The following is a 144,179-nucleotide window of genomic DNA, read 5'->3' on the forward strand; positions in this document are numbered from 1 at the left end:
GAGCTGATTGTGTTTCCTTTGTAGCAGACGAAAATTGAATCCGTCAGAACGTTTTTATTTAGTGTTGATTGACCAGCAAAACAGAATTCAGTTCACAAAATGTACTTCATTCGCTTTCAGTATATGTAAGTATTCCAACATTTACTGTGGCGTTGGCACAACCAGGTGAATCTTTGGGTCCCGAAACGTACCCGAATTATTAGTAGAACTACGATACAGTACTTTATGATTTATTGATAAAAAATGGCACTCGTTACACTCACATAGCCTAAGTACATTTTGATAACGATACATTTGCTGTTTTAAACAAAAATTTATAAGAAAAATACAACATCATTAATAATCGACTCGGATTATTTCCTGTTTTTTAAATGGTTGTCGTTCCCTGCGTACGTTCCGCCTTTCCTTAAACCCCTTTCTCCTGATAGAAAAGAAAAATGTGTTTCACATAGCTTTTCGATAATAACTGTTGATCTGACCGTGAAAACGTCAGCGGGAGTGGTGAAACGAGAGGCGAAATTACCCCTGTATCCACACGAAACCGTTCAATTCAGAGTCAAAGTGACTAACGGCGATGACGATCAATTCAACGTCCAGCCTGCGAGTGGCCCTCACTTGTAGTTGCGGCCAAAAAGGTATCATGGTAGGACAATTTAATATGGAGCAGAATTTGTCATCAATTGAAAGGGCTAGGTCAGGCCGATAATTCTTAAACTATTTATAGAGTATTTTTTTTTTTACTTATTGATGATGCGACGATGTTCTAAAGCGGGCATGTATTCTAGAATCCTACGTGAGTCAGCGAAAACTCAAATCATGTGCTTATGTTGTCATTCAATTTTTTTTGTTTGTTATTAAATTTAGCTGTTCAGTGTAATGCGTTTAACAGTTATCCTAAATCCCTCAGTTTGCGTTATCCATGAAACGTAGGTCCTAAAAAAGTCTTCCTTATTTTTATCGTCGAAATATCACCATATGCGCTCCTTGTATCCAAGCTAATGAAAAAATCTGTTAAACTATAACAAACTTAAGGACGGTTTCTTAATGTTTGCCCTTTCGTTAATCTTTCTGCTTCTTGTTTGCTTCTCAGTACACCTCGAGAGTGGTCTTTTTTCCTCCCATAGAGATCCGATGTAATTTCGTTGCGCAGCGAACTTAGTTTCACACTGAGTTCAGGCTCAAAAAATAGAGATTCCAAGTAAAAAAAAAATGAGCACTTTCGACATTTGCTCTGTTCCGCCTTTTTCCTAAGTGATAACAAGTAGAAACAGCCCGAAGTATGTGTACTGTGTACAGTAAAAAATAGACAACTGATCGAACTATTTGAAGGGAGTTGCTAAGGGAATGTGAAACTTAATAGATTTACTCTAGCCCGATCGGTCATCCGAAATCGGTGATGACTTTGAAAACGAGGAATCCGGTCATCTGTCGAAAATACAAGATGCAACCACCAGTTTATTATCAGGCATCTTAAAACTATGGAATTTTATTAGAAATTTGAAGCCTGGTGCATCACGACTTGCCTGACGTAGGCCAAGACGCAACAACGGTGATAGTTTCTATAGAGAATTTTATTCAATGACAAAAAGCGGCATCTCTACATTGATATGCAACCGAGAGAGAAGTAATTCCGAGAGATTCTTATGCAAAAAGTAGTACGATTTCCGCTGGGCAGGACTTAAGGATGTTATGCATCTTGAAATGCTTGAGAAGAAGAATTAGTCAACAAGGGTCTATATATGGTTTACTTGCATTGATTGAAACAGGCCCAATAGATGAGACAAAATTGACCTATTCTACGACTGCACGTGGAAAATTATCTCTGCAATAACTCAGCTGGAAGCACCCGCCATATTCTCTACATTTTGCGTCCACGAATCGTCATTTCTTCCGATCACTGGCAAATAAAACGAGTAACCGTATATTTGACGGCAAAAAGGCTCTTGAAATTTAACTGGACAAGTCCTAAGCAAAACTAAAACGTAATGAAAAAAAATATATATGTTTTGAGAGAAATGGGTAGAGATATAGATAGTACATTATTTGTTGTGTTACTTCTACAGATGCAGCAAATGAACCTTCTTCAATTTAGCTAGTTTTCCTTAAGCCGAAAATGTATATTTTTGTAATGAATGTAGGGCGAGGAGTTCTGTTTCAAGCTTTATTCCTGTCAAATTACCCACGCATATAAACATAGGTAGAAAAAAGAGTGAACTTCAGGTGACGCAACTCCCCCTGTACATGAAAGACCGTTAAAAGCATAAACTGTCTATTCACTATCGGCAGCGGTAGGACGAGCGAAGCTCAAGAAAAACCCAGAACGGCCTTGGCCACCTTTGTTAAGCCGTAGCTTCGGTTTATTTCTGTGTCTGTGTGTGTACTTTTTGTACGTTACCCGCTATATTTTGCTGTTGCTGTTTCTGCCCTTCTGTGTTTGCGCTTTCATGCGTTGACGCGGGAGACCAACGTTTCTCAATGGGAGTGCATTTTCATAAAGGCAGACCGCCCCAAGCGATCTGCCTATCCAGACAACGAGATAGTCCTGCGTATATTTACAGCAACAGGCGCATGGGTCAACTTTAAAAATAACTGAGTCAACCATTTACAACTAAAATTATATAACGTCTGCTCAAAAATGACAAACTGAAGCCACTGGAAGTAAACTGATGTTTATCACGTTCTATTTAACTGTGCTCTTACGTGCTTAATTATATAATACAAAACAGTAACTATCGCTGTAGGCATAGCGAAATGGCAACATGCTGAGTATAATAATTAGTGCAATTTATTTACGATAACACTAGATAGCTAGTCTTACTTAATTTCGTTTCGGCAATGACATCCATTTAGAAACAACATATCTATGTAGAGTATACTTATATAGTAGATATTTAGTAGGCAATACGTACGCGATTTACCTGAAATAAGGTCTGTCATGTATGCTTTTTTTTGTATTTGTAGATTTTTTATTTAGAATTTGTAGATATAGTATTTAGGAAAGCTAAGAATAAGATGCTGTTTAATGAAAGTAATAATCTTATGTTTAATTTAGGATCTAGCATAAGGTATGTTTGCTTGTAGGGAATAGTCATCTAAAAGTGCTGCTTAAAGATACATAACAAAACCAAAATAGAACAAGATCAATGCCAAGACTCGTTTAAGCAAAACTTCATTTTCTTTTTTCATAGTTCATAGATTACAGGCAGCAATATTTTAAAGTGTAAAACACTGAAATAGTTTGTGGCATTATCATCTGTAATATGCCCCATATGTAACATCTGTTATGCAGGTGGCCACCTGCGCTGGCCACTTCCCGACATAGTCACGCGTTGCAGCGGACATCTGATGGATGATTCTGAGCAAACACATTCACAAGAAAGAGGAAAAATATATCCTATATCGGCCAACGTATGGCACATTCGTTCGTTATTTTTAGGTTGTTTTGAAGGCCTACTTGAGTTCTCTATCTACTACAGAAGGTAAGGATACATTATATACCAAAGTTACAAAGCGTTAGAGAGATTTAAGCGCAAAAAGGAGAACGACCTTATATTTATAAGCCAAGTAAACAAACGACAAGCCTGATAAGTATGATTTTAAAAATAAGGGTGAATATTTCCTGACTGCTGTTTAATAACCGGCGTGTTTTCGAAACTTACAAAAAGGTAAGACGAATTTTCGCGGGCGCACAATACATGTCCAAGAAATAACTGAACTTACTTAGAAGATTCTTGTCCTGGAATCAATTTTCGAAACGCTCCGTATTGCTTGGTCGTATTCCATTTCACTCAATTTTACACAGAATAGTGTAGATGCCTTAAGAGCAAGGGTTTTTTTAAATATCATTATCGCTATAATTGGTGCTCTTAAAAAATCTCATCGTTATACAGGGCTGTGGATACTCTGGTAGGCACTGCCCGCCTAGCTATCCTAATATAAGCTAAAAACTGAGTGTTTTGTGTTAAAAAAGTAATAAAGAAGAAACATTTATTCTAACATAGTACGCGGGGGGGAATCATAATTGTACCCATTGTATCATGTTCGAATTTAGCTCGGCGGCTTTCGAGCAGTTCTCTTTCATTGAAAAACATCGCTCAAATCATATATACATGCCTTAATTCACATTTCTATCTTTCCTTTTTTTATTATAAGTTCAATTATGGAAAACTATTATTACAGGAAATTGAAAGCTGCCGACAAAAAAATGTTTCAGATAGCTGTCTCAATACGAAGAAGTTCTATCGCATTTTTAAAGAGCGCTTATGCTTGAAAAAACTGAGGAATACTAATCAAACTCATCTTAAAAAAAACTTATCATCATCCTCGTCGTCGTCACCGAGAACAGCTGCCGCTCCGCTATGCTAAACTGGATGTTCCTTATTTTTTCATTTTTATTTGAGCCTCCTCTTATTTGAGGTCAAAAGTACGAAAATATAGCGGTATTATACAACGTTTTTTTGTTTTACCCACGACTTCGCTGTACATTGCTCTGGTATTTACTTACTAGAGCCCCATGCTGTGTTAATGGCTAAAGGATGCACAAATTATGGTTATGCATCACTACAAGTCTGATAATCAAAACTCTCGCCACCCATACATAGAAGATTTTCCACAGACATATCAGTCAAACCTTATCATTCGGTTAATTTCACGAAGAGATCGACTACACTGCTGAAGATAATATGTCTTTGCATTGAACACTAGTGGAATTGAGCAGACAAAAACGTAATTTTAACAGACTGAGCAGCGCCTGAAGAGTAATCATTAATAATTTATAGTAGTTTTTAAAACAAAAAAAAAAAAACAAAAATGGTCGAAAAGTCATTATAGGATGACAAATTTTACGAAGGGCCCTCCCGGATATTCAGTATTTCACCAGTATTTTAAAGTACTCTATGGCTGTCTGCTTTTTTACAATTTATTGTTAAATGTCTTTTGTAAGAAAAATTGATCGAAGATTGTCTACGAAGGTGTCAAAGTTTTTTGTTATGTTTTGAATTGAATTGAACTGAAATTATAGAACCCGGTAAATTTTGAAAATATTTTATGCTTAATATATATTTTCATGCCGACATCGGCCTTGCCTTGTTTAACCAAAGAACCATCGAGCTCCCGCCTTCCAGTGATGCCCTTTTCCGAAACACTTACAGCAGCAATAGCTGCTATAAACATGGCAATCCCTTCACAAGCTACACGTTTACCAATTTCAGGAAAACAAATATGCCTATTACACAATAGACAAGACCGTAGCAATACCATCCACTGTTTTCCGAATCAGCCTATTGTGAAGAAGTGAATTATCCTTTAAGAGCAGTTAGCGTGTTAATACTAAACATATAAAAGAAAATTGACGACAGGGATGTCAATGGATAGCTTTCCCTTAACAAAAAAGGGGCTCGTAAGTTCTCCATTCAGGCTACGCAGGAAAGGTGTTCCTTTCATTAGAAGTTAAGTTTTAAGTAATATCCTGCTATGAGCAACAAACCTCCAAATATGTTTTTCATTTCTGTGATTTAGATAATTCCATTGTTATATATCAAATGTATTAAAGTATTATATTAGATCTCGGAATCTTTCGCCTGCTGAATTCTAAGTATATGAAACTTAAATGCCCTTGTAAATCTTCAAGGGTTTAGCTTCTTTCTGCCGATGGAGTCAACCTTCATCAAGGTACAACGGGCGCATACTCAGGTCGAAATATTCGTCGATACGTGCTGTACATATGAACTTTTGCTCGTAAATTTTAATGTTTCAAAAGCATTTTTCTTACAATTGCGTAAACCAAGCATCGCGTTCCGACCGCTTAACCGTTATCTGATAGCGAATTCAAGTAAAAACTATGTTTTTTTTGAAACATATATGTTCATAATTATGACAAATCGTCGCCAAAGATATTAATTTCAATTTAATTTAAAAGTTAGCAATCAATCTAGATTCTGTTGGTGTTCTTTACTTTAAATTCAAGGTTGCTCCATAAAAGATCCAATGTTCCATTGTTTCTAATAATCCTATTAATAATGATGTAGCTTAAATTACGGCTAATGTCTGCAGTTTGAAATGAAAGGATGACGACTACGGGAACCGTTTAGCTGGCCTTGTTTAGTTCCTAGGCACTGAAACGGCTAAGCTGTACGGGTGGTCATCAGTTATCGAAAAGTTTGCAGACCCTTTTACAATTATATTATTATAAATTTTTAATGATTCCTCTGAAGTAGTAACAAGCCACATAGAACTTTATTAAATACTATTTTCTTCAAATAGAAATAATTGACTCCAGCGTCAGTTGATGACAGATCCTGCCTGCCTCAGGCCATTTATGTACAACGAACGCAGGTCTTGATCCCACACTCATACTAACGTTTCGTGAGAGAGGGAAAGACAAATATCAAAGAGACTCGCCCGCATAGCCTAATGTTCTTCAACATGGCGTATCGAAAAAATATTTCGTCTCATTTTCACATCAATAAATGTTAGAATCATCATGATTAGTAAAATATCTAGAATTGCATTGTCCAAACAAAAACTATTGTATAACAATGAATACAGTTTACATTAAAGAAAATAGATTAGGAGACAACCATGTTTTTTATATGCTTTAACTATATGAAACCCATTCATATTTAGAGTGGCGGGAATATTTCTAAGGTTGGAAAAATGGAGAAATGTTAAAAGAAATTCATCTTGAAATCGCATATTCGATATATTTTTTCAAATCAAATTACAGTCGAATTAGATCTAAATGTTTCATTTTCGTGCAATTGGATATTGCAAGTTTGGTCTTAGTTCCCCGACCGTTAATGAACGTCTCCTTAGATACCACACATATTTACAAGATCTATAAAACCTATCATAAGCGCCGATCCCAACTATTGTAATATATATTGAGTACTTTATGGAATTTATTAGGCAAAATACCCGATATCGTTTATAATAAACACCTCTTTTAACTGGTGTCAGATTTATAATGAAGTCCTAAATAATAATTTTGAAAACATTTCGAAAAAAAGAGTGCTGAAAATTTCGAGCGAGTGATTGTAGGTGAAGATCAGGACGCCCTGTACGAAGTACCTACCTGTTGGCAAGTTTTCGCAGCTGCTGGAGAAACAACTAAGCTTATGCCGTTACCTAAAATCGAGCGGAAAAAAAATATTTCGTTAATACGTAATTATTTGCATTTCGAATATTCTTTAAATCTCAAAGGGCAGTATCGAGTATATGACACTTAGAGAACTACCGTAATAGCGACTTTAATGAAATCTTTGACAGACTTCTTGAAAGAAATCTTGTTAGGTTGGTAGTCCTGATGCATGTAATACCTGAACAGTTATGTTTATCAAGACCGACGCTATAGTTGTTAAATGGCTTTCAATTGCGATAAAAATGCCTGAATTTATTCTAGAAATTTTAGAAAAACCAAAAAATATGGGCGAGACACGCGATACGCAAAAAGTACCAATAATAAGTCAGTTTGCCTTCTATTTTTACAGAGAATCTGACTAAAAAATCCACGATTTTTTTCATCTTTCAATACACCATCTACTTTAAAAAATCCAATGTTAAAAAAATTGAGAATTTCCGGAAATGTTTCAACTAAGCCAAAACAAAGTACATGGGTGAAATAGTGTACGATACTGAACGCTTTGTGAGCATAAAGACTTTCGTATCACATATGAATGTTTGGTATTTAGATGGTTACCTATACTTCAAGAATACCTTTTTTATTCTAGAAACGTGCATGCCTGAAATATATATCTATTTTCTAATATGGTTGGTATTAAAACTATTAAGGTCATTATCACGAACACCACACGCGGCCTAATCGTTATATCGTTTATCGAGAAAGAGATTGTCCTTTTGCCTCAGCGAATCCTTCTTAAATGTTCAATTGCCTTGGGTCGCAATATAAACGACCGTTCACTTGGACAGCACCCACAGGAGGTTACCGATGTTTGGAATCAACTCTCGTGCGGAATACGATCATATAATTGCATTGAATAAAATTCAATCGCATAGGTCTCGTACAACGGGTCAGAACGAAAATTTCCGTTTGGAGCACCTTATCAAGCACATAGAAGACCACGATAAATGCAGTTAGCGTGTACATTTATATTAGTTTTAAGCATCTTAATTAAACTGAGTAACAATTTTTGAAGGTAATCCATAAAACGCCTTCTTTTTTTTTAACAGGACAGTCTGAGAGGGGGTCAGTTACGGAACATTCGCTGAATTTCCAATAGTTTTTTTTTGTTTCCTTTTTCTAGTCTATGGTGTGTTCATTGCAATTAGCAGAGCGTCGTCTTTTTTTTTTCTTCAGCTACGGCATACTACTTGCGGCGTATTATACCTTTTTGGAAAAAATCTGAGCTTAGGATATTGTCATTATATGACATTGAATGGGTTCAAATCATATTTCTAATTCTTGATAGATAATCTTCATGCTACTGACCTTGCGTGAAAGGTCCATTACATTAGGAAGCGTACAACCAATAGCGGTTTAACAATAGTAATTAGCTCTGATGATTTTGAACGACAATGCCACTGTGGAATAGTATGCGTCTCTCTCTTGCTAAAATGAATTACGATTAACTTGATTTCGCCTTTTTCTTCAAAACTGATTGTATTGAAGTCTCAAATTTTTTTTTCGTTCTTTACAGTCCTTTGAACAGCTTTTCTGTTTTCTACCATATCCGTCTGAGCAGATCCTCAGCTATTCTTCTCTTCAGCTAGTTCCCAAAATTTCCTTTCTTACGTGATTTGAAAACATTTACTATTACGCTTGGCGTCTGCTACAGCTGGTAAATGAGTGATGTATTACAATGTTTGGCTCGATCCAGCGACGATGTGTAGCGCCAAATTTTCAAACGCGAAAAGCGCCCTATAAAACAAGAAGCGTACTTTTAGCCAATAGCCTTACGCATTTTTGACTCAGATTGAAAGGAAATGATGATGGATATGCTTTGCGGTCGTAGCTTCTCCTGATGCTGACGGTACACCGCTACTGCAACATAAAGTTTAGCCACGGTTTTGGAAAAGCTGGAAAATTGTGTTTTCATTAGCACCCTGCATATAGCTGGCCACGTTTCGTTTTCTTCGTAGTTAGTTTGGCACAAGCGTAATTGGTTTTGTATGTTGTAATTACACGCTTTTTTATGCTACAGATTTTTTTGATGTTGCCTTATAGTCACTGGGTGACTTTGTAAATACACTATGACAAAAAACAGTATTTGATACGGCGCCCGGCACCTCGTATAGGATCCTTGCATTGCGTGAGGGCACAGAGAACATTCGATTTAGTGACCTTTCGAATTATGCCTCTGCGTTAATCTGTAGTATGTGAGATCACAGTGAAGTTGACAGAACTGTTATTTTCGCTTGTTAATTGTTTAGAAGCACTTGGTTACAGATTTTTCAACATAGTTTTATGTTATAGCTTGGAACTGGTAACGTTGCAAGCATCTTCTAGCAGCCCCCTTATGCCGAGAGCTTAAAACAAAGCAAATGCTATTGTGTCAATAGCATGCGATCACTTATATGAAAACGCTGCAAATTTCTGCACACAAAAACATATCATTACCTTTCAGGTTTGCTTATTGTCAGCTCGAAAGTAGCACAAACACGCCCAGATATGCTGTTTCTAGCAAGCATACTCAAGATGCATATATAACAATACATGAAGTTCTTATATAAGTGATGTCAAAAAAACTAGATACAATGATTTAAAAGTATTTGTTTATGCTACAACCACTCTGTTTGTATCGCCTAAATATTAAATTGCTTTAAGATTAAACTTTTTTTTAAATTCAGAGGTTAAATTGTTACATATAAATTTGATCTAGCTGAAAAATCAGGTCTCCTTATTCTTCAGCCATTATTTATCATTCAGACGAATTAAATTACTACCGGGTGTACAAGTAGTTAGAAGTAGGTACTCTCAAAGGAAACTTACGAGTAAAAAAAAAAGGTCAAAAGTTTGGATGAAGACTCTGTGGGGTCTTCTGGAATTCCTAGGTTAAGACGCTGACTCCGGGTTTTTGTTTATATCTTACAATTGTCTTTCATGGGACATGAAATAAAAAGGTTTAATATTTCGTTAGATTATTCTACAGTGCAAATTTATTGGTTCTTCGCTGCTACCGAAATATATTATACAAAACCACTGAAAGATACACGCAACGGCCATTCAGTAAAAGTATTAAAATCGTCACACTGAAAGCATACATTATATTACCTTTTCATATTCTATATAGCGTAGTTCTTGAAATAGCATTTCTTTTGTGATATAACCTTGACCAGATCTCGGGGAACCCAGCGATGCATTGAGATATTTTTTGAAAGTTGTTTTTACATAATTTTAAACGTCTCTATCGTATAGGATTATTTCGACCTAAAACGCGCGTATTGAATTGTATACATACTCTGCACCCCATACTACGGCCAAAGAGTTTTTTTTATTTTGTTTACCCCCCAGGGGAATAATTCGATTACAAGTTGATTGTTGTAGTACAAATGTAGTACCCAGGTGCATGTTCATGTTCAAGGCTAAGTCATATCGTTGGTGTAAGTCCATCTTCTGGTTGTTCTTCACTGGCTGATTCCCCCAGTGGCAAGAATGAACGAAACCTAAGACCTCATCGACATGGTTTATTTTCATGTTTGGCTTTATTGTGCATACCTATAATGAGGAACAGGTATCGCGGCTCTATTAGGATTCTAGAAAAATTGCGATGACAAAATAACTAGCAGCATAAAGTCTTTTCGTTTAGCAGACTTTTCAGAAATGATCAGAGTCATTGCAATACTTTTTAGGCTATTCCAATAGCATTTTAGTCAGACGTACCTTACAAGTCTAAGAAAATTGATACTGCAAATAGTATTTCCTAAGGAAAAAACTAGGTGCAGTTAGCACCGACATATAAACCGTGTTGGAGTTTGTCAATGGAGAATATTTGGTTTTAATGAAATAACATTTACAGACCATAGTTGTACAATGGCCAGTTGAACGTCCATCTTATTTTTTGACAAAATGCTCTCTCGCCACGACAAAGATGGATATTTGTAGACGTTGCCCCAGCTTCATTTCTTAATATTTCTTGAACAATAGTAATAGACTGCGATTGTTGACTTTTGTTTGTGGCAGACTTCTGATGCCAGCATAATATCTGACGCAAAGTTTATGTTTGATCCCTGTGGCTAGCAGATCTGTTGCTAATATAAATTAGCAGTGAGCGCGAGATTTCCATTTGGGATACGTAAGGCTGCTTATATATCACTAATGGCATACCTATATATATATATATATATACATATATATGTATATATATATATATATATATATAACGCTATCAACTAACATCAGGTATATATTCGAATACCACTTTTTTCAGCTATACTGCTTAGCTGCTCTGTATGACTAGTCCGTAAAACTTTAGCTGGAATTACGTTTCGACACGACTTCCGTTCAAATAAGTCATCGGTTTTATTTATGATGATTGAATAAAATGATTGCCTATAATGAAATAATATTGCACTGTATTCTACAACGGTCTAGTCGTCTGTCAATTCTTTTTGGATTGCCAGGCGTGCACTTCCAGCTTATATTCTGTAAATGAGACACATACATATAAAGAGAGAGTGGAAGGGAGGGAGGGAGATAGAGAGAGGGGCTATAACCATCATTCTATCATAATTAGGCTACTGTTGCTACAACCTATTTCGGTTTCTTACGCATAAGATTCGAGCCATAAGAAGAAAGCTCATTTGGTGTGCAACGTAGTTTGCTTTGAATTTGTCTCCTATTTTCTCTCAGCAATACTTAGGGGAATTGTTTTTACTAAAACTTAAAGTGAAATATATCCACTTTAAAATAAATCTGTTTCTTCGTATTGCGCATACTGTATAGCGTTTATGTCAAAGTCTTGATCAGCCCAGCGAAAACCTGCATGTACTTAAATGCATGTTGGTCCTTTGATTCTTCCAGCTCGGAGACGATAACAGCTAGGTAGAAAGAACTTTTGACCTCGAATTGAATAGCACTGGCCTGCGTTACGTCGCGTCGGGGTCTACTGTTGGCAGTTATTCCGCTCGTGCCCAAATCCGACACGCTCAACTATAGATAGTAAAGAAGTGTCAAGTTAAGAGATTGTTGAATTCTCTGTACGATAACAAAGCAGATTTATTGCAGAAAATTATTTGCCAGTAAATAAAGAACTAATCAGCTCCATAAGATCTATTTTTTTTACATAGGTTATTGTTAGTTAATTTCCTGCATTTGGCCTTAACAGTCATTAGAAGCAATATTTTTCTGATTCTAAGTAGCTCGAAAGTAAACTAGAACACCTATATACATTTCGTGCATGTGATATCTCTCTTTACTTTGTGATTGAGATGAAACCCGTGAACGCGATACGACATTAAATGTTCGCGAACTTCGATAGTGTCATCTTGTGTTACCGAAAGATCCGAAGGTGGCAGAAAATTAGCGCGGACGGTTCGTGTACTAGATTAAAAGACATTTAGACAAGATTAAAAGATAATTTTCAGCATCTCATAAACTCACCGAAGTTCGATGGAAGATTCTATTGAGATATGTTAGTGGTGTTGTTGTTACGTTCGATGCTGGTTGGACCATCTTACTGAAGTTTGCTTGTGTCTTTTCGAACGCTACGAGGATTCCAAGCTTCTTGATTGAATCTCGAAGGTCACCAACCCACTCTACGTTAATTTTTGGCATCAGAAGCTCTACACTAGTCACTTTAGGATAGAAAAAAAAAAAGCCATAATAAGCATGTAGAGGCGCAATACAATTTATCTACATATTAATTCCTTAGCTTGCTGATCAAGCGGCCCTCGGCACCGGCTAAGGGCACGCACACCTTAGCCGGGCTACTCTGGGCTAGAAACGAGGTGCGAGTTACCAATAATTCGCGAATCTAAGCACTTACTTTCTGTCTGGTGAAATGCTCGCATAACATCAATCCACCGTCGTTTTTCCAACCATCTATCAATGTTGCAGGAGCTGCAGCGACGAATGAGGCATAAACAAGTCGGAATGAGTGCCACGCTTAACTACGCAAGATGTAGTGAATTTCAACTTTACCAAAAAATGTGTCAAGGGAAAAAACTATCCACTAAGATAGAGCGCTAAGGCATTCCTTACGTACTACGATAAAGAGTAGCTAAGCTACTAGATAGGACTAACGCTGAAGTGTGGCCAAACAAATGTCAGTAAACAACATTAGGGTAAATGTGTGGAACGTACTCTGATTTTGGAAGAGCTATCAACAACTCAGCTTTGGTAACTGACTTTATGCCAGTATTGTATGGTACTCTTAACAAATACGCGTCAGCAGCCGAAGAGTTTCCATAGGCCATCCTGTCGGAAATACAGAAAAGGCTCTGCGATCAGCGTATAATACGGCAGTAATAGAAAATACTATAAGGGTTCCATTCAAACAGGTTAGATTTGCTATACATCTATGTATGAAAGTACGAAGTTTCATAAAAACTTACCGACCACTGATTTTAAACCAGTTGGCATGATTTTTCGGCGACTCACAATGAGCGTTAAATCTGATTTGCTCGTTAAATTTCATTACGGGAAACCGCCAAGCACCTTCGAAGAACACAGCACTGACTATAGCTATCGTCGTATCCTTGGTGAAGTGTCCATCGACAATCTTCTTAATCTTTCCTCGTGTTGCTAAATTTACAAAATGGTTCATCTCGGCCACCACTGATCGAATAATAGAGGCGTTGCAACAGCAAGAAATAGTAAACCATCATGTAATAACCAAAGTAAATCAAATCATCAAAAATATATGATACCTATATTAAGCCTTTGTTTCGTCTGACGACGGTACTGGACAAACAATCAGGGACACTTAGTTTTAGCTATGATAGATCCGGATCACGTTGAGACTATAGGATACCAGAGCCACTGTAGTTCAAATGTGCACTTTTAGAAATCATATGAGCGTGCGTAGAACACGGAAATATCTGGTCGAAGTACATTGAATAGCACTTTGAAATAGGAAATCTCCTTAAATGTTTCGAAACTAGACCAATTTCAGTTAAGTTCTATTAAAATTATTGGTGCATCTTGAAACATGACTTACAGCGAAAATTAATGGTACTAACTTTACAAATATTTGAAAGGCAAATCGCAGTTAAGAAACTGGCAGGCAGAGGAAGGAGGTTCATGTGGGGTGCGCGAAAAATGGGCCGCTGGTATTTTTCTAACAGGTCCGTATGTATCCATCAGCCATAGTCAGATTGTACGTAATTATAAACAATGAAAATAAACGTATGCATAAAAGATGTTAAGACTACATAAAAGTAGTTTACGTCGCTTGGTTATCGTGAGCTTTATCTATATAATAACATATATTCGAGTATCATGTTTTGCATGCGTCAAGAGGGGCATTCCTCACTAACGTCGTCATGATATTTAATGTAATTGTTATACGCTTGAAGATTTGCTTAAATTTAGCATCTAAGCGCTTATAAAAAATTTCTGGAAGTTTGTTTTTTGAATTTGCGAATAAGTTTTTATAGCAATTGTGGATGACGCAATATTGTTACGTATAAACATGTTATAGTTCCGTTCGCACGCGGTACACAAAATAGAGTTTTGATTAAAAGGCAGTCTAAATATACTATTTTCTGTAATGGGTCAAATAACCAAAAACCCAGCTTTGGACTTCGGAATCTTTTTGTGTTGTTTTTTTCTTCAGGAAATAACAGACGATGTTTTATTTCAGCACAGTTGCTTCGGCCCCGGTGTATATCGTACGTATCTTTTTGGACAGATTTGCCCTTGCAGAAAAGGTGCAGCAGAATGAAGCCATACCTCACTAGTTTATCTTTCACAGAAGATAGTCCTACTGAAATTTGGCTTTAGTTAGAATGGAAAAATTGATAGGGTAGTGAACGTTACATTACTTCACCGCTTTGTATCGGCATTGAACCGTCGGAGAAAAATTGGTGGTGTGTGCCTAAATTTGCAAAGTATCGTAGTCAGAAGGTTACTTAGCTATTGTGTCGGCAAAAGTTTGCGTTTAACTTATCGAACTTCATTCATCCACTTTTGGTAATAGTTTTCAAACATATGTGTACGAATCAACAATTCTGTATGACGAGATCAAAATAAATACTGAAACAACAGACCGCTTCGCCCTATATATACTTCGCCATTTTTCAGACATCCTAAAAATGCTACCAGAAAGCCGCAAGCGGCATTGCACTTGTCACAATTTTACTCACGTCTGGAGCTGTTACGTCTCTTATTAGGTCCATGAAAACCCTGTTACCTGCAACGCCTATCCTGGAATCTATATACAGGCAATCTAGGTCATGACGTGTCAGTTCAACCGGTTCTTTTTCCTTTGTTAATCATCCTCCATCGCATTCCGATCAAAGAGGTCCCCATCAATCTGTACAAATTCTTACTTCTAGTTGTTGAGCTTGTTCTTAAAAGTCTATGCCAGAGGAAATTCGAACAGACTCCCTGTCAAAAATGGTAAGTTGGTCGAGAAACACGCGAGGCGATTGTAAATCGTGGTGTCTTATCCCAGTGGTCTCTTCAGAAAGGAGCTTTGATACGTTTTAGTTGTTCAAAATTCTCCGTTCTGAGATCTTCTTAACTAACGCGTATTCGATATGTTGCGATCTGCACTTTGCCATAGTGAGTTCGCCATCTGTAAGATTGCGTTAATGACCAGACGGATACGTTTTCCGTAGGCCTTCTTGAAACTAAAGGGTGAAGTACGGACTGTATTTCACCTAGCAGCCTAAAACGTGTATGGGCCGAAACGACAAATATGGTCGAATCACCCCATGCCTCCTGGGAAGACGAGAGGACTGCACGGCAGACTGCAGAATATCAACTGGATGCCGCCCATAGGCTTCAGCGTTCATGACGTTAGATATTTGAAGAGATCCGTGGCTGCGTCTGAGGTGCTTGTTCGAATTTACACGTCGCGACAGAGCTACACGTTTCATAGGGATGGTTAGGTCTTACTGTTGTGCGTATGTGAGCTGAAATGCTCGTATATTCTAAGAATAAGCAATTTTCATTTTGAAATCTTATTCAATCCGTCGCAAATATATCAATGACCGAACTTCCGCCATATCTCGATAATGTCGTTATATGGCTAGAATCGATTAGCCACGGTGGTACGCGAGTGCTACTGGAAGGGCCATACTGTGGCTCCAGTCAGACCGGTCGAAGCCCAAATAAGACTATGTCCCCATCAAAATGTAGTGGTTAACGTACCTGCTGTTGATCTTAGGGACACGTTGTGGTCTAGCTTCGAACTTGGGATAGAGATGCTTCTTTTCGTGCTGGAAGCTAGCCCTGGGACTGCCCTACGGCGTTGCCGGACGTAAAACTCAAAGCACAGAGACTATGCGCCCTTCGTATTGAAGCTAATAGAGTCGAGCATCGTCGTCGGCAGGTACAGCGCTTATAGAGATACTGAGGAGCATTTATTCTCATGACAATCATTAATTCTATTTATAACGCTCTTTTTATTAAACCATCGATTTTCCCCTGGGGTTGCATAGCTTTTTCAATATACATAAGTACATACGACGCGTTCAAAGAGTTGTGTAATATTATAGAAAACGCTTGGCGCAAAGCTTGACGTTTCACAAAGATAACCTTAGTGATTTTGTTTGTTTTTTTTTGTTTCATACATACACATATTTAGATAGTAAAACTTATTCTAAAGGAACAAGAGAAAAAAAAAAACCGATAAAGAGAAAATTTGTAAATGAACGTCTTACTCTGATGAATGTCTTAACTAAGCACTTCGATTTTAGCCTGGTGTATATTCTTTATGAATTTCACGCGTTCATACACGCATAGTACACACAACAAGAGATAAAAATAAACTGAACAGAAGTTTGCTTTTGAAAGGATCTAGATTTTAACCAAAAACCATAGGGTTATATTAGGGCCCACGCTGGGCTATAGAAAGTTAGCCTGGGCGAGTATCTATGGGGTACTCGTTTCTACAACAATGCCTGGATCTGTCAGCCCGATGTATGAGACGCTGCGACTAAATTCGAATCAATTGTCCCAGCATGGGTCTATCTGCTCCCTCTAACGTGAGAAAAGATTTTGTTCGAACAAAATTGCATGACATATAGAAAGAAATATACAAATATGTATGGTATTTGCCACCCAAATGTACTTACCGTTGTCAGACTTCTTGAAGTCCATAAAAACTACCTTACTACCGAAACCGAATGTTGTAGAATCCAAAAAGAGTTGTGGGACAATCAAATCCTCAGTGACATACACGCGATTGGCAAGGTTCAGTCGAAAATCTGTCAAGTTATTAAACCAAACCAGGCTAGATAATTCCGCTGTTAAGGTAATATCCCGGCGAGGTTCACCCTACTTTTATTGCGTGGTGTGCATGCCTTTTCATCATATCGAATCAATATAATGCTCCCCTAGTAATCGCTAGGCATACAATCGACTCTACGTATCTGACCAGCGCTTATGCCACCTAATTTACCCATATACTGCTCATGTCCATTATCCAGAACACTAGTTCGATCACCGAGTCGTCACATACCCGATTGGTAATTATCCAGAATATTGACCAAGTAGTCCCCTGCCGCCACGATCGTCGTCCAGTTCAGTCTATGAAGACGCGTAATCTTCTCAAGCTGATATCTAGTGCTGCCTTGTGATCCTATCGTAAGCATTGCCATTATTGAGTACACCGAAAGAGGGGATATGACAATGTTATTCTGAAAGTGATACGAGACAACGATGATGCAGTAATAGAGTATATGTTAATGTAATTTTTGTGTAAGGGACGATATAAAAAAAAAAAATAGCTGTGCAGTTAATCGATAATGTTAGGTTGACTTTTAAATGTTCGACGCGGGGACATGATTGAACGATTTTAGTACATATGGTCCAATAAACATGGCCAAAGATAATATCACTTGCTAATATTAACAGCAAAAGTGCCACTGAAATAGCAATGGTCGCTAAAAAGTGTGTTCATTTGCCTCTTTTTCATACTCTGAGGTGTGTTATCATTGCGAAAAGTCGAAAGATAAAAGGACAAAAAAAGATGTGAAGTATGTTAGCAACTGAATTTTAAAGAATCAACATAATATGGCCATTGTGACAATACCAGTCAACAATTACCGATTCGAATGTAAACAAAGCCTATGTAATAATCATTCATTATAACTCTTTGCTTACATACATTGTGAGTTTAGGAAAGAATCGGTCCCTTTTTCAACCAGAGACTCAATACTAGTCTAGCATAGTTTCATTACCAATATAGAATGCAATATTGTGTCATTAAGAGTAGTTGATACTTGCCGTATCGTTGTTTAACTTTTGAAGGAGGGAATGGCCGAAGTTACCAATAGCTTCTATGAGAGCGCCTTGGATTGTGTGGCTAAAGTTGAGAACATTGTCCTTAAACATTAGGCAAAAGTAAAGAAGATTAGTGATACGTACTTAAAAAACTGGCCGACAAAAAATCGAGCATAGATAAAGGCGGGCTTTACCGCAAAACAGAATGCAGGTACTCCATTTATTGCTCAAGAAGACAAAAACCGTATGTTACCATGGCTTTCCTTAAGAAAAGCGGAAAGGTCATCTTTGTACCTGCTGCTCCTGTAGAAACTACAAAGGCAAGATCTTCTAAACGGCTAAAAAAATATAACTCAGGTATTCTCATAATTCTATCACAAGAAAAGGTGTGCAACGCCAGACCAATACAAGCAATGTAAAAACTCCGTTTGTAATGTAAAAAAAGAGGCATTCACATACGAAGCCGAAAAAAAAATGCCCCAGTGTGCTATAGTACAGTAAATTTCACTGGTCCCGAATGTTGACATGCTCCAGCAGGCTATAGCAGAACTATAGCGGATACGTGACACATCTGTCACCAAAATGATATTTCTGATGTTTATCCGTTGTTTACTTCGGCACTTTCGTAAACAATCCTCGGCAACTTACCAGTATATCCAAACTAAGCTTCTTTTTTTTTTACATACTTGTTGCATTCATCTCTTAAATAACAAAATATAATTTTTGTAAATGTAATAATAAAAGCATCAATAAATATAGAATATGGGAGTGTAAAATAAGGCAAATGAAGCTATTCATCACTTGCTTGAAAAATCAGAAATAGTCTGTGTCAGCTGGTACAGTATATTTCTACCGTACTAACGAAGGGTAAACGGTTATGGTCTATAAGCAAAATAACTCTGTCTCTGTTACAACCTAAAGAGCTGGCTCGTTCCTAAGATAATAGCGATAAATTCTAATATACGCAGATAAGGCTATTAGATTCGTTAGCAATAAATCATGGAAAAAAAAGTTGTTCTGAAGTTGGCCAGATGACGCAAAAATTAATAGGAAAATATGCAACTTTGCCGCCCCAAACGCCCCCCAAATAATCCAATAGAAAAAACACTGTATAAATAAAACGAAGTCAGTCACTAAAATCAACTTTTATAAATATTTTATTCATATTTAAATATTATTTCGTTCAGTATAAAATGTAACATAATAAATTCGAGCTCTTTGAAGTTTTTCGAGGCGTGCTCCTTATTTCAATTAAAGTGTTAGTAAATTATTGTTGGGATGATAATTTATTTATATGGTCGTTGTCGCAATCTAGGATACGAGACCATTTTAACATTTGAGTATTTTTTCTTGTTTAATTAGAAAATTGTCGAGACTTCGAAAAATATGGTTGCTTAAATATGTGCTTGTATGGATAGTATCAATGCTAGACAAGGAATTCTTGGCCGTGGCTACTCTATTGTGGCATGGTATAAAATAGCGATGCTTAGCTTTTTAGAGCGAATTTTTTTTAGCATATCTTGTAATTATTAACAGTACAACCATGAATCTCTAGTAGATAAGTTCTGCATTAGACCACCAGACAAACGCTACCATACGTTCTTGCAGCTGTACGTTGTTAGGCTGACGCTCTGCCACGTTTCTTTTTTTGGAACCATTTAGTCATAGGACCTTTTGCGGTTATCATAGAAACCCCCCTTTTTTTTTTTATTACAAGTCACAATTCGATGTAAAAATGACTCATTGTTATAACAAAAAAGCCGGGAGGAGCAAACGTAGTTCCGTGTCTATTTCTAACCCTCGCTCAGATCATGCAGTGTCTATTTGCTGGTTTCTTTCCTTCACTTATTTAATCGCGATCAACAAGTACGATACGTTCACATACATGAAACTCGAATGCTGACCGTCCTGCTTTCCACCGCAGCTCTCAACTTTATTCATTCAATTGAATCGACGCTGATGATCTTTCATGGGAATCATTTTTAAATTTAGAATTTCCTTTGCAGAATTTTTTGAACCAGTAGAAGCTTAATTAAATACGGGAGCCCTAAATAACTCGATACTTGCAACGCACTCGAACCTTATGGATCTTCATGGCTGGTTACGGCTGGCCTGCTAAAAGCCCAATCCAACTGTCTCAGATCCTCAAGTGTTTGAGTCTATTTCGAGCGCAAAAAGACGTGCCGTCGAATGTCACACCATTATTAAATAGCTTCATCTTGGAGTATGGTATCAGTGTTTGTCACATTTCATTCTGAAGCCCTCGATAGTGGCAATCTCAAAAACATATAAAACAACTGTGTTACATGGAAGGGGCACACATGGGATTTTTAGGAGCTTCAAATATAGAAGAACCTTACGAAGCTTTTGGAATAGCCAAGCGGCATTATGTAATGCCTTTTAAGCCATAATACCCCAGTTGCTTCGATACAAAAAGCTTTACTGAGTAACACTGTTTTCATGCTGGGATTAGACTATAACACCTGATAGAATATAGAAATCCGAAACAGTCCTAATAAAATCAAACTCGATTGTCCTAAATGCGACGTTTTGTTATTGAAATACTTGCTGAAATAATAAGCATTTTTGATCAATCAACTTAAATTTGAAATAACTTATAGTATCTGATACAGATTTGTAATAAAACAATATACGTCATACTTGCAACCGGCACTCGTTTCGAAAAATAGGTTGACAGCTATTGAATTGCTGCGACTTGACAGTGATCGACTGTTTTATGTCGTCTTCATATAAAATCACGTACTGTTCCGTTTTGTCTTCACAGTGTGGTCGGTGATGCGCTTACCAAGTCATCCAGTTGACATCCAGCACTTACCCCACATAGCACGAAGCTACTTTGGTTGGTAAAATCAGTTGGCGCACATAAGTTCAGTGGCATGAAATGGACAACCACTACGGAGAGTACAGCTCGGAAGAGCATTATTCCTTTATAGGACTTGTGAGAAAAAGCCATCTATAGAAACATGAAGCTGAAGAATGCCTTCAAGTGGTACTCGATAGGCAGAAGCTGAAATATTAGGTATGCAGCTCAAATTAGCCAACAACGAAATTAACAGTGTTTCTAATTCAAAGATCGCTATTCGATAGACGATCGATGGTATTGGTTCTGAGAGCGATTTTAATGACAGTCGTGCTCGTTTACGTGCTGCATGTCAATGCGACGTCTGCTAGTAAAAACTGCATATAGTACGTGGAATTACCAGCTTGTGAATAAGTGTACTCTATTTGGTGTCCCTTTTAGCTTGCGCATGAGTCAAGCATTTAAAGTATGTTTTTCTGCAAACTAGTACATTTCACGTAATTATTAAAAAAAAAAAAGCCAAGTTATACCTAGCACGGTTCCTTTGCAGCCTCGTGTTTCAGAAGGTCACTATGAGCCTGGATACGTATAACTATGTTGTCATATATACGAAGCTTTGGCTTAATAATTAGCACCTCGGCAATGCTATCTGAGTAACTGCGTCTACGTGGAAGACAAAACGAGGAATATCCTAACATCGAGATACTTCTTCTACGTCGTTAATGGAAGCATTTTAGATGTAAAATTTTTGAAGGTTCACGTAGACGAAGATCATTCAAAGGCAAACCAACGAGACCGGAAGTTTTTATATAAAGAGAAAGGAATTTATTTATTTAAAACACAAATATTAGTTCAGGCGGTTATTTGCATATGTACAAAAGCAAACGTAATCTTCTGCGGACGCGGTCCGCATTCAGTGCGCTGTCATAAGTCTTACCGAATCTGAACAGTAAGTAAAATAGTTAACTTCAAGTTAAGTTCAATAGTTAAGTTCAATTACATCTTATCATTGTCATGATAACTGGAAGGAACGGTAATTTAAAGCTTATTTTTACATATTAACTTTGGCCGAACTCTACACTTCATAGATAACTTTGGGCTAACGTCATTGGAAGCAAAAGCCTAGGACAAAGCTAAAGCTCTACCGTAGACAACATAGCCCGAGTATCCTCGTTTTGAAAAATATTGCTTTATACGTAAATGTTGTTTATAAATACACGTATCGTTTTCTAGTAAAGTAAAAATCATAAAAAGATCTACAACAATTTAAAGGAAAATATTTCAGTAGTACAATTGAACTTGGTTAACGCTTCTCATACGTTTGGTGTCGACTTCTAAAGTCCCTACCTAGTTATTAATCACTTCGTACAGCTACAGGTGTGAAATTTTGACCGGCATTTTTTGTACAGGTGTACAGCTCAGAAGCTGATCAGCATACGTTAACATTATGGCATTAATATGGTAAACATCTATTACCCTGCACATAGGACTTACGAGAATGTTTACTTTGTCTGCAGTTGGGAAGTAGCGTTGAAACACGGCCCAGACAATTTCATATAGGCTAGTTGTAACAAATAAAAGGTGAATGTTTTTACGTGTTCTACGTCAAGCATTACTTGAGACGGCTGGCTCTGAGTGCGAAACGAAATATGGCTGCGCCCGGATTCGAACCTAGACCACCATAAGTTTAATGAATAGGAAGCACCGTACAATTGTTGTCTCCGACACTACCTTTAACGTAGCTTTAGCCTGCCTATAATAATATAGAGTGACTTTTTGCCCTAATCAGGTAAATGGCACTTAGAAAATAAATCAGATGATCAGTTGATGAATACATACGCGCTTACAGCTACACAGGGTTCGTAAAAGTAGGTGCTCTAGCTAACCAACGACAAAGCTAAGCCAGGCCGAAGACCCTGTCTCCTGCTCAAAGCTACTACCACCAATAATTTGAGAAGGTGAAAGGTGATTGGTTTGGGATCTTAGTGTCAAATCATCCCGCTTATTGAAATATATGCGAAAGAGCTATGGACTGAAATTTATTGTCAATGTTTGAATTTAATTCCGACGCGTTTTTATTCAAAAGTAAAACGTGTTATTTCGACGTCCCAATAATACCATATCTCTTTCTTGCTTTCATAAATGAGCCTAGGATTTTTGTTTTCAAGGAGTTTCGTTGTCAACTTAACGATCGAAGACTCGTGTTTGTCCCAAAGGCAAAGCGGTTTACGGTTGCGGTACGAATTACGTTCGCAGAGATATGTTAGAATGGCCCAGCGACCGTTACCAGTCTATGCTGGAGGCACTTCCGTTTACAGCATTGGATGGTTTAAATATCGGTTAACGTTGTGCGATTCCAGCAGAAGAAAATTTTGAACCATATGAATCGCGACAGCGTCACGCGGCTGCGATATCGCGCGTCCGCCAATCGAAGACTTTTCAATGAAAAACGGCCACTGAACTGGAGTTACCTGAAACATAAGGTTCACGGAAACAAACCTGCAGCTGCCCAAAGAGTGGAGGCCAATCAGGCCGAGTCGTAATGGTGCAGAGATAACGTTGTCAAGCCTATGGACAGACGCGACAAGCCAGCCCAGTCTAAAGTAATACCTAATGGCAGTGTTTGACGTAAAACTTGGAGCATTTGTCCTGTCTTGATGAAGCTTAAGAGCTCACTTAGTCGTTGAAAGTTTTACCCACAAACGGGCAGGACTCGACATAAACATAAAATCAGGTCCAGTTCAATTCACTCACTTAATCAAGTGCAAATAAATTCGCTGACAATACTAAAATGCTCTAAATAAATAAGTGATACATGGACCCCATAACAAACTCGTCGTGCTAAGGCAATTCAATTTAAGGTGTTAAGGTGTAAGTATGTTTGAAAAGCTATTGTCTAGAAAAGTAACACGGCTCTTAAGTCAAATCTTTTGAAAACAAATGGTGTACATTTCCTCGCCAATGCGTCTCATCGCCATAAAATAAGCTGGATATTTCCTTTAATTGATATAAACTTCAACGTTAAATGGCAATGACACCGCTAAAAACTAAGATGCACCAGGTACTTTTGATGACCTCTTAGATATAACAGATCTAAAAAGATCCCAGTATAATGCGAATGTCTGGTTCGGAAGCACGAATTTCTAAATAGCGACTACGTTTCTTGAAGGTGCTATCAAGTAATCCCAGTAATCTCAGTAATCCAAGTAAGATTAACCCAACTGCTGGGTTTCGTACGCCATTGTACTATGATTTAATGTGCAGGTAAAGTTTACCACGAAGGTACAAATCCTGCCTGTCTATCTAAACTATTGCTATCCTTGACCAAAACAATTTCGCACAACAAGGCAATAATACATCAATGGATACTCAATGAGAGAAAAGAGCCGTAGCGGGAGCACAGTTAGCTTGGGGGATGAAGCTGGGGCCTGGTGCAAACAATAGGAAGAATAATTCACTCATTTTCCACTTCGTTTTTCCATGATCTTTTCCTGCTAATCTTAACCTCACAGAGGTAAAGGCTTTCATGTTCGTGTCTCGTGTAATTAACATTAACAAATCGAACTGTGAGTAGGCGAAACAAAAAAACACAGGAATATTTTTTACTGTATGCTTTGTTTTGTAGTAGGTTCGGAAATGATTAAGGAACCTGCATCGCATCAGTCTGGATGTATATTTTTAACTTGTAATATAATAGTTCTACTTTAAAACTAAGGGAGGTAATCGTAATAAAATCGTTCTCGTCAAAATATTCACACCTCTAGGATGTGCTCTTTCAATATAGGTGAACTGCTTATAACTGCTGAAAGCTTACGGATCGCCTCAGCCTGTGGTACCAAGATAACCAGTTAAGGAAAATGTTAGAATAGTCTTTTTCAAAGCGTTTTCCTTATTTATCCCTCAGCTATTTGTTCGATTTTATATGGCTGAAATTTAAGCCTAAAGGTTCCTGGTTTCCGACATTTGTTTTCCGCCGAGCTCAAACACTGCCGGAACATTTGTGCCATGTAGATCTTATGTCTCGAACGATTGCTGAAAGCCAGCTGACGAAATTCGGTAATAGCTTGCTAGAATTGGAGGGGGCAGCGCGTCTTGGTCATCCACTCGCTGGCGATGAGCGACAACAGTGTCAGATCACGCATGGCAAAGGTCATTGAGGCCGCTCGAAGAGGGACTAAGTAAAAGTTGCACTATTTCTTTCGAAACAGTATTCATCTGGATTTGAAAACAATATGGATGAATGCGACTTCGCGAACTGATGGAATGAGGCGTCGGAAAAAAACGCAGGGTTTAATGTATTTTTCCAGCAATACATAGCTGATACATATGGAAAATCCAATGAAATGTTTTATAGTCGACAAGTGGCAAACAGAACTACAAATGCTTGAATATGCGATGACATTTAAGCCACCTGTCAACAGTCAAGGTGATAGGCTAGACGGCCTGTACACTTTTTCGAATTTATCTCGCGAGTAAGCCTCCCAAAGCTTTCAATACTAGTACTTACTCGTACTAATATTATAGTGTATGGGTTTATCAAGCAAATTGATTTCGACAACAGAAGCATCTACATATATCAGCTAGTCAATATTTACCTCTTACTCAGCAGATAAGCTGCTGCGAGACCCTGTGTTTGAGAGTTTGGAACCATAGAGAAACGCTCTACAAAGCGGATAGAAAATACCAAGGTTTACCTGATCCTAGCTCACGAGATAATAATAAAGGTAACAAGAAGAGCAACTAATATTATGCTGTATTTGAGCTTACTATATTGGTGGGCAAATTGGTTTTTAACATTTTTTTCTCTTAAAATTAGTATGATTGCCATGGGTATGAACAAGAAGTATCACGGTGAAACCACTCATTCAAAACAAAGTCAGGCGTGTTACGTAAACGAAATACTATAACTATAATAAGCGGGTCCAGCTTTAGACGAAAGATTTAGACTTCACGTGATCATAGGTAAACCTCTATAAATATAGACATTGTCTCTACTTCTTAGTCTTGATTCGAATCTAAATGTAGACTTCGTTCTGTGCTGACGGACTGCCCAACGGCGGTAACGGGCAGAAAACTACCAATATTATGTATTGATAATTATAAATTATCAACACAAAATGTTACGCACGATTGTCCCTTAACATAGCATTAGAACATCGTACCGAAATCAAAATATTTTCCCACCATAATTAGCACCGATGTACGTACAAGTAGCTTACGCTTGGGCTTGCTGGAGTCTAGGAAACGTTACCTGGGCTTTGTTCAAATAAAAAAATTTCGCTTATCTTTAATTACATCTAATAGGATTCCGTTTGTTTATGCATCATTTAGAACTTTAGACTTCACCTGAATAAGGAAAAGCTTCTTCAAATCTAAATTAATTTGCTTGCGTTTTTAACGCGCAATTACAAATGCGGCTTCTGGAAACGAAAACTGTTGTTAGAAATGACAATGGAGGGGTCAAATAGTTAATTTCTAATCAAACGCCTTCAGACGCTGCATTGTATGCCGCCCTATGCTACGTAAGAGCTTTCCTGTGAAGTCCGAAAGCATTTGTGAGTTGAATCAGTGTTCTATAGTATTGAATTTTTGAATAGATTCGGTAGTTTCTAGTAAGGATATAGTAAGAGGCTGTTCAGCTACTATTTCCCGACTGTGTTCCTGTCTCTACTAACATTTCCACCAGCCTGTCATCCTTACCCTGTATTCCCCTTTTTGATAGCCATTTAGTAGCGATCGACTGGCTACAAATGGGCGCCAATTTTCATTGTAAGTTAGCTGAGATCTTCAGACAGTGTTTGCTATTCGAATTTTCGTCCCGTTCAACAGTTCAAATACGGTAACTTGATTAGTGTGTAGGCTTAAATGTATGGCCGGAATATTGGAATAGTTATTATAAATAAATCGCTAACAATTTTAGCATTAGAGATTTACACTGTTGGGTTGAACGGAGAATAAAACACATTGAGCTTTTCAATTTAATGAAAAAAATAATAAATGTAGAACAACATTATTTCTAAAGTGAAGCTTTTGAACGTATTTATTCCGCTAAGAGCCTGTGCTTATAATTTCAGAAGTTGCCGTAACTAAACTTGTGAGTGGAGTTCATGGGCTAGATCATTATTAATCATCGTTCGGCCATTACTAAAAGTGAGCCATCTCATGGATTTTTCGAGATAGCAGACCTAATCGCATTCGTACTTAAACGAGTAGAGACAATTTGGCTAATCGATGCTCCAAGAACATTCAGTGACGTTGTTGGTCACTATCTGCATTTGTTCTTCACACTGGCAGATAATTCCATTATTATATCGTTTTATTTACCCCACGCTCCGATTTTGGTCTTGCCCATACGATCTCCTAACAGGCCACACAGGCTCACGCACCATCGTTACAGGTGAGCAAAATGCACTGATTCGCAACGTGTTAATCTGTCGATATCAACATACCGATGACATAAGACCTTTTTCATAGAACGTAGTCCGATGGCCTTTAGTCTTAAATAGTTTTGATTATATGCATGCCTAAGCGTCGTTGCTAATTGTCCTACTGTCGACCTCAACCATCCCAAGGAAAAGAACTTGAGTCAAAAATCGATATCTATATCACTTCTGAAGTGAAAATTTCGACCGTGCATAAAATCATGTTCATGTATAAAGTTTAAAAAAAAAAAAAGTTAAAAGCCCGACCAGAAATGTTTAGAACGTTTGTAATATTATATAATATAAGAATCAAGTAAGTGCGCATAGCCTTACTGTTTTATTAATAGATTAAAATAGATCTATAAAAACGCAAAAGTATTTTCGTGTTTTAAAAGGAGGCGCCGACATCACTGACACAGTCGTTTCGACGCAGGGTATGCAAATACTGTATCACCTTTAAACATCATCTTATTTTCTATGACTCTGTGAAATAAACGAGCTTTGTTGAAGGAGGTTCTAACAAAAAAAAAAAAAAGCGACTAAGCTTCGTGTTAGATAGGCACGCGTATGTTCAGCGTAGCTTCATCTAGAAGGAAACAATATGAATAGCTCTAGCCTGTACACGTTTTGCTGAATTCAATAGCGAACAGGGTAAGATTCAAGGCCGTCCATAGATCCAAGAACGGCTCCAAGAAAAGGTATGTATTTTTATACAGATTTGAATTTCCATAGGTATTCACATGAAACTGGATGTTCAATTAAGCTCGGATCTCATTGCCAGCAACATTTGCTTCAAGCTTGTATATACTACCACAAAAAACATTTGTCGTTTTGTGCGCATTCATAACATATTCGATACTTATTATATAGTTTTCTCATTCATTGTCCGAAGAGGTCAGTCTCGAACTTTTTAATTTATATGATACTGTCCAGTCTATATAATACATTCCTCGTTCAAACGTTTATTGATATCTCTATTTTGAACTACGGACAACCTAAGCGTACATTAGTAAATCTATATTGAATGCCAGAATTATCTAGAAGGATTATACACGAACTTCTAGAGATAATATAAAAATACGTTAGAAGGAACGGCGTTACAATCTCGAGCAATCTGATGGCTCATTATCGTTGATTTTGTACCGTATCGTAACCATTTATAGTTATTGTCCGATGCAAATTTATCTGAGATTTTCATCAAGGAACTTTTTACCGCTGACAGCTATACTAAAAACCGGTTGCTTTAATTTCAAGGGATAGAGACCGAATTTTCCAAAAAAATGTTTGTTTCTGAATAATTAGAGTGTTACTAGCCATTGTTCATTTTTAGTCTGTTGTCACAGAAGGCCAATAAAATAGTTCGTCTCCTAGACTGATTCCATCTCCTCTGTGTACGTTTTCGATTATTGCCGTTTATTTTTATTACCTCTGGATGTCTTTCCTTTCTTTCTATCTCTGGTCCTTGATGCGCGCGTGACGGATCAATGCGCAGATAGGTATGAGTATGTTCGATTTCAGCTGGAATGGCCGTGTCAGGAAAAAGTAAGGCCAAAAAAAAGGCGCAATGGAAATAACAGAAGTTTCACTGCATGAATAAAATAATAATGTTTATCGACTGACAGGAGTTGTGGTGGTGACACTGGCTTCTGCGCAGGGTTTAATGGGGCGACGCTCGACCGTACCCGAGTCGGAATTATCCGCATAGTAAAATAGTTGTTAGTACTGCCAACATCGAGACTCCTCGAGAGTTCCGATAGGACAGCTAGAACAACTGACCTGCCGGTTGCGCCGTCCTGGTTTAGAGCCGACATGCGGAAGTACTCAATGAGGCGTAGCAAGGCTACCGTTGTGCAAATGACACGAAAGCGAGAAACTTATTTCACGCACAGTCGAGCAATTGTTTATACGAACCCCGATCTTTAAGCCGAGTCGCAAAAAAAAAGATGTTATAAAAGATAAAACGAACAAGTCACTGCGCAGGCCCCCCCGGCTGTAAATATAATGCCTGAGTGGGCTTAAGCGTGTTTAGGACATTATCAGTGAATCGATAAGATTGATATCGTAAGTTGAAATATGGCGCTAAATTCAGTTTCAGCGAGCGGGAAGAAGATCTCCGTACGGTGTTTGTATAGCCAGAGTTCAAAGTAGCGAAATTAATTTGATGATTACTTTACAAACAGCTGAAATTATACCTTATAGTAAATAACTAAATCCTATAAATGATATTATGGCCGTTGATTTACGATTAAAATGTAGAGTTATTCTATATGGTACTTTAACGATTATTCGTAATCTGTTGCCTAACGATGTGATTGAGACAAAACTATCGGTGGAAATGGCCGCGTCTAAAATTCGCATTTTTTCTATCGTGGATTTTTCATTAAGTTATGCTGGAACCTGCTTCCGCTTGTTCTGCGGCTGTGGACGCATTTTCAATTTTGCAGACTGACGATTGGGCATAATAGAAAATCTCCGTCTTCCGTCCAGCACGGAAGCTTTACCTGTTGCTTGTAACGATCCTCACGCTCCGTATACAGTTCCGTATAAGCTTATTTATTGAAGTCCCTTCAATTTGAATATACCGTAAGGTAGCTGCCTTACCTTTTTTTGTGTGTTTTTTTTTTTTAAAAGCTAATGAACAAACCATTCCAAAAAGCATCAACTATAAGTTATAAAGCCTATGATTTCAATATTTAAGGAAACACTTACCCCTAAAGGTAGCCCACAGAGGTTACAAGAGTCCATGGGTAATGTCATTTGATTCTTTCCCCAACAAAAGAGTTCTAGAAAAAAAAGCTTAGAAACGATGCTTGTCACAAAGCTACTGCTGACTGAATTACTTCCCTGTTTTTGAAAATCCTCACATAAAAGATATTCTGAGAAACGTGAAAAGTATGAATAGTATGGACGAAACCACCGATCTGTTCAATGTACTTGCAAATGGCTCACGTAGAGAAGACGATAACTTTGGTTTGCAGATCATCACGCTCTGGTGAAGATCAGCCCGTCTAGTACGAGTATACTAGCATACGTAATAATGCAATAGTTTAATAGATCTCGTTTTTAGTTTGGTTTATAGATAACTGTGTTTTGTGATCTATGAGCATGCCTTAGTTTCTATCAAACTGACTATCAATCATGCAATAGCAGTATGAATATATATATGTATATACACTTCTTTTCGGTTGAATAACTTCATGGAAAAAAAATGTCAGTAGGATAATATTCAGCACCCTGTATATTTCTGCAATACTGCTAAACTAGTTAATATCACTGATAACTGTTACCATCGTCAGCTGTAATGCACTCTATGTACTATATTTATGGATATCAGCTCACGCCTTAGAGTTTGTCAAAGACCAACCCGTCAATATCCCGAGGCAGATTACGGATTACTAGTCTAATGCTAAAACGGTTTCTATAATAGCTATATTCAATGATATATTAGCTCATCAAACCAAGTTTATGAAAACACTAAACAAATTAGAAGGCTGAATGTCTATTTTAGCGTAGGTCAAACTGCAAACAGAATATTCATTATTAAAGCACTGACAAAAAGCAACGAAGCGCAGGAAACTGCCAAAAACTCTACTTCGAACACTTACTTCTGAATTGCGCGAGTGCCGCGTCTGCCGACAGCAAATTGTAGACTGAACGTTCAAAAGCATTTTTCCATTGACGATGCCTTGATAGTGGGAGGTGGATCTTCCAAGATGTAATAGAGCTAATATTCCAACTTGGGTTTCAATACGTAGTTTCTTAGACAATATAGGACAAAGACCATTTCCGGCGTCCTCAGGGTAATCTTGACCGCACTGTACTGTTTGTCACGCATTAAAACACGTTAAATTGTACAGTTGTGTTAGACGTCTTCACTGCCAATCAGGCAGAGATCATGATAGCACATTGACTGTTAAGATGCATGGAAAAAACTTCCCAACTTAAAGTTACATTACAAAGACTCACATGATTTTGATAGTCGATATAAAAAAGATTATTTTCACATCTGTTAATATATGTTACTCTAATCAATTGCCAACTATGATCTACTTTGTCTTGTTTATCCTCTCTGTAATGGCTGCGCTTAACTGCTGTAATCTAGGTTTCAAAAATCTTTCTAAGTACAAACCCCCTTGTCCAGTTTATCTAGGCTCTCAGCTAATCAGGTCACTTTTTGGGTGCTGCCGTTCGTACGAGCAAAGGACGCAGAAAAAGCAAATCCGAGGATAGATAAGAAAATTAAATTTTCCTTGTTTCATTTTCATAACAAGAAGAAAAATAACCAGAAGGCTTATTCCTAGAAATTGATGTGCAGCGCATGCTTAGCGAAGTGTTGAATACTTCAGCCTGACCTACGAATAACGACGAAACCTTCACTCAAGCCTAATTAGTGGTTAAAGTGACAAAAAGTCGAGCATTCAGGAATGAATTAGCTGCATCAATCATAACTCTGCTCATATGGTTCATACCTCCCAATGTTACCCGGCTTTAAAACATTTCACTAAGGAAAACGAAGTGAATGGGTTATTTGGTGTCGGGCTGCTTCATGCTAGCCCCACTGGAATCAAGTATTTGGTCTCAGAAGTTGTCACGATCCCTTTGATTGGCTACTACGACACGTACGAGACGTCGCTCAATGCGCAGTCCGTTGGCACACTGTGGATACGTTTGTTCGTCTCTGCGTTAATCGTACCGTTCTCTACATTCGCAGTTGTAGGGACCACTGATAAGCTGAACACGATTTTGCATTGAAGAGCTAAACGATTCCCGTTATGGAACGGAGAACTTTAATTGACGCCCTCAAATAGAGCAACATTTTTTTTTTTTTTGCACTTGTCGAACTTCCTTTTTTAAACTTGGTCTTGGAATTCGAGCTTAGTCTTCCTCTGATTTTTCTCTAGTAAATCAAACTTTCCTTTAAAAAAAAACTTCTTTAAACCTTTTTGTTTTACATTTGATTTAGTGGGCTATTATATTAAAACAAAAGTGTATGTTAAAGAGCATGAAATCAAAACTTGATATTCCGCCTATTATGGAAAATTAATAAGCGCGACTAGCGTTTAGGGAAACGTGCACAAGGCGTTATGAGACATACAAAACGAGGAGCGGACTATTATTATAGTATTGTATATTTACATAGATGTATATATATATAAGGTTAGTAAAAACTTAAGAACCCGTTTTTCTGAACTCGCCTTTCTCGGAGTAAACTCGACCGAGTTTCACCCAGAAGTTTCTAAATTAGATTTTATTAAGTATTTATTTAATTTCGGCGTTTATTTTATCCGCTTACAACAGCCTACTAGCATACTAGGCACTTTAGCATAAGGTGTGAACTTGATGAACTATAAATAAATGCAATACGCGCAAAAAGTTCATTGGATATTGATTTGCGGGACTGATAATCATTTTTGCGATTTCTATAGATTTGACAATATATCGATCCGTATAACATTGGCTCTTTGAACTGAAGTTGACCAAGGCGGACAGACATTAAGACCGTAGCTCTCATTCCGATAAATGCCGCGAAAATTCAAATGCCTGGTAAAATACTTTGGCAATTACGGTAGAGATTAAATGTGATTATAGAAGTAAAACAGATGCATTCAGATACGCCCAACAAAAAGGGTCAGATAAAATGTGAAGGGCATATGCTCTTTAAATCAGTACCGTGACTTTCATGCGTACATTAATTAGCCATATCGTCTAACAATTTTAGTCATAGATTAGATAAAGTAATATGTCAAACTAAAAAAGACAAGATGCACATATATGTATATTTGGTGTAAAAACATTTGTATGTTTCGCTCAAACAGATAACACGTAGATCTTACGGAGGATGGCTGGGAGAAACTGGGATAAAAATGTTATCGTAATTCGGAGCTATCTAGCCTAAGAGGGTGAAAAATAATCTCCGAAATAGAAGCGTGTCAGACGTTTGCTACTGATGTGCTTAATTACGAATCAGATGTTGACACAAGTAAGTTCAGCAAAAAATATTGTTGCCAACAAAAAATGGAAAAAACTTATGTGTGGTTCAACAAGATGACAATTTCCTGCCATGTGAGTTGCCAACCAATATTTACAGCTCAGAGAAACAGGCTTGCGTACGGACTATAGTGCCTTGTATTGCGCTCTTGTCCTGTAAGTAGTAATAAGCTTTAGGTTACGCAGATCGATAAACCGGCTTGAAGGCGCTCGATTTCAGCATACGTTTTAAAGCCCCTTACGAGTTTCGATTTTGCTTGACACCCTGTTTTGTCTTTGCTGACGCTGTACTGAAATTGAAAAATCTCACGTCTGTCTATCAGCTACGTCGAACGTCTCTATCTATAAGAATATTACTGGCTAGATGTGATTTGTACCGGGCAACCGTTGCTTGTGCCTTTTTATTTAGCTTTAAGCTTTGTGACTTAAACTTGGCCCTGACATCAAAAAATTAGACGTATTTGGTGCTCCTAATTGTTGTTCCTTTATGTCCTGTTGTGTCACACTGAACTCAGCTATTTCTACGTTTTTTACTAATTTCATTTGTTTCATTTTGTAACAGTACCCTTTTTGAGTAGTATCGGGCTCGATTTGTTTTCGTAATCTTTCGATCCTGTTGACATTGATTTTGTAATATTAGTATTTGTATTGATTTCGATTCTGCGATCTCGTACCCATATAACTAAGGGGAAAAATAAAAACAAACATTGAAAAAATTAAAACAAGATCAATGTTGGCATGTTCTCTTGCTTCTATTAATCTGCAAACCGTTTCATAGGTACATAATTAAAAAAAGACATTTTTATTTAAGTTATCAGATTTCTCGATATATAATTCCAACTTGAAAAACGCATTCAACAGCTGCCAGTGCCGTAAGTAACACGGGATCAAAATCTATGACCACAGCGGCAGTTACCCCTTGCTGGCTCTATTTCGATAGTTTGCGATTGTTATTTTTAAAATGTACACTCCATATGGCCTTATCAGTTATAGATCCACTTTTTTTTAGGTGTTACTAGAGTGGCTGGCAAGCACAACTTTCTTTTCCTATGGGCAACTTAAATGTGCTTTTGAATATAAAGCATATTGTGAAGCCGAAATCTGTACATGCTCACTATCCTATCGTATCTTATTTGTTCAGACTTGTTATGGCTGTTTTTCAATGTGGTGCTAGAAAAATGCCATAAAAAGCTGTCTTCGAAAGCAGCTAGAAACCTGCTTCGTATCTCGATCTATCATATTCAGTTCCAATTAGTCACACGGACATTGAGAGAATCTGGTAACGTTTTTCCTTGAACTTGACGAGAACGGGCAACAAAAAACAACCCATTAGACAGAAATGCCAGTGGTGAAAACCGCAACTTGCTATTATAACGTTTAATAACGTCGAGTGCCCCCGAGGGTAGCGCCGTTACCCTGCTAGGGTCCTGGCAAAGGAATCTGCTCACTAGATAGAACGCATATAAATCAAAGACAAAATCTAGCAAAATTAGAAGACACAATGTGCCAACAAGCAACGGCGAAAGGGGCATAGAAGAAAAATTGAAGTGACGCTTCGCATCGTTCAAAGTGCCCTCCTTCGTTAAGAACTAAGTTAGGGACACGTCGTACGAGCACCGTTTATGGCCAGCGCAGTGATTCGTTAAACAACAAGTCGACACGTATGACTTCACATTTGCCCTGTCTCATCGGGCAGGTTAGGCGATAACAATCAACGACGACCGCTGCTACAACAGCTAACTGCTCTCAAATACGCACGAATACAGATTTAACTAAAGCTAGCTTGCCTTTAGACCCTAGATGCGCTCACTGAGATTTTAAGCCCTAAGACATAGAATTCATTTTTGTAGCAATCGACACGTAGGAACAGGAAACTATACGCGCATGGGGTTTTGCCTCGCAGCGACAAAGGACAGGTTACAGAAATGTGCCCCAGTCGAGACAGCGAATGTCGCGTATTTTCTCATTCCTGGCAGCTATAATTTGGAAAATACGATCTGCCATTCAGTATTCCTACAAGGTTGTCATGAGCATTGGAGGACCTACTAATTAGTCACTGCCTGGAAGCTTCAAATGGCTGCGCCAACGCTATGTTTTTATTGTAGTTTAAATTAGGAAGACCATAAAAGGTGTTCGTTACACGCCAGCAGTGATTAATAAAGGCGGTACGGGTCTAACGGAGTTCCGTCATTAGCGTGACGTATTTTTTTAATTATAGGGCCACATGAGGATTGTAAAACTGATTGTTCTTCAGAAGCAGGTACTATTATTGTACAACGACGGCTACTGGCTGATTAGTAAACGAGTATCTGAAAACCCAATCGGAGAGCGAATTAGAAATTCGACTTCACAGAAGCCACGAGCTAAAGTCTTAACAATAAGGCGCGTTACCCGTCGAGAAGATCCTAATAATATAACTACACATGCGTTGAAAAATACTTGTGAAAGCTTTGCCATATTGGGCGCTGGGTCGTTGTTTGACACTCGTTTGTGTCTATGGATGTTAGTGTTTCTGTAAAGAATGGAAAACATTGACCATTGAACTGCCATTAAATGTTTCGCATTTGAGAAAGAACACAGCTACTTACATACAGAATGTATTAGATCCGAGATAGGCGCTGTTTACGGGGACACTCCGCCGTCATGGGCCACAATGAACTTCCGATAATAAATTTAAAGGTAATCGCATTAGCTTGGTTGGCGATGATCGTGTGCAATTACTACCGATCACACAGAACAAGTTTACTTGATAGTGCTGGACGACTCTCAAGCTAGGCTTAGAGAAACAGTAGAAACTGTGGGCATCATGTCTTCATATAATGATTAAAAGGTTAGACATAAAAAAATTAACTGCGCGTTGGATGCTGCTTCTGCGCACAAACTGGCTCGTGGGTTGACCCTCTATCCGCCTGAATGACCAGATCTGGTGTCCAACGACATTTCCTGCATGTTAAGCTCGAAGTTTTGTTTGGAGGACAAAGATTTGTTATCAATGCGTATTTTGCAAACCAAGATGCCTGCCACTGTTTGGGCGAATTAACAGAATGAGAGCCTTTCTTGACAACGCGTATTGACTTACGTGGAGGAAATTAAGACACGATATGACAACGATAACTTATTTCGGTGTTGGGCCGACAGCCTTTTGGAACCGCCTATGTGATTTAACCTAAGATTCCTTGCAAGACATTTTGGGAAGGCTGGAAAGACGTATTTGTAAAGCCTGCTTTATTTTCTCAGTTTCTTTGCTGTATATTCCCTAGTCCCTAGCACTTATTCCCTAGTCGGAAGATTGCGGTGCCGGTTGTTAACATAATGCGAAATAAGTAGGAAAATGTGGTTTTTCTTTAGAAGGGGAAATATCTGTTTGACACATTTGAAATATCGAAACGAAAATACCAGTATTAATCACAGTCTGAATGCCACTATCGGGGCAAATTGGCCCCGTATTGTCAGTTAAATACGGAGTTGAGGGTCGGTACTTAGAGAGTTATTTTACTCCAGTCGATGCGTTGTTACGAACCTCTACTCGATTAACACGAAAACACTAGGGCCGATCGTTTGTTGATATTTGCAGTTGTTCCTTGTGATACTGTTTCAACCACTCAGTATTTAAAGAGTTTCGTCCTCTTATTTAGCACATAGTAACGGTTATACTTTAATGGATGACAAGCAATGTATAGTAAAATAAGGTTTGAATTTTTAGATATAAAAATACGAGCGCTTTTTAAGCTATGTTTCAATAAAGCGTTGTACATTTGATTTATGAACTCGGAAATTCTAGAGCCAAACTAGTGAGTACAGAATAGGGCAAAACACTATGCCTTTATTTGTCTCCTTAGAGTTTACTTCAGAAAACGAGTGCTCTTGTCCTGCGAAGTCCACCCTCAAAAAGTATAAACATTATGGGAGCTGCGTTTAAAGTAGCTGACAAAAACGATCTATATATAGATATATATAGGATTTTGCGTACCTCTAGTTAGTTACCTGTGTTCGGGATACCTGACACTAAACACCATATTGCTTATCAACCTCTAACTGCTATAGATATGTCAAACTTGAGTCTGATTAGAGTAATCGGAAATCCTGACTTAGAATTAATCATGACATTAGCAGATCGTTCGCTGACTCGCCATATGTTTTTTTAGGCCGCTCGAGCATTTTCGTTACTGGATGCCGTATTTATATCGGATAAATACGCGGATTCCGAAGGAAGTCAAAGAACCCCAGGTTATGACGTTCTACATTATGAAAAAACGGAGGACCATATATAAGCAAACAATTTTAACCTCTTTCCCATACGAAACACGGACTACTATGCAAAGAACTACTTTCAACCCTGAAAAGTTTATATGAGCCCTATTCGCTTTAAAATATACATTTTGTATATACTAAATAAACACTGTACACAGCACAGACTACATCTCAATTACTACATTATAAACAATTGTTATTAGGGTACTCCATTGAGATTAACTGCGTTCCCATAAGTATCACTAGATCTTTAGAAGTACATTGTAATTGTACGTAACATTACCAATGATAAAACTACAAACCCACAATTTGTGTTCAACAAATTCTTGACGGGTAGAAGCCTAGGGCCACTGTTTGATTTTCCAGGCCTAAGACCATATTAATACTAATAAATATTTAAAAAGAGAAACCTAATTAAATGGCCAAGCGGCCATATACCCTATGCAGTTTCCTGCGGCTTTTGGCATGTAAGCCTTCTGTCAGGTGACCACAATATTGTACTGAAAACGATCGATTTTATCGCTAAATACGCCCAACGTTCGCTGACTAATGGTAGGGCGAGAAGACAACAGTTCATTGTAATATGTGGGCTAATAATTTTATCCTCAGACAATGCGTTTAAACGCCTTGAGCTATCAGTGACCTTAGCTCTTTCGACCAGATCTCCGCTACCGCATAGACCAGTTAAGATACAGTTGCCTGGCCAGCTTTTGACTGTTTTAGCCGCTTCTAGAAGATCTATCAAAATCACTGTCGAAAGACATACTTGATACACATTCGTTAATTTGGGACTGTTTTAGTAACGTGTTTATTCACTTCAAATTTTTTAAACATTTAAGTAACGTCGCGAACTCGTCACAGCGGACCTTTTGACCCTGCCCATTAACAAAATCAGTCGCCTTAATGTAAGGAACAGGTGCGCGCCTGAAGCGTCCGAAGCCAGCCAAACTGTCCCTAATATGTGTAAATATTGAGCTGTTTTATACAAGTGATCTTATTTTGTAGCCATAAATGGACCTTCTTGTGAAGTTGGCATTACGTTAAACTATATGGCAATAAAATTGACTGAGTACCACTGCCGTACCCTTTACGTATGACATCACTTTTTCACTGTTCAACCCCATATGTCCTTGATTATATAAGGCAAACGTCTTATTGTCGTGCCGTAAATAAATCGTCTGAGGCAATACCTTACGGTAACTATAACGCTGTAAAAATATGTGCAGCACTCTGTAGAAATAACATATTTCGATTCCTACAATTACATATCAGTAAGATAAATGCACTTATAATAGTAGACTTAGAGTATCGAAATAAGAAAAAGCGGTGTGTAGTCTGTAGTCGATGAGCTTGTCCCGGCAGTACTTCGATTTAAGCATGAATAACATTATTTTGTTTACAAATATGTAAACATTTAAGCAGGGAGAAGAAGCGGGAAATTCATTTATAATTTTAATACACATTGTAAGACAGTATTATTCTTGCTTCAAGGTGACACATACTTACCAAAGGGTGAACCTACAAAGTGCTCAATTATCTGACATCAAATCTATGGAAATCAACTAATACTTTATTTAACATTTTCAAAATATTCAATTTATTCTAACCTTAACATTCCCTAAGCGTACGAGATTTAACCTCGTCAATATCCTAAACTAGTTAGTATTTGCTTAGCGCGGATTTATATGAATAGATAGAAGGATTTTTCAGACAGATCGAAATATTTTCCCCAGTCACGAAAAGGCCACAGCTGTGTGTATATTGAGTTTGTAGGGACTAAGGACCAATACAACGGATGAAAACATGCATAGCTAAATCACATACAAACATATGTACTCGGAAAGGCATAAACCTTCTTCAAAATTAGTCGAACCGACGTGCAAAACAACCATTCAGCATTACCATACTTCTAAATGTAGGACTGAACAGCACGGTTCGAACTCCGGTTCCGATTCTTTGTCGAGTAATTTTTTCATCCTGGAAAATTGTCCTGGTCCCAAATGCAACTTAGTTACACCGCGATTTCCGAACGTTCTTTAAATAATTGTTTTATTATATGATAATTTTAGTGACTTCACCTACGCTGGAAGCCGCTTAAGGCATTACCTTCTTAAGGCAAAATTCTGTCGACGGGTGCGGGCCATAGCATATACATAGAAGGTTCTTAATAGCAAAAATTGGTGACGCATTCATTTCGGAGTGGGGAGTGCTACTAAGTGCGTCCTATACTAACCGAAACATACAGTACGAGTTATACACGTGGACGGTTCTCGGATTCGTGTAATTACAATATCTCTAACCATATAACGCAACGTAATAAAGTTATCCAAGTTAGACTTTTCGTATTATTTGTCTAAATCTTCGCTTAATATGGATTAAGCTAAAATAAAGACCACAATATTTAACTTTTATGTGACATTAATATACCAAATTTCACAGGAGCACATACTTTCAACTAAGATAATGTGACCGAGTGTGCCTAAATGTCAATTCTAACCTAGTCCTGAATAGATCGCTCATTTGCGGCAGTGGTTACAATCCATCCTGTGCTGGTCGAGAGCCATACTTTGCTGTTTTTTGTCTAACTATCGAGTAATAAATAAAATAAAAAGAGCGAGCAAATAAACTTGTCAGATCTTGTTTGTCTTCGTAAAGGTTATTCCAATAGAAGTGAGAAGCACTTGTGCCACAGTTCGTGAAACGTGTTTATAGAATTTTAACACAAATAGAAGGCCGTAGATCAGGAATTGGACTTTTAGTTTCACCTTCTGTATTGCTGTTTTTACTGGTTTGATTCGATATTCCAAAAATAACTCCATGTTGCGTCAGATAATTACGGACAACTTCACAAGTTCACAGGATGTAACGTTGCAAAAGCTTTTTAATGTTGTGTCTGTGTGAAGCTCTAGAATCCGAGCTCTCGTAAGGTTCAACCATGTTCGTAACGAGAGAAACTAACTACGGCAGAACACGAACTAGCCAAGGCTGAAGACCGTCCGCAGCACGCGTTTCACTTTCCGCTGGCTTTTGTACACACACAGATGATTAAACGGGACAAAGGTTCAACAGTAAGCATCAGACTGTCTCTTCAAGTGGAAGACAACGCTTGGCATATTTTCTAAGCCCAATTTAAGTAAATACATTCGATGGCCAACAAGGTATCATCCTAACCGCAGTTCTTCTTTGCCTCGCGTTTCACACTAGATACGTTGCACGTATTAGCATATGCTAGATACGCTCATACGCGCAGAGACCTCTACAGAACTTTCGCCAGTCTTCTAAATTTTCTAGTAGCCCATTTTGCGGGGTACGAACCCTATAGGGTTGAAGAAAGAAGACGACTCGATCAGATCAATAGGAAAGCGTTAGTGAGATGCAAGCCCGCACCTCATTTATTAGCTACGGTTGAAAAAAAAAGCGTGCTAAAATACCTGAGGCCCTCGATTTGTAATTTGTCGCTTGCGTCATGTCGCTAGCATGGCAAGGATGCAGTGAATCTATATACGATGATCTGTCTTCCTCTTCTGCATTTTCATTTAGTTTCTTATTAAGCTTCCGTTATGCCTCATTTGATTAAACGTAACTTATCCAGATGCAAAGTAATCTAAGGTCAACAAATAACCGGATACCCGTAATAGCATTGCACTGTAGTGTACGTTTTTTTCTAATTACTGTTACCGCTATTCCGCATTTCAGAAGAGAGAGGGTTGTTCCTGATTAGACTGAAAGTTTATTGAACAGGTATAATCTCGTAGGAAATTTCAAATCGACAGACGTTATAGCACCGCGCCCCGTATCTCAGTATTCTTTTTCATTGCATTACGGATTAGCTGAGCTTTACTTGCTTGTTTGCCAGCGTGTCTAGATCGAGCTTTGCCACATCTATCTCTGAATATAGTAGTGACGGCGCTCTTTCTCGAGGATTTACGACTAACATTCGACTCAGTAGAGGTGCGTCTCTGTTGCAAGTATTCATCCGAAAGCCATCACCGCATTTGAATGGCGAGGAGCATTTCGCTTATGGGTCGTCGGATGAGGTCTTTCCAACGATTAGTTAGGTTTTTATGCGCATTCGTGTTGATCTCCGATGAATACCTAATGAATCGGCCAATTTCAGGACCAGTGAATTAGGCCTTTGTGGTTTTGTCATACCAGAGCTCCGATTTTAAATAGCTAGTTATGCATTTAAGTTGGACAGTGTGAAGTTAATCATTCCTAAAATTCAGTTTAATATTGACTCTCCGAGTTCGATTAAAATGACATGTGTGCATGATCTCGCCAGTGTGAAGTAAGACACTTCATGGCTTTAGAATTTTTTGCACGGTCCGTTGAAAATTCGGTAAAGTCCTAATGCCGCTTTTTCGTAGGTTGAACTTTTTTGATCTTGGCTCACTTATAGCTACAGTCTTTACTTCATATGTAATTTGTAGTTTTTTCTCTGATCGGGTTCCAGAAAAGGGCTCACATAGGTCTGAAAAATTTTGCGGTCAAATTGCATTACTTGAGATGGCGTCGGAACTTTCTACACTTGAATTTTACATTACCTCCCTCACATGTTCTTCATGAATAGGAAGAGCTCTTGCTGTAGTATTACTTTGTTACCTTTTTTAGCCACGAGCTTATATGTCCATTTAGCACATAACGTTAAGGGCGAGCATGCTATCGCTGCGTCATTGCGACGAATGTTCGTATTTGGGGGCTAGTTGTCTCGAACAATGCCTGACGGCAAACTGCGATGTAAAATTTGAAACTTTTCATGAAACGTTTTATAGAACTTAATGTATCGATTGCTAACTATTACAAATCAATGAAATAAACACACAGTAGTAACAAGCTATCAAAATGCATCAAAATATCGGAATAAGCAGAAACAGTCCCTAATCGTCACTCTGAAACTCCCAATACCTAGTCATTAAAGCCGCTTGGTCCAAACATGATAATAATATTTGTGAAAAGTTGGCGAAACAGCCCTATATTTTTCCTGTCGCTCCAAAGCTATAGTAATGCATTATAATAGAATGGATGAAGTTCCTTTCCGCATAATTACTATCTATGAATAATCGGTGTACCATTTTTAGTCCATTAGTTTCAGTCTGTACAACCCAGAAATTCTATTTTGGACATATAACATTGTTGCTGTGCAGGTGTACACATGTGGAACTATACAGCCAGAATATCACCAAGACCATACAGCACAATGTTACACAGTGAAAAAACTAGCAAAGGTACCACATGACTCTCTAGCAGAAACGAAATTACTCGAAGATCTTTCAGGAATTAACTAAGAATTTATTTCAGATGATTTAAATTTAAAATTTTCAACATTTTAAGAAAAAAACCTGATCCGGATACATCGTATCGATATGTTCATGTGTAAATGTAATTCAACTTTCTATGACGGCTTTACTATTATTGTTGTTTTTTTTTTCCTAGAGAATAATGCATTCGACTAACGCTACATTGAGCAATACCCAGTAATATCCGATAAACGTAGTCGATTCATCCCCCACAAGACCAAGTGGCCATTGTTGCACAGTAAAAAATAGCTAAGTACTTTCCTCATCCTTGTAAACGATATGCATGTATCTATCATACAACGAATGCATTGTACCCTACGCATAGGGTCACTGTTATATGATGTGACCTATCATTACGCGCAACGTTATCTGAAAGAATAGAAAACCCTTGTTTAGCCTTGATTCAGTTTGTGAACGAACCGCTCAACCAAGACACGCTCCTAACTATTCTGTTTCATCGGTAGCAGAAAGCTGAACGGCTTCTATCAGTTGGAGCCAACAGTGGGATCTATAATGATCTGACGCGTCTCAGGATTGAAATGAGGTTGTGACGCCCAACTCAGCACATCGGCGTACATGTCCAAACGTTGAGTCATCTGTAATAAGAGAATATAATTCATTCATTCAATGGTAAATTTTATTTTCGGAAGATCAATCTTCGAATGACAATAGGACCAACGGTTTATCAGTGATAACACTGGTTTGTCCAGAAGCTGATTATGTACAAATGGAAAATTTTAGCAACTCTGCCACAGTGGCTATGCTTTATTTCTTGGACTATTGAAAACTTCCTGTACGACATACAAATTAACGCGGGCTACAAATGTTCGCCAAATGCATATGCTCACCAGTGAAGGAAAATATATTAGGCCAAATGAGTTAAACACTTGCTTACCCGAAATCCCCAGAGATCGCGTATTTGCCGATTGAGGTTCAGGTCAACTTCGGTAACGAGCACGCCTTCACGAGTACGGCTCAGGCCCTATTACGACCACAGTATGATAAAAAAAGAGTCAATACTAATCGTTGTTTACTAATGCTAATTTAACTGAGGCATAAATGCCTGCGTTAGAGAAATTCTATCACCATACTCATGTAGCTAGGGTCTTAGCTAGATGTTTGTTAATTATAATAAAAGGGCAGACTTGAATTTGTTTTTTTTTTTTGTTTAAACATACCGGAGTGCGCGATCCGTCTGGCCCGGCGACGTAGCTTGATCCGTAGAAATAACCAAACGCTTTGTGGGCTGGCTTACCGTCACCCGAGGTAAATTCAGTTGGAAAAATCTCCTAAAATCATGAGCAAATAACATATGTATCTATGGTGGCTCTGGGTTTTTTTGAGTCCCGCCAAAGGGTCGTACTACACAAGCTGTCTGCACAAGGTACGTTATTTGATGTATAATTGCAAGTTATGATTATGCTAATCCAAAGCAGAGCTGTTCGTTCTAGCAAAATCGGAGCAAGGTTGAATAAGGTGTAGAATGAAGCGTGCAAGCAAAAGTTGTTCCAGTTATAGGAATCTGGAATGATGATAATTGTTTTTGCAGTTTACCGTTCCAACACGGTTAATAGCGGCGGTGAAGTAAGAATTAGCCACGGCAGCACAGCGGGCTTCAATTGGCCAGATAGCTTCGCTGAGGCCGTCGACGGTCGCGGAGGGGTTGAACACAATGTCTGCGCCGTGAAGAGCAAAAGCCAACCAGTTAAGAGGATGATGTCGGCCATAGCAGATGTTGATGGCAATTCTGCCAAACGCTGTCTGGAATACTGGGTGTCCAAGGCGGGATTCCATGTAATACGTGGACTGAAAAACAATGGAGTCTGTCAGAAGCAAATCAGCTCTCCAGTAGACGTTCTTCATGCTGGGCAGTACTTCGGGACGCACTATCTTATATATATATATATATATATGTATATAATATATATATATATATATATATATATATATATATATATACGCAATTCTGAACGCGATTAGACCTCGAGACCTTCAGCAGAGGAAGTCACGGCAATCATAGACCCTTCTGCTCTTTGGCGACGGTCTGCGGTGCCATTGATGCAGTACGGTGTAGCTAATATGATATAGGTGGTAATAGTTGTGCAAATTATGTTCCAAATAGACGACACGTGCTTCTATTTTCGCTGGAGTCTGATTTTCTTTGTATCGTATAAATTGTATTCTTGTATCTAAATTCTCTATTTCCTAATGGGACTTAATCGGCCTATAGTCGTAGATAACAAAAGATGTAAACAATTATTTAACTTTCATTTGCTAATGTATCATAGTCATTTAGCTTGCTAAATAACACCAGGTCAATATAATAATGTGACTTTGTTTAAAGTCCAGCTAGCCGAGCAATAGTTGCGCCTTCGTGTTACCATATCATATAGTCTCTTATTGCTACTCTCATCTTGTGACCATTATCTGGCCATTGTCTGGGCTTATTATATTATATCAGTGGAACGCTCGACATGGATGGGTCCAAAAAGTCAAACGATACTACTAGCTACTGCGTACCTCGTTGAAATCCCCAATCCGAGGAATATGGTTCTTACGCGACTTCCCGAGTACCGCGCCCGAATTCGATATGACCACCGCAGTATTCCAGATCACATCTTGTTCGTCGCGTTCAAGAATCGGCGCAATGACAACCATGTTATGTCTGAAGCGATCACCATCGTTCAATACTTTGTTAGTCTAATAACGAACGAGTAGGGCCGTTCAAATAGCGACCACCACCAACTGGATCTCGTGTTCTACTATACTATCATTTTCTGTGCTATAACAGAGCCTGCGACGCAACATAATAATAAAGCTCAGTAACAATACGGCATTTCACGTACATCGAAGGTTTCAAGACGCTGTGCTGATAATATTTACTGAATCATTTAGGGGGTGATCATCTTCGGGGTTAAATAAATCGTCCTTACGTCAGATATAGTCTCGTTTTTTTTTCTTTACTACTCAACAATAGTCTATTTTTGAGCCTACGTTAACTTTGTGTAAGGTGGTCACATAGATCGATTCTTCTGAATCGTATTTCCACATAGAGCAGTGCGACATATACCTTTGTGCTAGGGTCTGGCATCGCTTGACGGTAGGGCCATCTTCAGCACTTTCAGCAAATTCACACCATGGTAATTTTTCACGAGTACAAAATGCAAATGGCATCGCTGAAATGACAATTAGGTCTTATTATTTAGTAAGTTTTTTTTGGAAGTGTTGTTAATTATTTAGATTGACATTTCGGGGTCCTTTGGATTCGGGTCGAAGCTTGAGTATCCTATTATATATCTATATATAATACACTGTACTGTACACACGACAGAACAAAAGAAGGAGAATAAGAATGATATTGTAACTAACTATTTAAATAGACGAAGAAACATTTGCAACTTGAAGTCCCTTTGTGCTTACAAAGTCACTGACACATATGCATTTGCCTCTTCCCTTATTTCTACTGTTAACGTGAGCGCTCTATACATTGGCGTTTCTGTGAAGCCTAAGCTCTCGCGATGGATACAGAAATCAGGCAAATATATCTCGCGTCTATAATTCGAGCGCTCTTAGGCTAAGGCAGTGCAACGTTGGCTCAGGTCGTTATACATAGGCATTTCTTCAGTGATGGTATTTTAGTTCTTACAGCAGGCTGGTCTCTTCTGAAGGTTTATTAGATTTATAAAGCTCACATTCTAGAGGTTCATATACAGAGAATGAATGCTGGAACAGAGGGACCAATATGCGCCTTCACTTTACAGTTTAGCGTCGTTTCCTAATAGCTCTCAAAGGCTATGCGTTGTACTTTTGCGGATCTCTGTACTGACGGTACGTTCAATGATCTTCACTAGATACTGAGAACTGCGTAAATAGGTATGTTCCGCAATTCTTAAAAAGGTCGTCGTCTCACGACAAAGTTTGCTGTCGACGTATCTATCAATCTTTAAGTTAATGAACCTCAAAAAAACACATTTTTGGCGAAAATATAGCAAACAATTAGCTTTATCGGCTTTCCGGTATCTTTGTTAGCAAATCAATCATGTATAGCCCGACTCGACATTATAATGAGGTCGCGTTGGTACCATGAATGAAATACGTACGGAATGCCTCCTGATAGCAGATAACATTGGTTCCGCAAAGCGCGGCAGCAGCCGTGAAAATCTCGATACGATCCAAAATTGCGTTCCGCTGCGCAGACAATGGCTGGTCCGTCGGCACCTGAATTTTGTTTTGTATGACAGCTATACGTACGCGACGAGGTGCGCGACTAAAAACATAAAAATATTTATGTTTAATGAAATGTTTACGATAGTGAAATTTCGTTATCAATAAATCTGATATGCTAAATACGAATAGAAACATCTGCTGTTTGTCGCTTATATACTTCTCTAAACGCTCTAGAGAGGGCGCCACCTTTACTCTGCTACAGGGGAGGATAGGGATGGGACGGTCAGAAGTCAGAGTAAAGACGCAGTTGATCATTTAGGGTCTATCTACATAGCTATTTTATATTTATTATTATTTAACCATTTATCCTTACAGAAGGAACGTTCAATTTTTCTTTGTAAAACAATACAGCGTACTCCAATTGTATCCTGTACTAGTGGATGCAGTAAAAAGCGACACGCTTTATGTAGTAGTGATAAAGTTGTTCGCCTAGTCCCACTAGGTGTTATCAATATTTACCAATACTCGTATATAAGTCCCGACGAGCCAATACGTTGAGGACTATTAGTTGAATATCGTAAGCTGTTAGTATCAACAAAAATATTCTTGAGATTTAACGGAGTATAGCATAGGAATACAGTGGGTATTTTCTTAAACGATGACCATTAAATCAATCCGTCCCTACGTTCTGTTAACCATAGCAGTAACATAAACGATGAACATTTCAATAATACTGTAACTATGACGGTAAAAACTTCGCACCTATCCTCATTGGCGGCGTGCATGGAATAAGCAGCGATCTCGAAATCATTTTGTTCTGCCAGACTCTTTGCAGACTCTGGAATGGTCAGTTCTCTAAAAACCAGATTGACTAGTTATTACAATGAAACGCTACGTAGAAGTTACGCCACGCGGCGGGTTTAAGGTTCTATAGTTGTTTATACAAAAATCTGCTTATCACCTTCAATATGACTAAAATATGTGAAATACAACCGGCTACGATTAGTAGCGCATTAACAAGCCAATTGAAAAAATAGCTAGATCCAACTAGCCAGATTTAAATTTAATTGACTAATCAATGTAATTCAATCGGCAAATAGGTTAAAACAAACGAATAAAATCTTACCCAGGTTTTTTTCCATAAAGAATCCTTTCGACTTCGTGAAGCTTATCTTCGGGTAGGTGATCACGAAGGATCGATTCCAAGCTCATCATTTGGGGACGTTCCGACATCGCCTTTAATTGGGGACAGGACAGCGTAAAATGTTGACAGGATAACCAACCCAATGGGTGCTAATACCCTGTAAATTATGGGGCCAAAATCTGTGATATCGTGTTAGGGCTTTGAGTGACCAGTACGCTTGTGAATACACTCTAACAACGAAATCAAGAACAAATCTAGAAAACGAAAATCGTAATTACCTTCGTTGTTACTGTAACTAAACTATGAACAAGGTACTGTATTCTCTAAAGATTAGCAGGCACTCAGACAACTGCTTAGAACTGCTGCTGCGTAGAAGTCCTGCAGGCAGGACTCCTCAAAAGCCTACAGAACAACATGGTTCTTCTTTCAGTTTGGCGCTGTAAGTAATATTTTTCCAATCTGAGTTCAGGCATTTCTGTTTCGTATTTGTTACTTGTATGACTACACCCAGTGTCCGAGGAGCTTGAACGCGGCTCCACGTCGCCTTCGAACGAAAGAACACTAATGTCGACGGGCTCATTGTAAATCCGAGTGTTTAGCGCAACTAAATTATTAAAACGAATCCGTCATATAATGATATCATATAATAAGCATGTTCCTAGCTATCGATATGGGCATGGAGGCTCGTAAGCGCGTAGAAATAGTTTGTTCCAGAAGGATTTTCAGTGTAACAAATTTGGGCCATTATGCAAAAGATCTGCGGTGCAAATTGTTCGAGTATAGTTCTCATTGAGTTAAGGGAACGACAACTATACGTAATCTCGTTATTAGTTAGACAAAGTAAACACCGTGTATGTTTAAACCGGTTAAAAAATTAATATGACGCTGCAATGATATTGTCAGTAGCTTCGGTATCGAGGATAAAATGTCGGTCGGCATACCAAAAGTATGAACTGCGCGACCTTATCTTCAATATTGGTATGACGCGAAACCCTCAATAGATAAAAGAACGAGTTTTTTTGTTCTTACAACAAATATCATGTTTCTGTCCGGGCGTGTACCTAAACATGCGCCTGCCCTTGGCCCAGTGTACTGGAGCATGCGCGGATCAGTATGAAGCTGGGGGCTCGCGATCTGTCGGGTACAAGTTAAGCCCTCCTGCCCTTAGGCAACTTCCCTCGGTAATAAGCTTGCTTCTTTAATACTTCAGTGAACGCTCAATTTCCTGCTGAAGTATGGCGCCTGTGACTCTTAGCGCATTCTGGAATTTCTACACAATTTTCTAATAAAAATATTTTGCTGTTACGTAATAGAGACGTACCTAGTTAACTGCATCGTTATACGTTTTTGACTTAGGACAGGTCTGGTAATTCGTATGTTAAGATCTTTTTTAAGTACGCTCATGAAATTGTCATCACGAGCATGTTTTACTCATAGTGGGAGTATTTTGGACAATGGCTTGCTATATGCTTCGTTCAGTTCTACATGGACTACCCCAGCTGAATGAAGTTGCACTGTTTGCAAGCTTCTGTACGGAGCTCTGTCAATTAGAAACAGATAAACGTTCGTCAATACGAATTTTTCTGGAGTTTTTTTTTTTTTGATTTCATGTAGACGAGTACAAATGGTATAACAATGGGCCAGAAATATACCGTAGAACGCGCTGATGAATGCTGCAGTATTGAAGTCTACATCGTGAAACCGATGAACCGTCCCGTCTTTTGCAAATTTTGACAATTTTCGATCATTGTTTCATGCTCTTAATACTGACATTTGTTTTAGCACGATAGCTCGTTGTTTGTTTACGGTCGCGCGTATTTAGTTGTGCATTGAAGTGCATGTTTATTCTAGGTTACCTATAGCGGAGTGAATAGAACGCTTTACTGACCCGGTGACTACAGGCGTAAAGGAATCGACTCTTTTTTTAATTAAATGATATCAGTATTTTAAAAGTGCCATATACAGCCGTTAAGGTAGCCTATTCAACTATATGATAAGTTGGTCTGCTAAGATCAGAAGCAGTTGTCTTTGATATATTCACTAGTTGGCCATGCCGTCCAATCACTCACGAGTTTAGAAATCTATTAGAATAGCAGTCGAATAGGTTGCAGGGTAACGAAACCACTTTGAACTCAGTTAGAATAGATGTTTCGACTCCTACGTCTGCTACGACCATTAAGCATAGCTTCTGACGGCCGGTTCCTAGCAGGGAACGAATTGTGTCGGTGCCACTCTAGATCACTTCACATGTGCCGAAGCGTGACATCGCGTCATAGAAAAGCGTCACCATTGTCTCATAAAAACAGCATAATTAATTCCATACTTTTATTTACTTGTCGTTCTATATCAGGTTTCGCCAACCTTTTCAACTCGATCGGCAAAGCTCTCGATTGAACTCGAGAAGTGGTAGTAATTCTAATAAATGAAAATCTGTAGCATCAATTTGTGGGTTGTACAAGCGACACCGCAGTGTTTCCTAGAATCTATAACCGTGAGCTATGGATGATGGTAAAAACTGCCGCGGACCTTAGCGCTTACCACACTAGGCTAATTGAAAATTACTAAACAAAGGAAAGAGAGGCAGCAAGCTTACAACAAAATTACGACGAAGACAACTAAACTCTATGTGATGCTGGCGATGCTTTTCTCGCGTTAGGTTCTTTAGTCGACAGGAAATTGGTATTCCTTCTCCGTTGATGACCACATTTGTTATTCCAGCATCGCTAGACCCCAAACGCCCCGCAAGAATTTAGCGGCTCCATTCCCGTCGCACATTGCAGGTGTTGACCGTGACAACGTTGGGTTTGTTGGTGTCATGATAGCTCGATACAGACGCCAACATTAGCGATCACTCTCTATTTTGTAACACCGTTCATTGAACCTTAGCGTTTCCAACCTTCTTCCAAGTGCTAACTGAAATTGCTTACTTTAGCACCTTCACTTCCCAGGAATATACAATCTCATATACGAAGAACCACCGGTTAACATTGTCATAATATATAATGATCGCATTAGGATTGACTCGTTACATATAACAGTACCCGTATCCCTTAACTTGTTTACACTTTAGTCATATTGAGATGTCAAATCATCGTGGTCGTCAAGATCCGATAGGACGTTACATGTAAAAGAAACCGACAGCGCTCGCGTCCTTCGCCAGTTAAACAGCCCGATAAAAATGTATTCGACCATTTTTACCCTGACTTGAAGCACCTACGTTCTACAATTGAAATACAGACTTTTGTAGCGTACCGAGGTAACCCGCTGCGGATCAAAGTGCGTGGTAAGGCTGCATGGTACAAACAGTGGATGTTGCAAGCCGATGATTTCTCGCTCTGTTACACTTGGCCACATGGTCGGTCACCCAACATATCGGCAAGCAATTGCATAACTATGCAGCTATAACCGGACGATTCAAGAGCTATCTTGTAGACCGAACTTATCATAACTTCATGAGGGTTTTGTATAAAAAAATAAGGATCATTTAGCACATCGCCATGTTAATAAAAGACAATATGCTACCTTCTATCACTCACATCCAGTTGACCAACTAATTCGTGTTAACTTATTAAATAATATCACAGTTGTATTCATGATAACAGTAAAAAAAATTGAGAATTACGTTATTGGCAAGAAAGACGCAAGCATTTTTAACTGCTGCTGATGCTGTCCTTCCAGACCAAAGTCCTCCGAAACAATATCATATCCCATGCAGCTATATAGGATATTACTATCGAATCTAGTCAGACAATATTTACTTAGGTTTTTTTTTCAGACTCTAACATACATTCCGAAATGCACTTGATACAAAGCAGGATCTTATACTCAGAGACATCCTCCGACAACCGAAAAAAGCTTTCCAGAACGTGCTATCACAGTATTCGAAGGATAACTTTATGCCTCATGTACATTCAATGGAATAGGTGAAGTAAAATGAAAGCTTTGACGGATTCCAGTTACTTAATGTAAATTTTTATGTTATTAAAGAAACTGTCTATGCAAACGTCCGTAAAGGAGCATTAATTCTAAGCACTGCAGTCATCACGATACATTGTTTCGGCATTCAAGAGGTTATAACTACGATTCACCAGCTAATTAACTGATGTTGCTAACCTGCTTCGTACTGTGTCGGGTGGACGTAACGCTGCACTGAAACACACGTTACACGAGAGACGCACCGGCGTCGAATGATGCCTTTTCCAGAAATCTGCAAAGTGGCACGTTCTTTGACTGGTGTGGGGCTGTTTAATCTATCGTTTTACTGTCGACTTGCCCGCTTTATCTCTCCTCCGTGTGCGTATGCTTTGATGTGGATGTGTGACCGCTACGACTCTCCCATTGTCGAACAGACGGGATGGCGCTACGCGGAGCGTCCGTATTACCGTCGGCCAAAAGCACGCAAGTGCCAGAGCTACGACGACGCTCCACCGAGCGACATTCAGTACTGCTCCTGACAATAGATGCTTGACAGGCATAGGTTTCACAAGTTTCAGAAGTCAAAGAAAATTAAAACATGCGAAGGTAGATCTTTCACTAGAAGTGTCCATGACTGACGATAAACAAAACATATTCTATTGTTTTTGCCACTGCTCAATGTTTAATGATGCTGTTGACTAATGTTGCAGAGATTTTCAATTTCAAGACAAGCGATCATTAGAATAAAACTACTATCATTTTTTTTTTATAGATAATATTTTTAAAAGTTATAAGCGCTCATATCTGCATTGCGTTTGTCGCTATAGTCTAATTACATGGAGCATAGGCCAGCGAACCTTGGCCGTATCTATACGGCTTTAGCAATGTAAAGGCGGCAAACTGCCAACACATAACAAACTGACCCAGCGATCATTTGCATCTGTGTCGTTTTTTCAGATAACCGTCTTGAACGCGTCCGCCAAAATGGCGAGCCACTTACCAATTGCTAACCGCCTGCGCCCCAGGGGATCAAGGGTCAGGGTTAGTGTATTGATCCGAACTTTTTTCTTCTGCGTTCAGACGACACAGCACAACGCGGGAGGGGTTCGGTGCAGCGTAAATTCTCATAGCGTTCCTACAAATGTTGAAACTAAGAGCAGATCTAAAACTTGCTTCAAATAGTTCGCATATCCTAGAGAAGGATGCCGTTTAAAAGCTTGATAAAGATGAAACAAATTGCTTGCCTATAATTTTTCTGAGTATTTACCATAATTCTTTTTGACCCATCTCCATTCATCGAATGCTATCGGAAAGCTACACGTTGCTTTACATGTACACCACGAACGTGGTAAGAAAAAGAGAAACTTCTATATTATTATCACGTTAGAAACAACCACCATGTGTTATGTTCTCTAATAATTATGTTATATACACAGATGATTAGCTACGCTTGATATTTCCTAGTTAGACAGTTAACCTCGCTCGCGTGCTTGTAACATCTTTGTTGATTTTTATTTGTCACTATGAGGATCACTTGAAAAAATTGATCTAGCTAGTCAATAGCTTAATATTCGCTAAAACAAAAAACTGAGACAGAACTGCGTAAAAAGAGCTTCCCCGCCAAAGATCTTATACTATGTTGAGAACTTAGGTTACAGTTCTGCCCCTTTCGTTGTCAATGAAAGTTTCTAATTTAACCAACCGTTCTCTAGTCTACCATTCTGAAATGAAGTCTGCTTTGCGTATTATTAAGCGAACTTTAATTCTACGGGTTTTACGTATTTGTTTTAAAAGTGATCACTGATGTCTTTTAGACCCGAAATTATTGCAGACTCCCCAACCACTTGTGAGTGGTTTTTGCACAAGTTACTTTCCAATATTTCTATTTCGCTGCATCATTCGATGCAGAGCTATGAATAACTGACCGCTGATATTTCGAATCTCTTCTCTTATAACAAGGCCCTAATTTACAACAATATCTATAGTACATATCATGCCATAGGCCGCTGCTTAGTCAAAATCAACTAGACTTTCAAACGATAGTGACAGAATAAATTGGCGGCAGTTAGACCTCTAACATACGATACACGGAACGCTATTTCTAGTTCACGGACATGATTAGGTTTGAACCCGGTAGAACTGAATATATTCCCTCTAAACTCTATTACGCCTTTTCTCGAACTGAAACCGAAAAGGTGTTATTTGGCCAATAAGACTTACCCCGCGCCAGCCTCGAATACGAGCGTGTCACTTATAGATCAAATACTAGCATTCAATGTTTGGACGTCGCTGCATTGTATGCTCGGACCAGTATCAATATAGTTTATTATAGAGATGTGCAAGCAATGTAGCAAACACCACGGTCTTTCAAGTTACTTAGACCTGTCTTATAAGATTTATTCACCACACAAATAGGAAGATTCTTTTTGTAGTCTGTGAATCCGATCGTCCGCGTTTCGTAGTTAGTGCACCAAATCGTTTATTTTCGAGGTAATTCTTTCCACAAAAGTGTCTTTGTTCATTCTCTTTCCAGCCTCCCTTTGCTCCCTTGACTCTGTATCCTACGAAACGCGACCCCTGTTTTACGTCGCCGTGTCCTCTCCTAATTGCTTCGAGAGTCGCGCAGAACGCCAGCGTCTTTGGCATCATCTTCGAGCCCTGCTTTACAGGATGCGCAGTACGCTCATGGATCCTTTCGTATTTTTCTCAGGTGTGTCTGAAAATGCTCATGGGAAGCCCGGTAAGAGAATCGGTGGGGTTCTTTCTATCTATCTATCTATCTATCTACTGCTTAATGTTTGCTATTATATAACGCAGAGCCGCTTTAGAGTTGCTTGTAGAAATGGCACACCACGTCGCTATAGTGGCGCCCCAAATTTCGTTGGGATTAGACCAGCGAAACTTGTTGTCTTTTGTTTTAAACCGCCATTAGATTGTATCCGCTACTGGCATGAATGCCCTTAACTTGATGACGGTTCTGTGTATTACTCTGAATGCAACAATTATCTGGGCTTTCCTGAGCAACTCGCTCGTTTGCCTCTCTGAAGCGATTATCGATGCTCGGACTGGTGCGTGGCAAAGCCATATTAATACTGGTTCAGATTAGCGATTGATGTTAGTGACCTACCGAGTCGCTGATGTTAAGCATCAGCTCATTCACTGTGCCACTGCAATCTTGACGTATGAGGTTTCATGCATGGTTTAATCCTGTTACGTCCGAAGGTATCCAGCTGTCTGATGTGATCGTAGCTCCCTTCGATTTTATTTTCATTTGTGAGTTATGAGCGAGGCCATTTGACCTTCAGTTGGCATTAATGTCGGATCGATCCCTTCCGTCTATCTCACCCAACGCCTCCCTTGCTGAGCGTATACGCACGGTAACTGCGACATTGTCAATATACACTACGTGCTAGAAAATACAAATGACGTATTCGCAAAGGTCCTGCTAAAAGTTTTTTCACTGAATAAATGGCTTGCCTAAAGTCGAGTAATTTCGATTACCGTGCACCGAAGTAACAAAATTCGTACGAGCGGTAATCGTCAGGGCGTCCTGATTAATGATTGCTTGCGATGATAGCGCAATCAACATAAACAGACTTTATACATTAAAGAAAACCTCTGTGCAACGTTGAGCGATGTGCTGTCTCGCGTGGCTAAAAATGTATCACCCATAGTGTAAACTTACACGGACTAAAAAGCTTCCTGGTGTGGTAGTTTCTTATCAACGAAAACATTATTGCAGGACTCTGATCCTAACATTCAGCCCCAACGGATGACGTCCTCGTCTACGTAAATTTAAGGTCGATTCTAGGTGTATATGCGGGCGAAGGGGCCGAATCGGAGACTGCTTGTTTTCAACCGGAAGTTTGACCATCCGAGACCATCTCGCCCTCGATATTAAGAAAATGCGTAATCACGGGTGGCTTTTTAAAATATTGCAACGACAAGAATCAAAACAAATTTTAAAATTGTAAAACTCAAAGAAGGTATACGTACAGTCAGTCAATAGCAGATCTTTCCTACAACTAAAATATTAATATATATTTATTGTCGTCTTATATTATTATTAGACGTTATCTGAACGCATGTTACGGCTCTCAGGTAACAAAATCACGGAACGTTTTGGCAAAGTGCTCAATATTGCTACAAACCCATTTGAACATTGGAAAAACCAAAACATATAATCATTATAATATTTCTACACCGAAAATGCTATCAGTAAATTTACTAGTTAGACTATATCTATATAGATTATACGGGTCGGTGGGTTACGTAACGCAACTTGTTGCCGATCATCAATTGCAAGTAACCCAGGCTGAGATACGAGTTTCGTCTGTACACAGATATTGCAGAGTCAAAATTTACCAGCTATTTTTCTTTACCTTGCCCCGTTCTCTAGTCATTCAGATGTGCCAATGTTGATAAACTCGATTAGTGATAGATTTAGTACAAAACTGAGTTCTTGATGGGTCGGCCATACATCTCTTGTTAAGTGAGCGTAGATAGAATCATTTCAAATAGCCAAATACCAATTTTCTCATGTTCGATAAATGCTTGAAGATTCAAAGCCAGTGTCGCGATTACTTGCGGTTTGGACGTTTAGTAAAAATCAAACAAGTATACACCATCGCCTGAAAACGATGCGTTTGTAAAGCAAAGAGGCACAATGGTTAATATTTTGAAGAGGAGGTCTATTTCCTGGGTTTCATTTAGATAAGATCTTATCGAAATCATATGCCGGATCGATTTGGCCACCTTTTCAATCCGTTTCAAGGAGTCTACAAAGGTTTCAAGACATAATGAAGCAAACTTTGACTCGCGTTTAGCCGAGAATGAATCTGTGGCTCAAAAAAAAAAAAGCGAAATCGTCGCTATTTAGCTCGGTAAATAATCTCAAAAAAATATGTATTATAATAATGGATAGTAAGTAAACAATACATCTAAAGATACAGAATTTTCAACGCGGCGAAAAGTAGTTATAGAACGCAGAGAAGCACGACTTGCAAGCATCTACGTATTGCTTAGGTAACAGTCAATAATACTACTCGTATACATATATATATAACAACAATAAAGCAGTCGTACATGTTTAACAAATTTACCAACTCAAATATCTTTAGCATGTCCAGCCCCGTTCCGAGTTACCGTATGCTAGGCCGAGAAACGGGTTTTGAATGCGACCCAGCACGAAATACACTACTGTGTTTTCTTGCAAACAATTTTTTTAAAGTACTTTTTGTGTTATTCAGTCAACCGTAGATCTTATAAGAACAACATATTCATCTGGCTGCTTATTTACACATAAAGCCAGAGACAGAAATTTATAATGCTGGCATTATAAGAGAGTTGCATTTGAGGTAAGACCTCGATCTCTGCATACTCAGCTTGCTGGCGCAAAGCTGGTATTCAGGTTTTAAGGAATAGTGACCTGTGTTTTATTTGTATTTATTATATATTTTATTTGCTTCGACACCTTTGTCTACCTAAATAGGCGATAAGAATTTTCAGACACCCGCAACCTGAGTCCTTTTTAAAGTATGCTTTACTCGGACCAAATATTTGGTATTTCAAATAGCACAACGCTTCATTATTTAAAGGCGCATTTGGTTTAGAAATAATGGTTCGCAGCCCGAATTTAAAACTTACCTGTACACGTTATCCTGCCAAGTATACTTACTTCATTTGAAAGCTACTGACCATTGTTCACCTTTAAGCTTCTGTCGCATCTAAGCAACGCTGCGTTACGTTCGCGTGAGTTGGTTCAAAAGCCATAGAAACTAGTACAGATATTTAATCGGCTTACTATAGATCAGACTATATAAAACGAATAGAAGATTTCAGTCCACATTTTTCCTCGGGCAGAGAATAACCATTTCATGTTGTCTTGTTAAAATTGAAGTAAAAAACTTGTAGAATGCATAGAAAAATTCGTTATACTTCCTACTGCATTTAATTGATAACCTTGATAATTCTAATTAGTGATCCAGTGCAGCCACTGGCTTTTACAGATGATAAGCATGGCTTCTCTTAATACCCTGATGCCTGGAACTGAGCAGGCATTACAACCTGCTCTGCCTAAAGGACATCTACTAATACACGTGTTACGTCATGTAACTCAAATTTTTAGCATCACAAACTAGTAGAGTACAATAACTCTTTTAAGAACTTTCAGTATTATGGGTGTAGGACAGCAAAGTCTATTTAATTATCATTAAGGAAAAGAAAAATAAAAATAATTTCAGCTTTAATCTATGTCAAGTACTACCATTTTAAATGTTTAAAAATTTGACTGAATGGCTTAACTGAAAAAAACAATTGCATAAGCCTTTAGTGTGCGGCATTATGAGCCATATATATTTTGAAATGTAAAAATTATGTACTTTAATTGCAGGATATACGAAAACGTGGTGACAATGCCGTGTGGTTTGTACTTCGGTTTTACATAGAAGAAATAATTCTATTTTTAGATTGTTTAATGTTTTATTTGATTCTAAATTCTATTCAAACGACAGTACGCTTAAGGATTATTTTTGCCAAAAGTCGGAGTCACAAAACTCAAAGGTTAGATTTTACCCGAAATAAAATAACAAGAGACATTCGACTTATTTGGTTCCCTTAGCAGAATATTTCCGATTTCCGGACATGTGCCAATGACCTAGCCGATGTCGTGGCTGCAGATGATCGTACTGCAGCTATCCAATGCTTTTCTTTAAGGGGTATAGCATAATACATTAACGTACGTTGCACGGAGATTCAGTACGCTAATACTCATCGAATTTTATAATCCTAACCTGATGAAATGTACCTTCCGACCCTTCAAAGGCCTACATGCTGCTAACCGCATCAGCATTGTTTCAGTGCTCGTTTACTGAGACTTCATCTGTTCGAAGTTATTTTACAAAAATAGTGAGATTCTCCTCAAGCACTACTCAGTGCGGCTCCTATATAAACCTCACGGATTCTTTGTTCGTCAATATGCTGCAGAACGTTATCTGCGTTCCCTTGAGCCTCCTTCAGCTGTTATGAGCTATATAAAACACAGATGTTAACTAAATGTTTCCATCATGTACGTTTGGTATTGCCCGTCTCCAAATAGAACACAGATGAGTATGACATCTCTCCTATGTCTATTATATCACTTTCTTAGGCTTCGGATTAGTGCTTTGACCCATTGAGTGTGTATATGTCCACGGCACCAGCTGCAAGAGGTGTTTCGCCACACATAGCTCTCTACTTGGTTGACACCGTCATTCGCTCAGTTCACCAAAAGGTTTTCATTGCATTTCAACGCTAGATCGTCAATTGAAGCGCCCCGTCGTTGCTTAGATTTTAAAATCTACGTGGATTGCAACTTAGGAAAATGCGAGGTCATTTTCACGGGAGATTCACTGGACCAGCGAAATGTTGAAACCCAATTCAGCGCCGTGGTTTTTCCCGAAACGAACTACATTCATTCTGAGGCTATAGACCATTTTGGGCCCTTGATTAATTTGTGTCGATTTTTTTAGAATCGTGTAACTAAACCTCGACTGCCTACCGGACTCAAACCCCATATGAGTATGACGCTCTCATAAACCATGTTATGTTTATGACTATACAGCAGGAGGTCGCTTCGCTTTGCTTTATGTGTACAATGTGAACCTGTTTGACTGATTGTCATGTTGAGAATTAACGGTTTATGATCCAACGACTCGACAGATGCTGGATAAAATATTCAATAAAATTAACTAATTTGCATATATTAAAAGCTGTTATATTTGAAATCCGTGAGCCTTTACTCGTTCACCCTGCAATGAACCAGCTGACGCGAACAGATTATAGATCTTGAATTGAGCTTAGTGTCAGGAAGATGATCCAGATACGCGGAAGCCCACAGAAACCTATGGCTTTAGCAAAAAAGGCCAAGAATACTAGCCACAATATTGACTACAGCCTGCCATAACAAACTGGAAGACAAAATCTGTCGGCATTTTTTGCGTAGGACCTTTTCGGCAGATAAATTCGTATTCATCTTAAATAAATATATGAGTAGCACCACGTCACCGCGCAAATAAATTGTAATGCATAAAAGACGGAAGTTAGAAATAAGGTGCGTACAGTGGCAGATAGGGTAACGATTTTCGAAAAAAACGTAAGTAAAAAATATTATTGGAGTATGTAGCAGGTCTTATTATCCACTGTTGCGTCATCTTCATGTCATGCGACGCCTTTCGCGGAACACTCGCACTTTTTTTTAGTTCAACAATGTATAACGATAGGGAACACAATGACTAGCACTTTAGCAAAGCCATCGTAAAACTGTAAGAAAAACAAAGTAGAATTCTTGTCCCGTCATTTGTTCATGCCAAGCGTTATATGTACACAAACAAATATGTACGAATGACCTCTAAATTCTTTACCGTGCAGTACACTCAAGGGTTCTACAATTAAAGAGAAACGCCAACATAATATAGAACTGAATACAGAGAGAATGAGAAGGCTTCTATCTATTTATTCGTTTTTCTATTATTGAAAGCCATTTTATTTTAGCCATTGAAATACGTTACACTTAAGGAATAGTCTCCATCCGTCTTCAGTTCAAGATGCTTGTTCTTCGACTGGGTATAAATTCGCCAACTGTTCAGCCTTAGTCTACTTGTGATACTTTACATTCTCATTTTTACCTCCCACCTACTTTCTCAGCAACAAACAGCCACGGTGATACTACTGCATATTTCTAATATCAACCTACGTTCGATTTCAAATAGCAATCCCGAGATGTCTACAGAACTTGTTTCAGTCTAATTCTTACGTAAACTTATTTACCCTGGGGTCGGCCTGCACTTTCATCCCTAGAAATAAATTAAATATTTAGGTAGGGGTCTACCCACCCATATAAAGACTAGAGATTGAATCAAATGGGTTCGGTACTGATTGTTTTGACAGTCATCTGAAGAATGCAAAACATAGTAAAATGAACTAACCCATTGTATCTTTACGATGCTTGTTGTTTTTAGTGTTTTGTATAGGAAACAATTTTACGATTATGCGAACCGAAATTATTTAATGTAATCCATAGTATTTTTGAATGATTCGGATAGTTCGGATGATATTTCTCTAGAATTTCTTACCTTCAATAAATTCAGTACCTTCAATAATCTACAGAAGAATGGTTCTAGTGAAATAATTTATTCATCTATAAAGATTCATTCCATTTATATAAATAGACACGAACATCAACAACTTGAATGTACTTGGTAAGCTCCAGATACGATTCTTATTTAGGAACAAAATTACGTATGATCGCCACTGCACGTTATTGACTTCGATTTGAAAATTGCTCTTGTGTGAGCTTCGAAATACGTGATCGGTAAATCTGATTGCTGACTCTTCTTTGAAAGCGTCAGAGTGCATAGGAACATCTGACAATGACTCATAGACGCACAGGACAATGCTATCGTAGCCCATGAGTGCATAGGCTGAGGCGATGCGACCTACATGGGCGACAAAAAGAAATACCCAGCGTTAAATTATTTGGGAAATTCTCATATGTACATCACTTTCTTTCGGTATTTCTATTTTTAAAAGTACTTTGATGAGCTTATAAGGACTGCTCAAAAGCGTGTATAGTTGATCTTTATTTTTGCTTTGTTCTCAGAAGTAGTCGGCACTTCATGATAATATATGCCCAATTGTTCAAGGTGCACTGAACATTAACGCTTCTGTTTGGCGTATGCTTTCTTTGTTCTCCAAATCTACACCCTTTATTGGAGTTTCTCCTCCGGCGTAAGTAGTTTACACGGCATCATCCTGGGATGAAGTATGGTCCTATAGCAACCCCTTAAAGCACTCAACGTAATCGACACTACAAGTAGCAACCCTCCATTTCGGTGGTAAAACTCCAGCGTCGACAAGTAAGATATGTGTGGCAGAAAAATGTAAAGATAAGTGATCACTTCCTATAGATCAAGTCGTTTATTAAAGAGGTTAGATGTGTGGTAAAACAAAATGTCGTTGTCTACTTTTCCAGCCATACTGTTGTTACTAAAAGCTTCTAAAATATCAAAACATCTTGAAAATGAGGCTGGTGAAATGAGAAAATAAGTTAAACTCTACAGCCATACTCGAAGGAAATACATGTAACAAGATTTCGCCTATTCTCATATAAACAGACAAGAGCACATGCCACTGGGCTGCAAGTTACCACAGATATCTAACTAATAAATTAATCAAGTAGCTATTTGCATTACGTATACGAGACACATAAGCATGGCATCCTAAATTCACTTACCTCTCATGATCAATAAAAACTATTTGCGAACATCCTAAAGATTATCCCTGCGTTAAAAACTGACATAAAAACCATCTTCAGCAACGTTCGAGAAGCACCGGATGATTCCGATTTTCCGAGAGTGAAAAGAAGATTTTTTTACGCAGAAAATGAAAGACCTCGTTCCCCTTTATAAAAGAGTTGTACATAGAGGCTTTTCGATAGTGTTTTAATAGAGAACGGGAGAAACACGTAGAGTCCAAGCGCAAAAATTATTATTATTATTATGCTATCGGATCAATTTTGCATCACAAAAATTTGGTTCACATAAAAAAATAGATAATATTTGATGACACTTATATTGAATTTTTGTGAATCATTTGCTGGTCATACATAAATAGGGTAAACAAGGAAGATACTTTTGCAATCGAATAGATAACAGTCCCAAAGTATCCTGGTTTGTTTTTACCTATTTTATTCTGCATGTTTTTTTTTTTTTAGTTTTATCACTCTTAGTGTTATTTCAAATAGTGAACAATAGTTTATATGTAAGTGCAGTTAAATTGTGTAAGTAGTCGGACACAATCGAAAAGCGAAGTTAATAATTTATCTAAATATGATGATATGACAATAACTACGGTTAAATTTAGATAAATAAATTGTACCGACAGGACTCCAAAACAGTATACATAAATTTTAAATAAGGCGAGTATTTCAACAAGAAACGTTCGCAACGTAACTTTTCACCTTTTTATAGGGATAAGTATCGAACTTCATGCAAACCCATAGAAAAATTTAGTAACACTAAACATTGGAGGCATTGTTGGAGGTGGACTTGGACTGCTGCACATGCCCAGCGCAGGCTTATTAAATGTCTGCCCTTAGAATACGCTATTAAACGAAAAACTAGGAAAAAATTACATATATATAGTAAACGCTAACATGAGGGTGTATTTAGTCAAATGCTATAATACCACAGCGAACTTCTTTGTTGTTTGAGATGATCATTTCCTTCGCAGCCTAAACGAGTTCATCGACCGAGATCGAACAATCCGATAAAAGCAAGAATTTTTGTGACAAATCGTCCAAGAAATTACTTCGTTCCATCATATTATTATTGTAAATATCAGACGGGCGGAAAAGATTGTGCAACTTTTTTCATTTCTTTTCATTTTGAATTTTGGAACTCACACAATTTGCTTTTCGAACACGTCGTGTTTATGCAATCGACCTTTTTGCAGCAGACCATTCTTGTACAAACCAACCTTTGGCCTGTCTCCACCTGGTACCTCATGTATCAGCATCCATAGTTATTATAATCTTCTTTTTCTGTGGATCTTAACGGTATGCGTTAGCTGTCCTATGTATGACTTCAGTTTGAGAAGGAAAATCGCAGCCAACAGTTACTTTTATACCGACGATATCGATCCACAAGCATTTTTCCTCCTTTTATAACTAAGCACCTGCTTTTTTCAAGATTTGTCTGCCTAAAGAGTTTAAATTTTCGGCACTTTGCCAATTAAGTATCTGCACATGTTCACTTGAAAAGTTGGGGTAAAAGATTCAGTGTACATTTTCTATGTACATAAACAAATATTAGGTTAGGTTAGCTTAGCTTAGCTGTTAGGTTAGCTGTTAGGTTAGCTGTTAGGTTAGGTTAGGTTAGGTTAGCTTAGCTTAGCTGTTAGGTTAGCTGTTAGGTTAGCTGTTAGGTTAGGTGCAATGTGCCCGTTGGAGCTAGATCTGTACACTATTCTATCCAGGATAATCGATTCCATTAATCGAACTGACGAACTTCTTTTTTGGGAAAGATAAAAACTAACAAGTACACTGGTTTTTTGTCATCATCTAAATAAATTTTTCGGATTTTGCATCCGGTGTTCACGTCAGACGAAGCCTTAGCGTTGTGTCGTCACCCGGATATGTTTTGCTGAATGAGTAAAAAAAAATTAATAAAACATCAATGTTGACCGAAATAGCGACTTGTACGATGGATACGCGAGAATGCTTACTCTGTAAATTAAACCTAGCTACTAACTACTTTTAATGTAAATCTGCTGTAAACGAACTATTTTCAGGCAAATTAGAGGTTGGACATGAGTGCGCCTACACGAGCGTGTTTTGATGTTTTAGATCGTTCTTCGAAAAAAGTGTTTTCTTTAAAATGGGGTCTACTTCGAAGCTGAGAGAACTAATCTTGATGGTTTACCGAATAATTCCTAGCGCTAAATTTACAAGATGTATACTAGGTAGGGTTCACCATTTAAGATGGAAGCAGTATCAACAAACCTTAAATAATTAGATCCATATATTTTATCGGTGATTCTCCTAGTCTGTAACAAGCTATACCATGACGAAGTAGCAAAAGTTGAAGCAGAATATGAATATTTCAAGTAACAGGTCGAACTACTTTCGAGAAAGATACACGTGAGTATATTTTATCTACATTTGATATATGCATAAAATTAACATATGTATTGTCCATATTAACACATAAACTTAGTAACCCGTTCGTCCGCTACTATTGTCATTCAGTAGCATTATCTAATCAAATTATACAGTAAAATATACAATATTAAAGACGTACCAGACATGCAAACCTAGTAAGAAAAAAAAAGCGGCACCATTAATCGTATCTACCTTGAGCCAAAAAAACACTGTATATTTGTGGTCTGGGAGCACAGAATGATGTATTTCCTGACTGGTCTTGTAGCAGCGGCAGATTGAATCTACTTGCCGGAAAGCCTTCCATAGACCGGGGCGGCAGCAGCGTAGTTGACAGCCTGGTTGGATCCGAGAGGGGCATAATCGGCGAGAGGGGCACTCCAGCTCACGGAATACTGGCGTAGGTGGAAGCGATGCAACGAGAGCTAAACTACACTATTTTTGTACGACGATTACTGGCAGGCGTTCTTATAATCGAACGCTAGATGCTCATTAAGGCCAGTTTCTCGCCAGAAGGTACCGCTGGGGATTACGTACTACTGGTTGATTAGCTTCATAAAAATTTCCCAGAAAAATGAACTAGGAAAATGAATGGTCGACAGCCTTTCTAGTGATGATTTGTGCTTGATTCTTCTAGCTGCAGTTGAGAATTATACTGTTGTTGGACAATTGTAATATATATACGTAGACATATATTGTAGTACATTGTACTGCTGGACATGAATTCACTACCTGTTATAGTACTGGTTCGGGGCAATGCACGCTCTCAGTGATTAGAGCTTCGTGTTTTTTTGGCATTTTCTGTCGAACTGGCGTTTACGATTTTCACGCAGTAACTATTCGTGTTCACATCTTCTGTTTCCATCTTCCGACGGCAGTCTACTCGAACGAGTCAACGATATCTGCAATCTAATGCAGATTCGTCGCTGGGTATATTTAATACTAAAAATCCCTATTATGGAACGTAGCTGGGCTGTTTTTTTCAAAAAGCAATGCAAACCTTTAAAACGTAAAGGAAATGACGCTGCTGACGAACACGGACGAAGCCTTTATGCAGTGATAGATTTATTAATTGTATGTTTAGTGGAAGTTTAACTACAAAGCTGTAGCAAATACAGCCCGTAGGTCCAGCAATGAAATCTCACTGTGTTGTATCACTTTTGAAAAAATGTCATAATAATAATAATAACAAAAGCGAAAATTTACAAAAACAAAGATACGGTTTAGAGGTGACCGAAAAACCCTTAAAAACCGAACATTATCGGGTAGGGCTTTGCACACCGTATATGACTACCTTATCGATTTTATATTTGATATTGAACATACTATTGAAAGGAAATAATATCTTTAGGCGACAATCATCGACACTGAGAACGCTTGCGGCAAAGTGAATCGTAGAAAAATATAGCACAGATTCCCATTGAAAGGTGCAGCCAAACTAAATTAGTCCCTTAAATCACTGTATAAATTAGGGTCTAGCTTTCGTAGCACGATCGACTCGGTCAATGTCAGAAGCATTGGATATTTTGAAGCGAAGCAATATTAACTATGTCACGCTAGCCAACATAGTGCAAGCCTTAGTAAAAAACTTCAAAATGAAAAAATAAAAAACATTTGCACCTGACAACTTAAAATCAAATGTTAAAGTCTTAAATCAAACACTAACTTTCCAGCACGAACTGCTTTTTCTTTGTTTGATATTTTCATAGTTTGATTATTGCTAGTCCTACAATTTAAAATATTTTCATTTCAAATAACACTAATTATTCACGCAGTAAAAATAGAGATCGTTTTTTATTGCAATGTCAGTATCCCTACGCTAACAACTTAACTTAGAATTGTCTCAGCCCAGTTACCACATGGGTGAATAAAGAGGTTCACTCAATGGTTGCATCACGCTTTGATTTCGCGAAATTACAAACGAATATTTTCAAGCTTTTTCTATTGGCATCAGAAACACTTGGGTCATGGGCTTTTCGAGAGAAGAAAACCTATTCGTAATATTTGCAGCACTGAAGGCAGTTAGACAATTTTCTGAAGTATTGACGCATGACGTGCTCCTAGAAGCGTTTTCTTTATCAGTCACATCAGTACTCTGATTTATCCATTTGTGCAATATGCGCTACCTTTACATTGTTACAAATTTCATATCTGCATTAGTAGAATGATATCTTTGTAAATATTCAGTCAGTCTTTTATTTATATTAGATTTTAGCCGTTATAAAATCATTGTACTATTCTCTAAATCGCTATATTCATCACAACTCAAGTTGGATCGGGAAAACTTGTGTGCGAACAATATTGGGACACTCACCTCCCCTTGTACTCTCGAAAACCTAGCATAAAATTTAATTATACGTATAGACAGATTATTAATAAAAAATCTTGTTAATTCTGTCTACCGTAAGTCAAGAAAAATGGCATGTATTAATAGTCAGAGACCACACGTCTTTTTTCCGGATTTGTTTATTGATAGCAGCAAATCTACCTGCAGAGGAATTCAGCGTAAGGTCCACCGTAGACAGAAGCGGCAATGGCCTAACCCACAGCCTTGAAAACCGGGTGCAGCATAACGTCGGTAGGCGAGGAGGTAACAGCGTAGCCGTGGTCAGCGTAGGCGGAGGCAATGCGGGTCAAAAGGGCGACGGGAGTAAACTATGCAAAGCAGTTTGCATCATTTCAGAAGTTCGGATACTCGGAGCGCTGTCTACTAGTACACGATGTTAATGCTATATATATGTTTCCTTTTGAATCAGAGCCGCGCATTTCTTGATGCCATTAAGGTACGATTCGTTTGTTCAGTCAGTTAAAATAGTACCTGATTAGAGGCTGGAAACACTTCTAGCAACCTCTAAGACTGTTGTTAACGTAAGCCTTGAATATGGCATGATTACGATTCGTTCTCGATTCTTTGAGTCGAAAAGTACACTGTTAATAAAAATAAGCGGTACCCTGCTTATACAACTTGTGGTATAACTGGTTCCGAGCTGCTATGGCTGAGACTATTCTCTTTGCACCCTCTTTCTCGCTACTTGAAGGCTGACTCCAGATTCTGCAGCTTCAGTTGTACTAAGTGTTGGGAGTTTTACGTGCGATATTGCCACTAGACATCGAACGGCTGGTTTCCAGCACGAAACAAAAAGTGTCCACGCTCGGATTTGAACCAAAACCACTTCGTGCTAGCGAATGCCGGCACGAACACACTCGTACGTAAAACTTGAAGCTTTTACCCACTATTGTATTTGGCAATTGCTTCTACATAACGATTACTGTTTGCGCGTCATCTACTTTGACCAGGTCGAACTATTTCTTTCGTAAATACTCTAGCCATGTTCGCACCCCGTACAACATGGCGCGTGACTGTTCCTGAGTGCATCGCAGCTGTGACAGAATATCATGTAATTGCATTCACAATAAGGTAAAGAACAATTTTAAAATTGTACAAAAGAACACCAACGTTAGCCTAATGGCGCCTGAGGACTGAATAGCGGTTTTCTCTCATGTACGCACGTCATTTTGCGTAAACATTGTAAAAATTATCGATTTGTCGCGTGAGACTTTGACTGTGCGAGTTACATGATCACGAATATATTCGAGAAGGTTCATCTACTTAGTGGGTCACTTTAATTAAGGAACTCTCGAGGCCTAGACATTTAGAACTGCTCGGAGCGCAAGATTGTTTCTTCTTTGAGCGTACAAAATTACATTACCGAGTCACCAAAACAGAAACGCATCTGCTATAGGTTAAACGATAGTTCCATTCGATTATGCATCGTAAAATGGCACCTGTCCTTTACGATATTTATATAAGTCTAGTAAGGCTTCAAATATCACACCTAGATTAGTAGTGGCCTAGATGATCAAACCTTTCACTAGACGGGCCAGGGTCCGTGCTTCAGGACCTGTCAATGACACACAAAATTTTAGTAAATAAAGCACACTGGAAACACATTGCAAGCAGAAGGGTAGGCTCAGGCATCGTACTACATAACGATGCTGGTCCAGCGTCTATGGCTTCCTCTTCTCCATATGACTGGAGTGTGAAACGCTAATTGCAAATCATGAAAAATCTACCGCGTTTTGATCTAGGCATCCGGACAGCAAAGTGTGGGATAGACTCGAAACCCGTTTGAAAATAAGGCTCTGAACGAGTTGATTTAGGACTCATTGATGATTTCGTAAAAAAAAAAACTCCGACCATTTGAGTGCAGCAAATATCTGCTTTCCGTTTGGAAAAAATGTAAAAGTACTACGATATAATCATTCTGTAAGTACTAAAATTCAAGTTCAGCTATGCGATATCAACTGTTCGAAATGCCAAATGTTATTGCGCTACTAATATGATTTAATTGTGTGGAGCATAGTGGTTACGTAAACATAAACATGACCCACAACGACAGCCCACTGTATCATCGAAATTTGGTGAGATGAACTCTTCGTGGCTAAACATACTAGCTTGAGACATTGTAGTTGCTTAGAAATAGAAAAGTAACAACACAGATTGTTATTATTGCCATATTTGCCTACATGACCCTCTATGATAATGCCCAACTTTGGCCATAGTTGCCGCTCAGCTGACCCTTCTATAAGAATCGTCGGTTTCGTTTATAAAGCAAAAGTATGGCCCTGTTGGACGGCAACATGAAGGAGCTGTACAAAAGAAGATAAAACGATTTATCCATTGTCTTTCTCATTGTTCATTAATACTTTAATTAAAGAGCGTTTCCACATTATTCAAGCTAAGCTAACCCGCATGCCCAGAAGGTTTCTAGGCAAAGACGCTGTCAGTGCATCATTTGTAGTGAACGCTGATAGTTGGGATAATAAAATATGAAAAAATACATATTTTCATCCTATCACGTTAAACGTTTAGGAAATCATTCTATCTAATTAGCGACCTTAACAAATAATAGATAACAATTTTTCCTTGGTACATTTTTGGCAAGTTATTAGACGCGTGCAAACTCTACAGCGGTTAGGATAACAATCCACAGTACGTGCATGTACCTCCTTCCCTATTATATTTATACACAAAGGAAGTTTTATGTTTCAAGTTTTATGCCCGGTATCATTGCTAAGCATCTCACAAAATGAACCGTGTTTATTGTCGACCTCGCACCTAGGCCACAATGTGTTTCTAAAGTTAGCTGGAAAACACGTTTCCCATTAAACCATTATTCGCGACGCAACCGAGTGAACCAACGGCTTTGATCTATCTAAGGTATAGTAAAAATAGTATTACGAGAGTGCTTAAAGTACACAGTGCGTTTTTATTTTATTGCATCAATACACAGTCTTGGAACGGATGAGCTGGGACAAATCTACTTGCGGATGAGTCCATTGTATAGTCCGCCGTAAATGGGGGCTGCGTAAGGGCCACCGTAGCCGTAGCCATAAACGGGGGCGTAGGCACTGTAGGAATATCCGTAGGCGGGAGCGGCATAGTGGCCATAGGCAAGAGGGGCGGCGTAGCCGGTGTAAACAACACCAGCGTAGGCGGAGGCGATGCAAGCCACGAGGGCAACGAGAACAAGCTAAAAATGAGCGACAAAAATAAATTGTTAAGATATCTACTCGTGATCGTGTGAATTTGTAGACTCTAAAGGTAAGCGATCCGAGATTATAGATACGACTGATAGAGTGTACATAACTGAAATTCAGACGGCGCTGCATTTTAAGCAGATTCTTGTATGATTAATAAGGATATGGCATAGAACATATCTATTTCAAAAATCTGAGATCACGTTGTAACTGACTTCAGACACAAAAATTCTGCTGCAGTTAAAAAGCCACTGAGGTTACTTACGACGGCCTTCATTGTCAAGTGCAGGTTGAGGTTCTTGCCGGCGAGAACTGTGCTCATGATCGCGTTTCGTGGCCTTTTATACTGGGCCAAGCCTTGAAAACGTTTGGCTTTCTTGAAGCCGCTGGCCCTGTTCGTACGGAACCCGTTAATAGTGTCCTCTCAGTGGGCTAGCACTTTCACGTCGACGTCAGTCTCTCTCTCCATTTGCCAGTTTACCACTGGCACTGCCCTCGGATCAAGAGATGAAAAGTGGAGTCGTTTGTCTGCTTCGACCATGAGGAACGCGTGGCCGACGCTTGTTTGATGTAAAATCGGTGAAGACGCAGGCAGTAGCTCGTATTAGCTGACAAACGTGAGGATCAGTTTCTGGACCTCACCACCATCGGACAGCAACAGCGTTCTGTATCTATTCAGTAGCTTCGTACATCAATGTTACGCAAACTATAGTGAAATGGTTTTAAATGTGTTAGTCGGTTGTTATCACGGAGTTTAACACAAATTGGTACCGAACCTTATATAATGTATACTACTACTACACTCCATATAATGTAGGTCTGAGCCCTTAAACGATTCCTGTGCCGCTTGTTGAGCGCTTGACGACTGATGATGCTAGTAACAGCTAATTTCGGTCTCGGTCTAAGTCTGAGGTAAAATTCGCACGATCGTCCATAAAATTGAAATTATTGAAAATGTGTCTTTCCTTACATTTGAAACATACAAGTAACTGATATTATTAAGGTGTTTTTTTTTGAAACAGCAAGAGCAAATCTCTATTTTGATGAATCTATATTTCGACTTAAGTCGCCTCGCTGTGAGAGACACCTATGTGCCAGTAACTTTCCCTTTCATTGATTGTAGAGCTAGACGAGAATAACAACGCTAAGAAAACTGAGCAGGATTAATTATATTGTGTAATTTCGTTTTTTAAAAAATAGACGTTGCACTGCTGACTTCGTTGGACGTTGCGGACCATTCGTGCAAGAGGATAACACTGGTATATCCATCATGATCGGAACAATACTTAACGGGATATTCAGACACGTTCCTGATACGTACCTCATTATCTTGATATGATAAGTATCATATCATTATCTAATGACAATTTGAGAAGCACTAGGGAAAGTCCTGCTTCCCACTAATACGGCAATTGGCTTCTATTAAACTAAAATCAATAGATAAGAACATATATTTTCGCAACCTATGCAAACGTGCTAGATTAAGTATACTGGCTAGAACATGGGTTACTTCAAAATAAATAAAGAAACGCGGACTCCACTATTACTAGGTGCTGGATTCAAATAAGAAGTAAAAACTCATTCGTTGCCAGCGGTGTCACCAACGCCTTCCTACTAAACTTAGAGAAAAGCTTATTTTTAAGGAAACTGTAAACAGGTTTGGAGTAATAGGGAAAAACGGTGCGTCGTAACTGGAATTATAGCAATGATCAGTCGCTATCCAACCTCTTCATGGCGCTAGGAAATTTCACGAAGAATTATGTTTCTTGTTGTTTTGCCTAAGATCGATGATCTACTTTATTTCCAATTTTTGCGGGGCTTCCGAAAAATCTGAGGCAGCGTTCTATATGGCAAAGTGGAACGCTTCAATGGAATTCTGATTTAAAAGGAATAAAATTTAAAAGAAAGAATTTAATTTTTGACGAGGAGGGTATCTATGGTCAACAAAATCGTGTAAATAAACTTTAGTCGTTGGTTTTTTTTAAGAGACTTTACACAGTTTCGCTCAAGTTAATTATTGTATCTTTGGGATTTTCGTTCGTACCTAAAATTGTGACTTCCTCTATTGGCGCGTATTTGAGCAATGCTAATGAGTAGACACTTATCAATCATTTGACACCTGGTTCCCATAATAATCATTTGCGAATCAAAGAAATAATATTTTGAAAATAAGAAGTGAGTAATTAATTTTAATTGTTTAATTTACAATTTAATTAGAATAATCGCAGTTGATGTTAAATAAACATGAGCGCCAAAAATTACACTTTTAGTATATGCAACCAGTTTCTTTGAAATATTAGTTTTTGTAAAATACAGCCTTAAGAATAGCTCGTAAGAAAAATCCGGATTTAAAGCGAGCATTTTATGTACATAGGTGCAGTTGGGTAAAGCTTAATTGGCTTATCTTCTAGGCTAACCCATGTTACCGTGGTAGAACCTACAAAAAAGGAAAATTAGAGTACCCGGTTTATTGCAATGCGGTACTCGTCTCCGTACTGGAAGAATATGTCACCTGGTTGAAAAGACTAGGTCTGCTCCTTTACAAAATGATTTTATGAGTTCTCCAGGAACTCTAGGGAAGGTTAGAAAACCTACAAGAATGTTCTAGGTCAGAAAACTAAGTAGAAAGGCGTTTTATTTTTTATTTTATTACCATCATATGTAAAGCGAGTAAAGTATTGTCTATACAAATAATATACTATGGGACATAAATGTGGGACAACTCGCAAAGATATAGTATGAAGGATCGACAGCTACTGTAGCAAAATAACGTATCAAAGTAGATAAATGACCTCCAATCATTAGCTCGAATCCGGACCATTCGGAAAAAGCTCTAGTTATTATTATTCAACGACAATAAAGGAAACAAGCTCGTTCTTCTACTGTTACTATCGCTGCGATTTCAGCCTTCGCTTTTACGTTTCGGATGCATTGGCTAACGTATTTAGTCACAAGCAACATCACCGTCCGCGGCAGTGTTCGTCTTGTTTGCGTTTTTTGGTGCCGGCTATTATACACATGCTTGTTCCTATAACCAGGCCTATCGATATTAGACGTTTGCGCTCTTCAAGAGGACGAGTCGGCCCGCTGGCCTAGCTATTACGGGCGACCGTTCAGAATCTGACGGTTCTGGTAATATCGATGAATAGATGCCTGGGCGCAGTCGGAAACAGTAGCGTCCGTTTCGTCGGTCAGTCACCTGCTGCTTTGTGGATGCCAGCGGGTATTGCGTCGCCATCGTTGCAGTAGCCAAAGCGATGAGAAGGCGCCCGCTCCACCAAGCACGTCATTTTGGCGGCCTTGAGGCGCGTACGGCCTGAGAAACGCTTCAAGTGTAGTGTAGCGACCAACGTCAACAGAACAGCGAAGGGGCAAATCTCCAATCTGAGCAAAGAGGGTCGAGCCAGCAGAGGTAGCAGCAATATAGCCAGGCATGGGACTATCAAAGGCGGATGAGTGCCGAATAAAAAACTGCAACACTATTACTGGCAGCAGCGATTCCACGGAAATTTTTAGTAGGCAAGAGTGCCGTAATAGTCGGCACCGCTTTTGCTCACATCTGTGCAGCTTTTGTCTTCTGATTTCGGTTACTTTCCCATTTCCTTTCAGTAGTCTCCTTGTGGTTCGTCTTTTAGGTGATCGGGACAGTTTTCTATCTGCTATTCTTCCCCTGCAGCCTTTTGAACGCAAATCACGTGCGCGAGCCCTCAACTCATCTGCGCTGATGAATCCATGAACAGGCTGTTCCTGGTGAACAACTTCCAGCAAAGGCACCTTCCATAGCTAATCGGAGAAGTCATGGAATACTATACTTGTTAATAGCTCAGCGAATTGGTTGGAACTATTGTATACAATGGCAGTGACGACACTAGTAAAAACTGCACGGACTATGTTGAACTTTATCATATCGCTTCGCTGCTGCTATTATCGTTTCGGCATTACCATATTGCAACCTGGCAGCTACCAGAACCTCGGCTGGTCGTCCTGACGTGTGTCAGCCTGGGTTCATTCAGTTTGCTCACAATGCATATGTCTGTCGATCATATTTTTTTCTCCAATCTATTTTGTCAAACAGAAAAAAGCACTTGCCGATTACCGGAAGCAATCGTCCGTTGTTGCTTGTACCAATACATTTAGAACAAAATAACATTCATCGTGCTGCACGGAGGATGTTTGTGTACGGAGGCGCTCTCTACGACCGATCGCTTCTATAGAGATCGGCTTTCCCGAGTTCTATGATTCCCTTTTCATTAATTACCCTTCATAAACGGACGCATCAATTTTGTCCCAATTAATCCTGTTAAATTTTTGTAGACTTGCACAGAGGCGTCCTTCGAACGAGAGGACGTCACGAAACAGAAACAAGCGCAGACAGAAAACAATCAGGTAGCGGCTGAGCGATACGAAGCGTTCGAAAAAGTATATATAGCAAATAGATATTACGCTGTCTATTCTATCTAGCGTCGCCTTGTCGTCGCAGTTTATATATGGATGCCGCACAGATACTTTCTTTGTCAATAGTCGATGTGTTCAGTAATGCCGCTTCTCAACTTCTCTATATAGCCCTTTAAAGTACAATAGAGCAAAATTTCTCAGTAGATTTGCAATCTAAAAAGTCCAGACATATGGTTGGTTCTATTAAAGGTTCCAAAATATAGTTGAAGAAGATCCGGGAAATATGGCATGAAGATTCCAGTCCTAAAGGGATGTAAACTGTGGTTATCCATAGAAATTTTAGATGTTTGATATCTGGCACAGTCAGAATGTATATCTGGGATCTATATAAATACAACAAAAGAAATTGATCAAAATAAATCGTGAGTCTCACGATCTAAAAAATTCTTAAGAACGTTCTATAGCGTCAGTTGAAACGTCCGGATGATATCAAACACTATCTTTATTCACTGTTAATAATACTGTTAAAGCTGTGGCAAGAAAACCTGCTACTTTCACTTTCGATTTTCAATGGATAATCTCTAATTATCATCGGTCTTTAGGCACAACGTGTGGGTTTTTTGCAAACAAAAAAAACAGTTATTACTTAGAACGAACGAAAGGCGGGCACACCTTCTTCAAGGCGACTACACCAAATTAAGGCGAGAGCAGTCATCACCGACTGGAGCCTTAGGCCCTGCTCGGGATAAATGAGGAACAATTGATGAAAATAAATGCAATTTTTCGACTAGGTTTGGAAAAATTCATTGCAAACGCTCGGAAGCGACGTTCCGAGGCCGCGGCCGGCAGATATCAAGTCCGAAATTCAGCTTTGCCGAACGAGTAGAAAAATCAGAAAGTAATAATTGGCTCAAATATTTAACGAGTCTGATGTGTTCGGTAGGTCAGCGTTTTTCGTAAAAAACACAATTATACTCGTTTTTTTATGCGCAAAGTAAGGTTAGCGAAAATTGTTGGGTTAAACAGTAGGTAATATTTGATAATATTTATTCAGCTTATTTTCACCATGTAATAGTTCGCTCGAAAAGCAGTTTCGTTGTGTATATGAAATTGCTAAATGTTATCTTCTGCAAGAGGCGAGTGATAATCAAGCCGATACAAATAAAAACAAGCGAAGACAGACAACTTTTCCATTCGAAGATGTAGCTGCTATTTCGACTGGGTTATGACGCCAGACAGAGATGTGCAGAGTGGTCCCTCTGCACTGTTTCGTAGTTTAATCTGTTCTGAAACTGATTAACAGCTGTACACAAATGATAAAGGAAAAACTCGACGCCACGCGTGACATCTTTTTTTATTTGAATATGTTGATTTATTCTTATTTATAATCTGATTATTTCTATTGGTTTCTCGTTTGAAGGTTTGTCTCTACAAGGGTAAGAGATATAAAGCACACCTCCAACAAACGCTCTGAAATAAGCAACGTTTCATATATTGACAACGACAATATGCATCAGTAGAATGCACACTACGCTTGACTATGACTTGCTATCAGCTCCTTCGCCAGACGCAAACGAGACCAGCCCATAACACGATGTCTGACCATAATGCACTGAAGTATTGACGTTCAGAAAAGCTGTAAATACGATGAACGACCTTTTCCTTTAGAATATTTAGCCATAGGGACTTTTGCTACAACTTCACAATACGTCCCTCCACGCCTCGGGTAGGAGGTGTGATCCTTACGCTGGTTTTTCTCACTGCTTGTAACCTCATGCTTTGGTTTTGCCCAGTTCAAATTTTGCATGGACCAATTTTATCGTCCAATCGCTTGTCTCTCTATAATTAGTGTCGCCTGCCTTTTACGCTGTCATGTGTATTATAATATACTGAGGTAGATTAACTGATCTTAAGAAACATGTGCCTCGTCTGAGTGCACGCTTTTCTGTTTCTTTCATTGTACCATTTTGAACAATTTTCTGTAATTGAAGGTCAAACCCGTGCTATAACACTGCCTCGCACTGGAAAGGGACTGTGGCTGGTGCTGTCCAATTCAGCGTCGTTGCGTACTGACACCATAAAACTGTCCGAAAAGCTTCACACAATATGGACGCCTACTTTCTGCTCTAGCAGGAGCGAAAAACAGACAAGAAGCAACTGATTTTTGGTATATCCATCTACCGAGCCACTTTTACTCGCAGATAGATGCCACTCAGCTGTAACAACAGCAGTTTCTGGACAAAGCAACATCTCATTGCATTTTACCCGTATTTGCAGAATCATAATAACTGCATACACGCAGTCGGTGCCCAAAGCCGATATGGTATTTCAGTTTGAGCGAATTTAATTAATTCGTAGTTTTTCGGGGGCAACGGGCCGTTTATCTCGCTGATGGGCTAATTGTTGTGTATAAATGTCATATTAAAGGCAGAGTCTGTCTTGTTCTAACTCAGAAAATGGTTTATGGCTTGAATATGTTTTTACCTTTATCTAGAAAGACCTGTCCTCGTTTATTCTATAAACGTCTCATACACTTTAGATAAAATAAACATTAACGTATATATTCATGAAATTTGCATTGTGTTGTGGAAAGTCGGGTCAATGATGTCGCCACGTGCCGAACGTTCCGAATTAAACAACCGTATTCTTATCAACAAGATCTAGTGCTCTAATAATTTTGGTATATATGTAAATTTGTGATACAAAAATTACTGAATGTACAGCAGACGCTTGATTCTGGACGTGTCAAAAGTCTTCTCAGATTGTTTGTGAGCACTTTTTGTTCTTATAAAGTTTCATAGAAAAAACAAAAACACAGTATATCGAATAGTGCTCGAAGTGGCACTATAGCGAGAAGCAGGGTCGCCCTATTCAATGTGAACTGATGTCCGATCTTGAGTCTTACAGTCTCTCGTACAATATGTCTGTAAGTGAAGCATGAGCTTTGCAGCCCGTCCTGCTGCTTAACAGAGCTCCAGTTAGCGTGTTAGCTAAATAAAATTAGAACGATTCGCTTTGTAGTGCATCAACGTAACTCTGAAATCTGCAAAGACTGATATATCCTGAGCTTCTTTTCTTCAGAACTTCCAGACAGCTAGCTCTTATTAAACATTGTAATGTTCAGAGTTGGTGCTGTGAGAGGCATCGATTAATATAGCAAAGACATTTTCGCTGCGGAAGAGGTCCCAGCACGCAGGCATCAAGCCTGCGGCCAGTTCAAGGTTAGCGTAAAATAGACCGCCAGGCACGATGTTACTGTTGCGAACTCCATAATAAAATCATCAAAATTTTGTGTCTTTGAACAGGGATGCACACGAGCTTAACTAGAGTTAATCACAGGAAAATTGCAACAATATTTAGCGATTGGAGGTTTTATTTTAGTAATAACAATAATCTAATTATTTACACGAATCCTACTAAAGTTTTACTCGTATGCAACAATTTTAAAAATCAATTATGTACATATGAAGTTAGATATGTCGATTACCACTCCGCTCTTATCGTAACCGAACGGGCGCATTTTAAGCCCAGTCTTTAAACTTGAGAATCCTAAATTCAGCATGTTCATTAAGTGACTAGGTAAGAATCACGTTTATCAACTTTGCAGACGTACAATCTCAATACAAATCAGCGGCATTCATGAGAAAATCCTTGGTTAAACCAGAAAGTTTAAAGGTCGACACGATCTTATTGAGTCAGCTCGTTAGTAATTAACAAAAGTAACTAGTAATAAAATTAATAAAACTAGATAAGCTATAGGACCGTCGTGATTTGACTCCACAGGAAATTTGTTTGGAACAGAGCAGAATTAATCAAGGAGAAGACGAGTGGTTCAGAAGCTAGTTCTGATGAGTGAATCAAGCCAACTCCGGTTTGCTAATGGCAGTGACGCGGTGGGCTGTGTGCTCGCCGATCAGTTTCCAAGGGCGGGCACTGACCGAGCTTTTTGGTTCGATCATTTGCTGTCATCTTCGAAGCGGGGCAGCCCCCGAAGGGATAGAAAATGGAGTAGACGAATTAGAATTGGGGTCTCTGATGACATTCCAGAGGCATCACCTGCTAAAGCATCCGATAAGATCTTGCCCAAGAAAATCCCAACAGGTTGGCGAGTGCAAGGACAAGACCGGTTTCGGAAAGAAGATTTTCGCCTGGTATAAAAGGACGTCCTCTTACCGCATACCAATACAGTAGTCTCTTAGCTACAGCTCAACGAATTCTGTAAAGATGAAGACCATCGTAAGTAGCCGTTCCGAAGATCGAAATTTTCTAGTAACATGCTAGCCAGATACCCTTAATTTAGTTCTTCTCTTTTGGTTACATGTTTATGTTCCTAACACGCTGAACAAATTACATTGTTTATATGTTAGATCTATACTAGATCAAATACTCCATTTATTTAGCTGTAAACTCTAAGACTTTAGGACTGTACATTCAACGATTGAGTAGATGTTTTCGTGATTTAAATAACCGATTTTTGTTCGCTCATCTTTAGCTCGTCCTCGTCGCCCTCGTGGCTTGCATCGTCTCCGCGTACGCTGGCATCTCCTACACCGGCTACGCCGCCCCTCTTGCCTATGGCCACTATGCCGCTCCCGCCTACGGATATTCCTACAGTGCCTACGCCCCCGTTTATGGCTACGGCTACGGTGGCCCTTACGCAGCCCCCATTTACGGCGGACTCTACAATGGACTCATCCGCAAGTAGATTTGTCCCAGCTCATCCGTTCCAAGACTGTGTATTGATGCAATAAAATAAAAACGCACTGTGTACTTTAAGCACTCTCGTAATACTATTTTTACTATACCTTAGATAGATCAAAGCCGTTGGTTACAGCGACCGTATCTCCGTGATAGCTTAGTAGGTAACGTATTTGCATGCAAATTATCGTGCAGGTCGGAACTCGGACATAGACACACGTTGTTTCGTGATGAGAGCCAGCCGTCTAACTGAATGTTTAATGGTGATACTAGGCATTAAGCTCGCAACCTAGAGGTTCCTTCAAGCATGCATATAACAGGCAGAGGGGTAACCTAACCACTTTAGATAGCAAACGTGTGGATTAAAGACTAGTCGATGCGTATTGAAGAGGTCAAGGGAGAATCATTAATTGTTCGAGGACATCACATAATATTTAATCGCTAATTAAAGAAAGTGATTTTCTAAATATTTTCCAACGATATTATTATCTTTTTTGTGTTAGAACTTTCAAGTTCCTATGATGGTGCATTTATGACGTGTTTGTCTCCAAACCCTTTGGGCCTGTGGCGTAGTCTGGATCGAATAGTAGTTTCTTAATTAAAAAATTTATGAACAATAAAAAAGAACAATGAACGAACAACTTCAACTTCTCCATTTTACTCACATCGAGTCGTTTACACCGACAGGCTCATGTTTTTACCTCATAAACAAAACCAGCGCTTGTTATAAAAAGATCAGCAAAACGACAACTATGGCCTTCATAGTAGGTCATATAGGCAAACTGGGCAATAATAAAAATTTGTGTTAATACTGCTATTTCTGAAGAATTATTCATCCTGCTTCTGTCATGAAGGACTAGTTTATTTCAGTTGAATTTCGGTGATACAGTGGGCTGTCGTTGTGGGTCATGTTTATGTTTACGTAACCACTATGCTCCACACAATTAAATCACATTAGTAGCGCAATAACATTTGGCATTTCGAACAGTTGATATCGCATAGCTGAACTTGAATTTTAGTACTTACAGAATGATTATATCGTAGTACTTTTACATTTTTTCCAAACGGAAAGCAGATATTTGCTGCACTCAAATGGTCGGAGTTTTTTTTTTTACGAAATCATCAATGAGTCCTAAATCAACTCGTTCAGAGCCTTATTTTCAAACGGGTTTCGAGTATATCTCACACTTTGCTGTCCGGATGCCTAGATCAAAACGCGGTAGATTTTTCATGATTTGCAATTAGTGTTTCACACTCCAGTCATATGGAGAAGAAACCATAGAAGCTGGACCAACATCGTTATGTAATATGGTGCCTGAACCTACTCTGCTGCTTGTCATGTTGCAACTAGAAATTGCTGGAAGGAAATGGGAAAGCAACCGAAATAAGAAGACAAGAGCCGCACAGATGTGAGCAAAAGCGGTACCGACCACTACGGCACTCCTGCCTACTAAAAATGTTCGTGGAATCACCTGCTGCCAGTAATAGCGTTGCAGCTTTTTATTCGGCACTCATTTGCCCTTGGTAGTCCCATTCATGCCCATACTGATGCTACCTTTGCCGGCCCGACCCGCTTCGCTCAAATTGAACATTTGCCTATTCGACGCTCCGACGAATTCCGACGCTGGTGGGGATACCCAGGCCACAGTGGCGCGATTGGTGGAGTGGGCGACTTCTTATCGCTTTGGCTACCGTGATGATAGCACCGCCATGGTCGCTGGCTGGCACAGAATAGCAGGTTACTGACCGGACACTACTGATTCGGACTGTACCCAGGTATGCATTGAAACAACAGATTTTGAACGGACGCCCGTAATAGCTAGGCCGGCACGTCCTCCTGAAGAGCTCAAACATCCAATAGTCAGTAGACATGCCCACATGGATGCCCAAGTTGTACACATGCTTGCCCACATGAACAAACGTATATGTAATCAGACGCAAATAACATGAGCACGCCTACAGCCGATGCGGTTGCCTCCCCACCGCCCCTACCCCCGAACAAGTATGCTAGCCAACACATACGAAACGTGAAATGATGCTTTGTTGAAGACAGCGGCAGTAACAGCAAAAAGTAACGAGCGAGTTTCTGTTATTGTTGTTACACCATTAACTCATTGTATTATAGCTACTGATGCTGATGTTTTTATTAATGTCGATGTTACTGTTGTGTAGCAGTGCAATGCTATATCTTTGTGAGTAAAGAAAATTCCTCTATTCCTTCTACAAGGTTTGGTATATAATATTGCAGAAAAAAAAAAAGCAACGGTTTGCTTTTACTTCGGTGCTTATTTCATTTGTAACGATGAATTAGCGTAGTTTTACTGAGAAAATATTAGAGACTTTCTACTTAGTTCATGCTAACTCAAACGGGTGGGTAAAAAATTTATTAAATTTTAACACTGCTTTGATAATGTTTATATTTAATAAAGTGAAATTTTATTGAGTATAAAATTATTTAGTAAAAAGAAAATCAGGTACGGAAATAAGAGCAAAGAATACTACAGTCTCAGGGAGGTTGTATACAAGAATTTGTGTGGTAAGATTTGTGGAGTCTGAAGCGATCCTTAAACGGATGAATAATGAGCCCATGAATAGTTTTTTTATCTATTGGGCTGTTAACGATTTTGGTAGACTTTGAAACTGAATAGCTTCTGAACTACAACGACGATTTTTTATATGTGTGTTTTGATATATTTTATTTTTTGAAAATGTATCCGAGCGCTCTACGCCTTTTTTGGGCAGTAAAATACCTATCACTTGCGACTTCTTTATCTATTGCTTCTCGGAATAAATGCATAACAATATAAGCTTGCCCAACAGTTGTCTTCTCTAGGGCATGGAAAGCTCCATAGACACGGACTTAGATCGGTAGAACAAGCGGGTTGAAGCCGTACTCTTGGATACTCCCTTGATAAATCTGAAAACAATTTGAGACTTGACGGTGAACTTTGACGCTGTCATCAAACGACCAGGCTGCGTGCTATCAGTTGATAGCACGCAGCCTGGTCAGACCCTATTTGCAATCTGTGAGTCTCTTGGGTAATTCAAGATGGCGGGCTGCACTTGTTGTTTAATTTTCAGTGAATATCTTACAGTAGGAGATGCCCCGGATTTTTATTGTAAGTACTACCATTGCCTCGAGTTTGAACACATTCTAGGGCGACGCCATTCTCTCGCCTATTCCCCTTTCCGAGCGGCTGTCGGGACTAAATCGTGCCTCCTCGATGGCGATTGTAGGTTCCAGGGTTTTTCGTTGATTAGAATTTCGTAAATTGTACGTAAAATACACTACATACACTTAATACAACTAACCCGGTGTCAACTCACGGGGATCGATCTTTTACTCCGTTTGCAATTTTTCAGTATTTGATTGATTATAATCTTGTAACATGTTACTAATGAAATGCCAGTTTTGACTGGCGGAACCCTTTGACCCCAAGCTCTATTTTCGTAAAGAGCTTTCTCGATTGTAACAACGCATTTTCGTCTTTCAGGCGCCGACATCCGATCACTTCCTCACCGGTCTTCAGCACTGCGGTCTCCATTCATTCGCACATGTCTTTACCAATATTCGATGTATTTCCGTAACGCTGCGGCCCTTTGAACGGCAAAAACTTAACCGCTAAATGTTGATTTTCGGCTCGAAAAGCTGTTTTTCTTCCTGCGTTCATTTCTGTAAGAGTAAAGTCAACTGTTTATTAACTTGTTCAAATGTTTATAAATGACTAGAGAACTTAGCAATAAAATTTCGCCAATAAAATTACCAAAAAGTTGTTCAATTTCAAAGTTTACTGAATCTGCTTACAACAACCTAATACTATCTCACTATTATAAAGTCAAAAAGATTATAAATAATTTCAGCCCAATAGGAACTATATGATCGATCGGTTCTCATAAGATTAGCTTACCACTAGAATTTACTACAATCTCATATACGCAATCACCTATGATTAACACATAAAGAGTGTAACGATGGGCGCCATTGTTTCCCGACTAGTCCTGTTTCATTTACCTAACGTTCTTCCAACGGCAATTCTTTAAAAACTCACTTAACTTACTGTAAAGCAGAGGACCATATAAATACCTTCTTTTAATAGGCCCTTTGTTGAATTTGTAAGCAATTGAGATGTAGAAACCATATTTTCATTTTACTATGACATATTACTACTACTACTACTACTACTATCTATACGATGAACGTGCACGAACTCGCTTCTATACTTAACCGTTTTTATCAATTACGATGATAAAACACAAAGATTGTTAGGTTATCATAAAAGGTAACTAGGCCATTCTAACCAAGCATAAAAATAACGGCATCAAAAGAGACCCATTTGCGGTGTGCCCATAAATAGTCTTGTAATAGCCATGCGTTCGCTACGCTAAAGCTATAGTTACGTATACTAGATGGAGCGTATGGGCTAGTCGTTAATTAATAGAAGACGGGACAAAATTGACCCCGAACTAAATCAACGTTTCGTAAAAACGATGATGCTCCTTGAAAATCAACCACGAAAACGGCAATTCCTTTAATTGATCATAGCATTCCAATATTCCTAAATATGAAACAGAATCATTGTGGTACTATTTTTTCTATTGTTAGGTTGGCGATCGAAAAATATACCCGTAAGCTATTAATAAAACTGCGAACGGAGGACAAATATTATCATATTATTATTATTATTATTATTACGTATCACTGAATAAATATTTGAGACATCGTTGTAGCTTCAGTGAGTTCAACTTGAAATCTCTGCTAGTTTCTATCGAAGATTAGAGGACGCTCCGTCGTTTTGGTTCAGCTCGTGAGTCCAACTCTACAGCCGACCCTGGCACTTAAGGCAAACATGGTTTCAACACTTCACTCTCAAGAATATATACATGAAAGTATATGACTGTCTATTTCTAGACCGAGACAACAGCCCTTAATGGTTGAATAAAACTGATTATAGCGTAATTGAAGACAAACACTTCAATGACATCTTGTGCTAGTTCATAATCGATGAAGAACGATATTTTGTTTATTAAGTGGTTTATAAGCAACGCCGAGAACCGTTTTCAAGGATATTGTTTTTACCTTGATGGTGTCTCTATGACTGAGCGACCCATATAATTATTATTGTAGTAAATGGAATCGAGCAATCATTATAATAGAGAAACCTCGCCATATTATCATGTGAAATTAAGTTAAAATTGGTTGTTATTTTTTTTTCTATACGTATCGAGATACGGTGATCTTGTTAGTGATTTGCATCAGCATAAAAGAAGAAATAGCACATTCATTTTAAAATACCTCATTTATATGGAAAGCACTGCGCTCGGCTTACACACATATTTCAACACCTTTCCGCGATAGTCATATTACTTAAATTATAGGATACTCAATAGGTCAAAATCATTTATTAGTTTTTGATTGTCAACCAAAATCTATTTTAATGGGTTTACCTGTTAGATAAAAGTGCTCAAATCCGATCGTATACCACTAAATTGAAGTTCTACTGATAAGCCCGGGTCCATCAACCTCAGTTTGTAGTATTCCCATCGCCGCATCAGTAAGAAGCAGGGCTTTCCCTAGTGCTTCTCAAATTGTCATTAGATAATGATATGATACTTATCATATCAAGATAATGAGGTACGTATCAGGAACGTGTCTGAATATCCCGTTAAGTATTGTTCCGATCATGATGGATATACCAGTGTTATCCTCTTGCACGAATGGTCCGCAACGTCCAACGAAGTCAGCAGTGCAACGTCTATTTTTTAAAAAACGAAATTACACAATATAATTAATCCTGCTCAGTTTTCTTAGCGTTGTTATTCTCGTCTAGCTCTACAATCAATGAAAGGGAAAGTTACTGGCACATAGGTGTCTCTCACAGCGAGGCGACTTAAGTCGAAATATAGATTCATCAAAATAGAGATTTGCTCTTGCTGTTTCAAAAAAAAACACCTTAATAATATCAGTTACTTGTATGTTTCAAATGTAAGGAAAGACACATTTTCAATAATTTCAATTTCATGGACGATCGTGCGAATTTTACCTCAGACTTAGACCGAGACCGAAATTAGCTGTTACTAGCATCATCAGTCGTCAAGCGCTCAACAAGCGGCACAGGAATCGTTTAAGGGCTCAGACCTACATTATATGGAGTGTAGTAGTAGTATACATTATATAAAGTTCGGTACCTTAGCACCAATTTGTGTTAAACTCCGCGATAACAGCCGGCTAACACATTTAAAATCCTTTCATTGTAGTTTGTGTAACATCGATGCACGAAGCTACTGAACAGATACAGAACGCTGTTGCTGTCCGATGGTGGTGAGGTCCAGAAACTGATCTTCACGTTTGTCAGCTAATACGAGCTACTGCCTGCGTCTTCACGGATATTACATCAAACAAGCGTCGGCCACGCGTTCCTCATGGTCGAAGCAGACAAACGACTCCACTTTTCATCTCTTGATCCGAGGGCAGTGCCAGTGGTAAACTGGCAAATGGAGAGAGAGACTGCCGTCGACGTGAAAGTGCTAGCCCACTGAGAGGACACTATTAACGGGTTCCGTACGAACAGGGCCAGCGGCTTCAAGAAAGCCAAACGTCTTCAAGGCTTGGCCCAGTATAAAAGGCCACGAAACGCGATCATGAGCACAGTTCTCGCCCGCAAGAACCTCAACCTGCACTTGACAATGAAGGCCGTCGTAAGTAACTTCAGTGGACTTTTAACTGCAGCAGAATTTTTGTGTCTGAAGTCAGTTACAACGTGACCTCAGATTTTTGAAATGGAAATGTTCTATGCCATATCCTTTATTAATCATATAAGATTCTGCTTAAAATGCAGCGCCATCTGAATTTCAGCTATGTACACTCTATCAATCGTATCTATAATCTCGAATCGCTTACCTTTACAGTCTACAATCTCACACGATCACGAGTATATATCTTAACAATTTATTTTGTCGCTCATTTTTAGCTTGTTCTCGTTGCCCTCGTGGCTTGCATCGCCTCTGCCTACGCTGGTGTTGTTTACACCGGCTACGCCGCCCCTCTTGCCTACGGCCACTATGCCGCTCCCGCCTACGGATATTCCTACAGTGCCTACGCCCCCGTTTATGGCTACGGCTACGGTGGCCCTTACGCAGCCCCCATTTACGGCGGACTATACAATGGACTCATCCGCAAGTAGATTTGTCCCATATACGCGCATCGCATTTGATCGAACAGTTGTACATTGATGCAATAAAAACAGAAATTGACTGTGATTTCTGAGCACTAACTCGGTGTCATCCTTAGTACAAAAAAAAAAAAGAAAACCGGTGCGTGGAAAAGAACGGCATTTAAATAGAAAAGAGTATCTAGTAATTTTTCCGGAACTTGGATCGATTACACTTAACGACCACGGACTGCTAGCAAGTCTTATTATTAGTCTACCCTCTAAGTTTTGAAGGAAAATAAACGCCTATAAAAATTGTAAATATATATTTCTATGGAATATTATTTCGGATATGTAACACACATATATAGCCGCTTCTATCAAATATTCATCTTCCGAAATATGTAGGGATTTCAAATGAACGTCTACAGGGAATATCACTTCGGTGTTGTTTTCTAATCCTCTATAAAAAGTAGTTTTACTCAAGACGTTTATATAAAACCTGGTAACAGATCGCTAGCTCCTGCGAATAGGATAGTATTCTTAGTCAATTGGATTTAAGTGTTGTGCTTTGTCTTTGGAAAGATGGAAGTCTCGCCGTTCTCGTAGAACATGATGTTCGTACATAATTCTTCTCTGATGTTGGAACAACTCCTTTTAAACTCTTGAATTGTAGTATCGATATTTCCTGGTGACAAAAGTAATTTAATGTTCATCAAAAAATAAACTATTTATAAAGGCACAAACCTTCTACTGGCCCATGGTCTCGAAACGGCCTGATACGTCCGCATTCAGAGTTAAATGCAAAGAACAGAATGTGTGTTAGTATTGTATCCTCCTTGTGTCCATTCCTTTGACGAATGGGTCCTTCCAACAGCAAACTCAGCGCACCAAAACAGTTATTGGAACATGCGCACCCTAAAAGGTATAGGGCACTTGAAAATAGTAGTTAGATTGTGGGCTTTATTTTAATGCAGGCCTTGAAATGCTACCCTGTGACCTTTTACCGACGGTTGCGCGTGAGAGTGTCATTGCTTCGCTTGATAGTACAGCAAGCACCCAACCGGGGGCAACCCAGGAAAGGGCTTGTCTGACCCCAAGACTTGGTATTCATTAAAGCAGTCTGCTACTAAAAATATGTATTTCCAATATCTCACTTCACTTTATTTTAATCTAAGAAGCCAAAAAAAGAAAAAAACGTTTGCCTTACCATAAATTGTCAATGCCAATTTTCTTTTCTAGAAAATTGCCTTATTTTTACATAGAAGGGACGGATGGCAGCGTTCCCAGGGTATGAGTCATTTATTTTTATTTGTCGATTGTGGTAGCAGTGTTGTCGACAGGTGTACTGTCTTAAATCTTCAATAGCGTGAGAAGTAATATCTCCTAAATAATTTGTCTGTCGCATACTCCGCAAACAATGCAATCAATAACAGCACCAAATCTCGGCCTAATAGACCGTGTAATTAAGTGCATTATAAACATAACGTACTGATCTTTGAAATATAAATCGTTTTTTTATTTATATAAAATACTTCAGTGTCATATTTCTTTAACTATCTACTTCAATAAAAGTACTGAATATCTTAACAATTTCAAACCGGCCACTGGCCTTACATATCTCGCCACTCTTGGCTTTGAAGCTTCCCAAGATACCTCTACTTTTTACTACTCCAGCATTGCTGCTCCACTCGTTACCATCAAAATCAGAAAGGTCTTTGTCAAAGTGTTGTTGTTCGGATATCCAGAGTCGAAGACGCTAGTTATTTAGGACTAGCAGACGACATAAGCCCAACTCCAACTTTAGCCATCACGGGTCGAGCATACTGCGTACGGGAGTTCTTCCAACTCGCTCGTGCATTTTCTCATGTGCCCTGAATGGCTGACTTGAAAAAAAAAAAGCAGTTCTCGTTTGTAATAACAATAATGATATTTACAAATAAACATGCGTTGCTTTTCCGGATAGCATAGAAAGCGCCGTCACAACAAATATCTTCACTAAAATAATCCGTCACTCTACACTGAGCACAAATGATCAACGATTTAATAAAAGCATACTCTGGTTAGTCAAACAAATATTATGTAAAAGTTATAAACTAAGCTGCAAGTTACGTCGAGAAATAAGGAAAACATATTTAACCATTTAATAACTTCAAAATAAAATATAAATTAGCGTTCACCTAAACTTCAAGAAACGCCTGCGCCCAGACAAAGAAAACCTTGCGGAACATATATGAAAATACGATCTTTATCACGAGGCAAGCTCTAATTTATAGCCAGAAAATGTCCTGTCCGTCTTCAACATCTAGTAAAATAGAAATCAAATAGAAAACAAATAGAATTAATACACGCATGTTTTTGAGTTTAAAAAGATAGCGTCGCCTAGTATCAGCCCGCTATGGCTATCATTTGGCGGCACGTTATGCCATATTGTAGAGCAGCTTATATACATCCAAGACAAGATTTCTATTCAAAGTTTCCGTGTCTATGTTCAGTGTCAATAATCCTCACCCATAAAGAAGAATAATAGAAGTTATTATACAGAGCATACTGGACGAAAGCTTGAATCCATTACGTCCTTTAAAAACCGAGCTGCTCCTATATCATCCCGGAACATTTCTGTAGAGATCTTTGTTCATAAACAGTGAACGATCGTCGTCCTTTAACATAAAACAATGTCTTCTTATGCTTCGTCCTTGTATTTTTGCTTAGATGCAGAGAAATTAAAAGGTATAATATACAGGGTAAATGCACTCTGCTCAGCCAATAGACAGCCATACACTACATGGGCATTGAAACATGTTAAAAAAAAAGTAGGCTTATTGACTTTTAATGAAAATCGAATGATATAGTCAGCTGCAGCGTAAAAATATGCACATTTTCGACGTAATCCCGGTCTTCTGATAGACTCGTCAAAGACAATTAGTGGTATTTTAATCTAGTTGTTTCAACTGTTATAATTTATCCGTCTCTAGAAAGAGAGGGCTTTTCTTCAAGTTTTTAGGCGGTACTAAGTGCTAACGATCAGTCAGTAAGTGCCACTGTAGACAAAAGTTATAGGTAACTGCGAATGTACCGAAATGTTGAAAAATTACATTTTTCAAAAATTACATTTTTTATGCAATTAAAGTGTGACAATAAAATAGATTTCGACCCGTATTGACCTAACTCTGACGAATCAAACGGCCGACGTTTGCAAGTCGCAAAAAATTGAACGACTACTTACAGACTGAGAAATCGAGTTAGGACGAAGTCCTGAAAAAGGTATGCCAGCGCACTCGGAGCAGTCCTAATCCAAAATCGAAATCACTTGAAAACGTCTAGAAGAAAGCTACCTGCTTAATTGACATGTCCGAAAACACGTGGACCCCATCTATCTCTACCTGTAGTGCTGTTCACTGGTTAATTCGTATTATCTTGTATAAGACATACGGCTTCCTGCCGTAACGAATTATTTGGAACGAATCATTTCTATCTACGAAATTAGTTTCGCTAAAAGTTTCGTGATTGAGGAGATTGATACTGACTAGTAAGCGTATCATATAAGTCTACCTAGCCACCTATCGTTTGGTAGCAAGCTATTCGAGTACGACTAAGGGTAGCATCTTATTGAACTCATTACTTGGAAAATTTTTGGAAATTTGGGAAAAAAATAGAAATAGTTACCTGCTAGCAATATTCAAATGTCTTCTTCGTATTTGAATGAAGATTTAGATCACTTGGTTGAAATACTCCTATTCTAAAATAGAATGGGTCTATCTTCTATTCTATGAACGAAGTAAGAATATTGTATTCACTATGTTGTATGTTACGTAAAAAAAAAAACATATTTTCCAAAAAATAATGACAAATAAAATACAAGTAAATTTGTTCGCGCAAATGCGAAATATAAAAGACCAGACTTTATCGCATTGGAACAAGTTTCATTGGCGTAGCAATTGCTATTATCAACAAGGAAAGTCTATGAATTTCAAGTGTATTAATGGGTGTAATACGCCTCGACAAAAAAGGACCCAGGAGAGTAAGGATCTCAGCTCGTTATTAAAGTAGTCCAATGATAATGTCTAAAGCAGTTTTATGTTTTAATTCACGGTTAGGACATGCATCTGGACGCGTAAACGTAAATGTCTGCTAACAGGTATTAAACTTAAAGGGCAGAGAGTTGATGAGCCTGAAATAAGTAGTTTTCTGTTACCAATAGTGACGTTCCTTGCGCTTTATGTTCCGGCATTGGCATGAACTGAATCCATTAAAAGGCCTCCCGGTGCGACCCTTCTCTAGCAGTGAGCTCCTGGCGACTGCCAGGACTGCACATCGCCCACGACGGGCTCTCATCGAGCTGCAAAGAGAAACTCTTAATATAGGCCCATATTGCTATTTCTGAGCGGCAAGCCTTTAAACAGAATAAGGTCTAGAGCGAGGAGAGAAGGCAAGACAAAAAAGACACAAATAACGACGAACGGACGACAAAAGTATACAGAAGTAGACGAACAACGTGGTACTTTTCAGTAGGAAGAAGCCAGAATTCACCCACTAATCCTGCAAAACTATTCGCTTCACAGGCTCCTATAAATAATCGTCTGATTTCGAATAAAAATACAATTTGCCAGTTGAAAATGTACGTTAACACCACTCAATTTTCATTTTTTTCGGGCTCGCCTCCTACAAAGCTTAGTACGAGACGATATCTATTACTTTAAATCGATAATTTGGCCCACATGTCTAAATAGAACGTTTTGCCCCTGGTCACTCGTTAGCGTGAATGCTTTGTAGGACATGTTGTTAATGGTCACATCGTGATGCGTTCATTAAGGTTCAACTTTGGGAAATGTCTCAATTAGGCCAAAATAGAGGCCTTCTTTCTTGCTGTAATAGATTGATATGATATTAACTGACTGTTGAAGCTGATTGACAACTACCCCCGTTTAATAGCTCACGGCGAAGTTGCTTCCGTAATGATATCTGCAACAGAGCTCTTTGCATGTATGCATATTGGTTGATTCACTGTACTGGTAAAAGTATGAAGTCTATTTTAAAGCCACTTTCAATCCTGCAATAAAAAAATCACAAAATGAGCGATCTCCTTTTCTACCGTGCTATTAGTGCTGCCCGTAACTAACGATCCTCATTAATAAATCGGCATTAATGAAACTTGGCGGGTTTTTGGGGCTAACAGCAGCATAGCTTTGAAATAACAGTTTCATACTTATTTGGTTTTATTTAAGTTCCTGAGATTCAGTACAGGTCGGCAAGCGATGCCAAGTTTTTGTAGTCTATAATTTAAGCCTATTTCAGTCAAAATTTATGCGCATTCAGAAACAATCTATTTTCGGGATGATTAAGATGCCATGTTTCCTAGCGAGATCATGTGGTTACATTGAAAGGCACAGTTTCTACCAGCCTATTTTCCGCATTTAATGCATATCTACATTTCATTTGATTCATGAAAATTTGGAAGGACGCACAGCTTATGATTGACGCCATACACCACGCATCTGTTTGCAACATGGTGATTTGAGAGGTTCATTGTTATTCGTGCTCGTGCGTCTGCTTTCACGTATTTGTCCTTTTAAATTGCAAAACATTTATTAAAAGCAGGAATGAACGGTAGGCTGAAACTTAGTTTCAAGCCCTCGATAAACTGAAGTCTCTGCGCAAAAAGGTAAGCTAGCCGATTTCGCACCGCGCGGTGAACTTTGAGAACATTTTTAAGGTAAGCAGCTTTGAAGCAATTTCGTTGCTTTAAGTTTGCAAGAAAGATGTCTCCTTACATGAATCACATGCTTTAGGCAGCTATTGGGGTTACGTTGAGGTCGAACAGCTGGAGGCAATAGGGGCTGGGAGCAGACGGGAATCCTTTATGATAATGATTGCTATTATTACCTTCCTGCAGCTCTCCGTGACGTGCGACAAAAATTTTCAACCGTGAAATAGCTGCAGGTGGCGAAAACTGTTTAAGCAGACGAGGAGCGATTCCGTAATAGAAGGCGCGTCTTGTGAAGTAGGTCGTCTTTCTCTTTAAACTTCGTCATAGCCGTCTATGTCAACTAGGCCGAACTTTACTGGATCAGGTTCTCTTAGGCCGATGCTTGCTAGATGGAAACGGTTACTTTTATAAGTAACTAAGTTGTCAGTATACAAGATCAGCTTGACGAGCCTTCTGGGTCTTCCGACTCTCGTTGATAGGTCCTTCAAAAATGCCGAGAGTACTAAGGGGCTAAGGTTATTATCCTATACGAGACCTGTGGTTTAAAGAATCAGTAGTTCTGCCACACCGTAATCGATATTTATCCTTTTTTTTTTTTAAGTATAAGCCAATAAAATGTTCAGGATTTCTGTAGGAACTCCCTGCTTTGCCGAATGTTTCAAAATATTCCTTGACGCCGAAGTTGGCGAATAGGGCAAATAGTGGTTGTCCAGCTAATAACTTTTTGATATCTATCAGTAGAGCCTGTTAAGTTGTCATGGTAGGTCAGCTAAGTCGAAGGCAGTCCTGCTTGTCCTAAATGACGGCTGCAACCTGCAAAAGCCAATTTAGCCTTGTCATTAGTCGGGAGGTTAGCAGTTTAGAGAATACACTGTTTCTTTTTAATGCCGCAACACGAAGTTTGCAACAATTTACGACTCCCTTATTTTTAGGAACAAGTAAGAGCATAACCTTTGACCAGTGAGCAAGTAGGGCGACATTTCAAAGATACTCATTAAGCAACGTCACCAAGCGAGGGACCAGGATGTGAGCATTCTTTAACTTCGGTATCTGATGCGAACCCATTACTTTATTATATGAAGACCTAAAGGACCCTGACGATGCCTCGTCATAAGTCAGCCTCGATAATGTTCCTTTTTCGCTGACCATTTGCTACCCGGCCACCGAAACCCAGGGGCAGTGATTTGCTATTGAATTCGTCCATCCAAACACAACAGCAAAATTATCGGTAAGGTTTTGTATGCTGATTGGGCGCCATGTCAGACCTCTAACCTGCAGTTCCTTCTCATACGTGAAACAAGTTAATCAAATTTTCACGTAAGTTTCAAGTCATGTTGTTGCTGTTCTTAATGGTATGATCACACTGTTTTTTAATTTTCTTTTAGTTTATATATACACACTGATTGAGCGGGTGCATCGACATCAATTTGAGGACCGAATCAACAGACCCTTTTCTCTACGAGTTGCTTTTGTATTTGGAAATGATGTCATCCGGTTTCTTCGCACTGCTCTTCCTTCTAGAGTGTGGTTTGCTGATGATTCTTCATTACGTGACTAATGATTCATAGGTACATAAAGCCATATAGCACATAGCTATATAACACTCGCGTGTGCAGCGACAGGGAGGTCTTTCTTTGCTATGTAAGCCACTCACTTTTTGTCCAGGACACAAAATTGAAGAACTTGAGTCAAATTTTGAGTGATAAAAGAATTTCAATTTCGACACTGCTTCCCCACCGGAATGGAAAGCTGCAAAGGCAGCCCTATATATTTGTCCTGCTTACCTAGGCAACTCTATAACAGCGGACAGATATGCGCCAATAATTGGCCTCCTTCAAATAACAATTTTCGTTTAAGTGCCAGAAATCGACCGCAGCGCGTTGCCTACGTAAAAGATACAATTGTTTTCCAATGAAGTACTCATATCTGAAGTCTGAATAATTTAAAGTCTTGCAACCTGAATAAAAGGAAATTGACGCAAAGAAATGGCTTATAACACCGAAGAAGAACTTCGCCATATTTGTAATAGCCACAAGTAGTAAATAGCATTTCAGCCGTTTTCGTGTTAGATTATTATGAAATGCGTTCGTTTCGCAGTACCTACCCATGACCAACAATTAATGGCATACGAGGCCTGTTAGATTTTCCTAGTTAACTAAAGTTTGTATGCTAAACATAATTAAACACTATTATAAATTTAGCTTTTTTAACACTGTTGTCTAAATCTGTATTCAAACTCATTTGAAAATAGCCCTTTTCTTTTTATAAAATATTTTACTATTTGTCCCAATTATCAAAACATCTATAAAGTTAAATTTCGATATTTTTATATTATTCTTATCATTATATTACAGTATTAATCGTGGACCTTATCGAAGCTTCAAAAGTTAAAATTGGATCATTTAGGCTTTAATCCATATATAATGAATACTATGAAACCTATTGTTGCATGCATGTACCCAACGCTTATATGTAATAGTCCGAAATAGCTAGAAGATCAAAACGCTGCGAGATGTGGAAGGCATGCTCAAATGTTAGCTCACTGAAACATTAGGTGGTGTAAAATTTAAATTTTAAGGCGGCCTCGATTAGATCATTTCCAATATTTAAAAAAAAAAACTTGAGATATTAAGTCAATGTATTTCACATATCTCGTCTTGTCATAGTTCTGCTGATGATAGTCATTCTGCTTATCTGGTATATACGAGACAACTTCGAATATTACCTTGTACTTTGAAGTCGCTATACCTTGATTATGTTTATCCGTATGCTCTATTATGTACTATAAAAATATTTATCCCGCTCTATTATTTGGCCCAAAAAATTTAACCGAATTTCATCTTATATTTTTCTAGTAGTTCTTTGTTATCGGGGATATCTTTTTGACAAGACGTCACAGGTTCTTTGTTTTGACAAAATCAATGCAAGGATTGGGGTAAAACAAAGGTCGAGAGCTTTAAAGTGAAAGTGCGGTGAAGAGTGCGGTGAAGTGAATACTAGTACACGGTCGCGAAACAGATGGAAGAAGCTTTCCTCACAGATTCTGACTTTTTATGCCAGTAACAATCAAGAAGTTCTCTTGAAGCATGTCCGGAGTATTCCTTATTGACTAAAATACAAGTTTATGAGAAAAAATAAACAGTTAGCTTAAATTCAAAGCACGAGAACCCGTGCTTCGTGTACTTGCCAAGGCCCACCAGGGTTTCAAAATTGCATTTTGATATAATCGCGAACACTACCGAGTCTTTTATAGTTTCATGTTCAATACATTAAAGGAACCATTCCAGCGAGAGCCGCAATCTGCATTTCATAATAAAGATGCTATCCTATGATGATAATAATAATAATAATAACTCGTGCAGCTGGGGTTTTGATACGATCTACGACGAGTACCGTACGACACATGCTGGTATGCCGAATAATTCGTGTATAAACAAAGACAGACATAAGTGCTTCAAAGACCTTCGTTATTTATATGAAATGCTAATTAATGTTATGCGATGAAACCTATATTTGTAGTGTGAGTATTCATCTTATATTCAGTATTTTACGTTAATTTTTTTACAAAAGCTACTCAATGCTCATGATTACAATATTATAGAAAACGATGCCGTGGAGTTTTTTCGGTTCGTAAAACATATAAGTCGTACATAATAAGACGGACATTTGTAATAGTTTTTGTATTTAATTTTCCACAACTTCGATAGAGTACTAACACGAACTCGTTTTTCTGGGATAAAACTTACCCGACGTTTTAGCTGGTTGTCCAAACCACGATAATGAAAAGGCCCTCGCTGCTAATCCTCTACTTCTTTTTGACTTCAGGAAAATCCGATCTGGCGTTCAAGACTGCTACGTAGTTTAGTCTTCCCTACACAGAAACTACAAAGCCTTAGTGACCCAGTTTTTTTTTGCCAACTCCTTGTCAAAACTTTCATCTGTCCACCGTTTCGCTGACGCGAACTCCATTTTTCAGCTGGTTCTCATGTGTGCCGAAAAGGGCAACTGTTGCCTTTAGCATGCAGCAATTCTAATAGGATAGCTCCCATTCTTTTGACGCTATCACAATGCTTGCTGCACTTGCTTATTTACGATTGTGAGTAAATAAGCTTCGGTTTAATATCCCTGCATCGTATAATACAAACATTTTTCTAACATAAATATTTATTTTATATGAAAAAAAAAAAGAAGAAGGATTAAATCAATATACCTAAAATGTGTACATCGTATTTCGCTCTTCAAATATCCAGCTAACTTGGAACATATAACGAAATCTATATAATATAAAATCCACTATGCTTAGTACGGCAAAAATTATTTTTTTCTGGGGTACAATACAGCCCTTTAACTTGATTTTATAGAATCTATCAAATTTTCTCTTATTTTGAAATTCAGACAGTTTCTGAATTTGATTTTCTTTTTATTAGCTGGTATTAATTTGACTACATTATAACTCTATTAAAAAACACCGGAAAAAAATAAGCAGAGCATCTTAAAAGCAGAAGCCTTTGTTTGCCATCGCCTTGGTGTTACATCCACTCATTAGTATTACCACACTTTAGCCTCAAAAATGCTTAATGTTGACTAAGTCAGTCAAAGTAAGGTCTAAATAATTGGAATGCGCTTTTTTTTTTTTTTTTATAGAGGAACTACACGTACAAGCAATACGTATATGTTTGAGACTTCAAATGCAACGTGGATCTAGCATGTGATTGCGATCCGTACCATGGTACCGCGGTCCATGGTGAGATCATTCAAAATTAGGCTTCTTTTTCACTTAAGCTCCTGGAGATAAGTTTTCTTCAATATGGCTCAATCCTTTTCTCATTTAGCCCATTGCGACATCAAGCATTTGAGCTGAATTCATTATGAAAGCAATTTTTATCATTCTTACTTCTTTGATACTTCTGTAACAATAATTAGATAGAAGACATTACCTTAAAGATGTTTCTATAGTCGCGTTAACCTCACTTGGGTATGTATTTCGACCGTGATCGGTATCAGCTTTTTGTATGTTAGATGGTGCACAATCCTTGATATTCGGCAATCATCTTTTGTTGTTGCAGCCTGATCAAATGATTACATCTAACCTTTTCAACCACCATCAGAATTGATCCATTTAGGATAAAGATGTACGATAATTGTTGTAACTGATAACCATAAATGGTTCATGCATGATAGTCTTACAACGAAAAAAGCCCACCTCGATGGTTCACGGGCTAGGGTGTCGCGGTATTCTCGGTTGAATGAATCTCATGCGATAACACATTTATAAAGCCTACGGTGCGTGGCATATGCCGCTGTCTCAGAAGTTTTTCGAAATTATGCCTGCAATAGAATGTCGCTGCAATACCGGTTCAAGCAGGATGCCAATGGGTAACCCAGGAGTATGTGAAGCTATGGGGCCATTTTAAGGCTGATCTATAGTCTTTGACTACCAATGCAAACTACTAATGCACACCCTTACAATAGATACCGATACGATAGATGATTGAGTGAATGGAAAATAATTTAGACGAAAAATCAACGCTTTCGAATATTTTTTGGGTCTCCCGAATTGACATTGTGCAAGGGCTATTCTCAACATGTGGTTAAGAAATCGCATGACTGACAATGTGAAATATTAATGCGATCTTCAGACCTTTATCTATCTTCTTTGCAAACAAATTTACTTTAGACTGGCATTGCTTCTTCTGGAAATTATTTGGTAATTTATTATTAAGTAGAACGTTGTTAAAGCAAAAGTCCTTATTTCGCAGTAGATAATGTAATGATCTCGAAGTGTCTGAAAATTGTATACAAATTTTTCTGTTAGTCTTCCCGTTTATTTTGGGCAAAAAAAAAGGTCCTAGAAAATATATTTTGCTTTTCTGTCTGCATAACTAACCTGTTGAATAACCTAGTGCCGTGATCTAAGTCGAAAGCAAGCGTCTGCTCTCACAAAAACCAATTCTAACTAGAGTACGTCATTAAATTTTCGTTGTGCATTATAAAATTAATTAATCCGTAAATGTCCCTTTGTTGCCCATCGTAGCTGTCAGCACCTCGTGGAAATTTCCAAATTAGTGATGTCTCCGAAATGGACATTAATGCAATCATCCGAACCCTGTTTTACTATATAACAAACCGTCCAAACAGATAATATCTATCTATGACGACTAAGACGATATGACTTGGGCTATGGCGAGTAACAATGTACCCAAAACCGGATGCATCGAAAAGGTGTATGATATATATAAACTTAACTAACGTACATAGTTGACCTGACTCTGCAAATTAAAGCAACGAAGAACCGCAAGACAGACGGCACGGTTCTGCTTGCGGTTTTCGACTAGCGTAAGACCTTTAAAATGAGCCTGATTATTAATTAAATAATTAAGCAAATGGCCAGTCTGATTTTGTAACAACCCCCTGGAACTCGAAACGTAAACCTCCTAGCATATAGTCAAAATGAAGCTTAAAACTTATCTTGAGTCATAATAAACACCGTTTATACTCTCACGTTCCCACAAGTGATTACCATAACGAATTTGACATTAGACCTTATTCCTGTTTTCGGTCTTGAGTCGTCTAGCGTCAGGTTTAGCATGTGTGACTATTAGGTCATTATGCAACAGTAACTTTTGTCTGTTGCATTGGCATAATTGATCCTGCCATTACGTAAATCATTTTGGGCGACTCATAACCTCGACAGCTATGGCATCTATGTATTAGACACTATAGATATAAAATCTCGACTTGAGCTAGTTTCTGTGTATTATAACACCCTGTCTTGAACCTAATTTTACACACTCGTAAATATTTAGAGCATATACTTTATAAAATGTAACTGGCACTGCAGAAAGGCATCGTAATAAGGTTGCTATTAATTTCGTCCATGTATAGCCACAGGACGTGCTGACAGCTAAAAAATGGAATAAAACTCGAGGTTGTTTCAAAAAAGCTTAGTTTTGTAACAAAATCTGTTAATTAAAAGTTCACGCTTTGTTTCGCCTTGAATGTAGCGTCAGGTAGTTCTACGTAAATTATTTAAAACAATGTATATTTATTTTTATGCGGTCTTGAAAGAAACTCATGATCTGCATTTTGTTCACAGTTAAATTTCATCATTTAATACGCAGTACGATAAGGCGCAGTCGTTGTAGCAGAAGTTATTCGGCGTTAAAAAAACATAAAGCATAAACATATTCGAACAAAGAGAGGATCCCAAAATGTTTCTTTTCTATCTCCTATTTTTTTTTTTTTACTGCATTATGATGCTACGGCTGGTGAATCGTCATAACTGTTGCTCTTCATTCACTCGCCTTTTGTGCTTCGACAGTCTCAAAAAAACGAAAAATCAATCTTATACTCAAATTGCATTCGGAAGAGTTATTGCAAGCATAGGCTCGTAAAAGCTTTTAACGGCAGTGTTGTCATTCAGGAAAGGAGGATACAAATCAAACAAAAAGTTGTCGCGTTGAGGCAGTTTGCAATCGATTGGTACCTCTGTGTCCCTTGTTGAAGACACGAATTTAGTTTAAAGAGACAAAACATTTAATAGGCTAGTTGAGTGGCAAAAATTATTATTTCAATATGAAAGGTATGTTTCCTCCTCAAGTTTACGTATTATAGAATATCTTAACAAGTATCTCACTGAACAAAGGAGCTGGTGTTCCGTACTTTCGAAGAAAAGGAGCAAAGGCGAGGAATAGCCATATTGCTGATAGCATCCGTCCAATGTCATGCCCACCGAACTCATAGTTGTCTACAACGTAGCCAAGCATCAACGCCAACGGATTGTAAACAGCTGTCCATTCTTGCTCGCAAGCTAGGAGGATACTTCTATCTCCTATCAAATAGTGGCAGTAGCAGTCGTCGTAGCAGAAATAGTACAAATAGCACGAATACGTTACTCACTTCTTACCAAGCGTGCACTGAGTTTGGCGGGCAAAGCTGCCTCGAGATGAAAGGAATAGAATAGGAAAAACTCACGTCGTCAGTATGACTGTGCGGTCCCCCCCCCCCCTCTGATCCTCCGCCACAGAGGAGCCATCCAGCCTTGTCCTAATCAGCTGGAAGGAGAACAGAAGAAAGGTTACAGTCGTGTGTGCCGAGAGACGGAACCGGAGTGGCAAGCACCCTTAAGTACGAACCCGGCCCGGATAAAAGAAGCTATCACAGCCCGCGAGCCCATCCCAGGCAACTAAGCCCAAGTGTGTACTGTAAAAGCCCTCCCTAAGCCGACGTAAAAGTGGCTGACGTTGGAGATCTGGTATGTACAGATGGCTAGCAGAACCACACAACGTAGATGTAAGAGCTGTGAATATTTCGGCAGCTCACCCAATCAGCGCAGGGGTTTGCCGCTTTTCTTCTCTTCCCCATACGTTCTAAGCGACACGCGAGTCCAACGTTAAATGCGTCTTTGTATATGGCTTTAGGTGTGCACGATATACACTTCTACGGTCATTTTGGAGGAAACTAACTAATTCTTTCTTATTCACTTCAGTCGTCGCTACTTTCAGACATCTCCCATTTGCTATTTAGGACAGTGTCAGACAGATCGCCGCATCTTTTCACAGCAGCAGCGGCGACAAAAACAACATAAATATTTTTGCTCACTAACCCAAGACAAATTTGTCCGTCTACCTATGGGAAGCGTATGGTAGAGCGCACCTAAGAGGTGCCCGTGGCTGTGCAATCTCAAGCTATGCTCTGCCCTGTCGTTGCTGCTGCTAGCAGAGCTACATACATAGAGCGGGATCGGCTTGCTGGCTCAGGGCTTTGTTATCGATAAATCGAATCTCTTCACTCTCTGATTTTCATCCCTGCTGCTTTTGTCATCTTCGTTGTCGGCGTATACGAGATGGCGACGTCATTTCTCGCCTGCTTGAGAGCTTTGTCACGCCGCGGCCTTTCCTTCTCTGTCAGCCGTATCTGCCCTGGCTGCCGTACGCAGCAAGGAACGCTCTCTATAGACTCTAGTTGTGTATAGCCCACTAGCAGCCGGAGCATTCGCAAGGCAGAATACACCAGCTCCCTGTTTCTAGACCGACCGACCGTCAACCCAGTTTCGCCGTTATCGCCTGGGCGCACGTTCGGTCGCTTTCATAAGCGCGGCCGCTTTTGGAGTCCGCAGCGAAGCCAACCCACGTCGCCCCATAGCTCCAGAGGAGCGTCCGGCGAATGTGAGAGGGAGCGAGAACGGTTGGCGGCACCGGGGGGCGATGGCAATCCCAGAAGATTGCAGTGTAGCGGAGTGGCCTATGACGTGGCGGCCGGGGTCACCACGAAGTGCGAGCGGCAACCCCACCGCCGCTGGGCCGCCAACACATAAAAGGAGTTGCGCCCCTTTATTTGAGCCGAGAAAGCATAGAGTTTTGAACTAGCAAGGAGGTGCCACAGCTTTCAAGGTGAGTTGCATTAAGCCGAGTTGGGTTCAAGACATTCGAGAACCAAGTCTTCAGAGTGGTGCGATGTGGAGAAATCGGTAAGAAATGTGAAACGTCTGAAAAGCTCTTGTTCATCAATGAGTAAAGCTGCGCTATAGACAACCTTAAGGTAACGAGAGTGAGGGAGCAAACTAGTGGTTAACGTCAGTTGAAAAATAACGAACCCAGTCGATACCGTACGCATTTCGACACCATATGGTCTGGTTTCCATACGAACACCATTTCGTATACCATATGGCATTGACAGCCTGTTCTTTTTAGTTCAAACGAATGCGCAGATATTCTGTAATCCATTAAAAACGAGGCTAGAAGTTAGCCAAACTTTTTAAAACCGTTACGACTCATCAGCAATAAAGCGACCGATAAAACGTTCAGTTGTGCTAAGCATCAATGAAAGCCTTTATCGTTTAACTCTGATAAAACGACTTCACTACCTAAAATGTTTAACATAACCGAGAATAAGTCTACAATAGCGCCGCTTTTGTTACCGCTGAATACGGTGCTATGATACGACATACGGTCTGGTGACAAATGCTGGTCTCGTAATAACTTTAACTTCGGTGCAAACGTCGTGTAAAGGCTTCGTGCAATTTCTGTTGAGCTCGTCATATGTGTCACATAACATAGACTCAAAGTCAACGTTGGCCTGTGTATAAGACTGCCGTCTACTTTGACTTTAAGCATCTACTTACTTTATAAGTGGGATGGTAGACATAACTCTAACACCTATATGTACTCGCATGTTAAAGTTTTTGAGAAGTGTGGCGAAGGTCGTACTAGAAACGGAATTATCATGCTATCTTTCTTTTTGTTATATTGTGCGATTTGTTAGTCTTCTTTTTTACCTCTCTGTGCTTCGAATTTTGCGTCCAGTATCATGGTGGTCAGACATCCCATCAAATGACTGACTTCCTGAACGAAACGGGTCGTATGTCTATGCTCAGTTCGAACCTAAACCGCAGCTCTTTTATCTAAGCATTTCAACAAGACATTCATGATCGCTGCTTGCTGCCATATACGGTTTCTTAGACATAAGAGACTTAGCTCACTAGAAGATCATGTATGCGTATCCGATACCCGTCAGCTGCCATTGGAAAATCGATCGATCGATCGATCGATAGATAGCCCATCGTAGAATTGTACAAACAGTGATACTTCGGCGCTAGCTTCATGGAAAAATGGCTTATTAAAAAAGGTATGTCTGAAAGAGAACGGCATGAATTCTTTATTTGTTTAATTGAAAAGTCTTCGACAGCATATCAAAGAAATAGCTCGAACATTAACTTTCTAAAATTGGCAAAGTGTGACACTGTAATGTTCAGCTAGTTTAGAGATCGTATGATCTTTTTTGAAATCTGTGGAAATGGCTTAAACAAGTCAAGCTCACTTTGTATTTGTTTCTATTTATATTCATTGTAAAAACATATAATATATGCTGGTTGTTCAGCCGTAAGGGATTTTTAGCTAGAGATAACGCCATCATAAAGACACTGAAAAAAAAAGTTCAGTGAACGTGCATTACGTGAACACGTTCTGCAAAGTAAACGATAAGTTGACGCTGAAAATGCTTGACAGCTGTGATAAGTTTTGCTGCATACAGAGGTCGTCGATTGCATCATCGATGCGTTACCCAATTACTAAAACGCAGAGTAGCAAAAAAGGAAGAAACAGTCCTTGTCACATAATGAAAACTTAAATCGTGAAATGCACCGAGTATAATTACGCCTTCGCTGCTAATTAACTGAAGATTTAAAAAATCTGCTTCGAATCTCACCAGTGTCTCCTCAGATAGTTCGCATTCAAGAGGTCTCGACAGTGGCTTGTCTGGCAATAACTGACTTATGTTTTTGTCACTTAATTGTTATCATCATCATTTATCTATATATATGTTTATCGGGTACATGAGCAAGTTGATTGATACATAAAATACCTCATAGTACCATAATAATAATAAGAGAATACGTAAAAAAAATTATTTATCACTGAGTATACGAAAGCAGTAGTACTATTCCTCGAGCGTTTTTATAAAGAAACACTTATTCGAGCGTTTAATTCAAATTAAAAATCTAAAGAAAATGTAAACCTCACACACGGTGGAGCTACGCAGTATTTTTTACAATATTAAAATTTCTTAGAAAATATATTGTTTCATACCTCTGGGTAACAAACTAAGATTACTAATGCTTATTCAGCCGCAAAAATGTTTACTGATTTTTGATCAACATGGATTTTTTTATTTCAGACAAAACAAGAAAGAACACACTAGAAAAGAAAGCAAGTCTACACTGAACGTTTTTGCCCTCAAATGAAAGGTCGCATTGCCCTGTTGTCATATGAGAAAATTTGTGTATCTCATGTTCAGGTGCACTCAGAAATTAAAAAATAAGTCAGGTCAACTTACGATTGATGGTCGAGGGGGGAAACGTTTGAGATAGCTGCAGGCCAACCAAAATGAAAGTAACAAATCAATTTGGTAACGACTTCTGTTCAACGCTCTATGATATGAAATTCGAACGACGTTCAAACAGAAAAATCTAAACGTTACCCATACGCGTTACTGGTATTATAGTGTCCTATGCAGATAGGTGGTTCTGCTTGTCGATTTCTAACGTATACTTCTTATCCTAATAATTGTATGTAGATTAGCAGCGTTTTTGGGTCTCAATATAATTTTAACATATATTACTATTTCTTAGAATCACTGATTTTTTACTTTTGCAATTCGAGAAGAAATAGTCGCTCATGAGATTTAAAAATCAACTTCGGTAGTCTCAAGGAAGTCTTTCGGGTGAATTAACTGCGAGTACCTTATAAACCAATCATCTTTACCGATGATATTTTTGTGAAAGGGAATGCCTTTGTTCGCCTACCGTACTAAATAAAAATATGGCATAATTTGAGTTAAAAGTGACTTAGAGTAGAAGAATAGGCCGAGAAAGTGCATTATACGTGCATTTACTTGTATGTTTGCTTTGACCAGCCTATATATTACCAGCCTATTATAGAGCTATCTATCTAAACTTTCGCAGTATTTCAGTAATTGATTCCCACCATACTAAAGGTTGGCGTAATGTATGTGCACTTTTTTCAAGTACGTATACAACTTCGATATAGATTAAAACTGGAAATATCAAAAGATAAGGCCTCGAGTGAAAACTTTGCGATCACTGAAATCACAGCAGGACAACACTCAGTGAGACACTGCATCGCGCGCTCATCATAAAGCTTATGATAATCTGTGATTGCGCATAAAGCGCATTGGTGCCCAGGGACAGTAAACAAGGACATTTGCCATCGCACCAGCTAGAGTTCATTTGTGCTACTCTCTCTTCGATCTAATGAATGGATGATTTGCAAACCCCAGTTTCGGGTAAACCAAACTTGTTTGGCAAATCCTCGACACCGAACGGCATTGAATGGAAAGGGTATAGCACGCAAATGGATTGTCAGCCTGTAGACCGAAATGCTTCGAAACACAGTATCGAAGGGAATCATCCTCGTAACGGTGCAGTGGTAACGTATTTGCGTACTGAACTTATACTTAGTGATACCTATTGACTTAAACTCGAACCCAAAAATAGAGATATTTCGTTCCGTGCTGAGTCCAGCCGTTTAAAGCGATGGCTAACGACAGCATTGGACATTAAACTTACCAATCCAGAGGAGCTGATTTATTGTGAGATCCTTTCAATAGGTGGGATTTTGTTGGAGCTATATTCAGACGAGGAAGACCTACCTTAAGAAGGAGCTACCTTAAGTGAGCGCGTAAAAAGTTTGTCAGCTATTATTCTTGTATCACCCTCCTTAAAACATACTTACCGAATGAGATTCCACCGCACAAAAGGGTGTTATATATATATATATATATATATATATATATATAATAACTTGAACTACGCGTTGTAGTCGATGCCAAAATTTTAAGAAGTCTGATGTTGCATGTCGACTACCAAATTCGAATTTTCGTCTGTCGAACGTTCACCTTTAGTCCCTAGATGCAATTGCTAGCCAAGGTTTGTTGAAGATGAAAGCGGCTTCTACCAAACAAATACAAAGTCGCCTGCATAGCGCAACAGCTAAAGCGTCCGACCTCAGTAAACCATTGAAGTGTTATAGTTTAACCTTGTTAGACATATTTTTGTGGAAATATGTTACTTATAGAATTTACTTTTATTCCAGCAACAATTTGAAACTAAGAAACAGCCAGAAAATTAGGTCGGTTAGGATACAAGAATAGGCCACACTTAGAAGAATCAACTTACCGACTTTACTATTAAAAGGATACGTAAGGTACGAAACATGCTAATGTCTAACTTCTTTTTGCCACTTTAGTTTGAAAAAGATCACGCTAATCCTTGACGCAGCGCTGTCGACGAACTCCGTAACGACTACTGAAGCGTCGTGATGTGCCGCACCGCCAATAACATCAACACGAACTGCAGCGGAGCGATGAGTACCGCGCTGTTGACGGTTGCCCTAGTCATTGCAGTATGCGCGGTAGGTACTTTCGGAAAGTTAGACGCGGAATCACCGCCCAGCGCACCATCTCCAGTTGAGTACCCTCCCCAATACTTCGGTAAGTGCGTCCTACATGTGATAACTGTAGAGCCCATTAGAACAATTTGCGTAAATTATCCTGCGACATCGTCTCAAGTACACAGTAAGATGAGTACATAATTATTACTGCCACACGTAAGTAGTTTTAGTTATATCCGCTCTTAATCAACGATATAGCATGGCTGTTATAGCAACGAAAAGTAATTAAATCTATGCCACATACCAGAAACGTTTTCTAGCTTGAAAAAAAATTATATGTCTAAGCCTTCCTACCGGCTCTATTGGATTCGCCACTTTAAAGCTAATCTACAAGCTAGATCAGTGATTGCCGAGAAGGAAAGCAAGGATGACTAAGCTTCACAATTCTTCAGATGTCTGTTGAATATTTTGCTTCATTGCTGACAAAAACTTATGTACTCGCAACGGAAACAATTATATATAAATAGTTCTATTTAATAGATGACATTAGCCTGTACTGGTCGTCGTTTTACATATAGCATTTACAAACTGGCGACCCAACGAATTTATGCTTATGGAAGGTTTTGCCAGTATTTATGCAGTTGACCGCGGAATCAATCGACAATTGACCTAACATCTACAGATGTACTGTCTTGATAGTCCTGAGTCAGATTTTCTGGTTGATCTGTATAATAATCTCCGACAGGTATAGCTCGTCCTTCCGCTCAGAATTATTCTCATAGACATGAAATGGATTTTGCCAGAAGTCTCAGTTCATGAAGATCTTGATAGTTTAAAGTACGCAAATGCAACCGATGCTTATCAAGAAAAATTGCCGATGTCGCAAAGATGATGAGGAATTACCGTATCGGATATTCTAACCAAAACCTACTGGAGAATGATTGGACATCAAGACATGCTTGTTTAAATTGCGGATGACAGTAGAAGCCATGGTACGATAGTAACGAATAGACATTTAAGTCCACTAGGTCTATTTATAGCATTTCAAGTAAATATATCTCACAGGGTCTTAAATTATTATTGATGAAACCCTTTTTCTGAGTCTTTCCGCTTCGTGTTTTTCATTATTACTTAACCACCCGGCAAATTAATACAAGGAACGAGGATCACAAACAAATCTTTGATTAAATGATATTGAAAATCATAGATAGCGGTAAGCGAAAAGCTGATAGACTACCTGCATATTACGCCTTTCGTCTTCTTTCCTGCTTAAGATGCGCCCCTTGAAGCAGAGTATGTTCTTCTCAAAAAAGCTGACGTACCTCCAGCGCCTTGGAACCGCTTGTACAATGATTGGGGTAAAAGGTGAGTCCTTGATCGATGTATCATGGATCTAATTAAACCCCTAAGGCACGTTCTTTAGTTTCAAATGCCTTCAATATACTGTGTAGTGCAGTTCATAATGCATAGGCATTTACAAGACCACTAAAAACGAGACAGGAGAATCCTACAAATGTCTTCCTCGATTCACTCTATTTGGTTCACTCGATTAGGGCTGATAACTGGAAGAATCTAAATCACCTGTGGGGCAAACGGTCAGCTACACTTCCGACCCGGTGGGACAAACGCCCTCAGCCGCAGTGGAACGAGCTATCCGGTTATTGGGGAAAGCGTTCGGCCCAGTAAATGTACCGCCTGAATAGAAGTAAACAGAAATGTACTGCAGAAGAAGGCTAGCTCTCGTTCTCACCGCTATCCGTAAGTGAAAAGGACTTCGAAGACCAGGTGTCACCATGGGGCAGTCGATTTTAGCAGTAACCGGATTCGTAAAGGAGCCGGCTGGAAACGATGGAAAGCATACAAAAACATACATTTTTTTGGAGGCCTAAGGCCTCTGATGGCAAAAATTGTTTACCGCACACATAATCAATAAAAAATACTAAAGGATATATCCAGATTCGATGACAACATCATACTGGTCATAATGTCTAATGATTATAGTCTAGCAAAGGAATATAACTCAACTTTATCAAAAGAACGTGACTATGAACCTATTGAACAGGAATACCATTGCGAAGACGCTAATATCTTAGCGATAAATAATAAATATAAGCAGCTTATTTTCTAGATTACAACATATAACGTACGCATAAGTCATTAAAATAATGAAACAAATATGGAAAGGCTAATGTCGAAACGAATGGAAACATAGTAGGTTGAAACAAGCAATGACAGCACCAAAAACATCAAGTACTATTTAACAATCAATTATATCATTTACGTAAGAAGATACAAATAGGGACGGCACGGGTATTGCAAAAGGCAAAAGGGTGCTTCTCAAAGCTCTCCGATCAAGTTAGTCCTCTTTCCAGGACCGGATCGGCGCTCTGCACGAAGGTGCAGGCCGTTTTCTAATTTCTTTGCCACGCCGTGTTGATTATCATTAGCAAGAACTGAACAACCGTCACAGCCATTAGTTAACTAGAACATATACACAAATATCACCTTCACATGAGAAGACCAAACGTTATTTTTAAAACGTTTGTTCAATTCATAGCACGATCGAGCCTATGCATGACGAAACCTCAGGGAAAACAAAGTTCTCGTATCAACAGATCGGACAGACGAGGTAATGGATAGTGACAAGTAAGCGGATAATCGGTCATCGCCTCTTCGAATGCGACCGTAATCTCCGTGTGTATTGGCTTAACTGATCTCAATCATTAAGACAATCTATGACAAAATCTCATGATTGAAGACGCGTTACTGTATGGTGACATGCCGCATTGCACGGAGTACTAATTTTCTAGGTCTCAAGATTTTCAGCTCACTTGTTAATTCACTACTATGAGACCATATTTTTATCTACATATTGTTGTTTTGTATCATACAGATGTCCAAATTCAAGACGTTAACGCTCACGCTTTATGTAGATGAGGAAATTAGATTTACACTATAGGCAAGAGCTAAGTCCGCTAGCTTACCTACTGAAATATGAAGCATGTTTATATAGCGACGATTCTGGTATTTTTTTTTGCATGTAGAGCTACAAACGACAGTGTCTAGGATTCATGCTGCAAAAATAAACATTTTTTGATAGATCTCAATTCTCCTAAGCTTCGTTGTTACCACAGATGGAGTGACAACATCCACGAGGCCCTGGCACTGCGATTTATTCGACTTTTTCGGGACGTATGTTCCAAACGTTTTCGGTTCGTTAAGTATTCACTCGCGACACGGCCGTATACCAGCTTTCGTGCTCCACACTCTGCTCGTAAAGTAAATAACACTACTCTATCGCTTATAACAAAAACCACCCCCCACTGAGCCACGGAAATGCTAATTCGAAGCTGGAAAGAGAGAACAACTAACGATCAATAACATGTGACTGATAAAGCTTCAAAATAGTGCATAAGCTATATACGAGATAGTAACCAGGCAGGACGCAAATGATACCACACCGTAACCACTCTCATAGAGTCATTGGAAACACGGCTCTTATTCTACTGACGGTATTCTAACTTGCGACTTGTTCTACGCTACTTAATGCAATGAACGAAATTGTAATTCATTTTTTAATTTTTACATATATATTTCTTTTTATCACAAATGAATAATAAAACACATTTTTCAACAATAAATAACAATTCTGAATTAAGGAAAAATGAAAATACCAATAACTAAGGACTGCTGCGCGGAAGATACCCTATGGTAAGTTCACGTCTTCGTCTGACGAGAACAAAAGTAATTGCTAATCCCACAGATCTTCACTAAGAGACCCTTGATTCTCCCTTCCAGCAATATTGGACCCGAACGCAGCAACTAATATCAATGACAGGGCGGACAATAATATCACCAAAAGCAAGGAGAGAGTCTCAATAGGGAAGAGACGACCCATAGATTGTCAAATATAACAACTACGTACTTTAGAGACACGGCGATAACAATGCAATGCCATAATGTTGTAAAAGTAAACATGCAAATGAAGAGAAAAAAGACAAGTAAAAATCAGAACGTCGACACACAAACGAATGACAGACACATACTGAGTTATAAATGGAAGCTAATAAACAATCAGATTAAAAGCAAGAAAAAACAAGCGGCACGAGTGTGAAACCCAAAAGAATTCCGTAAAGATATTTGTTTACATAACGAAGCAGTCAAGCAAGAAATATAGCAGTCGATCAATGACGGGGTACTTGCTATCAAGCCAAAAATGTTGTTATTATATGAAATCTATATATAGTAGATAAAAACGTATAACATAAGCACACGATTATTATGCTAACGTACTTAAGATATGATAATGATAATAATATGTGTTATACATATATATGATGATAAAAAGATAGATATAATGGTACGAGAAAGTATTTGTAGATTATTATTATCAAACAAAAAGAAAGGGTGTGGTAACATCGAGGGAACGAAAACTGCGAGCCAAAGCACGTTGCAAGATTAAAGGCACACCTTCGAACCTGCTAAAGAAAGGAAGTAACGGAAAAAATGAAAAAAAAAAAAGAAACAGGCCACAAGAAAGAGAACAGAGTACTGCTGATAAAATTGCTGATGTCTTTTTGTTCGGCCAATCTCCAAGTACTTTGAAGAAGTGCACGATTTATGACTCCGTTGATTAAGAAGTGCACTTTTATTGAAAAAAAAAGACCTTAGAAATATATGGAACTAATCGTTTCTACTAGGACTATAATATCCCGCAGCTTATAATAATATAATCCAGCTAAAAGCTCATCTTAGGTACTGGGATTAGGAAAAACATTATTCTACGTCTGATGGAAAGTGTATTGATACTGGCACTAATCAAGCGTAAATTCAGAGGGGACTGATATAAATGTTCCAACTAATAATACCTGATAATGATTTAATATTGACGCAAAGGTCTGGTGTAAAAAAGTTACCAAAATGACGAATTAATTCGTTTAATTTTGTTTTGTAGTCAATATCTCAGTCAGTGCGATCGGATTGCACCTTACTTACTTAAATCTTATCTACCTTTGTTTATCTGTCAGTATAATAACGGAATTTATTTTTTATCAGACAAAAATTGCACAAACGTTAAAATAATAATTAATTATGCCATTCTCAAAGAAATTACCACAATCATCGCTAAATGAATCGACTAATGCTCATTATATAGCCTTGCAATTCTTCCTTCCATAGATTTTAAGAAAGGCCTTTACTAACCTATGTGTGTTTATATATTATTGCAACCAAATTATGCTGCGTTTGAAAATACAAAGCCTATGCTTGTGGTCTTTCCTTCATAAGCAACACTTTGTCTATACTAGGGAGCCTTATATTAGTATGTTTTCCAGAACGACAGCAAAATTTACTCCACGTTTCGTTTCCTTCGGCCCCTTGGAAAAACTCAAATGCAATAGCATAAAGGCAGGTAAAATTTTGCTTTGAACCATTATTTGAGGTCTTAACAACAATTTTTATCTAGTTGGATGCTTTGCAGTGATAATTCTAGGCGCACTTTCGCATCATCTATGTGTAGACCAATGCCAAAAATCAAGCGCGTATTACTGACTTGAATCTATTGTGATTCGTCCAAAACGAATCCGTGCGTGTATCACTCTATTAAACAAAACTTTGTTACTTCTATGAATCAATTTAACTGTAGAAGCAGATTGTAAAATTGCCAGATAAAACTGTACGAAAGTTTTTATCCATTGACCAGCGTTTAACCTTCCAGCTCCGCATATTTAACCTCTTGAATAGTACTACTTATTCTCAGTCATCTATAGCAGACTTAGAGCTTACCTGCTGAAAGGGGAAATTGCGGTGTCTAAGTCATAAAGGGCACTGGAAATCTTCTGAAGAAAATATACTATGTCATAGTGAAATCTTTATTAGCTAAATATTTTATTTCCATAAATACTGCAGGTAGACAAACACATACCCAAACGAGGTCAACATTAAACCTTGTATTTTGTTTTTACAATCGCCCCCATACGAAGCGAACGGCTTCGCCTTTTATACAATCTGACTAATGATCAACACTTATTACAATTCTCAGCAAGATTCCTCCTGCTGCTGTACAAAAATTTCTAACGTTTCTTTTGCTAATGGTATAATAAGATATTCAACACCATCATGACCTTTCTTTATTCGAACCATGTCATGGTCAACGAATTCAGTCAGCTGCGTACGGAGCGTAAGGTCGGAGTTGACGACGAACGCCTCACGACACATTCGATAGCAGTCTTGAAAGGCCATACCACGAAAGCTGCTGGCGGACGAATTGGCTGATGAACAACGTTCCAAAGTATAGTTAGCTATAATCATAAATACCTGCAAAAAACATACTAGAGATAAAAAAAAAATGGCCACGTACAGTGCGCCTCTGTGTTGGCGATCGCATTGTTATGTATTAATCATCCAAGTATATAATTTAATTAACAGTAGTGCCAGTTGCTGCCTGTCGCCTCATTGGTACTGCTTATGAAGCTGCTTGCTGTCAAAATCGATAGGAAACATCAGTAAGTTTTGAGTTGTTTGAAAACGATAGCACATATTAATTAAAATGAAAATCTAGTGTATGGAAACTATATAGCTATCACCTTTTCACTTGCATGTACGTATAGTAATAAACGGCACCACACATGCGCGGCATCTGCCCCTGCCATTTACAAACGCCTATTCTTATGCATCTATTCAACCGGGCCTTGCACGCGATAAGTACTGCACATTTGTCCACACTATCCTGATATTTGTACTACCTGACCTAAAGCAAGCTCAACTTGTTAGTAAATCTGTGAATCCCAATCATATTATAAGGTTTTAACAATTCTGTTATTTGGTTGCTTTCATTCATAATAACTCTGTGACCTGTTACAGGTATCATATTGCCTTGTATCAATTATATTCTGCTCTCTGCTCGCCCTCTTCGTGGTATTCTGCTTTCTTTAATAAAGCTAACCTTCACTTTCAAAATTCCATATAAATTTTAGGCTGTTTAAAAAACCAGTCAACTAAGCAATGTGATAAAATTAAGTTTTTTCAGAAATTCCTAATTTATTTTTCTAGAAAAGGCTTCGTGTTTAACTTCAGGGCGGAGAGTGAAAAAAATCGATTTCTTTAGATCAAATATGAACTTTGTATAGAACATAAAAAACGGACGATTTTAACATTAAAATGTTTAACAAATACTCAACCATTATTTAGTAAACTGAACGAATAGATAATTTTCCCTACTGTACATAAAAATACATAAAGTCTAAAATTTTTTTAGTCCCAAACTACTTTTTCCGAGACATGTCGCTTTTCCCTTGGAGTTTGTTTTGTCAAGCCTTTTACCACAAAACAAATCGCAAAAATTATTGGAACCAATGGTTTTTTATATACATATATATGCTTTCGCGTAAAGATTTTATGAAAAGCTCTAAGCGGAGCTCTGAGTTAAACAGTCACCCTAGAAAGCACAAAAAGGTCGTTCGGGTTAGATCTGTTAAACACGATGAGTGGTCAATGAACCCGAATCCCAACCCGCGAATTTTTGCCATGGTGATTACTGGAGTGCGAAACAAAGCAGTGCTTTGGTGGAACAACACTTCATTTTTCTCATACACCGATATTTTCTACAATTTCTTTTTTAAGCTCCTTAAGTACTAGTGCATAGCTTGCCCTCGTTATGATCTGCTTAGTGAATTAAGACATTTTGAGGACGATCTCAAAGAAATGTTGTGATCACTTTTCCAAATGCAGGAATAGTTTTTACCGTTTTCTCGCTTTTTGCGGTCATCGGTTCGACTGTGCCTTGATTTCTTGAGTATAGTGGTATAATCACGTTTAATCTAGCATTGTTATAAGTCGACATCAAAATATTGATTCATCTCGTTTAAATTGTTTTAACAGGGCCTTAGGAACGTTTATTTTAACACGTTTTTTGAGTTTAAGGGAGTAAATGCGGAACCCAGCACGCGATTAGCTTTCTCATGTTTCATTCTCCGGTCATTATATGATAAATACGTTTTTTGTAGATGTCCGAAGTTTATTATATTTATCTAACCTTAACTCGACGGTCGTTTATGACTATTTTTTCGATGTTATCGGTCATTGTTGCAATTTCTGGTCATGCCGCACATTCATCGTCAGCTAATCTAATACGACCATGTTTAGATTTAGCTGCCGAAAATATGACAGTGGTCAACAATAATACAGAGTGCCGATCGTGATTTGATTTGCATAAGGGTCCGAACTTAATGATGGCTCGGTATACAAATTATTTTTATTTTCATGGAAACACCAACACCGGCTGCCGCAAACGACTGCTAGATAGAAAACCCGACAAGACTAAGATTTTTTGGAGCATTGCCAAAACATTTTCGAAGAGTAACGTTATTTTCATGTTAAAGCTGGACACTTTTTCAGACTACCCATACGTGCACAAGATGTGGAATTTCAACTAGATCAAACTTGGGCAGGCAAATATACATTCATTTACTACTTTTTGTCCTTTGGAAAGATAGTTTGTTCTAGGACAAAACAAGAAATTTGTCATGGCGAAAAATAATACGTCATTTTTGCACCTGAGCAAGGATTAGCTACTGTCTAATCTTTTCGCGCTGTGCTAAGCCTCAACGAAATTAAAGATTTCCTTTTTGGCCCGAACTCGATGGTTTACATTATTGCCAGTTTTACGCAGCTTTTGAAAAGCCCGAGATTTTTAAGAGGTAAACCGGGACATCCTCCATATGGTTTAGACTTAAAGGCCTCAAATGTTATCAAAATAGCCCAAACCAGGGAGGAAACATTATTGTCAATTGAGTCGTCTAGATAAATTCTTACGGTTAGGTCTTTTAAGACTTTTTGGTCGTTTTAACCGTAATATTTTGTGGGACTTTTGCCCTGCTATCAGTCCTAAAATTGTTGCAGCTGGAATTTTTCGTATTCAACGCGTTTAAGCAACACTTTTATACCTGTTCATACCGCTCGATGCACAGTTATTATTAGAAAGTTGTTAAAAAAGCAGCATTTTTGACTATGACTAGTGAGTAATTTAAGCCCCGAATTGAAGCTGCAACCATGGTAAATGGTGATTGTATCGAACCAATGCAACCATCCAGAATAACACTTCTAACAAATAAAGCTTCTTACATAGAAAGAACTAACTTTCTTTTAATATAAAGATTAATAGATGAGCATATACCCGCTACAACAAACAGCTCTTACTTCATTATATGGGCCACCCCGTATATATATGAGATTCTTAAGCATGAAGCGTGACATTTATATAAATAACGTTGTTTTGTTACAACAGGACATTTTTTTACACTTGTTGTATTCGAGGTGCGCTTGTACTTTTCAAAAGCTCAGCCATCGAAAATCAAAGAATTCGATTGGTTTACAAATTTGAGTTCCGATTTGGAACTAGAGCGGCGGAGGCAGTTTGTCGTATAAACCCGTTATTGGTTAAAGGTTCTATTACTAGAAACATCATGAGCCGTTGGTTCGAAAAAAACATATTTTTTTACCTCGGTTAAATTAATTAGATAACTGGACTGCATTGTTCGAGCAAAAATAGAAACGTAGAGACATGTTTCCCTTAGTTGTTTTATTACAGCCGTGGCCCGTTCTTGCATCGAATTGTGACTTGTGATAAAAAAAAAAAGTCTTCCCCTACGATAGCCGCAATCTGTCAACAATTGGAGAAAATCAAAAAAAAAAAAAGCCAGTAGTGAACAGTGGTAAAATACTCTAATTGCGCGGGCACACCTACTTCGTACCGCAGTACTTACAACGGCAGAAATGAAAAAGTTACAGATGTAAGCTTTCTGTCTTCTGCAATACTCTCCAGGCATTGATCCCACAGATTACCATGTTTTTAGATAACCTCTTAATGAGAAATATATTTAAATATCAACATTACGTTGGAATTGCCTATCAAGACTCTATGGATTTTCATATTCTAAACCTCTACAAGAGAAAAACAAATAAGTTACTATCCAAATGACAGAAGGTAATAATGGTGTATATTTCGACTGAAATTAAAAAAGCTAAGTCTGTAAAAAAGTTGTTAAAATTAGAGTTTACTATATCACATGTCATGCTGGACGATCTTATACAATTACAAGCTCTGACCTGTTTAGAATGGGATTAACTCTATTTTTCTTTCCCAAAATCGAAACATGTATAAATATTCAGGTTTGATAAGACGACAGGTCGTTATTAAACAGCCCCCTAAACGGTGAAAATGCGAGCAGGGTACATGCGTCATCGATTAAAAAGGTCCCAACGCCCAACTTTTATATATATTTCTTACCTTTTTAGCGTTAGCTGTAAGTGATGCGAATACGTGCTCAAGTGAGGACAAAGTGTTGGCTGTCGAGGATTTCAGAGATTCCGAAAAAAGCTCCAATACGTATGGTTCGTAGGTCGTCGCATCTATCCAGACCCATCTGTTAACAATAAAAAAAATCTACTGTTACCAGATTGTGTTGTTAACCTGTTGTATACACATAGAACTTGGTAGCTTTAAAAATGCTTGTGACATCGGGTACGTTCGTACACCATGTTTTTAAGAGCCACTATTATTTTTCACAAAAATTGTTTATGACCATAAATAATTGTTTGATAGATTTTAGACGATTGTACCTCATAGCGCTTGCCCGATTTAGGTCATACAGAAGTGGCGCATTGATATGGTTCACGCTGCCGACGAAATGAATTCTAGGGGCACAAGCCAAGGTCTCAAACACCTGAAGCAGCCGAGGGTTTGTGAGTGCAGGGGAGTCAATCGAGTTTACGAGGAGAAAAAGATGAAGCGCATCAGAGCGAGCAAAGTAAGCGCAGATAAAGTCAACCTAAAAGACCAAAGAGTTATAATTAATCAAATAATTGTGGACATAGAAATAACCTATGAAGAATTCTATGAAAAAATACTCTCTTTTGAATAAATACAGAAGACCTTTTAGTTTTCTTGATCTATAATCTATTTTATTTGGGTCATTTTTTAAACACACACTCATCTCTCATGGGTAAACAGCATCCTTGAGCGTAATAACGTTTCGAGTTTTTACCTTAACTATATAACATAAAACGAGATGGATCATTTTTCTTTTAAGGATTTCTCAGCATTACTCAGGGATGCCAATTTTCGAGAGAACGACAATAGTTTATTATTTTTATATAAATGCATTGATTAGGTCACACAAAATTTGTCCGCATATCTCATGTTAAGTTCCAGCAGAAAAAGCTATTCCACTGCAGCAAATATGAAGTCATGAACTTGCCTGAGCTTGTAGCCCTACAATTCCCTTGGGTCGCTCTTCAATAACATATTCAAGTATATTAGTGACTATTTCCTGCAGGCCACAAGTTGGCAGGAATCCGTGGACGACCATGGTGGTGTAATTTTCTTTCTCAAGATAGTCTACAAAGTTACTCAAGACCTTCACCTTTGAACCAAGTCCATATAAGAGCAAGTTCGACCCTTCCCGAGCGAGTTGTAACCTATTTGAAGATCATATCAAAATTATTAATAATTAATTGAATAAATAAACATAATTGACTGGTATTTTCTGTAGATGAAAAATTCGTCCAGAAACGATTGTGCATTTTGAGCTGTAAAAGTTATAAAGGTAATCATACAAAGCTATCCTATTTTTGTCTTCAGTGAAATGAAAGTAGTTAACTTAGTGCAAAATATCGGCTTTATAATTTTAGTGTAGTATCTTGTGACAATACGTTCGCATAGTTCAGATTTCGGTTGGAGTTGAAGTTGTCTTACGGACCAAAAAGAGAAATTTCGTGATAATGTTTTGAGAATTTTCTCACGATGTCCGGCGTGAGTGTCTCTCTGACTTTTAAGTATAGCAGCAATCTGTTCCTCATTCAACATCGAGGCACCTAGCTTCGCCAGCGTGTGATCGCTGGTCGTTTTTCCAACTGCTCGCTGGCGGACGCTTTGATTGAAATAATCGTGAACTGTATCGTCGTCGTCCTGTAACAGTATGCCAACATAAAATAGCTTGTTACAGTATGTGATCATATGGTAGGATGGCTGAGGAAGAAATAATAACTGTAATGATGTACACTTTTTGCATTCTAGTAATAAACATGCCGTGTTTACTTAGAGCTTACTATGAATTTATCCGTTTGGGTATTGCGTTTAAATAAACTGATTATTGAATTAAGTTAGTGTGATATATATATATATATATGTATATATATATATATACAAAAAGCAGAAAGACATTGACGCAAATCCAGCTGCAATATAAAGACTATTATGCCGGGATTTTTGATCACATACCAATAATAAAGTACATGAAACCTTGAAGTGAACAATCGATTCTATGTAAAATAAACAAACGGCTCTTAAATTTATGCAACAGACATGTGCCAGCAGCAAAAAAGGCAAAGTACATTACTGTTACTTTTATTATTAAAAGATTTAATTTAAAGCACGGAGTTTGTTTTTTACGTTCTACCTCAAGCAGCACCTCGTCGTCATAATTTTCATCATCGTCTTCACTATCTTCCGAGTCAATGTAATTGTTAAGTGTTTCTTCTTTTGATTTGCCTAAACGTGCAGCGATGTTGCGTCTAGCGGCACGAGGAGTTATAGGATCGAGTCGTGTTCGAGGCTTTCGGCCGCCTGTACGGCTAGACGGCGTTCCGGAGTTGCTATATTCGTCGCCACGACTCGACGGAGTACGTGATGATGGGGCTTCCTGCTAAAAAAATTTGGCCAGCAATAGTTATATGAAAAGACGTTGCATTTGGGTGTTAGAGTTATTGTCCAGCCTATGCAAACTACCTATGACAAGAAAAATAGTGAATAGTCGCAGGTTAAAATGATGATAAACTCATTATTTACAGCACTTGAATTTCGTGTCGAATGTTAAAGCAGAACAATAAAATACGGTATTTCAGCTTCTATTCATCATTGAAATAACATAGTCACGCGGTGACTATCAATATAATATGTCAACAATAATGCATATCTTAATTTAATTACACCCACTATTTAGTCTGGAACGCCCCGTATATGTGTGAAATAGAGGTTGTCGATCTCCATAAAGTCAACTGTAGCCGACATATGAACATATTTTTACCGATGATGTCGGCCTCCGCAATCTGATCGAGGGTGTTCTGATCGCACTGGCAACTTTTACTGAGGGTGACTGGACGCATCCAAAGCTGTACATTTCCCTACCAACGGATGGCAACGCAAAACCGTTTTCTCGCTTGGACGGAGTTTGTGGATTATTCTCATTCTCTTCCGTAGGTTCAATATTTACGTCGGTATCATCATTGCAAGCCGTTTCTATATAGCACACGAAAGGGCCAACGAAAAACGCGAACAAATTAAATGCTGTCATATATATAATTATAACTATAAGTAAAACTAGTCAGTTTGTAAGAAACATTTACGCACCGCTTGAAATATTCGCGTACACGTTTGAAACGAACATGTACAAACGATAACCAGAAAAGTATCTCTGAAAAAATCTCGTCGCGTTCGGTACTACTACTAAAAAACTAGGTAAAAGTTTTGTGCTTTGAATTGCTTTGAACTACTACTACCGTGCATCAGGCGAATTACAGGGAAGCTGGTTCATGCATTGTCCACGCAGAAACAACTTTCGTCCAGTAGTTTTGTATATATGTAAGTCTACTTTGACCGAAGAATAGAAATGTAAGAGCACATAGCATATACGACATTCGTTACTCTTGTTGCCAATATATTATATAACTATATATTGTGTGTATCGTCTATATAACATAGCTTAGTGAGTGCATTCGAAAAATGATAAGCTATTGCTGCGACTGAAGCCCAACATTCAATAACATTGCAGATAATTAATTCGAGAATCGAAAAATTCTAGTAAGCTTTGTTACCCAATTTAGAACGTAAAACAATAATATAACAGCTATACTACAAACGGAAGCATATACCTAGTTATCGTAAGCTACAAGCCAAATTTATTACTTCGCTATTTAACGACTAAGATAACTGATTTATAACATCTAAAACCTTGCTGAGTTTAGCTTACCCATTTTATCAATAGTCGGACTATAGGTGTCCTTATCCATAGCGGCGTGCTGAAACCTAGCATGCTCTTTTCTGCTCTGTTCTTGCTGTTTTACGACACAAGTTCGGCGAGGTCGATTTCTGCTTTCTTCCATATTGAAACTATAATACAAAGGAGCCCATGAAATTTTATGCTCTTACTTTTGGATAGACTAAATTACTGTGATTTCGCATTCGTGTTGCCTAGATTTTATCCGGTTAATGACTGAGATATTTTTCACTGGCATCGGTTGTTTGACCTGTCATGTTGAAACGGATCATCACACTCTGCATAATGGATTATATTTTTTCAGGTATCTTACCAGTCTGATCAATACAGGTATCTTTGTAACTACCTTTTTAATAATAAAATATTACGTCTATTAGCGAACAGAACAACCTATGCAGGATGAAACCGTTTCTCCTTTGTTACATAGAGATATGGAGATATTGTTTGACTGTTAAAGTAAAAAGTAGTATTTTAAGAAATATAGCACCAGGTTTCTAGTACATGTAGAGACGTTCGATTTGAACGAATTAGCGTAATGGTCGTCTTGGTGAGACAATTCAACATTCACTGATAGTTATATCAGTTGCTTAATATTAGATCGGGCTAAAAAAAGTAAGAAATTAGTGCACAGTGATATGAACAAGCACAGGCGTAAAAGACCAACATTTCTCTAAATAAAATGAATAACAGTATTTTGCCTAAAGAAATTTGAATTATGCTTGAAATATCCATTTGATTAAATTACCCATAGTTCCTTTTTGCAAACTGCTCATCTTTGCCCAAACGATTATTAGCCCTATTGATATATATCACTGCGTGTATAAGAACGTAAGTGCCCACAAATATATTCATCGTAAGTATTAAGCGTTGGCTTTATTAAATCCACGATAAGTTGGGACACGAAATCGAATACGTTCTAAACCTTAAACGCTTCCGAGAACTTACCTGAATTTTCACCGCAGTTATTCTTAAGTCACGCAGTGAAATACCTGAGGAAATTCAAACACGAGCTCAGCTGGTAGAAAATGGCGCCAAAATCGCAAAACAAAATATCGCATATGAAGCGCCACCTGACGACGAACACATGAAGCTAAGGAAGCGCGATTTTCGACTTAATTTTATGGATATATATTTCTATGGAACTCTATCATTACGAAAGCAATTGTAAGCGAACACAGCGGGGTATTCAATTAATAAAAAAAAACACGTGAAGTTTGAACCCAAGTTTAAATAAAAAAAATGAGAGCTGCAACTATTCTGTAAAGAGTAAACAACGATCATTTTAATACCATTATTACAATAGCCTGTTGTGAAGTGGCTAAGCCAAACTCTCTGTAGAGTATAAGAAATTACTGAAAGAATAAGAAGGGCAATATTTACTGAGTGTACTTCTGTGAACTATCGATTTAATTAAACGTTAACAAAATAATTTTATAGAAATATTACCGTGAAGCTTTGTGCTTACGGACTCAACAACTTTATAACATATATGAATCTCCCAAGCAAGCAAGAAAGACAGAGTTCTGATATCACAAAAGCGTCAGATACCTCTTTGATCCGTCAAGATCAGCGAACTTGTCGCTTTCTGCTCTGTATGGCAGTTCTACAAGGCCTATAATGTCAAAATTTGACCGATCAATCCTGCACTTGAGCATGTTATTGGAAAGGAATCTCAGAAAATGTACTTACATTTCTTCATAAAAAGGATTGTAAGTCTACATTATTTATCCATCCTAAGTTATGCGATGCACAGTTGTTGTCATACCTTGATAATGTAGTAGTTTCTACTTGTTGCCCAACAAAGCACTACTTGCAAATATTTTCTCGTATCTTTCGAATACTTGCTTAGGCAGTTGAAGTCAATGATTTGCTTTTTATTTTCTTTAATCCGCATATTTTTAATCTAACGTTTTAGGCAAGAGCTTTGAGCTTTGCTTAATTTCTGACTTTGGTCTAGCCAATTTGTTGCCGGTCAAATAATTAATCAAATAATCTAAGGTAGTGACTCGTGTACGGCGCATAATGCCAGTTTAATTGTGAGATATAGTTCCGAATTTTAGAGTTTGCCTTTATGGAAACATCTATTCAAACGCAGTAATTTAACTTTTAGAGGTTAAGCTACGAGCCAAGGGTTACGGAAAAGCGTACATAAGGTCAGTACTGACTGAATACATTAGATGAACACGGACCACGCAATGTTCAATGATAAGCCCTATCTTTAAGGAAGATGTAGCTTCAGAGATGTAACAATAGATAGATGGCAAGATAATCTGTCATTGTGTAAAAGCATAATCGCCTCCTCAAAGAGTCTCGCCAAAATTACAAAAATTTTGGCTATTTTCAATAGCTTTTCATTTGAATTTAAAAACGGAGCATAATTTTCTCCAATATTCGGCTGTTGCGATACGCCATCCAGTTAGGAAAGTGAACACAAATCTCAGTGTTTCATGTTAGTTGGTATCTAGTTTCGTAAGTTATCGTAGTGAACAACTATAATATAGACGTGGATCTTTCTCAACGTGTAAAGAAAATAAACATGGCACCTGTGAACTTCATTTCCTATCATTGTTAAAAGAAATGCTAAAGGCAATTATTCAACCTACTATATCAGCTTTATATTCCGCATGACAAATTCACTTGCGTTTCACAAAACTCAATACTAAGCAAGCTGGCCATTTGTTTTTTGCTACTTCTCATTAAAGAAAGCATGTCGGGCATTTTTTCATACAAATAAAAATATATTTATTGGAATGTATTTTGTCGTTTCGTCGGTTACCCGGGTGGGAGGCAGTAGGCGGCGTCTGGGAGCCGGTGGCAACAACGCGCGGGTAACTTCTACACAGTTTCTGTTTGTTGCAGTTGTCGCATTTGTTTCTGTCTTAAGTTACCATAATCCTCAGCCGTTTTTAACATATCGTTCTTTGATTCCAAGTCTCCTACTCATAGAGTAGGTCGATTTTTCGGTGCATATTTTTTGTTACCAACATCATCGTGAATGTTTTGTTTTTATTTTTTTTTTTATCTGTCATTACCACTGAGGTAGCCATTCTGGCGCAATCGCACGCTTGTTGGCACAACATCGTCAGCGAGCGCCTCGAGCTCGATGAACAATGTACGACACACGTTTCGAAAGCTGCGTTGTTTTTGTTGTTGTTTTGTAGACATTTGCTTGTTTTCTTGCCTTTCAGTTTATGTTGTCGATCTCGCCGCCAACCTAATCGATCTCATCGCTTTTCTTCCATTCGCTCGAAATTCAACTTGCATACTCGCGTCCTCGTCATCATTCGCTCGTCGTTCGAGCAACCCCACCATTACGGTCAAAAGTTTCACCCATTCACTCGCACTTCATTCTGTTCCCATCACCAGTGTCATCATCATCCTCGCACCCTTTTGCTTTACCTACATAGAATCCATGATAAATATATCATGGCAAGCAACTCGCCATTAGCGATGGCTATAGCAGCCTTTGCAACTAGGCATTACTCCTCGTCATCGAACTATTAGTAGTATTTGCAGTAGCAGCAATGATGAATAGTTATGTACTACGCACAATAATCGAACGGGTGACAACGTCTCCCTAACTAACGGGGGCCTGCGTGACCCGCCTATCACGAGGCGGCGACGGCGAGCTTCGGCAAAAAAGAATACACGTAAATGATGGCATCGTGGACATCCGGACATACAGCTTTTGCTCTCTCTCTCTCTCTCTCTCTCTCTCTCTCTCTCTCTCGCTTCCTGACTCTTTATAATGCCTTAAAAACGACTGCTATTTTTCCGCCAAGCAGATATTGTCTAATCGAACGTGTTGTAACCCGGCGTGGCCAACAGCAGCAGCGGGAACGAGACGAAGTTTTCCATCATTGGTGTCAGGCACAAGCAACCTGTTTACCCCGTACCATATGGAACTCTATTGAATGTTCGTGTGTCCGTTTGTCTCCATAATAGAGGGACGACAGAATATGGGTCTTGAGCATCGTCTCCTTGGCCAATGGTTGTTACTTTCTGTTCGTCTGCCACCACCTTCTACCTGTGTATGTGTGTGTGTGTGTGTGTGTGTGTGTGTGTGTGTGTGTGTGTGTGTGTGTGTGTGTGTGTGTGTGTGTGTGTGTGTGTGTGTGTGTGTGTGTGTGTGTGTGTGTGTGTGTGTGTGTGTGTGTGTGTGTGTGTGTGTGTGTGTGTGTGTGTGTGTGTGTGTGTGTGTGTGTGTGTGTGTGTGTGTGTGTGTGTGTGTGTGTGTGTGTGTGTGTGTGTGTGTGTGTGTGTGTGTGTGTGTGTGTGTGTGTGTGTGTGTGTGTGTGTGTGTGTGTGTGTGTGTGTGTGTGTGTGTGTGTGTGTGTGTGTGTGTGTGTGTGTGTGTGTGTGTGTGTGTGTGTGTGTGTGTGTGTGTGTGTGTGTGTGTGTGTGTGTGTGTGTGTGTGTGTGTGTGTGTGTGTGTGTGTGTGTGTGTGTGTGTGTGTGTGTGTGTGTGTGTGTGTGTGTGTGTGTGTGTGTGTGTGTGTGTGTGTGTGTGTGTGTGTGTGTGTGTGTGTGTGTGTGTGTGTGTGTGTGTGTGTGTGTGTGTGTGTGTGTGTGTGTGTGTGTGTGTGTGTGTGTGTGTGTGGGTGTTGTGTGTGTGTGTGTGTCTGTGTGTGTGTGTGTATATATGTATATATGTATATATATATATGTATATATGCATGTATATAGACTACTTGCTATGTATAGTCAGCTACTATTACCTTATCTCCTCTCATGATCAATTTAGTTCAAGTTTTAGAGCCATAGTTTTCGGCAATTGTCCGTGGTTCGCCGACGGCGCTCTATCATGTCAGTCGTTTTATAGTGAGTGATCGACGCGTATAACGTATTTGCGTTTCTCAATGTTGGTGTATTTTTTTTTGTCTATTTTTGTTGGCTGGGGGTTGTTTTGACTTACGCGAGCCTTTTTTTAATATCTAGATGTCGTGTTATGGTTTGCTTCTTTTCCCACTTTTATAACCTGCACGTGTCTTATTTTTTATCACTTGTAGATATAATAAATAGCATATATACCCTTCCGTTGGCCTTTATTGCCGCTCTACGCAATGATGATCAATGATATCAAACATTCAAACAACTAACCTAACCTCTTATTCTATTTATGTCATTTTGCTCTTTCTCTCTCCCTCTTAATCTTGCAAACATGAAAAGAAAAACTATGATTGAAAAACAAGTGTACACGAAAAAACAAAAAGCTTGACTCGCTGACCTCAACTGATGCACGCGGTAGTCATTAGTACATTTGATCTCATCTTATTATTATCATCTCAGCGTATAATCATTGTCGTTGTTGTGATACACAGTAATATATAATATATATAGCTATAATGCTTATTATATATATATAGACTGTAATAAATAAAAAATGAGAAGCAAATGCAACAAGGGGTGTGGTCGCCGACTTGGTCGGCAGTATTATAGGGCAGCTATACCGCTTCTGAGAGAAAAACAGAAAGCTAATGAAACGGTTCTTTATAATAGCCCACTTGACCTTGAATTTTCTAGATGCACATGCAAACTTACAGGTAATTTAAATAGAGGGGTCAAAAAATTACATCTTAAAAATATTCCTTATAATATTATATGCGGTAGCTGAAAAATGGTGGATTATTATTTTTATCTCAATAATATTATACTACGACAATTAATTTGGTTCACTAACTAAAAATGCCATACTGCATAAAACGTCTGCAAAAAACGAATGGGAGAAGGGGAGCGAAAACACATTCATAGAATTGTTGATTGATAAGAGCCACACCTGCACCATTAACTGCACCGGTGCAAAAGAAGATTGCCATCTTCTCCAAGCCTCTATTAACAATCACATTATTAACAACAAGGTGCCTCAGCGACCACACCTCTTTGGTTTTGGTGGCTCGATCATTGCCCTGCACTTACGCAGTGGGACAGAGATGCGCGGCCAGAGATCGGAACATCCGAAAACACGTCTGCCCCGCCCAGTTCAAGCCCGTTCAGAACGGCTCCACAATCAACACAAATGCTACACGTATCGCCGACTATCTCAGATCATACGAAAATTATATTCTCCAATACAAATTGCAGCGATGAACCGCAGAATCCGTTTCTACTGCAATATCCATTGTCAATACACGTTTATGTTATTGTTGTTGTCATTGCCATTGCAATGAGCGTCGATGAAAGGGACTACTAGTTGATGAAAATGAGTATATCTTGCAAAATCAAGAATTTTCTAGGTAGAGCTTCGATGACTGCAAACAAACGATTTCGGCACCTAAAAAACTACGCAACCGGCCGATACCGACAACGGCCGAGAGACGGATAAAAAAAGATAGACCATTAAGGAATTTCCTCTCATTCTGATTAACTACAATGGATGAGAAGATGGAATGTTCTTTGCATCGCCTGCTACACTTTACCTTAATTAGAGACCAATAACAACTTGATCGATACAAAATGAATCGAAGAACATCAGATATCAGAGAAGAACATCGGATATTGAAAAAGTATGCTATTGACATAGGCTAACCAGATAGGGTTTCGAATTCGCGACAATGGCTTATGAGAAGTGGTATGCACGCATGTTGTTTTTGTCGATTGGTATATTTTGCGTTCCAATGCAGGCTTACTTTTCGAAAAGTATGTGACAGTCCGCTGACAGGTTATTGAGGGACATCCTTAAGAATTGCCTTTGACAGCCCCTTTGAATAGACTGAACCGAGCAGGCCGAAGCGAATCCACAAATTAAACGAGCTGCTCTTTTTTTCCAGCAGCTGTAGCAGAAGAAATGCTACTTCTCATTTCCATTTTTTATACAGAGAAACAGTAAGGGAGAGAGTTACCTTGGCGACGTTCGTTAAAACCGTCAATGCTAATTTACATCAACATGCTTCTTTCTTCGTTCAACTTGTTATGTACAATGCAGCCTCTTCGGATTTCAGTATGTTGTTTTCTCTACAAAATTCTATCTGCTGTGATTGAATCTGCGTGCTTCCGAAGACAGCGACGGCAAAATGCATGGGTGCGCGCATTCAACGATCGACTGGGAGCACTGGCGTCTTTCAGCGGTTGGTAGAAGCTTTTAAACAGCTAAGAAGATGGGACTTACGTGCTCAGAGAATAAACTGTACGGAGGTCAGGCTAACGACGGCAAAAATTCAACGTCCATCACCTGACATGATACATTCACACAACAACCAAACTGCTGTGTCTATTCACTAGGCTAGTAGTAGCAGTCGCTCCGTAGAACACGACATAGTCGAACGATACTAATTTGACTTTACAATACAGCACAGAGGGCGAATAAAATCCAATTAGTTCGTGTCTTACGCAACGATTACCGCTGGGCTAACCCATCACTGTACCACCTCAGCAGCTCTACTTTTGCATACATTTCAGAGGGATCAAAGACGAAAGACCTATAAACGACTATCCGTATAGAGTATTTACTACTCTAGCGTATAGCTTACCCTCAACAACACATTATCGGCTGTTCGCTTTAAAGCGGACGTTGCTTATAATACAATTAACGAACCTTCCCTTGTCTACCGTATAACTATAATACTACTATGCCATCTTAACACTACTCGAGCAGCTGCTATATTGTTAAACTTCGATCGTAAAAACGAAAAGTTCCCTCCGTTTTTCACATAGACAGTGCACACTTCATATACGAAGATGAGATTTCGTGTCACCGTATCAGTGTCGTTATCCTGCCATCTACCTGCTCCCATCAACCGCAGTATCACGCTGTTCAGGCCTCCATCATCCCCACAACTACCGTTTACGATCATAGCGATCCTCGTTTTTATTTGCTCTTCATTAATTTGTTGTTTTTGATGCTGAAACAACCCATGACACCACACAAAAACTGATGAGTCGCTGACCAGTCAATCACTAGTGCGAGGAAATCTGCCTTTTTGTTTTTCTTACTCAGTTTCGCAGCCTGTCACCATGCTCAACCACCTTCGGTGTTACCGTCGTTAATATCTTCATCACCACCATCTTTATCAGCGTAATTAGTTATATTATTACCGCAAAAAACTATATACAAACAGCATTGAGCTAGGTAGAAGGGGCCGGGGAAAAAACATGACTGGCTAAAGCCAACCTGCGCTCATCGTTCTGTCCGTTATCTCTGTATGCACTCCCTCCTTCTTCTCTATTTTTTTCTGTCTATTGGAGATCAGCTGTATCCAACCATTCATCCATCCAACAACATCATTATTATCGACATTAATCTGTTGTTGATTTGTCTTTATCTTTTTTGTCCGTCGTGTGTGATCATCGGTCCGTCTATATGAATATTTTCGAATTGCTAGCCCGAAAATATCTTAGTGTCTCGCAGCATTTCCTGTGAGTATTGGTACGTAGTATCTATCTGCCTGTGTGGCATAAATATGACCAATGATCGAAGATCTTCAGATGCTGATAGAGCTATTGTTAGTGAGTCTGTTGTTTGTTTGTTTGTTTGTCTGTTATCTGTTTCTTCAGCAATTAGTTCGTAACTGTTTCGTGATAGTTTGTTTTTCAGCCTATGAAGATGCCGCTCACATACCACAGACTGCCACACGCACACACAGTTAGGCACAGTATTTTGTGTTGTGTGTGTGGTCGTTTCTGCAGCGGTCGAGCAGACAAAAGGAACGGATACGTTTGGCTGCAGGCCAATATCAGTAATAATATAAATTCTTAATCATGGGCACTAATGGTCGCCTGATTACGCGGTCTTGACTGCGAACCCCGTCGGTAATTGTTGCCACCACGGCCCCCACCGCTGCTGTTGTTGAAACTCCGATAGCCCTCTTGGTAACCGTTGCTTGGCTGACCACCCGCCCCGTAGTAGGTGCTGCCCCGCACGCTGCTGTTGTTCTGTGAGTAACCTGCAATTTACCAGCCAGTAAAGTCCGAAACGACAATAAGTGATTTGATCGTTTGGAAGTTTTCTAACTTCAGAAAGGAAGATCAAGGTGGTACTGCATATTATTTGCAGGAGCCAGTTTTTACTCGGGCGAAACGGTTTTTTAATGTATTCTTTGAAAACATTAGTGCAAGCCAATAGAATGCATACAACATAACAATTATTTCCGATTTGCGCGTTAGATTACAACAACAATCATCTTCATCATTATTTAATTATCTCTTATCAGCTTATCGTTAATGAGCACAGCAGATAAACGAACAAAGCGTCTTACCGTTGTAATTTTGCTGCGGCTGCTGCTGCGGTTGCTGCTGGTCCTGTTGTTGCTGGGTCTGTTGTTGTTGCTGCTGTTGCTGCTGCTGCTGAATCTGCTGCTGTTGCCCACCCTGGGGCGCTCCATGAAATGTTGGCGGCTGAGCTCCGCGGCTATTGTTGTTAGCATTGTTATAGTTGCTGTTCTGGTTGCCCCACGTGCTACGCTGGTTGAAGCCGCCACGGCTACCACCACCACCTCGTTGTCCCCCGCTTGGATTGTTGCTGCCCCCTCCTCCGCCACCGACGCGACGATTGTAACCACTGTTGTTGCCGCTGCCCCCGCCTCCACTTCCTGCTCCAGCTCCGTGGTGGTGTCCGCCGTTGTAATTGCCCCCGCCACTGTGGCCGCCTCCGCCAGCTCCCGTCTGATTACCGCCGTAACGGATTCCGCTACCGCTGTGATTGCCCCCCATATGGCTTCCCCGTGTAATTACGTTTGCTGGGTGATCCACCTGTCGTGATAAAAAGTAAGAAAAATTTTATATTGAAGGGAAAACCAACGAGTGACAATAGAGAAAAGCAGGATAACTTCTATATTAATAAAGTTAGACTTCCGATATTAAATATAAAAAAAAAAGAAGTACGCTTTTATGAAACGGCATAAAGTGGCCACGAGAGATGCGGAGTGGAAGAAACTGTTGAGTAATCTTACTACAGTTTAATAGTGAGGTAGCATAACGAAATAAATGGTTTTAATCTGGCCTGTATTGCGGTCAATATGGTAAAGCGTAGTTTACACCTGAAATACGAAGTAGCTTTTTGTCTATAATGAAGGAATAAGAAACATTCAAGTGAGCCCCATTCTATGCGACAGAAAACGCTCTAATCGCATTAGTCATAATGCCCCATCCTAATTCAAAAACGAGATATACATGCAGCTATTTTCTCAATAATTTTTCTCTAATCTGCGCTTAAATTTAATTAGGTTTTCCGGATATCTAATCACCTGATAATCATCGCCCGGCGTAGCAGCAGACGCAACTGGTGAATCAGCTGTCAGGGGAGGTGAGGCTGCCACTTTGATTTGCGGCGAACGACTCGGGTGAGGCTGATGTTGAGCGGAAGGATGGGGTACATTGTGACCTCCGTGGCCGCCATGTTGCTGGGCGGGGTGAGGCCCGTGTGGGGCATGTCCAGTGTGCGGTGGCACATGGGGCGGTCCATGCAACGCATGTCCCCCAGATGGATCGTCCAGATGCGGATGCATCTGTTGTGGTGCTTGCGGAGTACCTAAAATGGTCAAGTTGTGAGGAACTATGTTCGGGTGGACAAGCAATGTTGATGACGGGAATTGAATTAAATATGTCGACTGCATCCCCGGCGCCCCCTGTTCAACGAGCATCATGTTCTGCGGTATGGCACCATGACCCGTATGAGTGGCGTGTCCGCCCTGTACCGTCACCGGATGGGTGACCGCATGCGAAACCGGGTGTGGCGGATGACCATGTGGTTGGTGGTGAGGTTTTTGCGGGACAACACCTGTGGGTACCCCGCCCAAATGCTGATGATGCTGGGGTACATTGGCGGTCAGTGGTACCTGTACAGGCGCAAGGTGCGGAGGGGCAATAGGTGCTGTTGTTACGACGGTAGCTGTGTGTTGTGGAGTGGCCTGCTGCACCACGAGTGGCTGCTGAACTTGCTGCATCGGCTGCATCGGCTGGATTGGCTGTGGAACCGGAACAGACTGCTGTTGCGGAGCCGACGGCTGCGGTCCCGATACTGATGGCGGAGCCTGTTGTTGTTGCGGCAAGGGTTGAGGTTGCGCGGCTATTACGGGATGTGACTGTGGCAACGGCGGCGGCAGATGCGACTGAACGGGGGCAACAATCGTCGCCGACGGAGCTGGAGGCTGAGCAGCTATTGGAGCTGGCGTCAAAGGTGCTACTGCCACCACAGGCGTCGGCGGTGAGGATCGCGGTTGATGCTGCTGTTGTTGATGATGATTGTGATGATGGACCGACGGCTGAACCGATTGCACCTTTTCCGATACGGCTGCGACAGGTTCCGGTACTGAGACCTCACTTTCCTCAGGTAGAGGTGGCACATTTCTTGCCGTAGTTGCACGACTTTCGTAGGGATCATTGAGTCGTTGAGTCGTCCCAAGTGAGCTTATTTTCGTAACCAGAGAATCCACTAAGCACTTATCAATTATCAGTGGCTTTGTCTCTCCAAGTGAGATGTCAACCTCTTTCTCCGCGACGAATCGCCGAAGGTCGCACTTCAACGTTTCCATTTCCTCATCCGGCAACGCTTCGTTCTGAAAACATTGGTCATATTGTTTTCTGAAAATTTCTACTGTTTACAAGGAACGAGTGCCGTTGTATAAGGCATTAAGTGAACTGTTTTATAACTACTCCAAGTGAAATATATACCTGCACCATTGTTTCTATAAATAGTGACCTCTGTAGTGGATAAAAGCAATCTGTAACACGACAGCACGTATAATTTCACAGTGACTTACTTCGGCTACACGCCGCTTGAGATCTTCAGCTTCCACCCTGCGATTGTGTAATAACGCCTCGGCTGCTCTTCGCAGCGTCTTCAAATCCTTTAGAATGCTCTCCCGCTGCGATCGAATCGCATTCAGTAGTTTATCAAAAGTCTTCGTTACCTCGTGCTCCGCCTCATCAAACCTCTTTGGAACCTGTAAGGGCGGAGTGATATAAACATACATATACAACTCGTTAATCGTTGTCGCAATTACCTTTTTTCTATATAATATGGTATATGTCACCGAAGGTGCCGGAACTAACCACACCTGCTTACCGTAGCCAAGTCTTGTTTAGTCATTGTTGGAATTCGAAGTTCATTAACAATGCAACTGCATCGACTATCTATTAATTTCGAATAGTAATCTGTATATACACAGACACAACCACATGCACAACTCCTTCGTGTGTGGTAAATTAGCACATCTAAGCAGCGTAGCGCTAGAGAAAAATCAAGAAAAAGGGCAAAGAGCGGCCTATTGCCTACGAACCTGCGGTGCGTGTCTGGTAAGTGTGGAAATTTGTCGCGATAGATCCTTTTCAAGTCTGCCTAAGCTTCGAGGCCCCTTGCCTGTACTGCTACTGCAGGTGCTGCTTTTATCGGTGGGCGTAGTTACCGTTGCTCGGTTATCTCTAGCTGAATCGTCCTTTATGGTGCAAGCGCTGCCACTTATATTCTCTTTATCTGCCACTGTTGAAGATGTCATCGCCGTTCGCGCATTCGCATCGCCATCACCTCGTTCGACTTTACCAGTCGTTCCAACACGTGTCTGTTGTTCATCAACTTTGCTACTACTGCTGTGGTGGCCTTGGTGAGCACTTGCGATAGTAACGTTGCTGTTCATCGAGTTACGGTGCGAATGACCACCCCCTCCTCCTCCACCCGCCGCCGTTGCCGCCGCCGCCGCCGCCGCCCCTGCCGATGATAGCGGTGGACTTCCCCGAAGAGGAGGAGGAGGCGTACCGTTACTGACGCGAGTCTGACTACCATTGCCCCCCTGACTATGACTGCTTTGACTATTTCGTCCGCTTCGAACCGATGACGACGACACCGCCGCCGTCACTGGTGGAACATCCGCCGCAGACGAGCTACCACTTCCCTGTGATCCCCTGAGATCCCCAGGCGTAGGCGGGGATTGGGGACTATTCGGTGGACTGTGATGATGATGGTGGTGATAATGGTGGTGGTGATGATGATTCTGTTGAAGGGAAAGTTGAAAGGAACTATTTGTTGAAATAAGCAGCGGATGACTGCTATTGTTGTGATGATGCGTGTTGTGGTGTGTTGTAGCTCCCGTGGACGTTTGTAATGCATCATCGTCGAGGCTTACCGAAGAAATGCTCTCGGTTGGCGTCGATCCTTCAGTCCCTCCACCAGCCAACGACGAGTGGGCACTGTCCCCTACGAATAAGCAAAATAATAATAACAGTACCGACGCAAGCCAGCACAACACCGATATGAAATTAAGGAATTGATCAGTTACTGTTATTAGTATGATTATTTCAGCATGTAGTCCTTGACGAATGCCTATATCTGCAATACCAATGCTTAAATTCTGCACACTGATCATCCTATACCTTACAAAGATTTAAGTGGCGATGGATGCAAACTTGTATTGTTAAAAATTGTGCTTTCCATATTAAAGCAGACGACTATCTTCAGCGATAGAATCAATCATTTTACCTAGCCCACCTATTGACAACGAAAATCGAAAGCCGAAGGCCTTGGCTAACGTGTTGACGCTCTTCCCGAGACACAGATAAGCCGGCTTGGCCGACTCGAACCACGAGCATTTCGGGAAAGCCGCGCAATCACTAACCATTGTCGAGACTGGATTGATGACTGTCCATCAGAGCCCCCCCGCTGCTCTGGTTATGGCTTTTGTTACTACTACAGCTGGTGCTGTTGCTGTTGATGCTGCTTATTGTCGCCAAAGCCCCCGGTGCTGCTGAGACTATTGTTAGCGATGTTGTCGGTATTGCGTTGTTGATACTGCTGCCATTTGTTGACATTGTATTGTTGCTACTGCTGTTATCTCGTGAGCAGTTAGCCAGAAAACTGCTACTGCTTGAGGTGCTGCTGGTGACAATCGCTGGCGGGCCACTGCTATTGCTGGCGCTATTCATATTGACGGCATGCGGTGCTAATGAGCTATTCACAACGGCCGAATTCTCCTTTCGTCTACCTCGGCTTTGGCCTTTGTTGTTGCCTTTTCCTCCACCTCCTCCTCCGCCCCCACCGGCTCCGCCGCCCCCCTTACCACCAGCTCCGCTGCCCCTTTCGCCGCGGCTCATTACAATACCGCTTTCGATTCCGTTACCTACGTGATAGAAACACAGAATGAAATAACAGTGATTAGACGAGACTGACAAAAGGTCAATCCTAAATTCAATCTTTTAATTTCGTTCATATAGTCACACGTACCGGTGAACGAAAGCATAGTCTATTTTCTTCATATTTAGAAGAGAGCCAGCCAAAAAAGCCAGTACATTAATTGCGGCTCTTTTTTTCACGCTACCTGCCCGTACAGCCTGTACTAACTTGGCTAGCCACGTCGTATGTGGCATGTTAAATCGTTCGTAAACAGCCTTATTGTGCCAAATAGCGATAACCATCTAATTCTGATGCTGCTCACCCAAAATTATGACCGATACACATCGTATTATAATCGATTCGAACTGACATATTGTATTTTTGAAAATTTCAAATACCACTTCATCTATTGGCTTCGTTTCGTTCAGATAACAGTAAACAAACTTTTACTACGCTATGAAACACTGCACTTTTAGCTAGAGTAACATACCCATTATTGAAGTACAGATAAGAAAAAACACCAAGCGTATTTTTCACAAAACTTCATGTGCAAGATGATTATCGAAAGAACGAACAGCGTTACTTGGATTCACTTGTGATTATAAACAGCTGATGAGGCCAATGCTAAACGTGGAGAGAGCAGGCGAGGCTTTGGTTACAGATTCAATGGCGCCATCTGGCGAGCATCCCTTGAAACGGATCAGTAAAACATACAGTTTCACTTATAAAGAGTTGCGCGTTGTTTAATATGAAGTAAGAGAACTTCCTATCGAATACTGATGAATAATTTCGTCGAATTACCTAAAAAACGTATTTCGAGTTTCTAGTTCGCGTTGAGCTGCCTCGAAGACGTAAATCCTTTCCTACTAGCTTCTTTTTCTCTTCTAAACGCGGAAAACTTCCACTGCGAGACATTGCAGTTTTGGGTTATTTGAATTAGAAAAAAAAAGTCCTAAATGCCAGTTCCATATTAGCGAGTCACATTGTTCGATATACATTCTATACAAGTTGACTTACAGCATGCATGTCGTGACAGACAGTTGTGACTGTAATCTACTAGACCTGCTCCAGAGCGTATATAATTATCATTTAGTACTAGTTGCTTCAATTGTATTCCGAAGACCCCACCGAAACCCCACTGACCTACAACCAACTTGATGTTAATCTCTATCAGTAAAATTATCACACGTCGAGATCTTTTCGTAAATAATACTGTGATCTGCCATAACTTAGGTAAGACAAGCAGTCAATCTTACGTTCTTGCCTAGTACAGACAATATTAACATTGTTACGTGAGCGAGGTCACTCCATCTTAGTAGCAAGCAAGTAGACAAACAGCATTCGTATTTCAATGCCGCGTGCGGACAGCCGGTCAGAGTTACCTATGTCGCATATATTGCGTAGTGTCATTGTAAGGGCGGTCGCTATGCTGTTGCCGAGAGCTTCGCGTGTGTTAGTATAGTCCCTCTAAATTTAGCCATCCACCGCCACATGTTCTCATTCGACCCACTGCCCAGCCGGCAAATCTGAGTCGACCGGCTATAGCCGCGGCATATCGTGTCGGTTCAAATACGCACACCCACAAAACCCTATGTATCTCTACCCCGCATCAGAATGGAACCTAAGGCTCCTATTTTAGCTTACGATAAAATCATGAAAACCCCCTAAATCTCCTAAACGGAACGTAGAATTTTCTATTTTCATACGGATCCTGAGCAAACCTAAATAAATTTATAATTTACAAAGAAAGAGTCGACTTGGAGGGATAGAACAGGTGCCTTGACAATGCTTCGATAGCCATGGTTCTATTCGTTGTTACGGTTCTGTTTGACTACATTCAGTTGACGATGACATTATGACGATAAGACTGTACGAACTGGTAATCTCTTATTTCGAAGGCATACGCCCCATTACGTCTGATTAATCCCTGGCGGCAAGGGCAAAGGCTGTCGGTTCATCTACTGATTATTACCGAGTAAATTGTAAAATGAGAATTACTTATGACAAATGGATGCACGAACAAGCAGAGGAAACAAAAGGAGGGTTGACTAATAGATATGAATTAATAATTAAGATTATTAATCAAGAAGCGAATTTGTATGTCTACGTTTATTTTGGCCTGTGCCGTCAATATATTCGCTATTGGTTTACAACCAACTGAATCATCACCCACTCCTCATCGATGCCTTACTTTAGTAAATGCTATTCGATAAGTACATCTCTGTAATATATATATCTTTTTCTGCGGGTAACTGTCTTTAATAAAATCAGATATGGGAATACATCGATAATAAACAGCTCAATGTTAGGCGAATAGTTTGACAATTCGTTATCACACTCTGTTGTTGATGATTTTATGTTTTGCCTTTCACTGTTTCCTTTACGTGCTTAAAAATTCTTCCGCCCTGTGGAACGGCAATCAGCCCGCCCTGAAGCGTTAGTTGCCGTCCGACAATACCGACTCAGGCTCGTGACCGGCCATGTTGCTGGTGCTGGTGACGCTACAGAAAAAAGGACGAAAAAGCGGCTTGTACGCCATCTAAAAGTACCACTGATACTGCTACCACCGTTAGTGCCGGTATCGTTCATCATCGTGTCTGTGCGAGGCGCCTTGAGTAAGCATCGTGCGGTTACAGATCCGTGGGGCAGTAACAGGAATCCCAAAAAATGTAGCAGGTACACAGCTTTATATTAAAGTTTCCTTAATGAAATTTTCCAAGCATGTCCAAAGTACAGAACAGCATCGCTGCCGCAGCGCTTAAGGTTGCTAGTGGTACCTATTATCCCACTTGCCTTTTTATCCTATCGCCACTGACAATGAACGCCAAATGTGCTTGTCATAATTCAATGAGTTGGTATTATAGTAGTAGGGGCCATAGTTGTGTATTGACGAGTTGATGTTACATAGACACACATACACATACAGATATCAGAAACATGCGAGGACGTCGAGGGGAGCCGCAATTCATTTAACACACGGAGCCAACAGGAAGCTGAAGATTCCGATGATCTACAACGAATCATTGTAGAGCAAGCTTATGATGACTTCGTATGTTTACGGATAGATACGCAAACATGAAATCATTTGTTAGCATCCACAATCACAGGAGGCCGATCATGACACCTCACGGTCAGCACTCCTTCCTAGACTGCTTGATATATATATTACTATTAATATATACATATTATCTATGCAATGTGTACATACGAAGTCTGACAACCCAATTACTCTTCCATAAGTTATGCGGGACGATCCTTACAGAAGAGGGCATACAAGAAAGAAAATTTTAATTTTCAATATACACCCCTTGAGTCCCAATGCACAATCCGTGTTGCAGTTTTGACAGCTGAGATCGAATGATGACCAATCCCATGGCTAAACGAACGAAGATATCGAATACTTGGACAAAAACTCCGCTCTCATCTTCTTCGCAGTTGTCGATGCGCACAATGCCACGATGGACACATAACATGTGTGCAAATCTTTCCCCTCGTGAGCAGTGTCTTCTGCCGGCTGAGGACATGTGAATGGCCGTATACCTGTTTGCACACGGATGGCTCATGCCTAGCGACAGAAATGCACTCACATGTTGTTACTGTTGCTGACATTACTAATGCATATGGTTTTATTCATTTGCAGCTTATGCTGTTCGTTGATCCGCTGTTCGCTCTAAGTGTAACACTGATATATAACTTAAGTGCTCGTCATATTACAGATACATATATATGTATATATAATGTACATATTTTTCTAATGGCGTTGTCGTCAATGTCTTTAGAGTGACGGCAATGGCAGCTTCGGCAGTTTCGCGCTTGCTCAACGTGAGTGCTGCAATCGGCGCCATCGGCTGCCAAAGGACTGGGAGCAGCCGGCCCATGCACTCATGCCCCTAATTGCGCTAATAAGCGGCCTCGATCGCCATCGTAGCGATAGAGGTTCGTGTCAATAACACGCTCTCACACGGACAGGCATACAAATGACACAAATGCCGTCCGTTTGTTCCATGGGCAGCTTCGCCAAAACATACTTCTGTCGCGACAGCAGTAAACTCCAGCAAAAGCTCTACGACAGTATTTACCTCAGCTAAGTAACAATAATGTTACTACATGTACTATTCTAAAACAATAAGCAACACTACACATACGTAGAAGGCCGCTTGCTTGTCTTTGTCGAACGATGCTGTCATTGCACTTAAAACTGCCGTAGTTTTCGCACGATAAGGTTGCAAATAAGCAGTTAAGTGCAACAATATTCCCTACTACTCCTTTTCAGTTTCCCCTTTTCCTAAGAGCTCTCAAAGCTAGCAGCATTCCCTGCCCAGCGGCGTCGCTCTACGATGCCCCAGAAAGCCTGGCGCGACCGGGCCAAGCTTAGCACGCCTCCACTGGCCGTGGTCAGTCAGGCAGAGCAGTCAGTATAGCGGGTTATCGTTGCGCGGCTGCGGTCATCAACAGCAGCGACATGCAACGACAGAGACGACGATCCAATCCACTATCTCGAAAAGAATTACAGCATCAAACGATAAAGAGCGACTGGTTGCTGTTGCGGCACGTTGTCATGCCTTCGCGTCTACGGTGTGGCGCAGCTTCTGGCTCAATTGCCCGACCATTAATACGACCGCCCCCACACAGAAACGGCTACAACCTCTGCTAAAACGGGCCTGTTACTCTGTGTTGAAGCTCGGTTTGTAGGGCAACTGCGTCAATGACGACATCCAGAGTGAGCGAACCGACAACACCAACAACAAGCTTTTGTCGTTGTCGCTGCCTTTGCTGTTTTCGTTATTATTGTTGGTGCCACTCTCGTACAGCCACGCATTCAAAAGCTGACGCTGCTGGTGAGTGTGTGCTGTATAGTGTATAGTTTTAGCTTAGCTTGCCTTCAGCATCGCGGCCGTGGTCGTAGAGCCGTACGAATTAAGCGTGCGGACGCAGCGGATCTGCTGCTGATGCCGCCGTTCGCCGTACCATCGCTGATCTCATGAAACCAGAGCGGATATTCCTGCTACCAGAGCTATGACTGGATAGTTGAGACAAACAAGCGACAAGTACTGAGTGTGTTCATCCTCGCCCCTGACGTGTAATTGTGCTTCAGCGGCACGCGGCCGTACGACGCGTAAATACTGATAAATCAAAAAAACGCATGGAGAGAATATATGGTATATTAATACGGAATAGCGTAGAAGATAGCCATGAACTATCACAACTATACTAATTGAACATTGCTGGCATTACGCGTGCCACTGCTGACAGCGTGACACATTGAGGTGCGCTGTAGACCAGTATCAGCCTACACGATCGATCGGCAGCATCAATGACAATCGCCGTCGGAGCAGAGTCAACAAATCTGGGAATTATAACAGGTAATCCTGTCAGCGACAAAGCGAACTATTTGCTGCTTAATGTTGACGTAGCACAGGTGCGCTTTCTTGAGGGTAGACACCCGAAGAAAACCGGCAGACATTCAGCACAGGTTACTAAGTCTTGTTAAATATGTGCCAAATAAACGGGAAAGATATTTAACGACAATGTTTTCATAACTGTGGAAAAGAGTGTAGCTTAGCATAAGCGCGCTTAACGTATCTTCTTCTCATAAATCCGACGTACAATACCATTTAAGTCTAATTGTACTTCTTTCTAATTTTATTTCTTAACAGTACGTAGACGGTATGAAGGTGCAATTGCGTTCGATCATTTGTTGGTAAATTCTTATTAAGTAAACGAGTAAGCCGGCGTACTTTGCTGGGGTTTGTGAGCAGACGCATCAATAAAAAAGCATATGTAGATCCCTCTGTTAGTTATCTCGGAATATTATAAATTCAAACTGTGACAGCGAAAAGCGTACCACTTTGTGGTACTCCTAAATTGCCTCAAGAAGTGCGTTACATTAGCTAGTATGGTATATTAGTAATAGATTAACATACATACTCAGAACAATTTGTGTCAATAAAGAAAACTATTTTAGTCATAATTCTTCGAACTTCTGTTATACAACGTATGTAATAACGCACGTTGGTACAAAATCAACTTGGATATTGTTGAGCAACTATTGGTGACGCCGTTATTCATGAACATGTTACAGGATCTTAAACAAATGGACAACAATCTTCCACAATACACACACATATATGTATATATAAGCACAAAAACTCCGAGCAGTGTGTATTGATATCTTAATGGGCGAAAGCTTGAAAATTCTATTGACATAGTAAAATTTGTAAAAAAAATTACCCTAGATTGACACGTTTAGTCAACATATATATTTGATATAGCACAATTGACGACTCCTATTGCAAAGGATCAACCCAGAGAATTTTATAGCGGCCTAATAGATCATCACAACAATAATAACAGTTTAAGCTATGGCTAAGAAAAGCGACAAGCATGTTTAGAGAAGATGATACGAAGCTTATCTCTATAATACGAATAGGACACTAAGGATGATCTCAGATACCGCTCCTGCCTTTGTCATCCTTGGTTGATTGATGATTAATGACGATAGTGGATTTGATTGTCTTCGTGTGGCCTGCCACTACTCCCTGCTAAAACACTTTTACAGTTATCCAACAGGATTGCACCATGGTAAAGCGACATGTTATTAACCTTGGTGTTGTTGTTGTTGTTGTGAATATTTAAAACAACTCCATCTTTCGAGCCCGTTTCACTGTATGTTTTGATGGCAGTGAAAACAATCGTGCGCATTTTCAGCTATTCCTTGGAAATTCCGAGAGCGCAGGCGAGCATGGTCTCACGAATGGAGGACCCAGTCAAAAATGAAAGCATACTGCAAAAATCAACGTATAATCATAAACAATCCAGTATACTACTGAACACAAAGATCTAAAAGAAGTCATGGCTCAAGCAGAACTATACGACCAGGATATACTTATCCACACAAACCATGACCACGAGTCTATGAGTACATCTAAAACACTGAGTGAGTCTGTATAGAAAGGCTATAAACAATTATGAAATGTATAACATATGATCGTTTTGTTGATCGAAAATGCCTAGACACCAACGGAAGCCTCCATCAGAGGGAAATAGCGGCGACAGGTGTTTATGTTACAGGGGTCAGTTATGCACCGGAAACGTATTGTCAAAGAAAGTGCTGTATGTACTGCATTATGAATAACCGTGTCAGGCCACGTCAAGCAGCTAATTTAGCAATAGAAGGGAAAGCAAAGCACAGCTATATAATGGTGGTACAACATGAGCAGCTGAATACTCATAAAGACTTAATAGGCATACGCGAATGCATCTCTGCTTGAATAGGTGTCAGCTGCTAATTATACTAGGCTATAATTGGCCTAGCTCGCCTAGTTTCATACACAGGCAATTAGAACTACCACCAACATCGAGAAACTGCGAAACGATCGATTGTAAGATTGCTGTTCGATATCTGAAGAATCGAGCACTTTAGAAGTTTTACAATAAACCAGTCGATGGAGACGCCCCTCGAAGTCATCTTTTTAATCCTATCTGGTTTGACCATTAAGATGAATCTCGAAGTCGATGTTTTGGGGCCGCCTTTAGCAAGATCCCACTTTGCCAGCACGAGATCACCGTCACTCACTCAGACATTGTTCCCCAGGATCCTAAAGTTCTCCAAAGCACTGCAACCGAGACAGACAGGCAGACGAACCTGCGAAAGAGGCCCAACACCAACCTTCACGCATTTATCTAATAAATCCAAAATAATTCTCTAGCCTCTTTAGATTTCTATGTTTCGTCCCTTGTTACGTAATTATTGCTCATTGATTTTCAGAAGGTGCCACTGTGTAACCTGTAACTAAGGGGGTGCTGAGATAGATAATATCTCAGCACCCCCTTTACGATATTTGTCGGATCTGAGTGGAAGAAGCTGACTGAAACAAACTTCTATGCATTGAGCGAGGTTGTTACATTAAAGGTGAAAACAGTAACTTCGTCAGTGTCTTTCCACTCCACCAGCTACTATATATTGTTTTTAATAAACATGCCAGCGTTTGCATGACGATCCGTATGTCTTCTCGACACAACATTTCTACGTTTTCCATGTGTACTTCTACTTATACACATGATGAGATCTGCGTACATACAATAAACATGTGAAGCCGCCCGCTGAAATGTATGCAGACACTGGTTGGCACTGCATATATGGACACATACACACAATGGTTGTTTGTTTTCCATCCTGCTGATTGTCTGATTGATACTTAGCGAATAGGTTAAATGTATGCGAACGTGCGAACAGAAAGTGATAAATTGTAGACTATTGTTATAACTATACAACACTGACATGGAGAATGACATTTGAAATACCACGAAAAGCACAATATTTTGTACGTCGCCTGCACTAACGAACAAAACTTAACTCTGACGACAGCTGAGCCCATTAGAAAGGCCCTTCTAAATGGTAGGACATGACGACAGGCACAGCACGCTGATCTGTGCGCACAACATTAGTAATGGAATCAAAGTCTTTGTTCATTTGGCTGCTGACATCAGTTGACGTTCTTGACACTCGAACACCTGCCTAAAGAGGACTAAATTACTTATATAATAAGCGTGATCCTTCAGTCCGCGATTGTTACTACGATGACAACTACTGATCAGTCGGAATGGGCTTTACCGTGCTGATGGTGCTGTTTTCTGCTGCTGTCCGATCAACAATAGCTGTAGTATGGACCTTACTTCGCAATAGAGCCGAGAGGGAAATTCAACGGTAGCCACAGCAACTCTACCGTCATTGGCCTACTGGTCTATCAGCGATTTAACCATCTCTCATACGCACAAATTGTACACCTGCATCCCGATAAGTCAGGGGTGGCCATTAGATATTGAGTGTTAAGAGATGAAAAACGAAAAAAAAAAAGTCCATTGTGGCTTGCCCAGCCTATGCGCATCCCATGTAAACAATATCCGCTTTCATCGATTCATTCTGCTATCCACTTGCGACCAGTACGCTTAATCCGGCTCTAGTTGCACTAATTGCGACGCAGTATACTGCGTTTATGTATGTTTAAGTATAACTAAGTTAGCGCAGGCTCTACTTAGAGGCTGTTGCCCCTTAAAGGAGTACTCGGTCTTTCGCCGTCAGGCACTCAGTCAGTGTTAGGCCATCAGAGACGAACGAAGACCTGATGCATCAAGTAACCAGCTGGTTATTCATGACTACTGGCCGATCGGCCGCTGCTCGCGATTATAACGAAAGACGCTTTCCGACCGTAAACTTCACTTGATCAGCGTGGCCATGGTCTTTGGTAAACACTGCTTGATAACGACACCAGTATCCCTCTTCGCTCAGCGGCCTGCTCTGGCTAGGTTCGTCCTGTTGGGGCCAGACGTCCGACAAGCTTCGCAACAGCACCGTGAAACAAAACGAAGTACGCTTACCACCGCCACAGTCAAACATCCGTTCAAGTGACGATCGTGTTGTCCATTGACCAGCGGAAATTGCAATGGCAGAAAACGCGCACCTGGCGCCCGCCGGAATTGTCACAGAATCGAGACTGAGTCGATAACAAACAACATCGAGGTGACAAACACATACAAATCCTGCAGGTATATATATATATATATATATATATATATGTGTGTGTGTGTATCTGTGTGTGTGTGTGTATATATATATATATATACATATATATATATTGTATTGGTATAG

At 39.3% G+C, this 144,179-nt stretch overlaps 7 protein-coding genes and 3 long non-coding RNA genes across 29 annotated transcripts in view; 3 read left to right on the forward strand and 7 right to left on the reverse strand.

Annotated features, from left to right (window-relative positions):
* The window catches only part of LOC147755307 (uncharacterized), a 12,260-nt gene extending 3,518 nt beyond the window's left edge, over positions 1–8,742 (reverse strand). For both annotated transcript variants that reach the window (XR_015329195.1, XR_015329194.1), the window contains exons 1-2: positions 8,447–8,742; positions 7,073–7,125 (exon numbers count right to left, since the gene is read on the reverse strand). This is a non-coding gene — a long non-coding RNA (uncharacterized LOC147755307). The remainder of the gene's footprint in view (positions 1–7,072; positions 7,126–8,446) is intronic.
* A 3,160-nt stretch (positions 8,743–11,902) lies between these two features.
* Positions 11,903–21,550, reverse strand: LOC111251348 (serpin B12-like). Its single transcript, XM_022807842.2, has 9 exons — positions 21,186–21,550; positions 18,353–18,451; positions 17,586–17,763; positions 17,200–17,331; positions 13,510–13,732; positions 13,259–13,372; positions 12,942–13,015; positions 12,557–12,750; positions 11,903–12,106 (listed from the first exon to the last, which is right to left on the reverse strand). Exons 1-9 carry the CDS (start codon positions 21,321–21,323, stop codon positions 11,903–11,905), a joined length of 1,356 nt encoding a protein of 451 aa, XP_022663577.1. The 5' UTR covers positions 21,324–21,550.
* A 21,549-nt stretch (positions 21,551–43,099) lies between these two features.
* Positions 43,100–54,802, reverse strand: pyd3 (beta-ureidopropionase pyd3). 6 transcript variants are annotated; one of them, XM_086990106.1, is made up of 10 exons: positions 54,575–54,802; positions 48,422–48,596; positions 48,058–48,150; positions 47,229–47,395; positions 46,199–46,304; positions 45,649–45,793; positions 44,683–44,934; positions 44,307–44,417; positions 44,024–44,110; positions 43,100–43,724 (listed from the first exon to the last, which is right to left on the reverse strand). In XM_086990106.1, exons 2-10 carry the CDS (start codon positions 48,526–48,528, stop codon positions 43,614–43,616), a joined length of 1,179 nt encoding a protein of 392 aa, XP_086846232.1. In that variant the 5' UTR covers positions 48,529–48,596; positions 54,575–54,802; the 3' UTR covers positions 43,100–43,613. The 6 variants fall into 6 exon arrangements, with proteins under 6 accessions (XP_086846232.1, XP_022662933.1, XP_022662931.1 ...); XM_022807198.2 differs by lacking the exon at positions 54,575–54,802 and adding an exon at positions 52,553–52,692 and having other exon boundaries at positions 48,422–48,531; XM_022807196.2 differs by lacking the exon at positions 54,575–54,802 and adding an exon at positions 52,553–52,692.
* On the forward strand, positions 53,503–79,760 carry LOC111251031 (uncharacterized). 5 transcript variants are annotated; one of them, XR_015328369.1, is made up of 4 exons: positions 53,503–53,702; positions 54,888–55,064; positions 78,768–79,220; positions 79,477–79,760. XR_015328369.1 is itself a non-coding variant. In XM_086990112.1 (3 exons), exons 1-3 carry the CDS (start codon positions 53,655–53,657, stop codon positions 67,555–67,557), a joined length of 255 nt encoding a protein of 84 aa, XP_086846238.1. In that variant the 5' UTR covers positions 53,503–53,654; the 3' UTR covers positions 67,558–67,997. The 5 variants fall into 5 exon arrangements, 4 of the variants coding, with proteins under 4 accessions (XP_086846238.1, XP_086846237.1, XP_086846236.1 ...); XM_086990112.1 differs by lacking the exons at positions 78,768–79,220; positions 79,477–79,760 and adding an exon at positions 67,528–67,997; XM_086990111.1 differs by lacking the exons at positions 78,768–79,220; positions 79,477–79,760 and adding an exon at positions 56,097–61,544.
* LOC147755308 (uncharacterized) lies at positions 70,299–71,010 on the reverse strand. The gene is made up of 2 exons (XM_086991076.1): positions 70,855–71,010; positions 70,299–70,582 (listed from the first exon to the last, which is right to left on the reverse strand). Exons 1-2 carry the CDS (start codon positions 70,909–70,911, stop codon positions 70,370–70,372), a joined length of 270 nt encoding a protein of 89 aa, XP_086847202.1. The 5' UTR covers positions 70,912–71,010; the 3' UTR covers positions 70,299–70,369.
* Positions 79,761–80,588: 828 nt separating the features above from the next.
* Positions 80,589–100,244, reverse strand: LOC111251199 (uncharacterized). 5 transcript variants are annotated; one of them, XR_015328841.1, is made up of 6 exons: positions 97,475–100,244; positions 96,284–96,662; positions 91,026–93,350; positions 87,578–89,490; positions 85,128–85,435; positions 80,589–83,355 (listed from the first exon to the last, which is right to left on the reverse strand). It is a non-coding gene; the product is annotated as an uncharacterized LOC111251199 (long non-coding RNA). The 5 variants fall into 5 exon arrangements; XR_002673667.2 differs by having other exon boundaries at positions 87,578–89,537; XR_015328840.1 differs by having other exon boundaries at positions 87,578–88,716; positions 89,342–93,350.
* Positions 86,224–86,953, forward strand: LOC147755309 (uncharacterized). The gene is made up of 2 exons (XR_015328837.1): positions 86,224–86,378; positions 86,651–86,953. It is a non-coding gene; the product is annotated as an uncharacterized LOC147755309 (long non-coding RNA).
* Positions 100,245–101,733: 1,489 nt separating the features above from the next.
* Mip (Myoinhibiting peptide precursor) lies at positions 101,734–117,920 on the forward strand. 3 transcript variants are annotated; one of them, XR_002673665.2, is made up of 5 exons: positions 101,734–101,929; positions 106,301–106,544; positions 107,719–107,809; positions 107,998–108,202; positions 110,243–117,920. XR_002673665.2 is itself a non-coding variant. In XM_086989997.1 (4 exons), the coding sequence occupies exons 2-4, from the start codon at positions 106,373–106,375 to the stop codon at positions 108,128–108,130; spliced, it is 396 nt and encodes a 131-aa protein (XP_086846123.1). In that variant the 5' UTR covers positions 101,738–101,929; positions 106,301–106,372; the 3' UTR covers positions 108,131–117,920. The 3 variants fall into 3 exon arrangements, 2 of the variants coding, with proteins under 2 accessions (XP_086846123.1, XP_086846124.1); XM_086989997.1 differs by having other exon boundaries at positions 101,738–101,929; positions 107,998–117,920; XM_086989998.1 differs by lacking the exon at positions 101,734–101,929 and adding an exon at positions 105,358–105,481 and having other exon boundaries at positions 107,998–117,920.
* Orc2 (origin recognition complex subunit 2) lies at positions 112,280–121,558 on the reverse strand. Of its 4 annotated transcripts, none has more exons than XM_022807566.2 (9): positions 121,441–121,558; positions 120,469–120,608; positions 119,527–119,738; positions 118,900–119,142; positions 118,201–118,409; positions 117,700–117,919; positions 117,062–117,270; positions 116,730–116,865; positions 112,280–112,759 (listed from the first exon to the last, which is right to left on the reverse strand). In XM_022807566.2, the coding sequence occupies exons 2-9, from the start codon at positions 120,599–120,601 to the stop codon at positions 112,481–112,483; spliced, it is 1,641 nt and encodes a 546-aa protein (XP_022663301.1). In that variant the 5' UTR covers positions 120,602–120,608; positions 121,441–121,558; the 3' UTR covers positions 112,280–112,480. The 4 variants fall into 4 exon arrangements, with proteins under 4 accessions (XP_022663301.1, XP_022663302.1, XP_022663299.1 ...); XM_022807567.2 differs by having other exon boundaries at positions 112,280–112,713; positions 118,900–119,145; XM_022807564.2 differs by having other exon boundaries at positions 118,900–119,145.
* Positions 121,559–125,358: 3,800 nt separating this feature from the next.
* Positions 125,359–144,179, reverse strand: part of LOC111251274 (uncharacterized) — a 19,438-nt gene continuing 617 nt past the window's right edge. The window contains exons 2-8 of the mRNA XM_022807711.2: positions 134,037–134,537; positions 133,548–133,618; positions 132,708–133,415; positions 132,189–132,371; positions 130,674–131,984; positions 129,687–130,179; positions 125,359–129,374 (exon numbers count right to left, since the gene is read on the reverse strand). Coding sequence (XP_022663446.1) covers positions 129,184–129,374; positions 129,687–130,179; positions 130,674–131,984; positions 132,189–132,371; positions 132,708–133,415; positions 133,548–133,618; positions 134,037–134,537 — 3,458 coding nt within the window. The 3' untranslated portion in view covers positions 125,359–129,183. The remainder of the gene's footprint in view (positions 129,375–129,686; positions 130,180–130,673; positions 131,985–132,188; positions 132,372–132,707; positions 133,416–133,547; positions 133,619–134,036; positions 134,538–144,179) is intronic.

Source organism: Varroa destructor, unplaced genomic scaffold (assembly GCF_002443255.2).
Source record: "Varroa destructor unplaced genomic scaffold, Vdes_3.0 BEIS01000005.1, whole genome shotgun sequence".
Classification (NCBI taxonomy): domain Eukaryota; kingdom Metazoa; phylum Arthropoda; class Arachnida; order Mesostigmata; family Varroidae; genus Varroa; species Varroa destructor.

Coding starts and splice junctions, on each gene's coding strand:
- LOC111251348 (XM_022807842.2), bottom strand. CDS start 21,323: ATGGCTTTTTCTCACAAGTCCTATAAAGGAATAATGCTCTTCCGAGCT. Junction 13,373..13,509: donor TGGTTTAAAATCAGTGGTCG/GTAAGTTTTTAT, acceptor TATTTCCGACAG/GATGGCCTATGGAAACTCTT. Junction 12,751..12,941: donor AGCATTTCACCAGACAGAAA/GTAAGTGCTTAG, acceptor TCTATCCTAAAG/TGACTAGTGTAGAGCTTCTG.
- pyd3 (XM_086990106.1), bottom strand. CDS start 48,528: ATGTCGGAACGTCCCCAAATGATGAGCTTGGAATCGATCCTTCGTGAT. Junction 48,151..48,421: donor CTTTATGGAAAAAAACCTGG/GTAAGATTTTAT, acceptor TCTGGTTTTTAG/AGAACTGACCATTCCAGAGT. Junction 44,935..45,648: donor GGATTGGGGATTTCAACGAG/GTACGCAGTAGC, acceptor ATTGTTTTTCAG/TCCACGTATTACATGGAATC.
- LOC111251031 (XM_086990110.1), top strand. CDS start 53,655: ATGCTATCGGAAAGCTACACGTTGCTTTACATGTACACCACGAACGTG. Junction 53,703..54,887: donor ACATGTACACCACGAACGTG/GTAAGAAAAAGA, acceptor TTCTCTTTCCAG/CCTCCCTTTGCTCCCTTGAC. Junction 55,065..56,154: donor TCCTTTCGTATTTTTCTCAG/GTGTGTCTGAAA, acceptor CGTAAATTTAAG/GTCGATTCTAGGTGTATATG.
- LOC147755308 (XM_086991076.1), bottom strand. CDS start 70,911: ATGAGCACAGTTCTCGCCGGCAAGAACCTCAACCTGCACTTGACAATG. Junction 70,583..70,854: donor ACTTGACAATGAAGGCCGTC/GTAAGTAACCTC, acceptor GCTCATTTTTAG/CTTGTTCTCGTTGCCCTCGT.
- Mip (XM_086989997.1), top strand. CDS start 106,373: ATGTGCCGCACCGCCAATAACATCAACACGAACTGCAGCGGAGCGATG. Junction 106,545..107,718: donor GTACCCTCCCCAATACTTCG/GTAAGTGCGTCC, acceptor TTCCTGCTTAAG/ATGCGCCCCTTGAAGCAGAG. Junction 107,810..107,997: donor TACAATGATTGGGGTAAAAG/GTGAGTCCTTGA, acceptor TCACTCGATTAG/GGCTGATAACTGGAAGAATC.
- Orc2 (XM_022807564.2), bottom strand. CDS start 120,601: ATGGAAGAAAGCAGAAATCGACCTCGCCGAACTTGTGTCGTAAAACAG. Junction 119,739..120,468: donor TCCGACTATTGATAAAATGG/GTAAGCTAAACT, acceptor TGTGCTATATAG/AAACGGCTTGCAATGATGAT. Junction 119,146..119,526: donor TGCGGAGGCCGACATCATCG/GTAAAAATATGT, acceptor AAATTTTTTTAG/CAGGAAGCCCCATCATCACG.